This window comes from Oculina patagonica, chromosome 8, assembly GCF_052425735.1.
Source record: "Oculina patagonica isolate OP01 chromosome 8, crgOcupat, whole genome shotgun sequence".
NCBI classification, from domain to species: Eukaryota; Metazoa; Cnidaria; class Anthozoa; order Scleractinia; family Oculinidae; genus Oculina; species Oculina patagonica.
In genome coordinates this window covers 20,146,123-20,290,301 of record NC_135765.1, presented here as the reverse complement: position 1 = coordinate 20,290,301, position 144,179 = coordinate 20,146,123, and the positions used below count along the sequence as shown (strand labels likewise).

At 37.9% G+C, this 144,179-nt stretch overlaps 2 protein-coding genes across 5 annotated transcripts in view; both read right to left on the bottom strand.

Annotated features, from left to right (window-relative positions):
• LOC144662187 (phosphatidylinositol 3,4,5-trisphosphate 5-phosphatase 2-like) overlaps positions 1-50,488 on the bottom strand; it is a 54,215-nt gene extending 3,727 nt beyond the window's left edge. For 2 of the 3 annotated variants that reach the window (XR_013572412.1, XM_078522945.1), the window contains exons 1-30: positions 49,916-50,488; positions 48,005-48,071; positions 43,706-43,850; positions 34,694-34,802; positions 32,630-32,770; positions 31,732-31,804; positions 28,889-28,918; positions 28,504-28,578; positions 27,749-27,832; positions 27,189-27,258; positions 25,476-25,544; positions 21,122-21,216; positions 20,630-20,732; positions 19,643-19,761; positions 17,404-17,487; positions 16,889-17,006; positions 16,350-16,452; positions 15,423-15,555; positions 14,182-14,281; positions 12,097-12,182; positions 11,897-11,978; positions 10,754-10,837; positions 10,587-10,654; positions 10,004-10,061; positions 9,588-9,703; positions 8,253-8,340; positions 7,853-7,952; positions 7,399-7,460; positions 5,008-5,037; positions 797-859 (exon numbers count right to left, since the gene is read on the bottom strand). Coding sequence is in view for 2 of the 3 variants with exons in the window: in XM_078522945.1 (XP_078379071.1) it covers positions 797-859; positions 5,008-5,037; positions 7,399-7,460; positions 7,853-7,952; positions 8,253-8,340; positions 9,588-9,703; positions 10,004-10,061; positions 10,587-10,654; positions 10,754-10,837; positions 11,897-11,978; positions 12,097-12,182; positions 14,182-14,281; positions 15,423-15,555; positions 16,350-16,452; positions 16,889-17,006; positions 17,404-17,487; positions 19,643-19,761; positions 20,630-20,732; positions 21,122-21,216; positions 25,476-25,544; positions 27,189-27,258; positions 27,749-27,832; positions 28,504-28,578; positions 28,889-28,918; positions 31,732-31,804; positions 32,630-32,770; positions 34,694-34,802; positions 43,706-43,850; positions 48,005-48,071; positions 49,916-50,049 (2,689 nt within the window). In the remaining variant the exon portion in view is untranslated. Of the gene's footprint in view, positions 1-796; positions 860-5,007; positions 5,038-7,398; positions 7,461-7,852; positions 7,953-8,252; positions 8,341-9,587; positions 9,704-10,003; positions 10,062-10,586; positions 10,655-10,753; positions 10,838-11,896; positions 11,979-12,096; positions 12,183-14,181; positions 14,282-15,422; positions 15,556-16,349; positions 16,453-16,888; positions 17,007-17,403; positions 17,488-19,642; positions 19,762-20,629; positions 20,733-21,121; positions 21,217-25,475; positions 25,545-27,188; positions 27,259-27,748; positions 27,833-28,503; positions 28,579-28,888; positions 28,919-31,731; positions 31,805-32,629; positions 32,771-34,693; positions 34,803-43,705; positions 43,851-48,004; positions 48,072-49,335; positions 49,859-49,915 lie in introns of those variants that run through there. The other variant, XM_078522947.1, reaches the window with a different exon arrangement.
• An 11,217-nt stretch (positions 50,489-61,705) lies between these two features.
• On the bottom strand, positions 61,706-143,974 carry LOC144662186 (ubiquitin carboxyl-terminal hydrolase 9X-like). Of its 2 annotated transcripts, none has more exons than XM_078522943.1 (68): positions 143,843-143,974; positions 142,057-142,509; positions 140,769-140,881; positions 140,034-140,146; positions 130,242-130,296; positions 119,063-119,113; positions 118,323-118,438; positions 117,611-117,677; positions 116,610-116,708; positions 115,661-115,746; positions 115,520-115,568; positions 114,536-114,625; positions 110,260-110,322; positions 109,654-109,743; positions 109,024-109,128; positions 108,397-108,495; positions 106,519-106,626; positions 106,267-106,383; positions 103,950-104,100; positions 101,802-101,889; positions 99,906-99,957; positions 99,714-99,785; positions 99,486-99,589; positions 97,782-97,896; positions 97,272-97,367; positions 96,701-96,936; positions 96,495-96,623; positions 95,574-95,685; positions 93,463-93,600; positions 90,748-90,868; positions 90,110-90,234; positions 88,944-89,009; positions 88,343-88,434; positions 87,006-87,252; positions 85,708-85,833; positions 85,385-85,441; positions 84,519-84,625; positions 84,144-84,252; positions 83,510-83,565; positions 82,615-82,705; positions 81,997-82,149; positions 81,234-81,297; positions 80,796-80,942; positions 80,425-80,546; positions 79,448-79,743; positions 78,797-78,970; positions 77,508-77,649; positions 76,029-76,114; positions 75,445-75,536; positions 71,436-71,583; positions 70,564-70,642; positions 69,929-69,993; positions 69,748-69,848; positions 68,949-69,088; positions 68,328-68,416; positions 67,322-67,463; positions 67,030-67,129; positions 66,367-66,509; positions 65,865-66,038; positions 65,245-65,336; positions 64,586-64,646; positions 64,216-64,275; positions 63,616-63,724; positions 63,309-63,417; positions 63,068-63,161; positions 62,877-62,947; positions 62,495-62,564; positions 61,706-62,413 (listed from the first exon to the last, which is right to left on the bottom strand). In XM_078522943.1, exons 2-68 carry the CDS (start codon positions 142,358-142,360, stop codon positions 62,213-62,215), a joined length of 7,539 nt encoding a protein of 2,512 aa, XP_078379069.1. In that variant the 5' UTR covers positions 142,361-142,509; positions 143,843-143,974; the 3' UTR covers positions 61,706-62,212. The 2 variants fall into 2 exon arrangements, with proteins under 2 accessions (XP_078379069.1, XP_078379070.1); XM_078522944.1 differs by having other exon boundaries at positions 69,748-69,836.
• Positions 143,975-144,179: the final 205 nt, after the last annotated feature.

Below are 144,179 nucleotides of genomic sequence, written 5' to 3'. Positions count from 1 at the left end.
AACACAACATACTTAAATCAGTATCAGCTATTTAAAACAATCACGCTCAGGGGTAAAGAAAAGGTCGTCTCTGACGTCATTAACTGGCTCACTGCCCGTCCGACCGACCGACAGATCGACCAACAGACAGACAGATTGAGGGACGGACAGACCGAATGCTAGGCAGCCATTCTGACTGGACAACTCTCTGACATTTTACATTACGCATCAAATGACCTCCACCTACTCCTTTCTTTGTTTATTCTCGAATAACTACCGAAAGGAGTGCTGGTGTGTTCGACGAGGGAGAACGCTTCCTAAAGTCGTTTGCTTTCTGTCATCCGTCGGCTTAATTTTTAATTTAATTTGAAACAATAAATAGTTAATAATTTCGGGCCGCAAACGTACTAAGAAGGCTAGTAAAATCCAGGCCCGGGATAAAACTCCTCAGTAGATAGTTTTCCCACAAGATGCAAAAAATGATCATTGGCCTTTGCACCAAAAACTCAGAAAGTGGAAACTGAATGTCCGGTACAGCTTGAGTCTTGAACTCTTATAATACTGACCAATTTCAATCAAAGAGTGGAAAGCCCTTACCTAAACTGAGCTTAAGACTGCTTGTCTAATCAAACACTAAAATAGGACCTGTACTTCACCTTAATATAACAGTCAACTTGTCTACACCACTTCTTAACAAGTTTACGTTCTTTTACTACATTTTTGTTTATTTTTAGTGTCCCTTTAGTGACCTTGTTAGCACAAAAGTAAACAAAAATTGAAATTCATCGAATTTTTTAAAATTCATTTAACTACCGACCTTGTGGAACCAAACTTTTGCGTTTTGGTACATTAGGCGACTTAACTGATCCTTTTCTTGCCACTGAAGAAAAAAATGCAAAAATTAATCAAACATATTCGACAATGGAAGTATCACCGTCTTTGTTACTTAAGGCGTAAAAAGTACGAGCGGTCCGGTACGGATAGTGTAGTGTTCAAAAAAGTTGTCACGTGACTCGTCACCAGTCGAGCTTGTAGGTCTGGTAATTGCCAACGAGACAGCCGAGCCAAGAGGCGAGGCTGTCGAGGCGGCAGAATCATAGAGCCGTGTGCGTATGAGTGTATAGGCAGAGAAAATCTTAAGTTCTGCGTAAGGGACTTTTTTTTTTACCATATTTGGGTGTAAGTAAACCCCATATTTGGGTTGTATTGTTCTTCCCAACTGGTTCCCAGTCTCTCACTCCTTGCTAGAGAGCAAATGTCCAAAATGGCGTCAACGCGGCTCGCTGTTAAAATTTGCAATTTGGTCATTCATCCCTTTACCGATCAATACACCTTTAGGGAATTATAAATCGAAAGAGAATACCCTACAGAATATTCGACCGCCGAAAAAATGAACATCAAGGTCTTCAAAGCGATGAAATAATGTTTCGACTTTGGGAGTCCTTTGATTTACGATCGAAGAGAGACATGAAAATTAAAAGCGGACTGTTGACTTCAAGTAGAGTTTTCTTGACTTATGAGAATGCTGAAGTCGGGTAAATGCTACCTTTTAGTGTTGATTGTGTTTATAGTAATTGTTTGACAGATGATTTATTCCAAATCAAATACCGTTTATATATTATTTGGCACGCATTTTCGCTCCGCGTAGGAATAACATCAATACAAAGCGACGCTCACTAAAGCATAACAGCTCTTATTAAAACGGCATCGACGCAAGCATAAGCACAAGCACAAGCACAAGCACAAGCACAAGGATCAAAATTTGTCCTTTTCTTGTGCTTGCGTTCGTGTGAAAACAAACATCGCATAAGCACAAGAAAATTGTTTACGTCTAGCCGTGTCTAGCCAATTGAAGTACTAGTTCCAGCATTTGAACATAGTCGCAGAGGCCGCGGTTGATTTTGATAAACGTTTTTCGAGAATGTTCGGAGAAGTGTAGACAAAAAAACAAAAAGGCCCAGGCGCGGACTTGAGTAGCGAAAAAAACGGAGACGAATGCTTTCTTTAAAAATATTTATAATCCCAAATGTTTCGTTTTTCTCCTTTATTAGTCGCTTTCACTTTCTTCGTCACACGAGTAGAGGAGAGATAGTTTCTGCCACAATATTTGCAGGGAGAACGGAGTCGAGAACGAAGCCTTCTAACTTGTAAACATCATATTCTTATGCTAACGTGCTTGTGCTTATGTCGACGTTCGTTTTCACTTGGCACGAACTACTTATTCTGCTTGCGTTTGTGCTTGCGCTTGTGCTTGCGCTTGTGCTTGCGTCGCTAGTGAAAACCAGGCTTAAAATTACTGCATGTCATACGCACAAGAAAGTCAAACGTTTTTACCTAAAAAACGTTTTTACCGTATTTTTACCTAAAATACAATTTACCATATTTTGGTCAATTCAAATATAGTTCTATCAAAAACCATTCAATATCTTTTCTTATGAACAAATATGAGTATTTCGCTCGTTGGCACTTACCGATAGGTACAACTAGTTGTTAGACGGACCATAGGGCGACCACAACAGTTGAAAAATGGAATAAATAATTAAAAGAATATTTTTTACGTGGTTCCGTAAGTGTTCTTTGTTGTTTTTCTTTATGCGTAGTCGATAGACACGACAGCACTGTTGTCGTATGCTGAGCTGAATTGTGCGCGAGCGGATTTCAGATATGCTAATTTTCTGTTTTCTTGATAATAATTGACAAGGGTGGCAACTCTTTCACGAACCGATTTGAACATACTTCACGAAAGCGCTTCGAACTCTTTTCTTCCTCGCCCTTTTGCGACCAGAATCGATTATAAATGATAGTTTGCGTTATTTTTTGAATCGCTACCTGTCAATTTTCGCTGACAGGAGAAGTGAGTGTTCCCAGCAGAAAATTTGAGCTCCCTGTGAGCTGATGTAGCGCAGGCGATTTTCACGTTAATGGCTGCGGTCAGATCGCTGACGAATATCGTCAAGCGTAACTGGCCGCGCCATTAACTGAAAAAAATCGCCTGAGCGCAAACAGCTAAAAGGGAGCTCAAATTTTCTGCTGCGGACACTCGCTTCTTCTGGTCAGTCGAAACATTGACAGGTAAGCGTATTCAAAAAATAACGCAAACATTCGATTGTAAACATTTTAGTCGCAAAAGGGCGAGGAAGAAAAGAGTTCGAAGCGCTTTCGTGAAGTATGTTCAAATCGGTTCGTGAAAGAGTTGCCACCCTTGTCAATTATTATTAAAACTGAAATCCGCTCGCGCACAATTCGGCTCAGCATACGACAACAGTGCTGTCGTGTCTATCGACTACGCATAAAGAAAAACAACAAAGAACACTTACGGAACCACATGAATAATATTCTTTTAATTATTTATTCCATTTTTCAACTTTTGTGGTCTCCCTGTGGACGGACGAGACACGTTTGTCATGTTGTTTGATAACGTGATCTGTCTAAAGAGGAATTTCACCGAACACGTTGACAGCGGTTTTTCATATCTTGCAGTAACTAAGGGAGGTAGTTAGTGGCATCACTTAGCAAACTATCGATTTTGCTAAAAAAAAACTTAAGCACATCACCTCAGTGACTAAAGAAGGTAGCTTTCTTATTGAAAATGATTCGAGTCATCCCTGCGCGCCACGTTCTTCGATAACGTGATCTGTCTCAAGAAGAATTTCCCCCAACACACTGACAACGGTTTTTAAGATCTTGCAGTAAATAAACGGGAGGTAGTTAAATGGCATCACTCAGCAAACTATAAATTTTAATTTGTTTAAACAAAAATTAAGCACATCACCTCATGATCAGTGACTAAAGAAGGTAGCTAATTCGAGTCAGCCTTGTGGCATTCTTCAATAATGAAGTCTGTATGAACTTGCTACCTGGTTGTCGTCACAGCAAGATCAAATTCTAATCACTTACTGCTAGCTAGCGTGACGTTTATACTTTATAAGTTTATTTTAGTGCAGTACATTCATCTTATGTTGTGATGACCTTTTTCCTCTTCATTAACTGCTCAGAACTCAAATTCTAATCTCTTACTGCTAGTTTGCGTGACGTGTATCCTTTGTAAGTTTTAAATTTCCTCTCATTTTACTGCCGGTATCTCTGGAATCCACTTAGAAAACTTACATTAAGTATTTTGTTTGCGTTATTACTCGCGTGAATCTGTTACCATCTCACAGGGTTGTACACTGGCTGGAAAATGTTTTATTAGTTTATTTTGGTGCAGTACATTTATCTCACGCTGTGAGTACCTTTTTTCCCTGTCGCGAATTTTTTAACCCATTCCTTTAGAACGTTCGTGGACAAGCCTGTTCCCGTCTTATTTGCATATGCAGGTCTATGTGCTTGTTCCACTTGACTGCGCAATTTATTGTTTACGTCTGGCGTAGCGTTCGCTTCCCCACTAAACTAACTCCATTAGTATAGTGTACAAACACTACACTAAAAACTGATCACAACGCTGCCGTATGAAATAAATAACAGTGGTAGATTTTTACAAGGTCAATTCTAAATGTATTTTATGGCTAGTAAACAGTCGAGAACAATAACAACACTTAATGAATTGAAAAAATAAATACAGCCAGAACCGTCTCTCCTGAATTTCCATACTCTTCTGTATCCCTGTCTGATTCACGAATAGTAATACGTGGTTTGAAGCCAGCGGGAGTTTGAAATTGTACAGTGCAACTAATGTAACCAGGCCACTTGGAAATAAATTATTTATTGAGAACAAAAAATGGCGATCTTTTTCATTATAGAACCAATAACAAATAAAAATAATAGTAACATAATTAGCAACCCAACAACCTTCCGGAAACTTTGTCATGCACTTATCGATTCTGAATTTTGAGCGTTTCAATGTTTTAAGTTAAATGGTTCAATCAAGAATTAATTATTTACTAATTATCATCCATGCGAGTAGTCGCACTGTAAAATGTTTATTTGAAGAGCCAGTACTTTAGTTTAGCTAACGTTTGAGGTTCCTGTAAACAGATGTGTATGTCGGAAACAAGTCATAGAAAAAGCAAACAAATAAAAATATCTTACTTTCGTCCAGATCAGCTATACTAATGAGATCTAAAGAAAAACAAATAATATTAATAATCCTATTAAAACAGGTAAGTTAAGGTAAGGTAGGGTGTTATTTTTCTCTGTTTTTTTGTCATATGAATTTTGTGCCACGTAATTTGTCGTGCAAAAGCTTATCAGGCCAAGTATTACAGGTACTTGCCAAAAGAGGCTTCCTCTTATCTGTTGGTAGCCTGTCAGCCATCAGTCGACTGATAGGTTCAAGATTCAATTGTTTAAAGAAACAAATTAGGAAATGTTTATCATAATAGCAGCTTACAACTTACCAACAAATCAACCGACAATCGGCTAACTATTCAACAACAATTGAGAAAAATACTAGCCAACTGTTGGCTAGAAATACATAAAAAGTTTACCACACACAGCACACTCTGGCATGCACAGCAGACCTTGTCATACACCGCACACCTTGCCATGCACAGCAGCACACATTGTTATGCACAGCAGCACACACTGTTATGCACAGCAGCACACCTTACCATGCACAGCAGCACACCTTGCCATGCACAGCCCCCCTGCCATGCACAGAAGCACACCTTGCCATGCACAGCGGCACGCACACCATGCCATGTACAGCAGCACACCTTGCCATGCACAGCAGCACATCTTGCCATGCACAGCAGCACACCTTGCCATGCACAGCAGCACACCTTGCCATGCACAGCCCCCCTGCCATGCACAGAAGCACACCTTGCCATGCACAGCAGCACACCTTGCCATGCACAGCAGCACACCTTGCCATGCACAGCAGCACACCATGCCATGCACAGCAGCACACCTTGCCATGCACAGCAGCACACCTTGCCATGCACAGCCCCCCTGCCATGCACAGAAGCACACCTTGCCATGCACAGAAGCACACCTTGCCATGCACAGCAGCACGCACACCATGCCATGTACAGCAGCACACCTTGCCATGCACAGCAGCACATCTTGCCATGCACAGCAGCACACCTTGCCATGCACAGCAGCACACCTTGCCATGCACAGCCCCCCTGCCATGCACAGAAGCACACCTTGCCATGCACAGCAGCACACCTTGCCATGCACAGAAGCACACCTTGCCATGCACAGCAGCACACCTTGCCATGCACAGCAGCACATCTTGCCATGCACAGCAGCACACCTTGCCATGCACAGCAGCACACCTTGCCATGCACAGCCACACACCCTGCCATGCACAGCAGCACACCTTGCCATGCACAGCAGCACACCTTGCCATGCACAGCAGCACACCTTGCCATGCACAGCAGCACACCATGCCATGCACAGCAGCACACCTTGCCATGCACAGCAGCACACCTTGCCATGCACAGCAGCACACCTTGCCATGCACAGCAGCACACCTTGCCATGCACAGCCCCCCTGCCATGCACAGAAGCACACCTTGCCATGTACAGAAGCACACCTTGCCATGCACAGCAGCACTGTAAGCAATTCATAACACCCTTGCCATGACAGAGCACACCTTGCCATCACAGAGCACACCTTGCCATGCACAGAGCACACCATGCCATGCACAGCAGCACACCTTGCCATGCACAGCAGCACACCTTGCCATGCACAGCAGCACACCTTGCCATGCACAGCAGCACACCTTGCCATGCACAGCAGCACACCTTGCCATGCACAGCAGACACCATGCCATGCACAGAAGCACACCTTGCCATGCACAGCAGCACACCTTGCCATGCACAGCAGCACACCTTGCCATGCACAGCAGCACACCTTGCCATGCACAGCAGCACACCTTGCCATGCACAGCAGCACACCTTGCCATGCACAGCAGCACACCTTGCCATGCACAGCAGCACACCTTGCCATGCACAGCAGCACACTGCCATGAAAATTCCATGCCGGCCCCTGCATGCACAAAGCACACCTTGCCATGCACAGCAGCACCACCTTCCACCCTTCCTCACCCCTCCCCCCCTTCATCACCACACCTGCATCAACACAACCCATCACACACACCACACCATGCCATGTACAGCAGCACACCTTGCCATGCACAGCAGCACACCTTGCCATGCACAGCAGCACACCATGCCATGCACAGCAGCACACCATGCCATGCACAGCAGCACACCATGCCATGTACAGCAGCACACCTTGCCATGCACAGCAGCACACCTTGCCATGCACAGCAGCACACCATGCCATGCACAGCAGCACACCTTGCCATGCACAGCAGCACACCATGCCATGCATACCACACGTTGCTATGCACACCACACCTTGCCATGCACAGCATATCTTGCTGCGGACAGCACACCTCAGCACACTGCACACATTGCTATGTACCACACACTTTGCAAACACATCGCTCCACATACTGTTAGACATTACCAAATGACTGTGACGATCTTTCCATGTTGTTGTTGTCCGGAAGCTTCACATGCATCTCAATCCTACAAGAAGGAAGACAATAATTTTTGCTGGTCATATGTTAAAGGAATGTCCAGAAGTCATTATTAGGCGTAAAGAACAAAGAATTTGTAATTTGTATATTCTGGTAAAAACAAGCAAGCGTCCAGTGTAATAGTACTTGGCTTGCATGGAAGCCTGCTCACAGTTTTTCCATCTGCGATCTGCTTTGCGTTGCTTTGCCCATGACCCGTTTGACTTTGCATCAAGTTGATATGACTGCTTACTCTTTGCGAAGCATACCAATGTTGGCAACTTAATTTCATAGTTTTCTATGTCTGAGTGATAACGTTCTGATCAATGTCAGACAAAAGCTCCTGATTAAATGACGTTTTGCTGGCAAGCAACAATACACAAAACCAGCGTCTAGACTTACATAATTTCTCCAGTCTTCTCGCCAAGATGTGAAAGTACGATGTTTTCACATTTTTGTGGAATTACATTGACCATGGTCCTCAATGCGATACAGCACTCCCCTGCACAATGATGAAACAACTCTGAGTTAAGCATGCCTAGCTTTCATACACTAAGAAGTTTTACAAATTTTAAGTAATTTAAAATAATTAATTACTTTGTTTGCTTAATCATTTGCATATTAATTAATTCTTTTTCCTGACAGATGATTGTACTTGTACTTCTTAACGGAATTCGACCTCATTATTTGTCCAAAGAGATTAAGATCACATAATCTCTGGTGGAAGGATGGTGCTTTCTTTCCAACATAAAAGATATTATTTACAAAAAGCCCACTTTTGAACGCACAGAACAGTATTTACCGTAAGACTCATCATTGTCCACAGACTTGATGGCAAGCAACAAATGCTGTTCTTCGAGGTATTTGTAATCTGATATTATGGGATGAAGCTGAATAAAAAGGAAGGAAGGAAGAAAATAAGGAAAAAATAAAGTGACAATATTGCAATTTCATGTACAACGATTTAACAAGCCTTATCAGATTTCGTTATTGAACTCCAATTTAAAAGCATAGACACGATGTAGAAGAAGCAGAAAGTTATGGAATCAAACATTCAACGTAATGTGACAGACCGAAATTCAATGACCACAGATGGTTGGCGGTATAATTTGTGAAGTCCATGGGAAGGTATTTGCAATGTTCATTGACCTGTGAGTGGAAGCAACAGATTATACCATACATCACTGCGAAATGATCCATTTGCCTTCCTTGGGAACTCAGTTATAAGATTTGCAGAATTCTAGTTTAAAAACTGTCACAAAGTAGTATGCATTCCTGTTGTCCTCTGAGCTGGATTGTGAACTGATAACTAGTTGTATATAATAGCAAGCGTTTTCTGCAAGGCCCATTTGTGGTTAATTTGCGCAAGCAAGTGGCTTTTGTATTTGTTTTACTCTGTTATTCATTACATCAAAAAATAGTTTGGACAATACGTACTGGTGAAAAAACATCGCTTAATGCTATACATGTAGTGATTTAAAACGAGATATACACCCCAGAGCAACTATTTGTCAGAATATTGTCTTAACCTTGAAAATTGTTATTGAAAAAGACACAAACACGAACCCTGCCTCTCCAAAAAACAAATAAAAAAACAGAGGTAAATTTTAAACAAAACAAAAAGAAACTAGCAAACAGTTAAAGGCCGATAAAATAAAATAAAATAAAATAATACGTTTTTACATTTCATAAATTATGATTTTTTTTAATTTCGAATTTGACAAAGAGTAGCGAGCCTTCAGAGGGCAAACTTGGAAATTTGTACACTTGTTTGCAGAAGCAGGAGAGTGACCTGATATACGTGAACTAGTATGAAAGCAGGAGTTTACCCAGGTTTTTGAACTTAAGGAAAATTATTTGGCAAATTAAATTATTTTTATCCCAGTTTATGACAAGATTAGCTTAAAACCACAAGTGAAACAAATGCCACCACAAGTAGTTTCATCCCAAGCAGTAAGATGTCTAGTTTGATTTTTTCCAATTTTTCTCATCCTTAGGGGCAGCCAATAAATAAACATTCGCATACAATTAACATTTAAGCTCAGCACCGTGGAAGGCAGATAAAAGTATGGAATCATGGTAGGTTGTGTGATTTGTTTACTCACTAATACTTGGTATTACTACATATCCCACTCACTGAAGGAATAACTTCCTTATTCCACTCAGGATAGGAATACTGTCCACTGGACTCGGTTTCACTGAAAAACCTTTTGCCAGACTCGACCACATTGTTCTTGTCTGTTCTCACCATGTCTTAAAAGAAACAAACACAGGGTTAGCCCATACCATAAAGTGACTAGTACCTCAAGATGGGTTAGCGTGTCAATTGGCGGAGCTTACCTTTCTAGACAGAGACGTTCTATGACAATAAAATGCTCACGTTTGCTAAAGAGGATAACACAATAACAGGGGACAGAAGAACACTAATTAAGCACCATGCTCAAGAGCTTCAAAACCTGTCATTAAATTACTATTTTTTTATGCAATCTAACACAATAGGAATTCTAGCTGTTCTTTGTCATTTGATTAATAACGGTTTGGTCCTTAGCTTACCCTCCAAACACGCCGAGTGAAATTCGATATAAAACTGAGTTTTACTGTTGGTCTTGATCTGAAAGGTTCGGAATACAAGAGGTTCATTAGAAATCAAGTATTTATACATTAAACTACATTTAAACTCATTGATAGTTTTGCTTAAGACTGCATACAAACATTCTAGATAGCTTCTCCGCTGACGTGAAGACAGGTTATGCAAAGTATAGCTGCGTTGTGTAAGAAACCATGAATGCATGTAGGACTTGTTGAGTGGGCATGTAACAACATGTGCACATAACCTGAAAGGTTTGTGGCTGGCCGTGTTCATATCCGTAAGGTTCTGTAGAGCATAGCGTTATAAGATTTCTCAGTATATGAAAATATGCAGCATTGATTTATGCGCTATCCAAATTTATTTATTTGTTTATTGTTATTGTCTAGAGAAGGTTCAACTTCATATAATCAATTAAACATCGCTAATGCCACTATGACACGATGAAGCCCTCAGTACCCATGGACTGTCTGGAAAAATTTGTAACAAAAAGTAAAAAAATGTTGAAAGCTACATGTACAATAAACTGTTTATTAACACCTTACTTACCTTTGCTCTTATTGTATGGAACTTTATAACGCACTCTCCAGAAATGGGACTCTTTGGAATACTTTGATCTACGGGAAACGATTAAGGTAGCATAAAAAATTGTGTCCAACAACAAGTTCCGATTCACAATGAAAACTGTGCTCTAGCAAGTGCTTATTTTGGAATACCTGGTGAAACAGTGAAAGGTAAAGACATGTCGTATGTACAGAAAACAGGCCAGTGGTCACTTGTCTTGATGTTTGTAGTGCAACCTACACGAAAAACAAAAACAAATGTGAAATGTTGGTACAGCTTTGTCACATTGTCATCAGGCTTTTGGAGGGAGTTACAAAGATAACACAATCAAACTTGTGCAGTCAGACACTTGTTGTTGGCAGGCCTATCGTGATACCAGCCATCAGTGCTGCATCTTAAACCTGATATGAGGAAGACCTCTCCAAAAGGAAATAATAACAACTTAATGCTTACTAGATGTCTGACTGTATTCATTAAAACAGGTCAAGAAGTCAGGGATTGTACCCGGCCAGTGTCTTACATAGTGTGTTCTAGACATTTCGCTCTCACAGAGCCTTTTTCCACACACGAGAAACGGGTTCCTTGGATGTAACCCTGCATAGAACTGCTTTAAATGATGTTACCATTTATTTTTTTCATCACTGGCCTCTACAGTTGATCAAGTGGTACAGCCGCTTTTATTAAGATCATTATCATACTACTTTGAGGCCCTTCTGACACAATCTTATAGAAAATAATACTTTGAGTTAACGTGTGTAGGGTGTATTAGGGTGCACTTGTGAAAAACCAACAGGGATCTCAGTGTGATCCTCCCACTGGTAATTGTCACAGATCCTGGTGGGAATCTTGCTTGCTGGCGAGGTGTCCAGTGGTTAAAGTCTTGGTAGGATCCCATTGGGAAATGCACAAGGAATCCTACTAGAGCCAAGTGGCTTTTTACACTTCAGGGCCCAGTTGTTCAAAACTCCGATTAAACTAACCAACGATTAAGCCTAATCGTCGATTAAAATCACTAACACTGGGTTAGCTAATCAGTGGAATTGAGAACGTTGTTTAAAGCCCGATTAGAGCCGCGATTAGTTAATCGCCGATTAGCATATTTAATCGCGGATTAGCGCTAATCCGAATTTTGAACAACTGGGCCCAGGATTTTCAGAAAAATGTCCTTGAAACAACTATCATCTCTTGACAAATTCTTTATTTTTCAACTTCAGCTAGTATGGCAATTCAATTGTATTTTAATAGGATATTTCCCGGGTGATCAGCAACACATCTTTCATGAGGTCTAGTCTTACCATATGAAGTACAAGTGATTTTAGACTGTGGAAAAGAGTGCCTAAGTACTCTGTCACACCAAGATGGTACATTAGTCAGTACCTGCAACACACACAACATGCATTCATCATTAGTCACTCATTTTCCTGTGATAATTGTATGAATTGACAGAAAAACTAGAATCGCAATAACAGCAATATCACAATGGAAGCAAATTTACCCCAGATCTTTTGACTTTCTGCCATATGTAATCATTACTACCTCGTTTGTATCTGTACGTTGGTGCAAAGGTAACTGACTCCTCCTCTGAAAAAAAAGTTGGCAAGAGTCTATCACCATTACCTTATATACAAACGTTCTCTTATGATACTTATGGTACAAAGCAAGTTAGATTTACAACTTATTTACACCCACTTTCTGTGTTACCTGCATAGCCTACTTTCTACATCTGCTGTTTGAAATGAGCCAATCTAAACCGATACATACCGTTGTTGGTTTCACGCAAATGAGCATACAAGATCAAAAGATCATGCTTGTGGGCTGTGATTGGCGGATTTCGATCCGTGTTGACTTGTTTGCCTAGCACGTCGAAAGATGGAAGTCGATAGAAAGCTGCTATGCACGTAACACTGAAGGCAAGTTTAAGACGTACAATTTATGGATAACGGTATTTTTACTGATAACAGGTTTGGTTTCTCTAAACAAAAAGCCCTAGTTGTGATACATGGAAGCCAAACTCTTACTGCTTTAAATGAAAAGACATACTTTATCCAGTAAACACTTAACAAAGGAAAGTGTATAGTGACAAGTATCCTCTGTCCCATCCATGTGGTACAACAGTTTAACAGTTTTACTGCACCAGGATCACCAAACGGTTGAAACTCAATACACTTCGTTTATTAACTATTTGCAGTGGGAAACCTTAATATCACAACTGAACATCTGCCATTTTGAATGATGGTAATTCGCCAAAATTCAGTATTCTAACTGAGGCTTCCTTCCCTTTTTTAAACTTACATCTACAGTTTTTTATGCATTTTGCAGCTGCCGGTCGTTGTCCATTTCATTCAGAATGGGAAAGTCGCAAGCTACAAAGCTCCTCGATAGATCTGTGAGGAAGGCAAGCAAGTTTCCCATACAAAGGAGGTACAATATTGCAAGAGAATTTACGTTAAGAGAGGTGTATAGTGGCAAGGGAATGGTACAATGTACAGTCTCTTGCCCAGTTTCCGGCCGGTACCAGAACTTTCCCGGCCAAAAAATGCATTCGTCGGTTATTTTCGTAGTTATCTTTTATTTTCGTCCACCGAAGCTTTCCTACAGAAAAAAGAACATTTCCACTACAACTTGATGGTTCTGGCAGGCTTTTTGGTCAAGAAACGGACGAGTAAGGTCGAGCTTTGTTTACGTGAGTAAACGTTAGGCGACTAATTTTTGCGCTTTTCACTGCACACCAAAGCTAACGTACATAAACAAAGAGCTCGTTTCGAAGGAAACTTTTCGAGAAGCTTCGTAATTTTTTGCCAGAATTTAGATTTAAGATGAAAGTGATTAGGGGTTCTGTCATCACAAGCCAGAATTCAGCTGTTTCTGAATTTCAGAAGTCAGAGTTTTAACAAAGATTTGGACTCGCTGTGCCAGTTTCCGGCCACCGAGTAGCACATTGTTCAAAAGCATTTTTATTAAGTGAAATAACTGAATTTTAGTATCTCCTGCTCAAGAAATTTATGAAATGAAAATCTAGCAAAGAGTACAAAAGCGGCTAAAGCAAGCATAGCGTGGTAAACTACAACATTTATATGTATACACTGCCAATGCATCCTAATAAGCGAAAGAAAAGGTAACGGGTCATTGACGAGGAAATATTCCATAAAACGGCAGGCGAGAAAGCAAATTCGAATAAACTGATATTGAAACTTACTTTTCGTTTGCCAAGGGACTTACAAGTCGGTTTAAGTCGAGCGGTTGTAGGGAAAAATGTGTTTTAGTTCGACGGCCGGAAACTGGACCACCTGGCCGGAAACTGGGCAACTTACTACTGTAGTTCTGCGAAAAATTGCATAATTTCTTTAATACTTGTCGCGCACAGCCAATTTTTGCACATTTCAAAGGTAAGTAGATGAACTGTCTTTGAACAAAAAATGAGTAACTTTCCGTGTATAAATGAGAAGTTATAGCGATTACAAACTAAAGTGGCCGGAAACTGGGCAAGAGACTGTACTGAAGAAAGCATTCTTGTTTCCCATTTCTGTGGTGTCTGGTTGTTTGTTACAGGTCTTACAAGAGGCAATGCTTAAAAACATACCAAATCCAAGAAAAACAATATCTTGTGTTTTCTGCTGCGCTAACTGGTCATGGATTTTCAACTTGGCAAAATTATTACATTTAACAGCAGTCAGCACCTCCTGCAGAAAACCAAGAGAAGATGGGGAAGGAATATGAAAGCTAAAATGCAAGATGTGTTATATGAATGAATGAATGATAGTAATAGTAATAGTAATAGTAATAGTAATAGTAATAGTAATAGTAATAGTAATAGTAATAGTAATAGTAATAGTAATAGTAATAGTAATAGTAATAGTAATAGTAATAGTAATAGTAATAGTATCTATAACAAAATCTCGATTTTGATTGGTTCTGAGCGCACCTATTTGTCGCGTAATCGGTGCGAGATCACGTGGGTGTCCAATTACAGGTATCCAATTTGAGCAACTTCAAATTGGATACCTGTAATTAGACACCTAAGCCATTCGCGCGTCAATCACGCGCATATAAATAGGTTCTTTCTTCCGGTTTTCCACTGTTTGTACAACCAGTTGAATTTACCATTGTCTTTTTCAGACTAAAAAAGATTCTCAAAGACTTCCTAACCTCGAATTTTGTTATTGATACGATTAATTAGTAATTGGACCTCGCGTCGTACAATTCAGGGAGTAATCGTGCTTGTCATTTCAAATTGTCCTCTCGCTGCGCGCTCGGCCGATTTTGAAATGACTCGCCTGATTACTCCCTGAATTGTACTCCACTCAGTCCAATTACTATTACTACATTTAAGAAATAACAAAAACTAGAATCTTGATACAATTCATTTAAAAAGAAATTGTGTGTTTGTAAGTTAAGAAGCTCTTTCCTTCTTTGAAACATTAAATGTACATAATTTATTTAGCTGCCTACTTTTGATGTATTGCTGTTGTTAGCTCTAAGTAAGTACTTAGTCCTCTCGTTTTACTTAAATATACTTAACTGAACGAACGAAGGAATGACTTTATTATAGTGTCAGTAGTATCAGGATTTAGCTCATAAAAACTAATTGGGGACACTGCGAGTGTTCTTCGATTTGGTACATGATCCCATTACTTCACAATCTACAATTTGTTACTATAACAACATAAACACATAACGTAAAGAGCTGTGTATGTACAAGCATTTTTAAGCACTTTTTAATAAAAGTGAAAAATCAGATTTGTTTCAACATTTAGAAATGTTTGTGATTATGGGATAATCCAAAACAGCCATATGGCAACACTTGCCCTCATGAGAACTCACCTGAACGTCCAAATCTACTCTGTAATTCAGATCTCCAAACCAAAACACATGATGAAACTGATGTGTGATACCAAACACACCTTTCTGACCAAGATTCAGTCCATTTAGAATGTCAAGGAAATTTTGATTCCGCCTGCAACGAACATGACACTAATCACATGGTACCAAGTAAAATTAAACTTAAATATCATGTCAATTTGCAAATTTTGAAAACACTGGTGATTTAATCCTTAATTTTCCATGAAAACATGTGATTACTAGTTAATAATTAAAAAAGGGGAAATAAGTGTGATAAAAAACATCAGGTGATTTGTGACGTTTGATGTCAGAGTTGGCAAAAGACTTTCTTTAATGAGATATAATTATTCTCATCTGCCAAGACAATGTATGAGAAAGAAATTGACAGAACAAAAGGAAATGTTCATCGCCTTCAACTTTCCAGTATTTTGTTCTAGTTTACAATGTCACTTTTCACTGCAAGATGCTTAAGCCATGAAATAACAATGGTTTTAGCTTTCAATCAACTGGAACTGTAGATTAACTTCAAGTAACAATGGACTTTGAGTTTGTTGGGACTGTTCAAAATGTTAGTCAATCAATATTACCAGCATCAAGTTGGCTGTAGTGCATGTTGTATTGGTCAAATTTGTTTTCAGGTAACCTTTGTTTCCACTTGTTAATCTGTTTCTATCTGAAGAACACACTTTAATGATCACGTAAACCAATTTCTATTTAATTCAGTTTATAATGAGATTTCTTTTTAATGATTTCAAATAGTTTTATGTCAACGTGAGAGTGATTTCGGGTCGAAACATTATTAACCGACATGTAGGTTGGAAACAAATTTAACCTGAAAACCATTTTGACCTAAATCAAATGCAACAAACTTAACGTGCTTTTTCTCTGTATAACTTAAATCAGTCTTACCTTAAAACCCGTGCTGCAGTACCTCTTGCTGCTAGATGACAGTTAACAAAGCACAGGGACACTGGACCCAGAGAGAAGGAAATGCCTACCCCACCTTTGTTACCTGACGTTAAAAAGAACGATTACATTCACATTGCTGCAACAATTTCCTTCAATACTGTTTTGTTACCCCCTTTTCCCAGCAGAGTACAGTGAAATAAGCCAGTGTAATATGCAGTTATTCTTAATAACCACATTCATGTGTGCCTCTATGTTTGTCAATTGTACACACTGTTCCCTGTGCCTCGGCTTAGTGCTATCAAATACATCTACGACATCTAATTATTCCTTACTGATGTACACTTAACCACTGCACCTGTACAACATTATTAAACTACTTAAAGTAAGCCCCTGCACACCTAGTTTTTATGCCAATACAAAACATTTATTCTTTTCTTATTGTCTACAGTTCAACACCAAAATTAATTACTTGTAATTATCTTAACCTCAGAACTAATCAATTCAAAGAAACTTATTTCCAGAGGTAAAGAATGTCTTACCAAGAGCATTAGCTATGCCAGTTTTAACGCTTGACTGTTGAACATGAGATATCATGTGCTTTAGGTCTTGATTAACAAACACAACCAGTCGAATACTCCACAATGTACACACACCAACCTGCAAGATACAAGGAGTAATCTTACAACGAGCATCATACCATTTCAAATTTTCATCCAGCCTTTTTCTTTCAGATCAGTGAACATAAACGTAAATATAAGTCTTTTCAGATCTTCACTAGAAATTTATTCTTTGGCAAATAGAGGTTAATCCCTTGTGTATGAGATTCATCACAAGTTGCCCCTCGGCACTCCGTCAGACTGCCTTAACAATTTGCCCTTTCTATATAGCATAGCTAGATAGCTCTGGCCAGGTTCAACCCCACATCTCTCAATCCACAGTCCTGCTTAATCATGTACCCGCTGTGTCTAGCACATCCTGCAATATTGCCTGCAGATTAATGACCTACAAGTACACATGTAAAGAGCCAATCAACGACAGTCAACATCAGACATACCATGTGAAAGTCCTTTTTAGGAAAAAGCTTGTTCAACTGTTCTTTAATCTTGACAATCCAGTCTTTTTCACCAACTGGGCATTCCTGAAACAATTATGTTAACAAATTAATTTTAATCTTGAAAGGTGAAGATTACCTTGGTAGGTTTTGAACAGAGAAGCCATGTGGCTCATCTGTCCTGGTGATAATCCTGGTTTTTGAAGTACCAAGCAATTAACTACACTTTACATGTAGGAGTACTTGCTATGTTCTAACCACTGGATATAATGCTGGTTCATTAGGCATAGCCAACCTCTCCCCCCAACCCCCCCCCCACCCAGGGGGGTACTCTGGCTTGTAAATGACGGGGATGATCGAATGGAGGCAAAACTCAGGACCCAAAAAAATCCCTAAGTCTTCCGACATTACCCAAAAAAATCCCTGGACCAAAAATAACCCACAAAAAATGCCTTGTCAAATTACCCCTAAATTGCCAGGGGGCAATTATATAACACAAAGAAAACCATAAAAAATTGAATGCTCGTGTTTGTTTATTCATCATACCATAAATACGCGAAGGCCGCGCCAAGGCACTTTAGTTCGTTTTTAATACCCCCAAAAATCCCCTATTTAAATCAAGTCACCCAAATTTTCCAACCCAAAAAAATCCCGAAATCGAAAATTTCAAACCCAAAAAAATCCTTCGACCATCTCCGTCATTTACAAGCCGGAGTACCCCCCTGGGCCCTCCAACCCCCCAACCCCACACACACACACTGCCTGCATGCTCATTCATTTATTTCCATAAAAAAACCCACTTATAACTGTGTATTATTTTTTGTAAGACTACTGTTGTAGTTTATGACATTTTTTTATGGTGGTAAAATTGTAATGCAGGTGTAAGACAGAGAATTGTCTTGAAAGTACATGTTCTAACAAATCAAGTTCCATGCTTGCAATGGCTTCTTTGCACCTGCAGTCCAAGTTTACAGATAAAAAAAACAAAAACAGCAATAACTTTTCCATGAAACAAAATTTCAAAAATCGTTGATCCGAGGGCATTGTTTTCCAAGATTTCAGTAAAATTGGTTCAAGGGTTGTTGCATTGAAACTCTAATTATATAGCCGTCAGTAAATCCTATATTGTCAGCACAGCTATTTTTCCTTAATTTCTGGGAACTGTCCAATTTGGGATTAAATTTGGATAGTTTCAATTAGGACTTTTAGGTAAAATTCACAATCTGTCCAATTAAAGATAAATTGGACAGTTTCGTCTCAGCCAATCAAATCGAAGAAAAAACATCATGTGACGGATATTAGCCAATTAGCACAAAGCATAGCGTCAGCCCTGTAAACTTGTCCTGTTTTAGTCGACAATGGCGGAATTTTATAGAGCAAGTTTGCTACGTTTTTCTATTCCTTTTGAGCTTTTCAGCAATAGAAACAACAAAGAGAAATTTTTTACGTTGTCAGAAGAGGAGCTAGCTACACTAAGAAGCAAAAACCAGGAGCAAAACACCTCCAATAGTACAAAACTTGGGTGAACGCAGGTGCAGCGAAGCGAAGCAAGAAATCAGCTAGATGCAATTCTTTGTCGTTTTTTGCTGAAATTCGAAAAGAAAAGACGGCGATGAAGTACGAACGATATAGTGGAAAGGAGTATGTCACATTCAAGAAGTTGTTAAGCTCTTCGGACACTTTGTTTACGCTTTTCATTGATTGATGCAGTGTTTTCACTCACTTTGTAGCAAGCTTCGCAAACTCAGGTGAATAAAATTGCACTGTTTTGTTTAAGTTTTATTTGTGAAGACAATGCTCTGAGTGAGTTGCATGTGCTGTGTTATGCCTACTATTGTTGAATGTTTTTCCCGTTCTGGACATAAGTTTATTGTTTATGCTGGATCGACTGACTACAAGCTATATAATTAATATGTAACCGGACTACATGCTTGTCCAATTTTGGAAAAAATTAGATTCAAAAAATTCCTCTGACAGCCAAATTGGACTCGGCCTACGGCCTCGTCCAATTTTGGCTGCCCTCGGAATTTTTTTCATCAAATTATTTCCAAATTGGACAGCATGTAGTCCAATTACGTATACAAAATGCACTCACCTTTCTTTGCAAATGTAGTTTTGTTTCGAGAATAAAAGGAAACTAAAAGGACTGTGAGCAGTCTACTAGACAATACTGGGACAATGAGATTGTTTGTTATACATTGTTAAACATAATCAATATCCCCCTAGTTAAAATAATATCCACCTGTGTGCCAATTGCATAGATATCATAAGAAACAAAATCAGCCAATGTGGTTTCCACTGTTTTACCACTCCCTTGGCATCTGAACCATGATTTCATGTCAGCAGGAGGATTAGCATTACCTGAAATATAAGATATAAAATATCAAAAAGGTAAAAGGGGTAACTAAATTACAGAATAAAATGATTTAAAAGCTGCTGTTCTTTAAAAATTCTCTTCCAAAGAGAGTTCCTAAAATATTTAATCGTGGGTAATTTTCGCCTAGATAGCGGTTAGCTGTTCCAGGCTTCACAGGCAGTCATGGTAAATGTTCTTCCTTCTTCAGTTTGTGTTTGACAACTGGGCAAACAATATTAAAGTTGGCATATCTAGTCTGACTGAATGAGTCTCACTAGTAAGCTTAAGTAAGTTTTTCATTATAGGTGGGTACATGCCCCTGTAAATTAATGCTTGTTATAGTGTATATATATATATAGGAATAATAGTGTATGTTCAAGGTCTTCCTGCTCCTAAATGAATAATGGGACCCCTCTTTGTTATTCAAAAATAAAGCTCCCTTAGGATAAACAACAAGTAGGCAAAGTTTGAGCGAAAATCTATTGTCAGTTCTATTTTGATGGAATGACCTTAAGTAGTGTAACATTTGCAAACTAATGAACAAGCTGCCTTGTGTTTTATTGGTCATGCTGTCAAAATTATTTCAAGCATTGGCTGCAGAATCACACTGTGAATTTGTTACATTCAGTGAGTGAGGTTTACATTTTTAATTCAATACTGTGAAAGTTTTAAAGTCAGATTATTTAGTGAAAGTAAACAGCATTTTACATGAATAGCAACAAGGGTACTCAGTGTGCGGGTGTGTTTTTTATAGTTCTACAAACATAGAAAGGGTCATTAATGGTCCCTTTGTTTTCCTCTGTAGTCTCTACCTGTCATGTCAGACACTGGGGTGACTGTGTAAAGTAGTAAATATGTTTCTATTTACCCTACCCATGTTCCATGTCCCAATGAAAATGGAAACTTGATTCTTCATCAAGTTTTTAGAATGTTGATTCTTCATTTGTTGAACAAGTTGACAGAACAGCTCTCGTGACTAAAACAAATTAAAACAACTAAAAATTATTTCACAGTTTTACAAAGAGGCTGCTGTGGTATCCTGATATACTGAGATCGAACTGTAAAATCGGTAACCAATATTTAAATTGTGTTTACAGTACATGAAAAAAGGAACATGTTCCTGGTTTCTGAATGTTGAATCATGGTGTCAATATTGCCAAAGGAAATCTTCTGATTTGGTCTGAAATAAATTGACTAAATGATTAGTAATTTTAAACATGATTTCCCAAGCTACACAATTGATTATTATTAGTAACATTTCCAGAGCTTCTGGGCCTTTCTTTTTGGATTAGTAACAGTCAGTTCACCTTGATTTAATGATTTAATAAATTACCATGCAATAATAAATTAAGTGATCTCTTTTACCTTGCCATCATCAAACTCAAAGTCCTTTGCCGGTTTTGACTCCAACTTCAGTCGTAATCTCTTGATGTTACCCTTTGATTTAACTAATTGAACAACTAGAAATGGGGACAAAGTATGTGAGCACTCACATTGTTTTACATTCAAAGGGATCTTATGTCACCAGTCATTTACATTGAGATGAACACTGTGAGTGAGCAATGGTGAATTAACATTTAAGGACGTCTGCACGAAAATCTTCTAACATTGCAATTTTTGTCGAACTTTCACCACTGCTAGTTTACGAGAAACTCATGTCAGAAAATTGGGGGTCACCAAATTCGTTTTCGCGATATGATATCTGAAAGAAGGCACTTATTTGGATAAATTTGACTTTGTCACTGGATATGACTTCAGTGACTTCTGGCGACAAAATATTTTAAAAGAATCGACGCAGGCCAGCTTTCTTTATCTGAGCTTTATCAAGTTGGTCTTTTGAACAAAAATATTTCGCTTTTGGGGTCCCTTAAGGTAAATCTTGTCTTTAAGAACTGTATTTGCAAACATTCAAGACTGCAAAATGTGACTGATTTGACTGTGTGGAGAAGAGAAAACAAAAAAATAACATACTTCCAACATTCAAATTTGGCCAATCTTTCTTAAACGTGACGAAAGCCAAAGCCAAAGATTTTTATTGGCTCTTAGTGAATAAAATCCATACAAACAGGTCGCCGGTACCCATTTATACACCTGGGTGTAGACAGGCACTATGAGAGTAAGGCCCTGTTCAAACGTTGAACTTCTCATGTACCAAACCAAATAGCCACAATTAAGTACATGAAGAGATCGACGTTTGAATCAATTAAGTTCGACAGATGTAATTTGGGTCGACCCAAGAATTAAGTTCGACATGGCCGCAGTCAGTCAGATTAACTGTGGGGAGACTACGGAGCAACTCCGATTTAAACCTCCAACTTTTCATGTACTGAACCTAATGCATAAATTACGCTAATACAATATAAGAAGGTTTGTGATTGGCAAGTGAGCTGTCATGAAAGCGGTCATGCATAACATTTGGCGTGACGAAACGCTCTCGATCGCTAAATAATCAAGATTGCGTGCTTTCCAACGTCCAATTTCAGTATTATTGGATTTTATTTGCATCCTGTTTCGACTTTTGCTTTTAAATATATCTTCTTAAAAATTTTTTTTGGGACTAAACTCAAGATTTTTCATAAATCTAACATTTCCCCAAAAATGAAAGTAAAATCTTAAAACGCACGCGAGTTATTTCGAAAAAAAGGTTTTTAAAATAAAAGTTAATAACACAGTTAGGTGTCATAATCCTCAGCACGTTGACTTCCCGGGGACGTTTTTGCGCGAAAGAGCATCATCCCGGAGCTCTTATTACGAGAACCTCATTAGCATTTTTTGTTGACATGTGATTTTCCTTCTCTCACATTCTAGATATCGTTATTCGGTTCATCGCTCTTCGTTTCTCGTTATTGACTTAATAGAGGTCTTGAAAAAAGTTAACAATAATAGAGAAAACTCCTTGGATAGCGAAAATATCGAAGCTGAGACCTAAGAAGAAGACAAACGCGGAATGTTGGTCGATGTACGTGCGGCAAATCCTGCGGACAAATCAAACTGCCCGTTGCTACTTCATTTTCTGTACTCTTCCTCCGCATATTTTTCTTGGTTTTTCCATTTCTCTCGCACGCTGAAGTTCAACAAGGAGAATAAATGTGACTGTCACACTATTATTCTCTTTGAATTCCCGCGAAGATCGTTTCGCTCGCTGTGAACAGAAGGGGTTCCATCATTTTATTGGTCGGCGGCATATCTTGTTGACATAAGAGCGTAACATGTTTACAAATCTTCGAATGGCGAAAACTCGCAATCGTTTTTTGCGAAGATACTGTCTCTTTGAATGAATTAATAGGGTATGTAGAGTTGGCGGATTCCAACGAAATTTGGCCAGAACATTCGCAAAGCATCGAAGAACAAAAGTGTGTCGGGATTTCCTTTATTTTGGATATTTTTCTTGTGACAGCCGCGGACGCAACAGGGTCGGCAAATTATTCGATACTTAAACTTTACGGGTCTATAAAAAGATAACCAATAAGAATCAAGAAAAAGCCTGACACACTTTGAGAGATTGATCCTTGCTGATTAACATTGTGCAGTTCTTTTGCAGTAGTGGTTATGTTTGATACCCGATTAATTCGGAGGAATGACACTTGGTCTTTTTCTCTTTACCGGCTTCTTACTTCTCAAGAATGGCTCTGACAAACAACGGATATTTTTTTCGAATTCCACAGTTCTTTACCTTTCTATTGATATATACATGTAGATTGTGTCAGTTTACTTAAAAACAACCCGCGTACGAATTTTTTTCCGAAGGACACCCGCGAAGGTATTGTGTAACCTTAATGAAAAGAAACAAAAACAAGACTAGAAGCTAAAGGTAGAAGTTAAATTTAACGAATTGATTGATACTGAAGAAATTTAACTGAAACCTGGCGACTGTACTTCAAAAACTGCGCTATGCTCCTCCATTAAACAGTGTTTTTATTCGTTGCATTAAGTGTGCAACTGGAGAAGTCATTGTTTACCTCTGTTCGCAAAATGAGTTCGAGACATAAACAGTTAGACGTTTGAATCAACCGGCCGAACTTAATTATTTGGGTCCACTCCACCCAAATAGGTATTATATTCGGGTCATGAAAAGTTCGACGTTTGAACCGGGCCTAAAGTGTCTTGCCCAAGAACACAACATAATGACCCTGGCGACCATGCCTCCCATATACATGTATTGCATTTATTGTATATAATACTTTGTGTACTTTGTATAAAAAGTGAGCAGTCAATTTTTTTTGTATCACTGTAAGTAGATGATATGCTACAATATATATATTTAAGTGGTCAAATCTTTATCATTTGCACCTTCACAAAAAATCACCTACCGTAACAATTTGATTTAGTGCCTGGGGCGCTTATTTACTTTTGGCACCTTAAGGGAGGGCGCTTATTCGAGCAAGGGTGCTTATTTGATTTCTTGCGAAACAACCAACCAAATATTTTAATAAATATTTAAATAACTAACAATAACATAAACTGTAACAGTAACAAATTGTCGAAAGTTCAGTTACTTTTACAAGAATTGTTCATTTTAGCAGTAAATATATACATGTACGGTACGATGAATGTTCATGAGTTGATCTTTTTGACGTCAATGACTTCAGTAGATCTAGAGGCAGTTATCCACAATAGGGGTGCTTTTTAGAATAGGGGCGGGTATAAGAATGGGGTGCTTATTAGAATGGGGGCGCTTATTGGAATAGGGGCGCTTATTAACAATAACACATTCCAAGAGGGGCACTTATTTGGAAGGGGGTACTTATTCCGAAGGAGGGCACTAAGTAATGTATCAAATGAATTTGTTTTTTTTTATTTCCAGGCATAACTAATCGATGACATCAATGACATCAATGACATCAATGAAATCAATGAGTAATCAATGGGTAATCGATTGGTAATCAGTTGATAAGTCATTGATTATTGCCAATGATCAATGAATAATCAATGGCTAATCGATAGGCCACAAAATTTTTGGTTATTAATTAGTTATCGATTGCATCGATTAGTCATTGATTGCATTGATTAGTCATTCCTTTCATTCATTACTCATCAAGATCATCTCCTTCAGGTGCGTAATGTAACTGTTTACGCCGGCTGTTTCCCTAAGCCAATTAAGCAGTTTTACTTTGCTGAAAACATCAACCGAAAGAAATCTTAAAACCACGTAGTCGATTCGTATGGTACTTGTCAGTTTTACTTTCAGACTGGTTGGTTCCTGTTCAGTTGTTTTGTTATTGAATAAAGAGTTGGGTAAGGTTATATTTTGCACAAACCGTCTGTTTTTGTGATTAGCACTTCATGTCTCGACATGCCGGGAGATAATTGCACTTTTTATAAAAGGGTAATTTTCGTCAACAGAAACGCCAGTTATAAAGAAAAGTACGTCTAACACAGATTTAAAAAAAAATTACAAACGAAAAAAGGGTACAAGAAAGCAAAAAATGTGTTTTTTGTGCGCAGTATAATATTTAGTCGATGAGTAATCGATGGATCATCGATGAGTTATCAATAACATCAATAGGTAATCAATCACATCAATGAGTAATCAATAATCGATAGGCCACAAAATTTTTGGGCTTCGATTAGTCATTGTTTATACTCATTGATCATCGCCAATAATCAATGACTAATCAACTGATTACCAATCGATTACTCATTGATTACCAATTGATGTCATTGATCATCGATTAGTTATGCCTGGTTATTTCCAACCCTGGGGTTCTTATCTGTGTACCTTTGCTCTGATCAGAAGTATTGTTTGCATCCACAGCTTCAATTTGATTCTTTAGAAATGAGATCTTGCCTAAAAGAAATTTTATTGAGTAGACAACAAGAGTGATAGAGATCAACTGATTACCCAGGCAAATGTCATTTGTAAACACTATACATTTTAGTAAATAAAATTTCTAGAGAAAGTTTGGTCAAAAGGTTTAAAAATGTTCTCTGTGCCTGGGAGGGAGTTTACCCAATCCTGGTGACTTTTTTGCATTCATGGAAAGCAGGCATACTTTGTTTCATTTTAATTTACTTCCATGTATGTTGTTTACAATAATTTGTATTGGCCCGATGTTTTTTCCCCGTGTATACAATTTGTATCATAACTGTGATAGCTTTGAAAATTTTGGAATTCCCAAACATAGTTATTTGGTGGTGTCTTTATTTACTCAAATTTGACAATGATCGGACAAATTCCCCTTGAGTTTTAACTCTAGAGGCCTTAGCTTCATTGGCTCAAAATTATATCTTGAGAATATAGTGTCATTGATAAGTCTTGACATCTCATTCAGACCTCACTTCTGGTAACATCTGTTGCATGCCATTTTCCTGTCACTCAATTTCCATATAGTATTCTTATTCAAAAGAGCAAAATGTAAACCTCTTATTTAACGAAAAAATAGCCTTTGAAGGTACACATTCAGTTAAAGCTGTAGTTCTCTTAAAATATAAAAATGGTTTAAACAGATCAAAAAAAAATTAAAAGGATACTAGTATGTGGTCTTCTTCAGAGAACGATGGATTTTGCAAGGTTCGCAGAATTCTAATAGGTTGCATTGACGCTATTGTTCGTTGCCCCCCTGGTGAGCAACTAGCAATGTGTAAACCCTTGGGAAGGGCGCTCTTTCGTTTATAGTGTTTTTGTTGAGGAAAGAATGTAAAGACAAGACGAGAAACAACGCGTTATTAATGACTTAAAAGCTAACGGTTATCCCGACAGCTTCATCAAGTCAGCTGGCTAATCAAACAAAACAAACATGCAACCAAGAACCCAGGAGAATCCGAAGGCATACACGTCCATCCCATAAATTATGTGAAAGGAGTGTCGGAGCATGTTCGACGGGCTTTGAGCCACGAAAACATCAAGACAGCATTTAAACCAGTACGAACTTTAGGAAATATCTTCAAAAAGCCCAAGGACCGACCGAATAAAGAGCAGTTGAAAGGAATTGTATACAAAGTGACTTGCAGGACATGCTCATTTGCATACGTTGGGGAAAGCAAAAGAAGCTGGAAATCGCGAGGAGCCGAACACAAGCCGGCACAAACGAAAATATCAACTCCGCGATTAAACATCATGCAGAAATCGGCCACGACATACATCCAAGTTACGGCGAAATTCTTGAAACAGGTGTAAGCAGCAAGAACAAAAGACTGTTTCTGGAGTACAGTCTTTACATTCTTTCCTATAAACAAAAGAGCGCCCTTCCCAAGGGTTTAGGCATCGCTAGTTGCTCCCCAAGGGGGCAATGAACAATAACGTCAATGCAACCTATTAGAATTCTGCGAACCTTGCAAACTCCATCATTCTCTGAAGAAGACCGCAGAAGGCGATCAAAAATTTAGAGTATCCTTTTTATATTTTTAGATCTGTTTAAACCATTTTAATTTATATTTTAAGCTATGACCACAGATCGCTCCAGCAGTTTTATTTACTGTAGTTCTCTTTTACCTTCTATGTAATTAACTGAAATATACAATTTGTTTTTAAAGCTGGAAGTTGCCATTCCTTGAACCAACACCTATTGATTTTAATAATAAAAAGCTGTTAACAGTTAAATAACCAATAGGAGAGGCATCTTATATCTGGTCTCACGTAAATTCTAAAGCATTCACATTTGATTTTAACTAATAAGATCTCTTTCATAAAGCTCTACTCCCGATCTTCCTGTTGTAATATTATCCACACAACTTTCACTACAGTACACAACCATATATGCGAGTTATGTTGAACTGCTTAGCTACCCAAGTAAGGTAGATGTAAGTCAAAACATTTAATCTGAAACTGAATTTACAAATCTGACAGTATTGTATGAAATGATTAGATAGGGCTTGAAATGGCCTGCTAATCAAGTACAATGCACAGAAAGTTACATAAAAACCTACTTGTCCAGGATTAATGGACTGGATTCTTGTTTAAAAGCCCTTTGTTGGTACTGTGTATTTTGTAATCTGTTCACCTACATGGATGATTGGACACAAACATGTCACACAAAGTCCAAAGGCACTAACCTCAAAAATACGAGTTTTGCGTTCAGGCTCCAGTTTGTCTTCTTCCTGGTTGATGCTTGCCACTTCTTTTAAAGCATTGTAAGCCTGTTAATGAAAACAACAAAATTTCACGTAATTTTGACTTACCATAACTGTCTTCCGGAATAAATGTGGCTAAATAACATTTAGACAAAGTTAACCGCGTGACAATGCAGGTCAGCGGACATTCATCACATTCAAGTGGCCTTGAATGGCTACTTTTAAGCTTAGGCACCTTTGCGGCTTCAGTGCTTTTGGATGCTCACACAATTTGCAACGATTTTCACTGCACTTAGCCTGCTTGCAGTGCACTCTGAAGCTTTTTTGCACACTCCACTCTCCCTTCAGACTGTGGATGGGTTAGGTAAGTATCCCAATGAGTCATTCAGTGTGATGGTGCCTAGTGGCGACCGCTCACAGGGTTACTATGGTTACCCCTATTCTGTGCTAGTTGTTGCCAGGCTCCACCAAGCCCATCTATTGGCAATGAGTTTAACTATGCTTTTGGTTGACCAAACAATGAGATAACATCTTGTTAATTGACAGATGAGGCCTGGTCTTTGGTTCCTTAAGAAGCCACCTTTTATAGTACGCTTTGAATTCATGTTTTATTAATAAAATGTTATCCATAGTTTTTTTATATATCTTCTTGCTGTGACTTTTTGCTAAAGAAAGGATTAAACACAGCAGCTGCTTTGCAATTTGAAGCAGAGCAGCCTTACTATACTCCGGCTAACCTGTGTTTGTAGCGACTTTGCTCCAGCAATGCTTTCTGCTAAGAGATCCATTAACAGTTTGAAGCTTGGCTGCTCCTGTAAATACACATGAATACAAATGAAATACAAATTGTGTTGTTTATCCAAACCCCCAACGTGATGTTTTTTGGGTTTGAACAAACCCCTTCATCGATTGGAATGAGCTGGAATGAAATTTGAAATTATAAGAAAGACCAATCCCTGAATTGTACAACACAATGTCTAATTACTAACAGGACACCTACATGTGTGTGATCAAGCTAAAATTATGTAATAAATAGGTGTGTGTGGGAAACCAATCAAAAACAAGAATTTTGTTATTGCTGTCATCAATAAAAAATAACATCAGATACATGTAAAAACTTACATCTGTTGAATGTTGTGGCAATGAGCATTTCTGTAATGATAACAAAGACAGTAAATTTTAATTATTAATTACCTTATTAAAATAGGGAGAAGGAGAAGGTCTACCCAGTTATCAAAGTTCTGGACATGACCAGGGCAGCAAAAAAGTTTAAAAAATAAATTTAAAATCAAAATAAATTTAAATTAGTAGTTGGACATTTACATAAAAAAACACACTGAAGACACAAACTGTAAGCATTGAAAAGAATTATAAGGTCTTATAAGGACCATGGAGGAGACAGTTAGGCAGCAGAAGTGGGTAAAGAGATGGGAGAGTATGGAGCTGAGTAGGTGGAATGGGTTGGGATTATAATGCAGCATTAGTAATGAGACAGTAGTGTTTGTAGGCAGCGAGGTTATGCAAACCATGTGAGCCAGAAATCCCAGGGATCCATATTCACAGTCGTTCGGTCGTCCGAGACGACTAAAAAATCGTATGGACGACCAAAAGATTACATAGACTCGTCCGCTGGACGACTTAAGTTTGACTTAATGAAAAAAAAAATATATTAAGTTTTCTTATGAGTTACTTGAGTTCTGACCACTTGTCATCCATTCATAACATTTCAAAAACAGAAAATAATTTGCAACTTTCTGTTGCGATAAAATCATAATTTTGGCCGCCATCTTGGCAATCTCGAGCCCAGAGTCCATCCAGTCGGTCAGCGGTATGGGATGAACTCTGGGAAACTGGAATCGATCAGATCAATTTCAGGTCGATTTCAGGAAGAACCTTGGTCTTCCGTTTTTTATTGCGCATGCTCGTAGTTCCAAGCGGAAGTAAATTTCCCAGAACGGAAGTAAATCGAAAAAGTTGAACTACAGTATTACTGGTGTTTATTGATTCAACAAAAGTAACAATAACGTCCTGCAGTTAACAAAAGAGAGAGTTAACAAAATTGCGTCTGGTGTTTTGATTTCCTTTAGTCTCTTTCTTGAGCATTCTGCTATGTTTGTTTTAAAATCAATAGTGTTGTTAGCCTTCCAGGATTCCGTCCGTGAAGACTGCGTGCGTGTGTCCGTTGTTGTTTTGCCGAGGACAGCTAAGAAATTTACATAATACACAGCGCACAAACAAGCTATTGTTCTGTTCATAAAAAAAATTTGTTTGGCAACTTTCGCATACTTTTGTTTGGCGACTTTTGTATATTGGAAAGGCTTCTCGCTAACAGCGCATCTTTTCAGGATAGGTTGCATGTTTTCAAGCAAATAATTTTTTCCTCGTTGAATGGCGGTGATATTAATAAAGACGTTGAAGGCCACACGCACACAGGTCTACGCTATTTAAAAGGCGTAATTAGCATTTTGGCGACTTAGCACGTGCACACGTGTGTTATAATTTTTGTACAATTCATTTTCTTCAGCAAAACAACAACGTGTTTTGTTCAAATTCTGCGTCATTAGTAATTATTTTGAATCGTGCACTGTCTGCCATATTCAGTTTTTCAACCGGAACAGAGATTTGAATGAAAACAAGTAGTTCTAGCGAGATTTGTAGGTCAACTATAAATTGAGTTTTCATTCGACCTTGTCCTTGGTGACGCCGTCGTTTGTTGTTTAAAAACTCCGTTCAGAATCGATGTTTAAAGAAAGTCCTTTTTTATTGATGGTATCTTTAACGTTCAAAGAGAAGGGAAGAATTAGGAAATATTTCATTTATTTAGAGCCATATCACGATTTCTTAGGTGTTTTTACAAAATTAAGCTGATACTTCTGAACATTTGACCATTGAAAACAAAAAAATGTTTTTCCAGGGTTTCCGGTTTGGTTTACTTCCGGGAAGATTTTCAGACTTCCGTGTTGATTTCTATTGTTCTGTGAGGGCCAATAGAGAAAGAGAAATACATTTCAGTTTCCCAGAGTGTCTACCGGCGACCCTACTGCTGACCAACCGCTGACGGACCGCGGAGCCGGGAGACACTCTGGGCTCGAGATTGCCATCTTGGCTGATGCGGTATTTTCCATCAATGAAATCATTGCAGGCTCAATTTTCAAGCTGTCAACCGCTGATATTTTGTACTGCAGCTGCATCCGCGAAAACACGAGGCGATCACATCAGCTGATGTTGTGATCAAAATTTGCCGATATCTTGGTGTGGCACCGCCAGCAAAGAAGAAAAAGCAATGTTAACACTTCAGAAAAACAAACCAAATATGAATAAGAAGAGCAAAAGCGTTATTTTCTTCCGTTGTGGCAGTCGAAGAGGCCCTGGCTTTCATTTGTGCCCCCATCATACGCTTCCGTCAACATCACAAGCCGCTTGGGGGCGTGATGTTTTGTGAAATTTGTAAGCCGGCAGCCAAGGTAGACAAGTAAAGAGTCTCATTAACAAATACTTGTGAATCAAACTTTATTATAACAGATTCGTTGTCTTGTAGATTTCATGTATACACAGTGTTACATACATGTGATAATAACAAAAAAGTCAGCTTTTCATTTACTTGTTGTACGGTCGCCATTCTTCACTTTTGAACGGGCAAGTAAAATTTTGCCAGGGCAAGTATGTCATCTTGCATACTTGCCCGGCTGACGACTTGGAGAAAAAACGAATATGGATCCCTGAAATCCCAATGAAAGGCTAAACATGAGCTACATGTACCTAAACTAACTGTAGGCTAACAAGATTGCTATTCACACTTTGTCAAGACCTGATTTCCTTAAGCACCTTCTAGCACTGGGAGAATTAAGATAAGGTTATTACATTGTGAAGCAAAATAATATTAAATTATAAATAAAGATAATTTAATTAATGCTATCAATGCCACTATATTCATAATTATTCATGGGCAACAAAAAAGCTCATACCAGCTTGTGTTGATCGCCAAGACTAAACACATTCTGAAGCATGTTTACTCTTGAGAGAAACAACTGCAGTTCTCTGTGAATAAAACAAATAACAACAATTCAGCATGATTTTGAAAGAAATTAGAACAGTAAATACATTTACACTAGATCTGTAGTTACGGGTATTTATACTTACAGTGTATGTAAAGTTGCAGATAACCAAAACACCTGCAGACAAGAAGCTCTTAGAGCTTGAAACTGCGCTGGTCACGTGACCACCCTAGGGGTAGCCATGCGGGGAGAATAAAAAATGCACCCCCACCCCCTTATATCCCCTTTATCTGCAACTGACAAGCAAAATGGTAAAAAAACACCTTGTGTAACATTTCATGGTTGACTAGTTCCATCCGCAAGTAAAAAGTTTTCTTATATGCTAATGCTGGCCAAATTTAATTCCCACGATCCGGATCTGTGAAACCAAAAAATCGCTTATCGGGACGACGGGATTTTTCGGGCGAAAGCTGCCCCTGGGTCTCCGAAGATGAACTTTACAATTGATAAGTATATAGATCTGGCTTCACACCAGGAATGTAAGTATCCATGCGAATTTCGACAGTATTCCCCATTTGCATTAAACTGAAAACTGGCCCAATGACAATGTTTCGCATTTTCTATACTCTTCGTATTATTTTTGAACATCTTTAACAGTTCAAAATTTTGCCCCTCTTTCGGTTTTCATATTTCAATAGGCGGTTGTAAAAATGCAGCGACTGACAAACTTTGTGTGACATTTCATAATTGACTTGTTCCAGCCACGATTAATTAATTCTCTAATATACAAATTCTGGCCGAATTCCCACGAAATGTACATGTACATATAAATAAAATATATGTAAATGTACATGTACATATAACTTACGCAATGAGATTGGTTGATGTTGTAGCTAACAGCGTTTGCATTTCTTCCAAAACTGTTTCTCCTTTAACAGCCTTGTCCATGTCCTTCTTTATTCCATCTCCAAGATACAAACCAAAAGCTGAATGAAATCCTTTATCCAATCTGATTATTTTTGCAAAACAAAGTATAAAAGATTATGACCTTTTGATTTCCTACCCTACCCTACCCTACATGTTATGCACATGCAATATAGAATAGTGAGTAGGTGTGAATAATGCGGTTATGTTTACTGGGATTCAATCATTATTTTGGCACTGTGAGCAGTGAAAGCATTGGGCATCATTTGGTTGAGTTTGTTGTTGAATTCGTACAGGTTAGAACTACAGTTTTCTTCCACCACAATTCCAACACTTCAAAATTCCAAATGACAGATCACTTTGTGGATATGCCACTGCTAAAATTTCCATTTATATACTGTTTCATACATGTAGTCTACTTAGTATACCGTAAAATTCTGGTTATAAGCCCTCCCGCTTATAAGCTCCCCCCCCGGTTATAGGCCCATCATCCTGGAAACAAAAAAATACATCCGATTATAAGCCCCCCGGATATAACCCCCCCTCTACCGGATGACAGTACTGAATAGGGCTAAATGTTGCTTTATTATGCGTTTTTAACTCAAAAACGTTTTTTCAACAACACTTACGTGGTTCGTTTCGAAACGTTTTTTTCATTCCGCTTATAAGCCCACCCAAAACCCCTTACGAAGGTGTATAAGCCCAGGGCTTATAACCGGAATTCTACGGTATAACAAAAAAATTAACATAATTGAACGGGCAAGGGCAAGAAATGCACATAGAGTTTTGGCCAAATTAAAAATTGTCACAAACAACTCAAAATTTCGCAGGCAAGTTCGTCTTCATGTGCTCAACACTGCCCTGTATTTAATTTTGCTGGTCTTTCCTTCGTTTTCGAAAAATAACACATTCAAAAAGACAAGGTTTTTTGCATATTAAGGAATTTTAGGATTTTTTTTTTAGAATTTTTTTTAAGGAACGATAAACAAAGGAACCCTTTTGTTCCTTAAAACAATAAAACCAGCAAACGTTTTAAGAATCAAACAACTCTAACCCTACTTAAGGTTAGGGTTTGCTTTTGCTTTCAGTAAAGCACTGTTTGCTCTCCCATCTCCTATCCTTACATTATTACATCACACAATCTAGATCTACAAGACCCTGTGCACGTAATCAAGACAAGATTGCACACACTTTTTGACCGATCCATACGTGCATATTTAATCAGGTAGCGAAAACAAATTTGCGATGGGAGGTAGCGCTCGGGGCACTCACAAATATCTTATAAGTCTAAAACCAGGTCACTACTCGGCAACTTTGTAGCAGCAGCATCCAAGCGGACACTGCAAAACTCGCCTTGACAAAATTCCCAGCAAGAAACTCTTGTTTTAGGCTCTCATTTTAGGCTCTCTCAACGTTGTTCTGGAGCGCTAAACAGCGCTGTTCTTCACAACAAGGCAGGAACATCCCTCAGTTCTTTGAGCGATGCTTTTAACTTACGGGTATTCAGACTTAATGATGTCCTTCAACCACCTGGCAGCCGCACTTACGCTAAAACTAACCAAAGGCTTTGATTTTCAAGAACTCTCACGTGACACCTATCAGGTGACATCACGTCACAATGTGTTATCCAGTCCTTTTCTTAAAGCGAATCCTCAACATGGCGGCTAGAAACTAAAAGCATGGCTCAGACGCGTTTTTCAACCTCCTCGGACAGTTAAATAACGCTAGAAGGAAAGATTTACACGCGATGTGTCAAAAAACTCATACTGCTGGCTGACTGTGGAGAACATAAGCTTTGCAAAACGCCTCTGTTCTTTGCTTACGTAATTTCTAAACAACGAAGCTAGATGCAGCGAATTTGAATACAGATCAATGTTTAGCACACGTAAACAAACTTGCGTGGGAAATTTGGAGTTGTTTGTGCCAATTTTCAATTTGGCCAAAACTCGATGATTGTTTCTTGCCCTTGCCCCTTCAATTATACTAAAATTGTGTTGATGTAGAATACCTCTCAGACTCCAATGTCTTCTCAACATTAGTCATGAACTGAGGAGGAAATTCATATTCATTTTCAATCTGTTTGCCGTCAGGTTCTTCAAGATCATCATCTTCATCATCTGGAATTACAACAAACTTGTTTTACATTGTAATATTACAAGCAAACCTCTTGTATTAAATGGTCATGAGCCTTGGAGGGTGGCTAGCTGACCACTTAATGCAGGTTCAACATGCTACTGTGATGTTAATTTCACATCAAGGTAGCCCCACACTCACACAAACATTCGTCATTTTTTAGTGCAGAATGCACTATTGTGATGGTTTGGTGGGTTGGCGTCTGCTAAACCCCTAAACCACTAAACCACTAAGCCCCTAACGCGGTGTAAACTTTTAATCACCAATTAATTAATTAATATCAATTAATTTATTATTCCTTGTGGAGGGGATGGGGGTGGGGAGCACCTGACCATACCCCTAGGTAAAACCTGGAGCACATCTACGTTACTTTCATATGAAGATCTCAAACGTATATATTTGTTTCAGAAAACCCTTTGCTCTCCTTGTGGTACTACTCAACATAACTTACACCAAACGCATGCGCAGATTAGTCTACGTTGTTTTCTGGAACTATCGTGAACATCGCTTGTATTGCGTGTTTGCGGTAGGCTTCCTGCAGACTTCTTGGCGCCAAGTAAAAACCGCAAATTAATTAAATTAGATTTTGAGCCTTTCACAGCGCTTTCGTAATTAGGTATGCAAAAACTTGCACCGGGATTTTCGGCGTGAACACCTGATAACCAGGAAACAAATATCCTAGCTGTACTGAGTTTTAAAAAACCTGTTGAAAAAATAATATGTTTTTTGATTAGATTTGTTTCTTTAGTTTTTGAGAATCATCTTTCATGCAGTCTAAACCGTAACTTAATTTAGGGCCTGTTTACATGGAGGGAGGGTGCCCCGGCTAACCGAGTTACCCAGCTAGAAGGGATAAAACCTAGCCCACCTTTACAAGCAGAATTCACAGCCCTTCTACCCGAGATGAGACAGCGTCATTGAAGCGTGTCACGGCGTGGGAAAACAATGTAGCTCCAAATGATTGAAGAAAAATATGACTTTTTACTAAATAATCAAGGCTTTTCGTCTTCAAACCTATTTTAATTTGATGTGCAAGTTCTCAGAAATTTACTGCGTTCATTTTTGGCGAAATTCAATCGAAATTCAACAGTATTTGGCCGCCAAATTGAAATTAAATTTGTTGTGTCGTGAATTAGGATAATCATTCCCAAGAAAATTTCGAATTTGCTCAAAGAAATGTTTCCAGCCGACCAATAAAACTAATTTTGGTAAAATAGCACTGTTTGGGTCCAGAATTTATACATTTTATGCCATTAACTTCAAATTTAGTTTAAAACACGCGCGAAAACTTATCCCAGCAAGCCGGGATAGCTCGGCCATAACCATTTACATGGCAAAAAGCTATCCCGCCTAGAAGGGTGCCCCGGGCAAGTAGACCGAGTGCCCCGGCAAGGCGGGTTACCCTTCTAGCATGTAAAGGTTTCAATGCGTTTTCTTAAGAAACGTATGAAAAGTTGGCTCGCCCAGGGTAGCTCGGTTAGCCGGGGCACCCGCCTTCCATGTAAACAGGCCCTAAATTAACCCTTTAACCGGCAGATTTCTGTGACTTTCTAAAGGTTTTTTCTGGGCTTAGACATTCTGTAGAACTTCGTGATTGCATATAAGAAGTTCAAGTAAAAATGTGTGCTGTTTCGAAACACCGAGGGCTCAAATTTTTTATTGTGACGTTAGTAGTCGGCAGTTGCTTCTTTCGTAGGCGAGCTGTTGGGCTTGGATTTGGCTCGTTTTGTGTTTATAAGTGATTTTTCGAGTCATTTTTCACTGCAGAAGCCCCCAGGCTGGCATCATTAAGCTAGAATGGTGGGTAGAGGCCAGCATCTGAAAGAAACCAGAGGTGAGAGATGATTTTGTCTTGATTGGAACGCCAGAAATATTCGAATCGAAAGATGGCGGTTCATGGGTAAAGTTGTCTCTCTGGCCGTTCTGTGGGTGGATTCCAAGACCTGCCAAGGCATTTTGGACGAGTTCTGACTTCCAAAGAATGCAATCGGTGCAACATTTTGCCGGCAGGATTGGGTGGCTCGACACTTATAAAAAATATATGGAATAAAGGTAGGAAGCCTTTCATGCCGTCGCCATGACTGTTTTTCCCAAGCATCCCTTTCGGTCAGCAACAAGGAAATTTCAGGTTTGCAAGCATAGCTCTAATCGAATAGTAATTGCTGAGTCTGCTGAATGATTGATGGAAAATTTCCTTGGTGAACGGAAGGGAATAGGGTTGAAGTTTGCTGCAAATGTATATTTTTGAAGTCAGAATTATTTTTTCATTTAAAAAAATGGAGGCAAAGATGTGTGTTTTTTGTTGTTGTCCTGTTACGTAGAAAACGGGCATTTTCAGATTTGCTGCTGAACAAACAACCATATGCAACATAAATCAAGAGTTGTAGTCAGTTAGTTGGCTTTTAAAGCTATGACAATTATCACTTTGCCATAAAAAGCAGTCATTACTATCATGTGCCCAGATATGTAAAAGCTAGAGTTTTTTCAATCACTGCTGGTGATTTTCGTACACATATGTACGATTGCCGGTTAAAGGGTTAAACAAATGTCATCGATGCCGCCGTAAAACAAACAAAAAACAAAAGTTTCATGTTATGGCATTTTCAAGGAAGACAAAAGCATTTTGTTACAAGCGAACAAAAGTGTCGTGTTACGTTTGCAAAGATTAGCGTAAGGAACACCTGGGAAAGAATACAAGTAGCCTGTGAACAGTTTTTCCGAAAGTAAAATAAAGCAAATAAACACGAACATACATATATAAAACATCATACTCTCAATTGTTCCATATTGCATTCCACACTTACCAAATCATCGAGATTTTTAAAGTAAATTACAGCTAGCGGGATATGGTAATATTTTAATGTAAATTAATTTTTATGGTTTTCTGTTATAAAGTGACTGTTTAAACATGAAACATAAAATGCACACTCCAAAAGGTAGTATCGAAAACGAAGACCCCGAAAACGAAGACCTAAGACCTAAGACCCATACGAAAACTAAGACCCGTACGAAAACTAAGACCCATACGAAAACTAAGACCCGTACGAAAACTAAGACCCATACGAAAACTAAGACCCATACGAAAACTAAGACCCATACGAAAACTAAGACCCGTACGAAAACTAAGACCCGTACGAAAACTAAACCAGCGTTACCAAGAGTTGCGCGACATTAATAATAATAACAGAATAATATTGAAGCAGACTGAGCGTACTGAGAACGTACTACTGAAATCGAAAATCAACGAGCGCTTTCCATTTACATGGAATTTTCGGTGAGAATTTTTTGACAAATGGAACGCTACAGTTATTTCAATAGTAAACGGAATGAAAAGATGCTGTTCCTTTTCAATCAACTCATGGCCTCTAAAGGCATCATTGGAGAGCATCCCAGCACAATCCCCCCCCCCCCTCTCCGCACCCTTCTACGCGGATGTAAAGCGAGAAATAATAATCGGGTAGCGAAGTTTATTGAAGCAAGTATTGTGCGCGTTAAGATTTCGATACGGTGCATTACTGTTGGAGACTTTGGCTGTCTCTTCTATGACGCAGCAACCGTTTTCGATCAGGTTTTAGTTTTCGATCAAGTCTAGATTTTTGATCAGTAGTACGTTCTCAGTACGCTCAGTCTGCTTCAATATTATTCTGTCATTATTATTAATGTCACGCAACTCTGGGTAACGCTGGTTTTGGCCGGGTCTTCGTTTTCGTATATACGGGTCTTCGTTTCGTACGGGTCTTAGTTTTCGTATGGGTCTTAGTTTTCGTACGGGTCTTAGTTTTCGTACGGGTCTTAGTTTTCGTATGGGTCTTAGTTTTCGTATGGGTCTTAGTTTTCGTACGGGTCTTAGTTTTCGTACGGGTCTTAGTTTTCGTACGGGTCTTAGTTTTCGTATGGGTCTTAGTTTTCGTATGGGTCTTAGTTTTCGTACGGGTCTTAGTTTTCGTACGGGTCTTAGTTTTCGTATGGGTCTTAGTTTTCGTACGGGTCTTAGTTTTCGTACGGGTCTTAGTTTTCGTATGGGTCTTAGTTTTCGTATGGGTCTTAGTTTTCGTACGGGTCTTAGTTTTCGTACGGGTCTTAGTTTTCGTATGGGTCTTAGTTTTCGTACGGGTCTTAGTTTTCGTACGGGTCTTAGTTTTCGTATGGGTCTTAGGTCTTAGGTCTTCGTTTTCGGGGTCTTCGTTTTCGATACTACCCACTCCAAAAATACACTTCTCTACCGTCCAGTTAAGGTGGCTTGACCCAGTTTTTTTCTAGCGATACCTATCAACTTTGAAACCCTCATACTTAAGGGAATTAATGTCAATGACATATCCACTATTAAATATCACATGGATTACACATAGACTGAACTGCAATATGATATGAATTTCTGGGAGATCGGAATGAATATCACGTGACAATGACGTCACACAGGTTTTTGCTCTGAATCGAAATTTTAGCCCGTAACCGCATTTTCTCTTGAGATCCTCCATGCTTCGTATACCTTGGGTGTTTTCCTTCAGCTCTGCGAAGTTTCATCGAAATCTACAAGAGGAATTTTGAAATATCTTGGAATTTCTTTTTAGATGGATAATTTATGCGTAAAATAAAGACAAGACTTCATATAGAGAAATTTGCTTCTTTTTTGATGTTTAATGAGAGGTTTTAGCCCTCATTCCTTTTAAAAATGTCCCATATCCGATATCCAAACCGTAAGAAGTAGGAAGACTTGCGCGATTTCAAAAAATATGAAATACATGAATCGTAGTGAAGCTCAATGTTTAGCTCTATTTACCAATTTTACGCCTACTTTCGCAAAAAAAGCGATTAGTTTAAAACTCGTCGATGAATTTGAATTTTTCAGGGTGGCAATTGATCAGTACACTACACAATCCCTGAATTTGATGCTCATTGAAAACTCCTAAGGTTGTCTAACAAAAACGCATAATTGAGTAAATATTAAGCGATCTTGTAGTTTTGAATAATTTTGTGCTCTGGGATTTCCTATTGTTTCGAGTTGAGCACAACATCGAATTCCTGTGCACCACGCGTAATTATTGACAATGCTTGGTCACCTTCCAAAGGGTTTCAAAGTTGATACATGTTCGCTAGAAAAAAACTGGGTCAAGCCACCTTAAATCCTTTTACAATTTGACTGTTAACTATTTCAAGTTCTAATGCACTTGTCAAAAAACAAGAGGTTGCATATCAAGGAGAAGTCTGTATCAGGTCAAAGTGTCCCATGCTACTGGTCAAAACTTATAAAACCTGTAGCAAGAAACAACTGGGAGTAGAGGGGTATTTCTACTTCCCCTAAATGGGATGCTTGTTCATCAAAGAGTTACCCTCCTCCCACACATTAACCTTGCCTGTACATGTACCAATTTATTCATCATGTGGATAGAGGCACTGTACATGTGAGATAATGAGTCTTGCACGAGAACACAATGCAGTAACCCTAGCTGTGGCTTAAACCCACAAACTCAGACAACCATTAGGCCACTTCACTTTTAATTACTAGTATCAAGTATTTGCCAGAAAACAAACTTGAAAATAAAAAAACAAAAGGAGTGGAGTCTGCATACAAGCCTAATGGTCCATCAGCATGGAGCATATCCCAGTTTCCATGGTGACTAGGAGCTCCACCTGGATGGGATGCTTGTCCATTGCAGGGTTTCCCCCACCATTAAATTGAACAGTTCAAGTGTCTTGTCCAAGAACACAACACAGTGCCCCGGCACTAACAATTAGGCCACTACACCTTCCACAATCTTGAAAATGAAAATTGCTTCTTAATAATTGCATTGTATTACCTTTTGATATAACTAGTGATACCTATCGGTAGAAATGCCAACGAGTACAACGGGACGCTTTATGATTTTAATCGATCACTAAACATTGCGCGTTTTCTTTAAAAATCTTGAATGTTTATGGAATAAAATGCGATTTTATGAAGGCTAACAAAAAGTTCTAAAATAATACCAAAGTAGTGAAGATTTAGTGCGAAATCTTGTAAACTTTATGCTATTTGCGAGTTTCAAGCCATTGTTGTCCGATGCCGCTATTTTGGAAAGGTTTCCGCTGTTTTAAAGTCCTATAGGTCTTAATCAAAGTGGCTATGAGCCACTGAACACGAAAAATAAATTACGAAACAAAAAGAAAACTTTTACAAAGATTCGGCCAAAACAAAGCATTTCAAACTTTCCACACTGCAGTTCAATCCATTCAGCACATAAGTATTAAAAAAATTGAGGTTTTAAAAGGTAAAAGCCTGGTCGGACAAGTTTGTGGCCAAAGATGGAACAAGTTTATTTTATTAATATTCCGAGAATAATTCATCACGCGCAATGCGTGATGAATTATTAGGCCACTTCACTTTTAATTACTAGTATCAAGTATTTGCCAGAAAACAAACTTGAAAATAAAAAAACAAAAGGAGTGGAGTCTGCATAAAAGCCTAATGGTCCATCAGCATGGAGCATATCCCAGTTTCCATGGTGACTATAGGAGCTCCACCTGGATGGGATGCTTGTCCATTGCAGGGTTTCCCCCACCATTAAATTGAACAGTTCAAGTGTCTTGTCCAAGAACACTTGTAACACAGTGCCCCGGCACTAACAAATAGGCCACTACACCTTCCACAATCTTGAAAATGAAAATTGCTTCTTAATAATTGCATTGTATTACCTTTTGATATAACTAGTGATACCTATCGGTAGAAATGCCAACGAGTACAACGGGACGCTTTATGATTTTAATCGATCACTAAACATTGCGCGTTTTCTTTAAAAATCTTGAATGTTTATGGAATAAAATGCGATTTTATGAAGGCTAACAAAAAGTTCTAAAATAATACCAAAGTAGTGAAGATTTAGTGCGAAATCTTGTAAACTTTATGCTATTTGCGAGTTTCAAGCCTGCATTGTTGTCCGATGCCGCTATTTTGGAAAGGTTTCCGCTGTTTTAAAGTCCAGCTATAGGTCTTAATCAAAGTGGCTATGAGCCACTGAACACGAAAAATAAATTACGAAACAAAAAGAAAACTTTTACAAAGATTTGGCCAAAACAAAGCATTTCAAACTTTCCACACTGCAGTTCAATCCATTCAGCACATAAGTATTAAAAAAATTGAGGTTTTAAAAGGTAAAAGCCTGGTCGGACAAGTTTGTGGCCAAAGATGGAACAAGTTTATTTTATTAATATTCCGAGAATAATTCATCACGCGCAATGCGTGATGTCTCAAATATCACGTTGAATTGTTGCTTGTTGTTGTTGAGACACTGCAAATTGCGTTCGGGCAACCAGCTTTTAGGAAAATTAAAGGCCCTGTTTCCCGAGGAAAAAAACGCCGAAGTATCCAGGAAAAAAATGTAGTATAGGGAATTTATTTTATAAATTCGAGAAACGAAATAAAACTCTCTTATGATTGATAAAATCTGTGTTGTTTACTTTGCCAGACCTAACTTAATTACGCATGCACATTTGTATGACTTCGAAATTTTCGAAGCTTTGGAAATCTTGAAGCTTTAGAATGAATTTTTTACCTTCATCTTAAATGAAATTAAAGTCTAAACAAAGTTTAATTCACGTTTCTTTCGTATTTCAATCTCTAGTTCGGCAATTTTGGCAGTTTTGAAGCGAACAGATTTGAAACCTCTTTGTTATCTGAGACGCATCGTGTCTGGGAATTTTAGTTGCCAATGACTCATGCACGTGCTGAACAAATTAGTAGCGCGCTGATTGGCCAAACTACAATAAAGTGTGCACGTGCTGAATTGTGTCGTCACGATCTACCTTACATTACATTACATTACTTACATTTCTCCACATTTGGAGTGTTTCTGAGATTTTTTTCACATGTACAAATCTTCTCGCGGCTCTATGTTCTGCCGCCTCGTCAGGCCTTCTGGTCTTCCAGAAGACCTGACTCGTTGGCAATTATGTTTCTTGATGAAAACAGCTTATATAACAAATTTTAATCCACTTATTTGATAGAATGATCATTCAGTGTTTACACAAGCTGTGGGCACTTGCAACGAGGTAAATGTAAATTTTCTAGTTACCAACTTTGGATTCTGTCTTAGCAGTCAAAGAATCCAAATGCAAAAGCACTTTTCACTGATACATGTAAGTTATAACCAGTAGCTTTGGAATATTTGTTAGAGTTATTTCTTTTCATTATGAGCTCCAAAAACTTATTTTTCAGAGGAAAATACTGAAAAACCCATTTTCTTCATTATTTTGCTCAATCAAATGTGGTCAGTTAAAAGGCTGCCTTCATGTGGACATATAGTATCACCCAGCGTATAAGAACCTGGATTTTTTTAATTTAGCCTAAAAAGGTTTTTATATAAATGGTACTTTAAGCAAATTTGGACTACCAAGGTTCTTAAAATAGGTTTTTATATTTTCATACATGTATGAATTTCATTTACAGCAAGGTGCCCAAAAGTGTGACCACTTTTAATTTATTCACATTCTTTCGTGCAGATTTAATCCAATCAAAAGCCGTGGATAGCTTGCAGTTGACTTCTGATTGGATTAAATCTGCACGAAAGAATGTGAATAAATTAAAAGTGGTCACACTTTTGGGCACCTTGCTGTAATATAATATAAATATCATCTCATAGTACAATATAAATCATTTATACCATAATGCCTAAATGCAGTACAGTGCAGGTATGTTCTTTACAAAACATAACAAACAAACTCATAGTCAATTCTTTGAAATAGATATAACAAGGTACTTAAGCTAAATATAATCAGTTGATGATCTTAATTCACTCCACTGATAAGAACCTAACTCAAAATGACTTTGTTAGCTTTAATAGGTTCTTTTGTGGAGTGGGCTATAATTATGAAAACTTTATGTGGGGTTTTTCTGTACCACACATCATCTAACCTGTATCATCATCAGTAGTATCCTTGTCCTGTTCTAACATTGCCGGCTGTCTCAGCTCACAAGGCAGACCCTGGTGCCCTTGGCTGTAGAAAGTCACCAGGTGTTCCAACTTGCTGAAAGCTTGAGCTGATACTCCAGGAACTGCCTTTAGTGAGAAAGTTTGTTATAAATTATTCAATAATCATATATTAAAAAACTACCGGTAGATATACATGTATAGAGCACATCTGTGTCTTCTGTGAAATACAAATTAGGAATTTCGTTGTAGTGTACAACAGGGGCAACCCGCCAAATAATTTTCCAAAAATAAATAATTCCAGATGTTGGCCAGTGTACATAGTATTGTGATTGGCCAATCGGTGGTATAAACTGATCAACACTTATATGCTGATCTCTGAGCAGTACCATTAACACGCAAGGTCCAAAAATAATATCCACAAAGGATGTACATGTACAGTGTAACTTTTGTCTGATTATCTTACTAACTAAAGCTCTTTCTTTTGATATATTTGTCTTTTTCAAAAATATACATGAACAAGGAGAACAGCATCCTTTGCTGCTGTTACACTGGGATGTATTTACATGTACTGTTTAAAGTCTCTTCGAGATACCGACTTTTTTGCATGAAGTATGAGTCGAAGGTTTATCCTGAGCATTGTTCTTCGAACTTATCATTACAGTTGCTTTGTAGTTTAGTTCAGTTAACAATATCCTATCTTCGCAGAGGAAATAGGTAAAGGTAAAGGTAAAGTCTGTCTCCGAGCCATGAGGCCCATAATATTACAGCCATAACATTTTGTCAAAAATGGCTCGTCCATGCCGGGTATTTATACACATATTCCTCAACATTACACAAATAAACAGTGCAAATTTCACCGAGATCTGACAATTCTATACTTTAAAATTGCAAGGACGTTTCGAGGCAGTCGATTACGGCAGCGAAATTAGCAAATGAAACAGAAAAATATGCGTTCGACGCTTTGTTTTTGCGACGCCATACGGTATTTGAATTGTTATAGGTAGACCGCCGTTCAATGTGTTCAAGGCTGTATCGTTACGATTGCTCCACGAAACAGGACAAAAAACTACGGATATTTCCGACTACTGTTATAGAAAACATTGCGCATATAATTGCGGCGTAAACAAATCGATACACTCAAGCTGCGTTTCTGGGCTCTGCGAGGGTCGGATATCAAGACAGCTTTTTCGTGGGCTTAAGAAGGATTAAACAAAAGCCATATATACAGTGAATGCTTTTGAATTATATATTTGAAGATGAAATACAAAATAATTTTGCTGTCTTTGACTGAAATTTCACTCGAACTGCTTAGACACCACAGGCGGCCCAGGCGTGTTATGTGTTTTTCTTTAGGGAAGGCTAAACCGTCGAAAGAGAAAATCGCTTAAATGGCCTAAATCCCATCCTAGGAACACAGAGAAGGCAAAATAATGCAAGAAATACAAGAGGTAAGCCAATTTTATTTCAGTTCCTTTACAGATGTAGTATTTAGAGCAAATTTCGAAGCTTTCTCATACATTGTCTCAAACGGCTGAACCAGACTTATGCAATCGACAAAATTATATATTCACATTGATCACATAACACGCCTGGGCCGCCTGTGTAGACACGATCGCATGTTGTAAAGCCGATTCATGCAACATTGTTGTCAACCCAAGGTCACGTCCCTAACGACCTAGGCTTATGATGAAATAGAATGGCGACCAAATTTGGCCTAATTTATAACCGCTCCTAAGCTAAAAGAAGCCCTCATCTCTTGCATTTGTTTTAACTTCAATAATTTCTTTGGTATGGTTTATTTTTGACGTTTGTAATTTTTAAACGATGTAAGTGCTAGTGATTATTTATTCGTGTTTTTGCATTAGATACGCAAGCCATTGTTTGTGAGACCCTTTTTTATAGATCGCCTTTCAGACACACGTACGTTGAGATAAGAAAGCTGACATTTGACTTTTAGAATTGTTATATAACATTTTTAAATGTGACAAGTCACATTTTTTCCACAAGATCGCAAGTGATCACCCACAGCGGAAAGAAATCCCTTGAGAAATTAAAAAAGTCCCTTGAGAGTTAACAAGAATGTGGTTCCAAATTTTGCCCCACATAACTGCTATTCTCCTACTTTCGCTTGTAAACAAGCAAAAAAAGTCAAAAAAATGAGTTTAGTTTCGAGAGTCATAGTGGCCTAAATGGTTTGTGCGCAACAATCTACAATGTATGCCTGAGGCCAGTAAATGCCCTTGTGTGTTACCCCAGGGGGGGATTCTCTCATAAATTTCAGATAGGGGTGTGCCACGAAGGTTCTTAAACCATGACCCTATTTAAGGATGAAGAGATAGAAAATTGATACCCTTTTTAAAGCCCAAAACTGAATCAAAGTCTCTTCGAGATATCGACGTTTTTGCATGAAGTATGAGTCGAAGGTTTATCCTGTGCATTGTTCTTCGAACTTATCATTACAGTTTCTTTGTAGTTTAGTTTAACAATTTCCTGTCTTCGCAGAAATGCAGCCATATAATTTTGTCAAAAATGGCTCGTCCATGCCGGGTATTTATACACATATTCCTCAACATTACACAAATAAACAGTGCAAATTTCACCGAGATCTGACAATTCTATACTTTAAAATTGCAAGGACCTTTCGAGGCAGTCGATTACGGCAGCGAAATTAGCAAATGAAACAGCAAAATATGCGTTCGACGCTTTGTTTTTGCGACGCCATATTTGAATTGTTATAGCCGGGTAGACCGCTGTTCAATGTGTTCAAGGCCGTATCGTTACGATTGCTCCACGAAAAAGCACGAAAAAAAAATACGGATATTTTCGACTACTGTCGGAGAAAACATTGCGCATATAATTGCGGCATAAACAAATCGTTACACTCAAGCTGCGTTTTGTCTAGGCTCTGCGAGGGTCGGATATCAAGACCCAGGATTAAACAAAAGCCATATATACAGTGAATGCTTTCGAATTATATTTGAAGATGAAATACGAAAGAATTTTGCTGTCTTTGACTGAAATTCCACTCGACCTGCGTAGATACGATCGCATGTTGTAAAGCCGATTCATGCAACATTGCTGTCAACGGCTCAACGCGAGGTCTCGTCCCTAACGACCTAGGCTGATGATGCATGTAGCGACCAAATTTGGCCTAATTTTTAAAGCTAAAAGAAGCCCCCATCTCTTGCATTTGTTTTAACTTCAGTAATATCTTTGAAAAGAGCGAGTTTTTTGGTATGGTTTATTTTTGACGTTTGTAATTTTTAAACGATGTAAGTGCTAGTGATTATTTATTCGTGTTTTTGCATTAGATACGCAATCCATTGTTTGTGCGACGCTTTTTATAGATCGCCTTTCAGACACACGTGCGTTGAGATAAGAAAGCTGACATGTCACTTTTAAAATTGTTATATAACGTTTGTAAATGTGACAAGTCACATTTTTTCCACGAGATCGCAAGTGATCACCCACAGCGGAAAGTAATCCCTTGAGAAATTAAAACAGTCCCTTGAGAAATTAAAAAAGTCCCTTGAGAGTTTACAAATATGTGGTTCCAAATCTTGTCCATATACCCCTATTCTACCATTTTAGCTTGTAAACAAGCAAAAACGTCGAAAAAATGACACACTTTTCAACGGGAGGAGAAGCATTTTGTGATGACCCAAATAACAGCTAACTACAGGTGCAAAACACAAATCTTTATAAAATCGCTTTACTAAAACTTTAATAGATAGTTCAATTTAAGATACTTTTTTCTCATTTAGCTGGGTGTTTATTGTAGCTGATATAAAAAAGGTACCCTATCTAAAGTCTAAGGATCACCGGGAACGCAATATAATTCCAAAAGGAGCAAAAATGATACCATACTTAAGCACTGAGAACCTCAAAAACCATACCCTATCCTGTGGCACATAAAGGTACAGCCGATACATTAATGTATATTTAAAATTACCGCTTTTCAATCGTTTCCTATGTTGTATCATTTTTTCCTTGTTCTTTGTGTATTTAAGTTTATTTTTGCTAACATTGATGTTATTTAAAACTGTTATATACTCTGTTTGTATTATTTTGAGTGTCAATAAAGTATTAATTTAAAAAAAAAGTTACAGCCCATATATGGGAGTACCCCGGGGGAGGGGGGGGGGGGTTACTTGCAAGTACTGGGGGTTACTCGCAAGTTCTACCTCCTTCCAAACAGGATTAATTTATATTCAGAATGATCCCAAAATACCGCATTCGGTATCTACTGCCTGTAACAAAGTAGCACTGATTGAACTGACCTGCATGTAAAAATTGCCATTATTTTCATTTCTCAAAATTCTGTAATGATGGATCCTTCCTTCATGCCTACAAAAACATCAACCTTATCAATTGACAAATTATTTAAATGCAATTATGATCCCACACCAAAATCTCACAGATAACATGGGTTCACTACAACCTCATTCCCAGGGTCTCTCACTCCACACCCCCCAGAGGGTGGAGAGAGAGACCCCAGGAATGAGGTTGGCTCCACTGTTATTCTGAGATTTTCTGTTCAAATGCTCCTTCCCACAGCATTTGTAGATGGTTAAAAGAGTCAACAAATTTCAATAAATTTTGTTACAAAGACCACTAAAACAGTCAAACATGACTTGGTCATCATCATTTGTTCATTCTCTCCTTATGGTGAATTTGGCTGAAGCCCTCTGTTTCCAGGCAGGAGAGTTGAAAACACTGACCCCCGATCCGCGGACTACCCACTGACCCCCCACTCCGCGGATCACCTACGGACTACTCCGCGGACTACCCTTACGGAGTACCCCTACGGAGTACCCTATAAAATGAAACAAATTTATGTTTACGGGGGAAAGAGACAAGAGAAACCTACCTGTGCCACTTGCACGATCGATCGAAACAGCTGCCATCTTGTTTACCTCGATCCAGTCCTAACGGGACTAGCCTAGTACTAAAATCGGGAACGCCGGAACGCCGGAATACTAAAACCTGGAACAGATAAAATATATATCGTGTAACCCTTACAAATATAAAGAGCTAACCGTAAACAGGCTAACCGAAGTTCATAGTAGGTTTACCGATGAATAGTAGGCTAACCGAGGTGAATAGTATGCTAACCGGAGTGAATAGCAAGCCTACTATGCACTGCGGTTAGCCTACTATTCACCTCGGTTAGCCTACTATTCATCGGTTAGCCTACTATGAACTTCGGTTAGCCTGTTTACGGTTAGCTCTTTATATTTGTAAGGGTTACACGATATACATTTTATCTGTTCCGGGTTTTAGTATTCCGGCGTTCCTGGTTTTAGTACTAGCCGATGAAGTCCCGTTTGAGTTTGTAACAAGAAGGACTGGATCGAGGTAAACAAGATGGCGGCTGTTTCGATCGATCGTGCAAGTGGCACAGGTAGGTTTCTCTTGTCTCTTTCCCCCGTAAACATAAATTTGTTTCATTTTATAGGGTACTCCGTAAGGGTAGTCAACGGAGTAGTCCGTAGGTGACCGTAGGTGGAGTGGGGGGTCAGTGGGTAGTCCGCGGATCGGGGGTCAGTGTTTTCAACTCTCCCTTTCCAGGCTGATCTGCCTCTGTCTCTGAGGATTATAGCCCTTTTACCTTGATTTCCCTTTCAACAGTCCTCCTGAAAATTTTCCCACAGTTGACCCTTTTGGTACCTCTGACATGTGAGAGCTATGCATGGATGAGAGTGGTGATCCATTCTGAGGACTAAGGCCTTACATTATGCCTCTCTACTCCTTTTCACTTGACCTGCTTGAACGAGCTGTAAACCCTCAGCCAGTGGGCATAATGATAGTGGCCACAATGTATTATAATCAAGATTTGACGAACTTGAGCTTGCCCTATTTAATCCTACTTAGTCCTATAATTTATTATTATATTTGACCAGAGAAGGTTAATGAAACTGAAAATGCAGTTTGCCAAAACAACGTTTTTCATAAAACATGTCCTTAAGATACAAAAATGATTTTACACTTGCCATATGAAATTGTTAACTTAATAATTGTTTAAGCTTAATTAAGCTTTAATAAATGTAAGCTGATGTAAGCTTAAGCTTAGGCATGATAAGGTTGTCGCAGTTTTTGATTTCATTCTAAAGCTTAATGATGCAGATTATTAGTGGCTGCTCGCGATACATGGACTTAAATTGTCAATTCTACTGTGTGAGGATACTTACAGAAGACACAAAACGTGTGCATTTGTAATACTTTCACTGTCTCGTATGATAAAAGATCCATCTTTCCCAGTGTTCAGCAGCAACTCCTCGGCGCGAAGCCTGCTGATGTTTTGATGGTGCCACGCAAATGACATTACTGCAGAAGAGCAGAAATGGAGCTAATAATGTCACTTATTGTTAGCTACTGTTGGACGTCTGAGAGGTGAGGTAATATCGGCGAGCATTCCTCAGTGCAATACCAAAATAACAAACACAGAATTGAAACTGATACACATCAACCATTCTGCCTGCGATCCTGCAACTTCCTCCTTTCCAGCAAGCTTGTTCCCAGGGCCCACCTTCCACCCCACGTTCCTCTTCCGCTGGATAAGGGTAACGCAGTGATCAATGGAAGAATAAAATTTCCTTGTGCTGCGTGGCACTTGTAAAAGTACAAAAGTATAATGCGTTGAAAGTGCCTTTAAAATAGTTAAAAGTTCCAAACGTTTCGGGCTTAGCCCTTCATCAGTGGAATGTCAAGATTTCAGTTAAAAACGCTGGCTTGCGCCATGAAAACAAATTTGAGTTCAAAGGCGCGCGTGGACCTAAAGATATCGAAAATCTGAATTCAGACCATGTGACTGACTTAGTGACTGGCGCCTAGCTTAAAAATTAGTCCGCCGCAGAACATAACCCCTCGGACTTGTGTGTCTTTCGAGTGTCTTGCAGGAGCGTTGCAAAATGCCTGTCTAAAGTTAAAAATAATACGTGACTTACAGATACTATTAGCAAAGCAATGGTGAATATTAGAAGTATGGACTGGAAATACCATGGGTCTTTGTTTATAGCTCCAATACGGAGAAACCACGAAGCAATCCAAGCGCGTTAATCAGTCCAACAATAAAATCGGGCTAGCGACAACAATGTGCGACAGGAGTATGAAGTTGGTAGGCGATGTTCTTAGTACCTTTAATGGGTCTTTCCAAACTGCAAAGATGACCAATGCGTTTCCCACCACAGTTATCATTGATACGAATAAGTAGAAAATACCATAAATTGTCGCCTTCCCATGCGATTCCCGCTCTATCGTGTATCTTCTAAACTCATCCATCTTATTATGGGAGCTTATTAAGCAGCTTATTATCACTCGAAATTTTCACAATATCAAATTTTCGTGGTTTTCCAATTTTTTGTCACAAAAAAGGAGCAGCTTATTTGATAAAAAATCTTTAACAAAATTTTCTAAATTCCTGAAATTTTGCGAAAGAAAACTTGTCGCAAAAATTTCATGTAGGCGGGTGCCGGGTGGCTTGTGGCTTTCGAAAACCCATCGGTGATTGGTACACAACGTATTTACTCCACGTGGGTGACTAACTGCTGACCGAAAGGTCCGCTGTGTTGTGTGGATTCACAACTGAAGTGCATTATGGGAACGAAATTGAACACGAGCAACGTGTTTGAGATCTGTTGGGCGGGAGCTTTCAAATTTAGTAAGTTTATAAATACGATGGTGCTTTTGCCTAATGGTTACCTTGTTAAGTTGAGTTAGCGACGTAACCTTTTGAAAAATGTTTTACCAGGCATTCGTGCTCGCCGAACATTTCACATAGCTTTCTGCTTGATAGACGCTCGAGCTCGCGGGAGGGGTGTCGAAATTCTGAGGTAAGCTCAGGTTTTCATCTAGCCTCCCACGTAGTCGTTCTTAGGGGCGATCGTGTTAAACAAGTAAAGTTATTTTTAGCAAAGCCTTTCCCGCGAAAATTACTGCTTCTCATGAAGTTAGCTACTATACTTTGTGAGGAAATACTGAAATCATCGCTTGAAATGCTGTCAGAACGCTCCGAGAAAGTTTCCCCCCATGTATCCGCTATGTTAACTTCCCAGGTGGACGAGGTACTGTAGTTACCTATTAACAGTCTATTATGAAATCGCTTGTGATTGGCTATCCGAAATTAATTCGCGGGAAAATCATATCTTAAAATAACTTCACTTGTGAAAACGCCGTTTTACAGACGAAGTATGGAAGTTGCACGCTCCGGGTAATGGGCTCCTGACTGTGCGGTGATGTGCCTTTCTAGTCAAAAAACGGAAGGAAGTGGCCAAATATTAACCGCCTGGTTTTAAACTGCTTGAAGTTTCTTGTCTATTTATGCATTAGTTTGAACGCAACTTATATAACCTAAGATTGTACCTCTTATTGTTATACGCAAGCTTTCTGTCCAGTTCGGTTAGTGTAGGCCATAATTTAATCAATAATATGGACGCTGCTGTTGTCATATAAATAAATGACCTGTCTATTTCGATTGCCACAGCACATGTTTCAGCACATGTGCGAGTAATACTGAACAACGATATAAGCAGAAATGTTGTTATTACTCGCACATGTGCGGATTCCAGGCTAATACAAATGGTCATAGCTTTTGAAACACCGAAATCGTACATGTGATTTTGCATGTTTTAGCCGATAAAGGACAACCATTTTTGGCTGTGTAGAGTAGAGTTATCAGCTAGGTCCTGAAATTGAAATATTCGCTTCTAAACCAAGGGCATTTTTCAACCTTCGTTCGATGCCAATTACAATTAGTAGTGATCATTATATCCTTGATTTCGCATTTCCAGATAAATCGGGGGAAAAGTTGCTACTTTCTTAGAAATCTAGAAATGTTTATGAACAAATTGATATAAAAGTTATCGGTGTTTAATGCGAAAGAAATATTTGACAGCGGCTCGAAAACTGACTATTTTTCTCATTTTCAAGACGTTGCGGCGGGCCCGAAGGGGCAAAATATTAAAAATGTATCTTGCTGAAGAGACAACAATGCGTGCAAAATGACCTAATATCTTCCCAAGTTGTCAAGTATACTCTCAATACCACCCCAAAACTCTAAATCTTTTTAAATCCTTATATATAGTTTGCGTTAAGCTGTTGAAACAACTTCGGCGGCGGCCTTGAGTTGAAGGAAGCGTAAAGTTTAAAAATTTGAAAGAAAAACGCTAATCATGCTTTTGTTTAAAGGCATTTATTTGGTCTGTCAGTTCAGTACCACCCTGTAGTCGGATACTAAAAGCAGTGTTCAAATCTGAATAAAAATTTCTGTAAATTTACATCGTTCTGTAAAAAGTATAGCCTGAATTTTTTCTTTTTTGTTGTTGTTTTGCATAGAACGCCACTCACTGGGACTGTTGCCTTGACGTGGCTGAGTGGCTTGTGCGTCCCAATGACTCCAAGAGCTATGCCGGCGGGGGTGTTTACACCCCTGGTAGGGCCTCTCAAGCCGGAAAGATCAAGGAGTAGGGTCCAGACTAAAGTCAGTCCCACAGCCCTCCAGGTATGGGGGTTGGGCTTGAGGTTAACAACCTCATCCCGTAAAAACTCCTTGTTACGGAAACAGCAACGAAGTAAACCAACAACCTGCACACAGACCTTCCAAGGTCTCCAAACCGTATGACTGCCAGTGGTGAAAGCCAGAAGGAAACTACTGGCAAAAAGTTGGAAGTGCTGAGTGCAAAAACCAAGACCAGGCTTGGTTTTTGGAACGTACGTACTATGTACGAAACCGGAAAACTTGCTCAGGTCTTAGCAGAAATGAGAAGGTGTAGATTACATGTGTTGGGTGTTAGTAAAAGTAGATGGACGGGGACAGGGAGAATGAAGACAGTGTCGTGTGAAACGGTCCTATACTCTGGGCGAGACGATAGACAACATCGTGAGGGTGTGGCGATTATCCTGAAGAAAGGAGCAGAAAGATCGCTCATGGAATGGAAGCCTATTGATAGTCGCATCATAAAGGCCAGGCTGAAAGGGAGACAACAACATAACCCTGATTCAATGTTACGCTCCGACCAATGATAGTGAAGATGATCTGAAAGACAGTTTCTATCTCAGGCTCCAGGCAGAAATCGAGCAAGTACCAATGCAAGATCTTATCATCATCATGGGAGACCTGAATGCCAAAGTTGGTGCTGATAACTCAGGCAGTGACAGGGTGATGGGAAGGCATGGATGTGGAACCATCATTGAAAATGGAGAAAGGCTTGTCGCGTTTTGCACAACAAATGACCTGGTGATAGGAGGCACCCTTTTCCCGCACCGGGAAATCCATAAAATCACGTGGTGTTCTCCAAATGGCAGGGATATAAATCAAATTGATCATCTGCTGATCAATGGAAAGTGGCGGAGATCCCTTCGGGATGTCAAGGTGAGGAGAGGGGCTGACGTTGGTAGCGACCACCATGATGTCCTGCGAAATGAACAAGCTGGATTTCGCAAGGGGCGCAGATGTGCGGATCAAATTTTTACCCTAAGGAATATACTTGAGCAATGTTCTGAATGGAACGGGCAGCTGTATGTGAATTTCATCGATTATGAGAAAGCGTTTGACAGCATTCACAGGGACAGTCTTTGGCAAATATTGAGAGCGTATGGCATTCCTCGGCACATTGTTAATATCATCAAATGCTTCTATTCGAACTTCACATGCTGTGTTGGTCAGGGGGATTTGAGCTTCGAAATCAAAACCGGTGTACGCCAGGGATGTGTCATGTCATCCGTGCTATTCAACATTGCTATCGACTGGGTCCTTCGTCGCACTATGGAAGATCAGCGTAGAGGCATACGATGGACCCCTTTCTTTACATTCGAAGACCTTGACTTTGCGGACGATATAGCCTTGTTGTCACACACTCGTCAGCACATTCAAGAAAAGACCGACCGGCTCAGCATGTTCAGCGCCCAGGTTGGCATGAAGATAAGCTTGAAGAAGACCGAAGCTATGTGTATGAATGTCTCCTCTTCGTCGAAGATCAGGGTAGCAGGGCAGGATATTTCTTACACCGACAAGTTCACATACCTTGGAAGTATGCTTTGCCAGGACGGCGGTACTGGTGTGGACATACAAAACAGGCTAAACAAAGCAAGGGGCGCCTTTATGAGCTTACGACCAGTGTGGAGATCGGCAGGTTATAGCGCAAAGACAAAGCTTAGGATCTACCAGAGCTGTGTGTTGTCAACCCTTCTCTACGGCTGCGAATGCTGGCGAATGACTGAACATGACCTGTCGAAACTAGCGTCCTTCCACACAACTAGCCTCAGGAAGATCATGAGAATTTTCTGGCCACAGAAAATCTCCAACGACCAGCTCCTGAAGCAAACCAAGTAGGAGGATATTCGCACGATTGTCACCAGAAGAAGATGGAGATGGATTGGACATGTGCTTCGAAAGGAAAACAACAACATAGCCAAGACTGCAATGCGCTGGACACCTGAAGGCAAACGCAGAAGAGGGCGCCCAGAAACAACATGGCGCAGAACGGTAGAAACGGAGTTAAGGAGCTCAATTACAGCTGGAGCACCATTGAAAAAATTGGCTAGAGATAGGCAGGGTTGGAGAAACTTCGTTGCTGCCCTATGTGCCACACAGGCATGAAAGCGATTCCAAAGATTTCTAGGTTCCAGTCCTCGTTCAAGCTGACCGCGAATAATTTTATTCGGCTCCAGACCACCAACCTGTCATGTAACCTGTCTTAGAATAATTTCAGGATGATTATAAGAATTGAAGCATTCTGATTGGTCGAGAAGCTCGGCTTATGAGGCTTTATTATATGTCTACAATAGTACGCGCGCTCTGATTGGCTGCTGAGCGGGCATTATTTTCTTGTAATGACCGGGCATTATGAAAATTTTTCTCGGCTCCATGGTTTTTTGAGTTGTGAGTAAAAGCTACTAGCGAGGGGGCAAAAACAACAAAAAATGCCGACAAAATATAACTATCTTTTCAATAACTGAAAGAAAAATATAAGCATACCGATACTTCTTTAGTATGAGCGACGAAGAGAGCCACAGAGACCTCCAGTGTTTTTTCCCTTGATTATACTCTTTTTTGAATAGTGCTTAAAGGCCATATAATAAATAACTTATTAACCTCGTCCGTTCGGTCATTACAGGGGAATCTCAGACCTCGACCTTGATATATTGACCTCGCTGTCGCTCGGTCAATACATCATGGCCTCGGTCTGAGATTCCCCTGTAATGACCTCACTCTCGGTTAATAAGTAGTATATATTCACCCCGCGCGAGGTGATTATAGCTTTGAAGGCTTGGTTACCTAGCCACGCCACCTTTGACATCCAGGCAAGTAAACATAGCCGCTTTTGCTGAATGAAAATTTCTTTGATTTGAAAGAAACCCGTCCAAGTCCTGGATATTTTAAACACTGGTCATTTTTCAAATTAACTACCAAGGCTTTCGGACCGAAAATATTCTCAAGAGATGGTTGTCAAGGCATTAGTTAGTAGATTGTCGAGCTTTTCGTCCTCTACTGGCATGATTTCTACCCTTTGACATAGGGTGGTTAAATTGCTTTGACTGTTCTTCCCTTTGTAAATGGGACCAGAGAGAAGCCATCCAAATTTGCTTTCCATAGCGATTAAGGCTTCGTTTTGGGTTTTTATTACTTTTTCGGTGATCAGTTGACCGTAAAAGTCGTTGCCAATAATGATGTCTACTTTAAGATTTTCTGATGCATGCGAAGGATCAGCAAGTTTAAGTCCTTGTAATTCCGGCGGTATCTGTAAATTTTGACCTTAGCCGATAGTGGTGGACAAATAACTGGAGTTACTAGGGCTGTTATTTTGATATCTTCTACGTCTGTTTACAATGTCAATGCCACAAGGTCGTATGTTTTTCTCCTGCCTTGAAGTGTGCCGAATGTCGTCACATCTAAAAGTTCGCTTCTCATTGTTCCTAGTTTAAGTTTGTGTTTCATCTCCTGCGCGATAAAGGTTTTTTGTGATCCTGTGTCAAATAGGATGCGAGCTTGATAGTACTGTTTATTGTTTCCACTTATTTTCGTAACGGCGGATTGCATCAAGATATGAGTTTTAGAAGGGAGTACATGTGTTGCTCCCATGTGGGTTCTGTTTTTCGACACAGTATCCGCTGATAGGTGATCATTCTTCGGCCCTTTGTCTTCCTTTAGTTGACTAGAAGCGTTTTGGGTTGTATTTTCTTGGTTTTCATCACAAATTGAAGTGTGGTGTTTTTTCTTACATTTCATACATCGCCCCTTTGAGAAACATTGGATTTTTGTGTGGTTGAGACCAAGACAGTTAAGGCAGCGCTGTTGGTTCTGAAGTAAGGATCGACGTTCCTCTACTGTTTTAATCTTAGCGCACTTGTCAGGTCGATGTGTTTCTGCACAGTATGTGCAAGGCCTAGGTGTCTTTTGTGTGGCGTTGTAAGTTCTGTGTCGTTGTTGTGTACCGATTAGTAGAGCACCAGCTGTTGGCACAAGCACTTCGTCCTCCGTGGTTGGTTTTGGAGAGGACATATGGCCCTTTTCGCGAGTTTCGATTTCCTGTCGCATGGCGATTCTCTATCTGTCTAGGGAACTGTCCGCTGAAGGGTCAGCTCTGAATATTGAGTACCGAATTTCCTCGGATATTTTTTTTAGAAGAATGGGAATCAATAAGCTTCCATAAGTTTCTGTTTTTACTCCAAGTGCCTCTAAACCGCGAATGTTTGCCTCGCAGGTGTCGTAAAATGTTCTGAGATTTTTGGTGTCAGCTGATGGCGCGTCGATCTTGGATAAGGACTCCATGTAAGCGTTCGTCAAAATTTGTGGCTTGTCAAAGTCCAGAGGTAGCGCGCGCCGCTTTAAGTAGTTCATTTTTTCAATATCGCTTAGTACGTCATTTTTATGAAGAGCTGCGCTAAAGCTGTCCCAGAATGTGAGCCATTGAAGAGGGTCTCCTCCGAATGATTGTATGTTTATTTTAGGTAAATTGATATGCATTCGTGGGGCGGGTTCTTGTTTTAAACTACTATAATGGAACTGGCTCACCGGCGTGTCTTGTTTGGTCCCAAGGAGTCGTCCGATTCTGAATTGCCAGTATGATATGTCGTCTTGGAACGACAACGCCGTTTCTGTGTCTAGTTATATGTCCTCTTCTGTCTCCAAGGACATCACGATTTTGGCATCCATGCGTGCTATTTCTTCGGCTCTTCGCGTGAGCCTGTCCACCAGCGCCTCCAATTCTGCTTGATCTGGAGTCTCCGAAGTTATTAGTTTTTCCGCTCTTTTCAAATCTTGGGTGCAGTGTCCTTTGTATGCTCCTCGGATGGATCTCCATTTCTTTATTTCTTCTTCGCTCATTATATCTTGTCCGCGCTGGTCCCGGCACCAATGTGGTCCCGGCACCAATGTTACAACTGTTAATGTTGTAACGACAAAAGAAGACGAGTAAACGTAACGTCTTCTTTCTTTATTGTTGTTGTTTTAATTACATGTCGCGTGCATTGTGACGTAATAAATTACATAATTTATTACATGGATGTCTAGTTCAACATTTCTCCTGTCTCCCGAATAAGTATAAGTACTAGTAATAATCATGGATTAGCGGAGTGCGTTCGAGACAATTTTGTGTGTCTTTTATTCGCCCACTTTACACGACTGACCTCCAAAGACGCGAACAAAAGCACATCGAAGAACATGGACAATTACGTTGTTTATGCGCATCCTTACTGCGCACGTAATTCATGTCGCTTGCAGCTTTTAAATGGCCGGTAACCCCCAATTTTATTACATTTCTGACATGGGTAACTCATAATCTCACAGCGGTAAAAGTTTAACAAAAAAAGTCAATGTGGGAAGATTTTCGCGCGGACGTACTAAACTTCAAAGCGACACACGAAATGACTCACTCGATTTCCACCTTTTTCGAGTTCGATGGCTGACTTAAACTCTACTTCCCTGGATGATATGCTTCCCATGACATTTTCGGTATTATTTTAACTTCGGGTACACGTTCCACGCATTTAAAATTTTTTTTACACAAAAAATGCAAATTCGATGCCATTTTCATATGTATGAGATTGAGGCCCTCTGCATGAGGTCGAAACGGTTATGGCATCAGGCGATCGATACCCGCGGGACTGAACCATAGAACCCGCGGGACTGACGTCGGGCAAACGACGCGATTAGTATGCGTTCTCCTTCGTCGAACGCAAAAATTCAGACAGATATTTGGCTGCGAATTTTTGTCAAATTTGATGGCTGTCATTTAAGTTTAATAAACTAAGAGATAAAATACGAGCGGTTCCGAAGATTTCTAGGTTCCAGTTCTCGTTCAAGCTGACCGCGAATAATTTATTCGGCTCCAGACCACCAACTTGCATACTGCGTAAAAAGAAAAAAAAATGCGACAAAAGCAGGTAAAGTTTTATTCCTATTTATCCTCTTATCTGATGCGAGGACCCCCTGTGTCATCGTGACTCCATTATCAAGAGACTTGTATAGTATGCAAATAAGGAACGCTACAAATTAAGCATAAAACAATGAAGGGCCTAAACGAACACCTTAGCGCGGATGGAATCAATTGAGCACTGATCAGTTTGCACTGTCTCTTGATAATGGAGTCACGATGACTCCAAAACGTCGAGCAGCAATAAATCTTTCTTGGTTTTTCATATGCATTTACTTTAGCAAATCCCTGCTGATCAAATTATTTAATTGATTAAGGTGGCTCGACCCAGTTTTTTTCTATAGATACCCATCAACTTTGAAACCCTCATACTTAAAGGGATTAATGTTAATGACATATCCACTATATCACATGGATAACACATAGACTGAACTGCAATATGATATAGATTTTGGGAGATCGGAATGAATATCACGTGACAATGACGTCACACAGGTTTTTGCTCTGAATCGAATTTTAGCCCGTAACTGCATTTTCTCTCGAGATCCTCCACGCTACATATACCTTGGGTGTTTGCCTTCAGCTCTGCGGAATTCCATCGAAATCTACAAGAGGAATTTTGAAATATCTTGGAATTTCTTTTTAGATGGTATAATTTATACGTAAAATAAAGACAAGACTTCATATAAAGAAATTTGCTTCTTTTTGATGTTTTATGAGAGGCTTTAGCCCTCATTCCTTTTTAAAATGTTCCATATCCGATATCCAAACCGTAAGAACTAGATAGACTTGTGCGATTTCAAAAAATATGAAATATACGAATCATAGTGAAGTTCAATGTTTAGTTCTATTTACCAATTTTACTCCTACTTTCGCAAAAAAAGCGATTATTTCAAAACTCGTCGATAAATTTTTTCAAAAAATTTTCAGGGTGGCAATTGATCAGTACACTAAACGATCCCTGAATTTCATGCTCATTGAAAACTTCTAAGGTAACATAAACGCAAAATTGAGTAAATATTGAAGCGATCTCGTAGTTTTGAATAATTTTGTGCTCTGGGATTTCCTATTGTTTAGAGTTGAACACAACATCGAATTCCTGTGCACCACGCGTGAAATGACAACGCTTGGTCACCTTCCGAAAGCTTACCGAAATCTTTCGGAATATGGTAATATTCTCGAGTTCAAGTAAACAATAATGAATGAACGAAACTCAAAGCCGGTTATGTTTTGACGCCATTCCAGTCATTTACAAATGACTAAACAGCGTACTCAGAAACTTACCTCGTTTACACTTTCTTTCTTTTGATTTTTAAATTTCTTTAGCGTGGCATTCAGTACGGCGGCCTTCTTTAGTTTTGCATTTCTTGTTCTTGGCATTTTTTCGACGTTTTTGCTTGTTTACAAGCTAAAGTAGGAGAATAGGGGTTATGTGGACAAAATTTGGAACCACATATTTGTAAACTCTCAAGGGAATTTTTTTTAATTTCTCAAGGGATTACTTTCCGCATGTGTAATCCATGTAATATAGTGGATATGTCATTGACATTATTCCCTTTAAGAATAAGGGTTTCAAAGTTGATAGGTATCGGTAGAAAAAAACTGGGTCGAGCCACCTTAAGTTATTGATTGTTTTTTCTTTATTTTTTTTGAATTTTTTTTAGTATCCGCCTTTTCTCATCCGTCATCTTTTTACAGAGACCCCCACCAAGTATGGTCTACACCACACTTAAGAACGTACTCGACCAATAGGAAATGGAAGGAAAATGAAAGCGGCGTGCAGCCTTGTCACGATTCTGAAGGTGATTAACAGCTTGTACCTCAAGTAATATACTTTGTCATCAAGTGTGAAGCCAAGTTTTGTTAGTGCGACAAGAGATTTTCAAGTGTGCTTGAGTCAAGTGCTTTCTTGAAACTAATTTAGCTTCTAGTGTGAAGCCAAGTAATAAGTCTGAGTATTCAAATTTTGACGAGGTTTCTTAGAGACTTCTTGCAGAAACCATTTTATAGACTAAACGTTAACGCATAAACACCTGGGGGAGGGGTGATATCTGTCTGAAAAATAAGGTAGGGGTGTGCGGCTCGCTTCTTGAAATCCTTACCCTATTCATCAGAAAAGATTTTCTCGAATTTTCCCTACTCCATTTCAGACCTAACCCGAACACCATTGCCCTATTTCAGAACTGACCCTACCCTGCCTGAAGACGATCTTTTAAATCGCACTTCACAGACGACTAAACCCCGGGGTTTAGTTCTTTTGCAACGCAGGGTACTTAAGAGATGGATAAAACCAATAATAAAAATACTTTCTTTCAAAATTATACCTAACTGCCGACCAAAGTGGACAAACCCTACCCTATATATTTCAGCCCTAAACGGCTCCGAAACCATGGACCACCATACCCGTTAGTCCTGGCCTCTCTCTTCCCGCGCTTGGGTCCAACTCCTATAAAGGGCGAGCGGAAGAGGGAGTTCAGGGACTGGACTACCATTTTACTTGTGAAGACTGAACAAACTAATCATTTGTTACCGAGAAAGTTCAATAAAAGTGTAGTTGGACTGCAATTTCCGACTGCAAACCAAGCTATAAATCAAACAAACAGCAAGAAATGAACAAAGGTCAATACTTCTATTTGGTACTTTTTTATAGGCTCTAGAATTATTCAATTATTTTTTTCTTAAAATCTTTACAGAACATTGAATTCTTGGCAAATAGATGTTGATTAGACTTTTGGTCGCTCTATTTCTACCAGATTCAGAGAAAGCTTTACAAAGACCGCCATATAAACATCAATTGAAAATACTGCAAAACTGAGTCGTTTAGTCATAGTGAGCGGCCCTCTACATTAAATAAAAAATAAATTAGCATTTTTCACTTTAACTCCAAGTGATCGCAATAATCAAGTTAACATGTCCAGTAAGAACACACTTGGTACAATTTCATTTTGGTTCTTGTCCGTGAGGTGCTTGGGTCAAAGTGTGACAAATGCCACTGTAACCAGGCCGCTGTGGTTTTGTGTAATGCCATGGAGGAACCAGCCGGCAACCAACAGTCCGGCCATTAAGCTGATAGTTGGTTCATTATCTCCTGTTTGTAGTGACTAAAACACTTGGTGCTTAGTCAGACTCTTCATTTAGTAGCTTGGTCGATTCATTATCTACAGTATCACTGTTGTCCAGGGGTGGGATCTGATCCGTGACCGGAGGAGATTGGTCCTGAGAATCCCGACGAGGACTCGAACGCTGTGGATTTGGGGAAGCTTCGTCTGCAGAGTTTGCATTTTCCCCTTCCACTTCTACCTCGGGGTCTTCTTGATCCTACAAAGAAGTTAATGTTACATTTAATGTAAAGATAAACGTAAAGGCCGATTGAGAAAGGAAACAACACCAAGTTTGTACCTCTTCAGGACACAACTCGCAGGCCTTGGCGAGTGTCAGTCGGGCACTGTGTGATCGCTCTAGGAAATATCTGGATAAAGATAATAGCACAAATTAAAGTCAAACCTGTGTTTAATGCTGTGACCAAGCAAAAAGTTTGACATTATTTGTTTTCTTTTACAATCTCTGGTTGTTTTCCGTTTGTGTTTCTGGGAGGGGAGAATCAAAGCCGGTAAACTGCTCGCGCAGTTAGATGATACCTTTTGCCTTGCTGAGTATTTTGGACACTAAACAAAAAGATGTCTAAAAGAACCATGTGTTTTACTTGAACAGTGTGATCTGGAATTGTCATAAAAACCCACTAAAAAAGTAAATGAGCAAGATTAAATAAAAGTGCATGTACCCATTGGATGTCTCATTGGATTGTGCTGGGGGAGACCAGTTGTTGTAAGATGTACCACCTGTGTACGGTCTCTAAAGAGATGAACAAATAACAATCAAACAATTATTACACAATTTTTTCGGTACACCATTCCATACACTAAACCTTGTAAAAGATCCTACAGTTGTAAGAAAACCCGGATGTAAACTGACCCTGTCAAGCTCGTCATTAAGCCACTCCACTGCCCACGTCCATTTTCGGCGGAGATCCTGTGCCGCCAGAAGAATCTGGTGTGCAAGAGGACAGCTGAGGAAACAAACATGAAGTTAAGCATGAAAAACGCCTCTCTCTCTCAGTTTAGCCTTCGTATCGTTGTGTATAAACGCACATTTCCATAACGTTCTTCCGTTTAGCGTGTCGTTTGGAGGTTGAATGCCTGTCTTTATTACTGACCTGCAGAAGAGCGTCACCATGAACTTGATGCACTGGTACGCTCTCTTCTGGTAATGATTCTTTGAACGCTGGATTGTGTCAAATAAACCTTCCTTGTCGTCAGGAATACCTGGTCAAACAGAAATAATTTGTGACCACTTGTAAGATTTTAGTATGGAAATTTCCTCTAGTTTTATTCAATAAACTACAGTATAAATAAAAAAATCACACAACCTTGTCATACAGTGTGTGATTAATAAGAACTGGTGAAGTTTCGAGAAGTTTCAAACATCACTTGTACCTATTAATCACGAACTGTACTCGTTACCTTTCAAAGTGTTGTGAATTCTGTGACTCTGCCAGGAGTCTGTGATAAGCATCATCTGCAGCAACAAGTCCAAATATGGTCGCAGCTCATATGTGTATGAAAAAGCCACCTGAAAAGGATGCGAATGACATCACAGTCTGAGTACTGAAGTGCAAGTGGTTCCATTGTTGTATTGAATGTTATATAAGTACTTCATTGTAAGTCCTAGATTAAGTAGTTTCTTGTAAAAACTTGTACTGTCAGTAGTTTAAAAATTTGTGCTGTAGGCACTGTTTTGAAAACCTTGTAAGTAGTAATTAAACAGTCATAAACAACGGTTTTTTGTGATTGCAATAAAAAATAAATAAAGAAGAAGCTGTACACAGCTTGAACTTGGGCCGTCCTTTATGCTCATAGCTCGACATGGTACTGAAGTTATACAGCAATGACTAAATTGTAATGCCGCACTTTTGTCATTGGAAATTCATTGACGCCTATTTTCGTTTACAAACCTGGCTTAAGTTATCACGGATCATAAAATTAATTTTGACGATCACAGTAAATGAATTTAAAATTTGTGGGATGCTGGAAAATAGAACGTGAGTGCAGTGAATACTTTACCTGCCAAAGAAGTTCACTCAGCACTATCCGTGAGAAGTGTGGGTTTTCCCAGCAACAAAACTGAAACAAAACACAATGTGTCAGCTCTAGAAAAGTGCTAGTTTTTCCTGTGTCCCCTGTTTAGCCTTATTCCCACTCTCTTGACCGGCTCTCTAACTCGAATTTTCTTCCTTTTTTTGCAGCTGATAACAGTGTTTTTTACTCTGGTCAGGCAATCACCTGATCCCAACTAACAAGCAAATTCAGCAATGACTCATAATGACTCACCAAGAAACAGTGTAAGACAGAGTATGACCTGTAAACTGACAAACCCTCACCTATCCAAAAAGGTAACAGACATAACGTGAAGAGAAAAAGGCCTTTTACTTACTCTTAACAGCTTCAGTGTCTCTTCTGAAGTAGTGCTTTCTTCAATAACTTTCTTTAAATACCTGTAAGTCAGTGAGAATTACAAAGTAAATAAATAGGTCAAATAACAACATGCAAAAGACACACTGAAAACACCTTGAATAAACGTATATGTACATTGAGAAAGAAAACCTTTTTGATCCCCCAACAGAAGTCAAACCCTTGGCCTTCTAGATACCAGCTAACCATTAAGCAATGGGTGACAAGCGGTAAGCAAGGTCATAAAACTTGGCTCTTATGTGACACATGGCTGGTTTCCTAGAAGGTTTGTGCTCCCCCGGTCCAATTTCACCATGGGTCCATATTTTTTAGCAGATTTGGACCCACCTTCGCATATTTGGACCCCCCACCCTGGAAAACACAAGTTAAGAGTGAAAAACTTATCATACTTTACTTTTTTGCACTTGCGGTTTTGTACATGAAATAGATGAAAGGTATAAGCTACATGCGTTGTGTTAGTTTGTTGTACACCTCTTGAATAAAAACAACTTCAACTTATTTCTACTGAGTTAGTGTTATTATTTGAGTAAATGATCGGTTACAAAAACCAACATGTAATGTGCACTTCTTTATTTACTTTAAGCCAAGACGCCATTCTACTGATCACTCAGAACAACTTACGTGGCTTTGTTGAACAGGATATCTGCCACCACAGACTGAATCTCCATGACTGGAGGTCCCTCACCAAATGGATTCGCTTTTGGCTGCGTTGCCTGTCATTTCAAACAATTTACACTTAAGCAATACAATACAAAATATGCTACATGTTATTTTTTTTGAAACATTTTGGTCAAATCTGCATAACACGGGCAAATGCCCAACTGGTTAGGGCTTCACGGAGCATCAACTCCCCTACACTCGATAGTTTTTGGAAAAAATATTAACCTACATCACACTTGAGATGGGTTTGATGGGTTTCCTCAAAGTTTCAGAAGATGCATACTTTATTGACAGGGGTTTACTGCCAACGTCTCTCTATATAAACGTGTTTGCTCTAAGTGGTTAATTGACTGAATATCTTTACATATACAGCCAGGATCAAAACAATTAACTGGTTGCTTCTGATCACTCAGCACTGCAAACTATTGTTAGTAGAAAAAAGGGTTTTGATGTGGGATTGAAATCAATCGACTCGATAATTAACTAACTAATTAACTCTTTTTATTTGATTTTTGTTTTCATAGCCTAGACTCTGTATTCTGATATTGACACTATTGGGGTTAAATGGTAAATTTCCTTACAGGAATGGAGGAGCGCATTCTGGATGATACATCACAACAGCGAACCAACTGAGACACAACCGAGTAGAGTTTGCCCAGTTCAGCGTACTGGTAACGAATTGGAGGGCCTGGTCCTTCATCCAGTGCTACTAGCATGAAAGTAGCAGGAACTCCAAGCTGAAGGAGCTGTAGTCTCTGTCAATGAAACAACCAATATTAACAACCAGTGCTCTGCTCTGCCAAATTGGAAAATGCTTTTATAGACTGGTTCACATCAACCAATCTTCCCCTGCACATGCTAGCTAACAGTATTTTTTGAGAGGATTGCCTCAGTCGGGGGGAGAGTATAGCAATATGAAGAAAGCTAAAAGTAAAGAATAATTTTTCCTTTCAACAGCAGCAAGTGCATGACCATGGTCTGTCAGCAAATAGACAGCGATGAGAGAACCAAGGAGATTTGCAACAGTGTGTGTCTACTGCTAAAATATTATTGAACTACAACAGTGCACTGGAAGCCGCATACCTCAGGAGGACCAATGGTCGAGTACATGAGAAAGAAGTTAAAGTACTGCTGTAAATGACGGCCATGTTCAGGAACTTCTTTCTTCAGTAATCCCAGTACAGCAGTTAGAATGTGGTCGCTTAGGGTCGCTTTGTTGTCAAGCTCTACAGAAACAAACAAAAAAGGAGTCAATTGAAATTGCCTCTTCCAGCCCTAAAAACATCCTGTCACTTGTCTCCTCATCCTCTGGTTAAGCCACAGATGATAGTGTAAACAAACCACATGACTGAAAGAGCTCACGATTGTTGCCCTTTGGGAAATCTCGTGAACTTCAGATTTTTTGAACAGTAATAATGTTGGCCTGATGGTAAGCATGCATTCATACAGCCAATAAAAAAAATTTGACAAGTTTGCAAGATATTAGTTTTTTGACATTTAAGGGGTACGCCTTTCATTTTCAAAAAGTTTAATAAAAAAGCTTTCTCCTAAGAAAAAAAAAAAATTATTTCAATGACTCATTTTCAATTAATTCTCAATTGAGAACAGTCAACGATCTGTTACATAACACAACTGAGATTTATTACTTGATTTTCACATGTAAAGACGTATTTCATAAAATTTGGAGGCTGCATCTTGTGTTTGTGTACACTTTTCAGGATTTCTAATTTTTTAAACCCAACATACCTGATTCTTGTTTACTGTCCTCTGGGTATGGACAGCAAGGGCCGTCCTGGCGAGAGAAGTGTGCTAAAAACACCAGGACTTTTGCAAAGAAATTTCGGACCTAAAATTACAAATAAAATGATAGATTATCACCAATGGCACTCTGGATATTTGTACATCTCTCCCTACCGTTGTATATGAAGCAATTGTGAATTCTTAAATCAAGTCTGATTCCTATCTTTAATGAATTAAGCTGTCAGGATATGCATATGTACAATCTTGCAATCTACATTTACAAAAATAAAATTCTCACCTCTCCACTGGGGCACTCAAGTAGATATTCTGAAAACCGGTCTGGGTAGGAGAACAATACAAACTTGGCGAACCACTCCCTGACTGCTTTACTCTGTCTGAGTAACATGCATACAGCATCATACCATTCACCAGCAGGGCCCCTGTACAGTTTTACAAAGTCATTTTCAATGATTAATCAATACCTTATTGTTACTTATTTTCGCGGGAACTTAATTTTGCGAAAATGGAACAGGAATATTTCGCGGGACTTAATTTTCGCGATTTGGCCAAAAAATACGCAATTAACATAAAAAATACAATAGAAAGCGTTTGAAATAAATTTTCGCGGGAATTTAATTTCACTTTTTTCGAAAAATCGCGAAATTGAGTTCCGCGAAAATAACTAACAATAAGGTATGTATGTATTTCTTTTCAGCCTTCGTCTTTTAACACCTCAGACAATATTAAAATATGGTTTTCCTCATCACTTTTAATGTACCCATTTGATGTACGCATTCGTTGGCTTAAACCAAATGTTGTTTGAGCCAGCTTATGAATTAAAAGGATATCCATAAGACTAAGTAGCAAATTAATAGCATAAATTATAATTGTGCATGGGCTACCAATCATGAGTCATATCTGGCAAAGACGTTGTTCAGCAGCAAACTAAATCTGATGACGTGAATTTACTTAGCTAGATGTTTCATTTGTTCAGCTCTAACATTGAAATAGACTAATAGTTAGTGGCTTCTAAAAGACAACCCTTTGGATTTGTTTTGATTTCTGTTAAACAGAAAAAAACCTTTTCCCAAAAATTTCAGTTGCCAGATTCATGATGTGGCTTATCTGCGAGTGTTTACAGTACTTCGGTGAGTTATACCTGTACGTCTTTCTCGGAAAAATATGTATTAGATGTAAGTTCTCAATTGGTTCTATGTGATCGTTAGATTTTTGGCTATTTTTATGTTTTAGACTTCATGTATTTACGTTCAATTGAATCGTAGAAGCATTGTTCATTAGATTACCTGACAGTCTTCTTGGTGCGGAGGCCAGTGGTAAAAAGGAACTTGGAAACCAACTGAATACTAATCATAGACAGCTGCTCCATGTCCAACTGCAAGTCACAATAAATAACACTGAATTACATTTACAATGCTCAGGCAACCAACATGCTTGGAAATAGACTTGTTGCTTTGTAATTGAGGTCCATCTAAAAAAGACTGTTGACAATTTTACTGCAAAAACATTAACGTCCATAAATAAACTAGCATCCACGCTCTTGTCACAAAAAAATAAGGTAGTTTTATCGAGTACAATTTCTATTTGTTGAGATTTTTGTAAAGACGTTACGTAAAATTTAGTTGTTATGAGTAAAAAATGAGTTAAATTTGACCGACTTTATGTGGTATCCCAAGTTTCATTGCCTTTCAATTATAACATCTAAAACAACACATCAGTGAAAGGCAGTAAAATGTGAAAATCATTTTCTATGTTGATAGTGGGGAGAAACTGTCAATGGCAAATTATCCCAGAGCAGAGGGACCAACAAGTACATACACAGACGATTATTTCCTTTTTAAACTTACAAGAAAGTATGTTTGTTCCTTGTATCTAAAATTTAAATAACATTAAGTTCGTTTACATACCGAATTTTCTAGTGTAGCATTGGCAGCAACCAGCTTTCTCATGAACTGGAAGAATTCCATGCTGTACTGTATTCGGTTGTGAAGGAAGTGTACGTTCTGTTTACGCACTGCTCTCTTGATTACTGCTGGCATCTGACAGTCTAAACATATTTGATTGTAAAGTAATACAATGATGTATGCAAGAGGATGTAGGTTCAAAGCCCATTCAGGGCAAATATCCTTTCGTACATTTATGCGGTAAAATGTACCCAACAATTTTTAAAAGGTACCTACACAACCATTCGGTCTTATTTTGAAGGCTTAACGCTTCTATTTCACAACCTTTCTTGAAATATCTCTATTCATGGTTTCTCTAACCTTCTTGCTGAAACATAGCTGGTAACCTTACATGCACTTTGAACCAGGGTGACCCGCTTCAAACAAGCAGGGGAACTACTTTAAACAGGAAACTTCTACCCACAATGCCATTCAGCATTGTCGTGTACTCTTTTAGGCTTCTGGCCCCGGTTGTTCAAAGGGTAAACAAAGCTATCCACTTCATCGACCAGACAAATCACTAACCGGTGGAAAGCTTGGTTTTGTCAACACTTATCCAAGGGATAGCAATTTGCACGGTGGATAGCGTTATCCATATTTTGAACAACTGCGTCCTGTAGGATAACCGTTCTCAAAACTGTTTAGATTTTTAAAAGGAGAAGATAGCATGAATCCAAGTACATTAGAGATACATATATCAATTGCAATACTAAAACGTTAAACACAAAATTCTATCCTTGCTATCACTGGATTGTGTACTTACTTCTGTTGACATCAATTGTCCTGTTTTGATCAACAGCATCAAGGCGTTCATAAAACAGGATGTAGGCATTCCACCATCTCTTTTGCCTTCTATAGGACATCCTAACACAGACAGTGAGTAAGTGATATTGAATAAAACTGTTACAAGGATAACATCACAGACAAGGAACAATTCTGCTCACCTTTTTAGCATGTGATCAAACACCTCTCCCATGTACTCTCCTCCAAAACACTGAGTCTTCAATTCCTGTAACGTACAAACAGTTCAGCTATTTAATAATTACTGTGTTGTGAATGAGTGAGTATTAAGCAAGTAGGGATATGATAATAAAATGAGTGAATAAAACAATATCAGGCTCTTAACATGAAATAACAAACTGTTTATTACATATTTGAGGAAGATACCAATGCATGCAACAATAAGAAAGTAAAATTTGGCTAAGAACAAACTAAAATACTAAAAACAACGTTTTTGACAATTTTCAGAAGATTTCCAGCTATTTTCTGAATGTTGTCTGAACATCATATGAATGTTTCCGAACAATTTCTGAATATTTCTGAAGATTACCGGAGATTTCCGAAGTTTCCAGAATACTTCCGTGGAGGATCCAAATACAACTTTACAACAACAAATTTAAGTAAAGGGTCCAACATGCTATCAAACATAACTACAGTATCAACACCGTCACAGTAAAATAAATGTAATTTTACGTGTGTTCAATAACAGGTTTTCTCAGAGCTGAAAAATTCTTGAAATTCATATATAAAATCTATTCTTCTTGAACACAGATACATAACTGAACAAAAACAAGAGTACCTCATCATCATCCATTTTGCATTCTGAGACCTCACCATCGTCAAATTTGTACCATTTGGGTGAAATATCTGGAGACACCCTAGAACAACAAAATACAACAGATCAGAATAAAGCAATTCACTGAACAGGGGACAAAAATGAAATGTACCCAGGTGGAAACAGTTTCCCAGAGGATCATCACCTTTTCATGGTCGGGGGCTTTCATGTGTCAGTGACCCTTACAACTTTGCCAGCAACATTGAAATTTATAAACTTTGCATTGTTGGTTAACAATGGCTGGCTTGATTTCTTACACTTTGAGGTCTTCCTGTAATTTCCGGCTGACAAAAACTAGTTGGATTACAGTCTCGGTCTTTAAGGTTAGGTTGTTAAGACACTGTTTAACAATGTTCCCTGAGTTTTGGTCTTTAAAAGGAAGAATGACTCGAACTGTGCTAGTTTTCTCATGTTGCAAGGTAGTGTGCTGCTTGTCACATTGAATCAATCAAGCGCTTGACAGCTGAGTTGAATAAGTGCTGAGGGTATTTTAGTTTTGAGAACACCTCCTTCACCGATCCATTCATGATGTCAAGACGACGCTGAAACGTCAACTGCTTATTTTTATTTTCGCATGCATATGCTTTACAAAATCTCTTCTGATAACTATCATCATCATCATCATCATTTAATAAAAGTTTACTTGCTGTAAGGGTAAAAACAAGGATTGTAATGATTGGGAGAGATTACAAAATGACAAACTTCTCACGACATCCTTGTCTTTAAGCTCCTTTTGTAGTAATGAAAATGACCAAGCAGTGTACAAATGTGCAGTGAAAAATTATTTATCTCCAAACATGCCAAAAGATCTCTATAATTATTTGTAAGATTTTTACCTCTGCAGGACATAAGAGTAATAATGTCCACCACTAGCTTGTCCACTGTGTACTAAGATTCCCACTAGTCGGTACTTTGTATAGCTCACTCCTTCAATCTTTTTCTCTTCTCCTGATTCACATTCAGTTGAGTTCTGTGTGATTTCCCCTTAAAGCAAAACATCTCTTAATGAAGATGGATATACACTCTATAATGAACATATAAATTACGTATAATCATCATTTACTGGAAGCTCCCTCTTGGTTATACTCGTTTCCTTGACCTCCTATTGGACATGTTTGGGCTAAAAGTGGCTATGCACTAACCCACCCCAGGATGAAAACTTGCCAGAATTAACGGCCTCTATGAGCCTATGACTGCTTTGCATCAGGTGAATGAAAGTATGAGCAGTAGTTGATTTTTACTCGTGAATGCATAATGAACGAGTATAGTGGGGAGGTTGAGCCATCCGTCCATCCTTCCATCTATGTGTTGTAAACATTATGCAAATTAGGTATGCTCACGGGCGCTTTCTAAATTTCTTTTCCCTCGGCTGTGAATAAAAATACAGCTTTACAAAGGTATCAGTGTAGAAAATACTTCACCCCTGTAAATGAGAAACAATCGTTTCCCAAACGATGAAATATTGCCTTTTCTTTAATAATCGCGAACATTCGGAAACGATGACCAGTGACTTTATGTATGTGTTATTAAAAGACTGGGAAGGTTAGAGCATGACACAATTTATTAAAGGATAATCAGTAAAAGAGTAACGAAACTCTTTACAAGACAGATATGTATATTATATCCGTGGAAAAAAAAATAAGAAGGAAAAAAGAATTTTAGCTACAGGGTATGAGAGTTGATCCCGGGTGTCACACGCTTTAGAACGCAGAGCTGTACCACTGAGCCATCAGTTTACTAACCAATTACGGTAATGATATGAAAAAGTAATTCTTATACCTAAGCGACTTGTTATGTGTTCACCCTCTTTTAATAAAGTTGATTATTATTATTAATTCCTATAATTAATATTTTCCATCGATAGTATGCTGTTCAAAGGAACGATTCAAATATATCTAACGCATTCATGAGTAGGTCATCGACCTCTTTGATTCTACTTCTCTATGAAGCAGAAATGATGAAACATTTGGACAAGAATGTGTGACAAGTGAAACAAACATTTTTTTTAACCATTTTGCTTCTGGTACACCGAGAAATATTTTACATTAGAGGTGCTTGAGAAAGTGAATTGTACTCAATTGTCTTGTAAATCTTTAGTGAATTGAATGTGACTAAAACTAGTGGTAACCACAGGTTAGAAAGTGCGGGCCTTGACGCACTTAGAACTGAAAGGCACTGACTGGTACTAGAGTGCGTAATGTTAGATGGCAGTGTCGATAAATAAATGATAAAATGGACAAAAGACAATGGTATTCCGAGCAACGCGTCACGCTTTAATAATTGCCGCGAACCGGCCGCGAACCAGTCAGAGTTGTTTTTTGATTGACAGTTGATTGTGAAGTGTAGTCGAGCACGTGGTGTGAATTGAGATGTGATTTTCCTCGGTTGATAAACTCGAAATGTTGTCCGTGTTATAACGAATTCCTCGAGAATAACCGTTGCTCGAATCATTCGCTTTGCCGTTGTTTTATCTGTGATATTCACAGCAAAATTTCTCAAAAGCAGCACCTATAAAACAACATCTATAAATTGTAATGTTTGCAATCTTCCATGTGACAGAAGCGTAGATCTTATGTGACAAACTGTTGAGAGATTGACTCATTTTTCGCATTCTTATCGTTCCTGGAGAAGAGATTTTTCTCTTCCGGTGTTACGACAAACTATCGTGATTGACACATTTTTTGCGTTCCGATCGTTCTTAGTGGAAGAACAAAATTTTCAACTTCCGGTTTCTGTTCGCCTATTATTAACGTGGCGCGCACGCGTAAAACGCAATCCGCTGGTCACTGTCAAGATTAGGGTTGCGGGCTTCTCTTGGGCCCGCAATAAAATATACAGGGCTACAATGTTGATGCCATTTCTTAACGATGACCTTTTAATTTATGCTGCAAGGCTTATGACTCAACTTTGGAAAACAAAATAAAAAAGTTTAACTTAGAAAAATAGCAACAACTGCAAAAGAGTGAACACAGTCTTTCTTTTCATATAAACTTCACGAATTATCATTTCTTTATAAGTTATTTCGTGTTTTTATCCTTTAGAAAAACATGAACTTTTCCTCAGATCTGTTTTGCAAACAGCTTACTTTATTCAAAGGCTCTTCGAGCAACCTCATGGTAATTCGATGAATGAAGTGCCGACCTCCGCATTTTTTTCTAAATAGGTGTCCAATAAAGTAAAGCAATCTCACTTTGCTTTATTTTTCCACGTGAGTTGCGTTATTGATGACTCGTGCTTTTGGGCGTCGTAGCGCTATGTGAATATGATTACTTTTCTGTCAGCACGTTCCCAGGGTCTCTCTCTCCCCGCCCCCAGAGAACGAGGTTGCCATTTCCCTTGGATTTGAACTCACTTTTAAGTCATTTTTACTTGGTTAACTCGAACTTGGATAACTCGAAAACCCCGCTATCTTGAACAAAATTTCGTTTCCCTTGATCAAAGTTTGGGTCAAATTTACCCCGATAACTTGAATTACGGTTCTTGCAACTCGCCACGGTTGCCTTTGAATGTTTTCTTGCGTGAATGGGTCATTGACCTGTTGATAGTATTTTTGTTCAAATGAGCGTTCAATAATGTAACACAATCTCACTTTATTTCCCTGTGAATGTTTTACCTTTCCATAGGAATTGCGTCTTGATGGTTCGTGCTCTCAGGCTTCATAGCGCGAATTCTTTCATCACAAAAATATTTAAGTGTAACCTTTGATCCTTTTTAGCATTAAGTAAATTTGTTTTATGAATATGTTTACTTTTCTGCCAGCACGTATAGCGTTATTTTAGGAGCGAATAAAATTTGAGAGAAAGATGCGCGTTTCTGCGCGACTCAAAAAGATGAGAACGGATGACGTGACACGAAGATGATGTGACGCGAAACAAAAACGTGCATGAATGTTGTGTTTACTAAAACGCGTCTTTGAATGTTTTCTTACGTGAATGGGACATTGATAGCCTGCTCTGAGACTTCGTAGAGCGTATTCTTTTCTCTTTTGTCACCAGAGGATGAGTGTAACTGATCCTCTTTCGATTTGTTTTGTGAAAATTCAATTTAGTTCCCTGAAAGAGAGAGACCCTGGGAACGAGGTTGGAGAATAATTTGTTTTGACATGCGCTGAATGGCGTTTTAAAGAACCTTTCTGTCAGCACGTTCACCATTAAATGCATGAATTAATTGCGGTTTAAGGACGGTGCTTACTAATAACAAGGTATTTTTGCCCGGCCGATGACTGCAGAAATGTGAGTACCAAGGGCTATTAAAACAAAGAAATTGGGGGTAGCCCGCAATTTGGATATGTGAAACTGGAAAGGCTGACGGACATTGTCCTCCATGATAACATTAATCTAAATCCCGTGATTCACCAAAAAAAAGGCTCTCTTCCGGCAGCTATTCTGCATTCTCTTGACGCCACTTCCATTTTATATAAGTAGGGGTCACCACCGTAGTCGAGTGTCAGCTGCTTTGGGGTCTTACATTTCCTTCCCTCCCTGCGAGTAACATTTCTCTCGCGTGCCCGTCGCTAGCGACCTTAGTGAGCTATTTTCGTGGTTAGCGGTCGCTGTCTCTTCCGCTGTCCCTTTTCTGCGCTCACTGATGCGGTTCTTCTGCCGCCTTGGTCGCGTGGCTCATTTGGCGGCAATCCGCGCGCGCCCAGTGTGATCGTGCAGTGTGCGCAGACAAGTGCGCAGAACAATAGGAGGCACCGTCCTTAATATCAGAGTCGAGTGTTCGAGTGAGCGAGCGAGTGAGTGAATGAGGGAAACACGTGACTTAGTGAATGATCCCTACAACCTCATTACCATTCGGTAAAAATGACAACACTTATATCCAGTGACAGCGTACATGATTTACCTTGAATTTTTGCAAGTCCAAGTTCTGTAAATGGTTCCATGTCAATGTCACGGGGAAATTCAAAGTAATCATTGAATTTAACAGCACACTCCCTGAATAAAAGCAACAGCAGAGATGACCAGTTAAAACTTGCTTAAAAGGCAATGAAGTCATTTGACTTTCCACGTACATGTAGCACAGTTGTTTTCTAAGCACAATGCTTCACTGTATTTCATAAGGGAATTAAGTGCTAACAGAAACCCTGGTGCTAACCATAACATCCAGTTTTGGAATTCAGATGGTAAACGACTCATTAGATAACAAGGCTTGTTAAAGTATTAGTCTTGACAATGTAACATTTTTTCAATACCTAGGCATAAAAAATTTTGAACATTTTTGCTAGTGTGTTATTGCTTTTGTTAGTGTGTTGTTGAAATCTTTGTGCAATGAAAACAAAGCCTTGTTACAAATTTGCTGCAGCAATTATGCTAATGTACTCTTATCAACTTTAAGTTGATAATAAGCTAAGTGATTCTTGATTTGAATGGCTTGGTAACAAGAACTTTGTTTTCTGTCTTCGTTTCTCAGTTTTTGCAAGGTCTTACCTTTCCCAGTCATAGTCAAAGCGCTTCAGCTGAATTGCTAGCACTTGTGGAAGTTTCTTTATACACATCCGCTTGACAGTGTCAACCTGAAAACAGCATGGTAATCAAACATGACCAAAGGTAGCAAAAACAAAGGTTAGGCACAGGGCTGTCACTAATTTTTCAAGTGGTGGGGAAACGAAAAAGTAGCCGGGGGACAGATTTTTCTAGTGTTGGCTGTTGATGGGGGCGGGTTGTAGGGTTTAGGAAACAACAAAATGCCTAATATGAATTGGTTTGAATACCACTGTAACCTACTACTTTCTCTTTCTCTCGGGAAAATCTGTTTTTTCTTGGGGTTCTTGCCATTGGGGTGCGTCTTTCCGAGATTTCGCCAACTAATCTTTAGTCGTCATTTTATAGGAACTGCAGTAAGAAAAGAACTCTTAGTGTTGTCATTGAACTGTAAATTTTACTCAGAAAGTTAGATCCGGTTGAAGTTGGCGTTGTCAATTTGAAAAGAGTCAGGCATACTCATATTAAATCTTCCCCATCTTGGAAAGTTGATAATGACTTAGAAGAAAGGAAACACAAAAAGCCTGAGAATCGTTGCACTCGAAAACAAGTGCGACGGGCCGAAGCAGTACGAAGCGTGCGGAACTTGGACAAGCTTAACTCGTGGTCACTGGAAACTTCAGGTACTGGCGCCGTCAGGGGAAAGTTACCTCGAGCTATACGCCTTATATGAGAAGTCCTCTTTACCTGTGTACAAGGGTAGAGCAACATCAAAAATTTGGAGAACTGTCCAATTGTGACTGCATCTTTTTTTCCTGTGCGCACAACCGAGTGTTGACATCTTGGAAACTTAGGATGAAAAGTTGCCAAGTTGGGGGCGTCTATACCGAGTGCGCCTAACCGAGAAAACGGTAATAATATTTGCACTAATAAATTGGTTTGTTTTTTAATTTACATTCATTTGATGTATTTTTCACTTTCCAATGTTTTGGTTTTGTATCAGTCAGTGCCGGGGCTCAATCGTTGTAGCCGGGGTCCCCGGCCCCCGGCCCTTAGTGACAGCCCTGTAAAGGATTAATAACCAACAGTGCCCTTGATCTTCCAATCTGTTGCTGAGGAAGGTTTTTAACAATCATATTTTAGAAACCAGACCTCACACAGATAAGATTTTTACACATCATTGAGCATCCCCACAGCACAACATTTTATGCGGGATTAGCGTGCGCACACTAAAAAATGGCAGCTTCTTCTTTACGGCTGGACCTCGCCATTGTGTAAATGGTAACTGCATGTGTCAGATTATATAGAGAGATGTGTTGTCACTGATCCACTGAGTTTTTGGTATTGTTGTGCAGTTTGGGATTAGCAGTAACTAGTCATGCACACAAAATAACATTTTTTTTAAAGAAGTAATAAAATTAAGTATCCAACATGTATACAAATTCAGTGGTTATTTTTGAAAGGAAAATCAGAAGTAATGATTACCTTTTTGTCACACTTTTCACAGTGGTAGGCGTTGGCTCCTTCGAGTAAGTCACCCTTGACAAATTGTTCCATGGAGTCTACCAGACTATGATGATTACGAATATCCACATTCAAAGCAATGAATGGTGCCTCGCGAGAATACCTAATTCAGACAAACAAACAATCTTGTCACAAAGAAACCAGACAAGATTTTTCACATAGATTTCACAGACTTGAATAATTCAGCTACAATTGTGGACAAAATCAATTGTAACAAACTAAACATAGAAATATGATAGAAAGTGCAGCACAACATTTATCACTAAAATTATCTAAAGATCATAAGAGGTTCCTGACTGAGCAGTGATCATTTGCCAAAAGCAGGCAAGTTTGGAGCTCTCATATAAACACAGGGGGTTGCTAGTCAGATATTTTGAATTAAACCCCTAAAAGAGACTGATCTGGGCACGGCTCAAGCCTTTTTTTGACCCCTGAAAAATACAGAAATGATAAAAATAAAATTTATATTTCTTTATGTGTAACCCTAAACAAGACCTTTACGGCTAAAAATATTGGCATTTTGCCTAGAACACCCTAAGCAAGACCAAAATCCAAAATTTACACCCCTTAGCAAGACGATGAGCATCCCATCTATTTAATATGATAGTTCACACTCCCCAAGGAGAAGCAATACAAGGAAACCTCCCAATTCTAGGTGAATCAAAATGAAATTTGAGCATTAGTCTCCAGAGGTCTGGTCTGCATGTGAGGTCCTGCCAGGATCTTGGGCAATACCATTTATTCCCACAGTCATTCTTTTCACCTGGGAGTATAACTACTGGAAAGCTGTTAAGTTAACCTGAGAAAATGCTAGGGGCTCTCTTGTGATGGACTTACATCTCATCCAGGGAGGTTAGCAATAATCCTAGTCACGCAGGCAATATTTCAGTATAGAAAATTGTGTGAAAAAACCATCCTTCTTGTTTAGTGAAATGTGAAATGCCTATATTATTTTCTGTGAAATGTGATCTAGAACCCCAACCTGCAACTTTAACTAAATTATTACAGTATTTGTGCACTCCATAATATCAAAGTGATATTTCCACACAAACATGTATTCCAACCATCAGAAAACCAAGTCGCTGTTTTTCAAAAAAACACTTAAATGATTATTCCTTTATCATCACCTTATTTCTACATGCATTATTGATTTACAAATTCAAACATGTAAGTTGGAAGAAAGTGGTCACAAAATAGATTTACACTGTTGTCAAATCAAATTCTCCCAACTCTGTAGTAAAGACACTCACCTGTGTGGGCATCCTTTACAGATCTTCTGATCAGCAAAGCTGCCACCCAGTATGTTGGAAAACAATGGATCACCACTTAATGCCTTCAAGCCTTCATCTAAGTTATCAACCAAGTTGTTAAAAAACTCCAGAGCATCATGTTGTTCTCTTAAATTCACTGGTTCACCCCACAGCCTATCAAAAGTAAGCAAACATTTATTACATAGTTAGAAAACATAATCGGAAATGACTTTGTCTGAAGGAATTAAATATGGTGAGATGGATTAATAAGAAGCTACTAAATTTTATTGAGTCAGCATTAAATTAAACAAGTCACTGAACTGCTAACCTTAAGTAGTATACGATTTTCAGATAAGCCTCACATTCTGTTTCACGCACCATTACTCACTAACTTAGTTGATTGAATTTGCATGAGAAATCAGCACCTTCTTTGTTTTAATTACTGTTAGTAATGGTATTGTTTATAAAGTTCTACAGAATGTATTCTAGACATACTGTTTGGTTTATACAACAGTATGAGGAAGCAGTGCCCCACCAAAAAACTAAACTGGCTTATCCTTCAACATAGTATACTACTCATCTAACACAATTTGATTATAATGACCTTTGTTTGAAATAACTAGAAAAGGAGAGTATGATTACTGAACTGACTTGAAAGTTTTCCAGAATCCCTGAGGCACATGGAACTGTAGCTGACTCTGTGCCAGGTGTCCAAAGATGAACTGAATCTGACTGAGAACGCTGACTTGATACTTCTTCACTTCCTGATCTTTGTCTTTGGTTTCAGTTTCCTTGTCATTGTCTCTGTTATCTCCAGACTGATATCCTGTGTCTATTGTGTTTTCACTCTCAGACTTTTCCTCTACATCAAAACCATCATCTTCTTCTTTTACTGCAGCTCCCTCAACTTTCAGCACGCCCTCACGCAGTTCAGGAATCATAAATAGCTAGAAAACAGAACTACAGTTGAACCTCGATTATCCAGACTCGTTGGGACTAGGCTAAATAGTCTGGATAATTGAGAGTCCGAATAATCGAAAGTATGAATATTAATAAGCCAAAAAAATACGCCAGGGCATCTGACAGGATGCGGTGACCAGTGCGGATCCGCATAGTTCGCTAACTTTCGCATCCTCCGAATCTTCGGCGCATTTTTCCACATTAAACAGAAAAAAAGAAAAAGTTGCTTCATAATAGCGATAAATCAGCTGTTAACCATCCTCACAAACAAAAATTCCGAAGACACTGATCATTTTGAGGCAGTTTTTCTCCGAAAAGGCGACGAAAACTCGCCTATTTGTTCGCAAACAACAACAGCTTTGCTACAGCAAGGTAACAACAGGAAGCACAAGCTTCCTTCGGCAATTTCTGAAAAAACTCCTGGTCCCAAGGAATATGAATGGAAGTAAAAACAAAACAAAAAGACATCATAGCGTTGCTGTGGCAACTACAATGTAAATATAACAATGGTCACAACAAATTTTCATCTTTATCTGTTACTGTAGTGATTGTTTTTCAATAGCTTTAAGTTTCCAAACTCCGCAGTGAAAAAAAAAAAAAACAGTCAAGTCATCTTAAGGAAAATCTTGACAAACGACAAAAAAGCAAACACAAACCAGACAACCTACCTGTTGAATAACTGAATTCATGTAACAGGTGGCCCCTGCATTCTTAAGACCCACATACCCTTTGTATGGGCGTGGCCCAATTGGGGGTAAATACTCCCAGTCTGTCAAAGGAGGTTCTTCACCTAGAAAAAGAAAATTTGACATTTACCTTAACAACTCAAATATAGAATGGGGAGGAATGTAGCTTACTTAACTAGAGTAATTTGGCATTAGCAATACAGATGAGAAATACACCATTGAGACTTTTTGTTAAAGATGAGAAATACACCATTGAGACTTTTTATTATTCCTTATAATTCAATCAGTCCAAGTGCACCCTCTTGGCAAACAAGACAAAACATGTGAAATCTTACGTGGTTAACATCTCTTACCATTGTAGTAGAAATTAGTGAGGATATCTGCCAATACTCTGAGGTTTTGAACACACCCCCGACATAGAGCAACTAGAAGATCAAAAGCTGCTACCAGAGTGGGTGGGGTAGAACAGATGGCTGTAACCCGCTTGTTCCACACTTCATCTATTCAAAGAGGCAAACATGATTATTTTTAGAGCAGTACTACTATATTCAAATTATTAGTTTAAACATTATCACTATCACTCAAAATCCTGGTTTGTATAATACTAGTATTATAGTAACAAACCAGTATTATAGTAACAAACCAGGATTTTGAGTGATAGTGATAATATTTAAACTGCGTCTAATATTTTGAATGTAGGAAACCTTTAACTTACCAGTAAACTTTTAACCAACAATTTACAAATAATGTTGCCTAGAAATAGGCATGCATGTACAATCTGTTTTCCTTACCACTGCCACTTCTAGCTTCAATGATTAGTTTGGATGCGGGAAAGATAAAATCCTCCACAAGATCCTGAAAAACAAGCATTTACTCAAACCTATTTCATACAAATGAATTTGGTTAAAATTACTGCCTATGCCCTCCCCTAGAAAGCAAACAAGTTCCACTACAGAAGGCCTCTGGGGTACCCCAAAGAAATAATGTTCAAAAATCACGATAGGGAAGCCAAAGACAATGTGAACTGCAAATTATTTTGCACCTTGACTTCACATGATTTTAATTCATACATGTATATTAACACCTCTTCACACCTAATATTCCTTAGTGCACTCAACAATTCCACGTCATAGTAAGTACAAATTTGTGAGGAAATTTGAATATTTATATGGGAATGCTGTGACCTCAAAAATTTGGAATGGTTGGCCTGTGGATAAGTAGTGAACACGGATTTACGGATTTTGCTTGACCATATACAGTCCTATACCTTAACTTACACCAATACAGGTCTAAAATGTCAAAAAATAATATATAAAAACACTAGGAAGCTACAAAGCAGTAATGTCCCAAACTTAGTATGATCCAAACACAACTAATGGTTAAACAAAGGTAAAGCCTGCCGTCCAGCCAAGTGGCTCATCTGGACAGAGCTTTTCCCCATTAGTAATTCTGTAGCATTAAGTGGCTAGGAGTATTTCTACTTCCCCTTATGCCATCATGAAATGTATTAAATTTTCATCTAGGTTTTTATGCAAACAACTACCCATTCTTCACCTTAATAAGATTAGGTCCTTCCTTTTGTGAGCCAATAGCAAATTTCTTCTGAGCAGTTTGGAAAAGAAGTAGCTCTCTTGTAACTCCTAAATGACCTTCTAACAGTGCTTCATCCACCGGTGAGCTACCCTCATCAAATGACAGAACATGATCCTGGACACAACACAGCAACACACATTACATATATCAAAGTGCTTAAAGTTCTACATGTGTACTATGATCAAATTTTCATCCCTTGCAATTTTAGGCCTATCATAGAGAAATCCACAAAATATTTAAAATGGCATTTTCCGTTTTCAAACATCTGTATTAGTTCTGGAGATATTAAGCTTAAAAATTACCCTTAAATTATGCAAATTAGGAGGCTAATGATGTTGACCAGTTATTCGACTCAATTTTATGTCAAGTATAAAAATAAAATTTACAGCCCAATTCCCCACCAGGAAAACAATCAACTATCTCTTTTCCAGTTCCCACCAATTTGTTTTTAACAGATTTTCACCTTGGAAAAATGAAAACAGGCCAATCTTGACGACTACCTAACAGAGTAACCCATTCTTACGCTTGCCAGATCTTGCATATGAGGCATCAATATTAGTGTCTTACACTATGACCAACCTTTGTCTTTTTTAGCCATGTTATTTCAGTGTTTAGCATCATTTCTGCTGTTGGCAGGGGACAGTGCGTCATGAAAGCATGGGCAAGTAATCTAAACAAACAATCAGAGTTAAAACCGAACGTATGAATCAACCAATCACCAAAATACAAAAAAAATATTATACCAGTGGCTGCAACATAAACACATTTTAAACCTCAGTACAAGATAATACTAAAAATCTTTCATTAAAAAAATCTTCTCCTTGATAAAAGGCACTGGACACTGCTGCAGTGACAGCCAAAGTTAAGACAGATTGTCATTCTGTGATTAGGAGGTAACCCCACACACTTTGTAAACATAAAGAGTGGCCGTCAGCAAATATCACATGGAGGCGGGCAAAATGAAAAATATCAGTGATTCTCAAAGTTGGCTGAATGAAGGTCTAGTGGAACTATTTTAAAAAATAATTCAAGTTCAAATCAGTCTTTTCATTAGGGCAAAAGGAGACAAACATAGTTTGACAGATCTCACATTATTTTGTTTTCAAGGGGTGCCTACCTAAAAATGTACAGTAACTGTACAAAAAGATTAATTCAAACAATTAATATATCATTGCTCAAAAAGAAAACATATCGCTAAGCAATTAATTTTTTAATGGACACGAACAATTTGACTGCAAACATAATATTAATTATTATTATGGTGCAGAGTACCATCGGTTACTCCAACTAAACTTTCCACACCTTCACATTCGAGGTAACTTTGACTCTTAGTATTTTTTAGCAATAGTTCCACTAGACCTTGTCTAGCCAGGTTTGATTTTTTTGCACAGCTCCAGATGATATATATGCTGATGGCCGCTCATAATCGCCCTGACAACCGTACCCCTATCATTGTATCATGAGTGCTACTCACTTGCAAAACAAATTAAAGTACTCATATGAGGAACCTGCATGGTCCTTAATGGAGTTCTGCAAACAAATGGCAATACATGAGTTGGCAAAATAAGGATGTGGGAAGATGTACAATACCATGACTGCAAATTACAGTTGGCCATCAGACAATGGTAGACCAAAATTTGCCCATGTCTGTCTGATGAAATTCCAACAGAAATCGTGGACATTATAATCAGGCCATATTTTTGGCCATCAATGACTACCATAAAGTTCTAAAAGTACTGGTAATGAACCTCGTTTTTTTGGAATAAGCAGGTTTTTTCCATTGCTACTTTTGGTAAGGTAAAAGATGTACCATATGTGAGCCGTTCAACTAAAATGAAGGAAGGAATCAGTTTTTGTTTTACAATATAGGGATGAAAAAGATTAAATTTGTTAAGAAGAATTTATGGTGCATCATAACAGAGTACTATTTAGATGGAAAGAGGATGATCCTAGCACTAGTAACACAAGAAGCAGAATGCCAACATTAGACTAGCAAATGAGCAGTTAAGTTACAGCTATAGTAAATAAGAATATTACAAACAAATACGCTTTAAGATACACATGTCCATGTAAATGTAGAGGGTTATTGCCATCACTATTTCACTTACCACAAGCACTGTAAAAAGAAGTGTAATGAAAAAAATAAGTGGCCTGTGACCATGTGAACATCGTGTAGCAATAAGGAAGAACTGTTCTGCTGTACTGAAGCGAATGGCTCTGACAAAAACAAACAAACACAAAATTAACATCTATTTTCTCTCTACAACATCAAAAGGATGCCCATCAAACATGTGACTAATTAAATGAACATAATTATTTTGATCATTTAGTTTATGATTGTTGACTGCAAGATTCTAAGAACTAACATTACAAAAAATGTACATACACATGTACAATGTGTGTTAGCAAACCAATACAATGCAGTCATTGACAATTTCACTTCTAAGCTGTAATAATTCAGTTGGTTGTTAAAGCTAAATTACCTGCTTTGACACAAAATAAGGAGGTCAATGATGAAACACTGCCAGGACTTGTCTTTAGTTAGAGTTTCTAAGGCACTTGGACAAAGGGCTAGACAAACACTCAGAACCTAATACAAAATAACACAAAAATTAATATTAATCACAATATACTAAGAAGCTAGATGATACTGAGTGGATATTATTGTGCATGAAGTATTCACTGTGGTAAACACATACATTAAATTGCACAGGCTCTTTGCACCTCTAGGCTCAGTATTTTTGTTTAGAAATCATCATGCAGCGATTTATATTTATGCAAAGAGTTTATGAATGCAAGGAAACAAGTTAAATATTGTCACGGTCTACATGTCTAAAGAGCTCATTTTGCAAAATAGATTTTTTAATGTAAAAACCCTTCCCTTCTGGTGTTGCAATTCCCTCCTGTTGTTCCATTTACCTTTAACACTGAAAAATCTGCCTGTTATGGTCTTTATACTTTCAATTCTACAGGTTTATTTGTCATTTCATTCTGTTTTAATTGTTTTGTTTTGCACAATAGAGAAAGCATATTAAATAACATTGCCATACGATCAGATGAATGTCCCATATCAAAAATGTACTGTACAATTTCAACCACTAAAATTCCATGTGAAACTTGAAACTCTGTTCTGAAGTTTGCATTTTAATAGACAAGTTCATGGCCAACTAATAAGGAACAAACTTTGGAACCCGAGTGGCCCAAGTAAGCTGAAATCAACTGTACATAATCTGGTGTAGATGGTAAGGTTACATGTACAGTGTAAGCAGTATGCACTACAGCTGTATCATTATTCTAGCCTGAAGGTTCATGTATGGTACATGTGCCCTGACCAGTACAATGAACTCACTTCAAGCGCTTCTTTTGCAACTTGTATGTCATCACTTTCAAGGCCTTTTGTGGTGTGCTGGAATAAATATTAAGAAAAGAATTAGTCCACAGAATAAAAAAGATATTCACAACATTAACCAATGTTGACAATCACAATAAATATTTGGTTGTGTGCCTCAAAATGCATGAGCTGAGGGATTAAACTGCTATTAACCTCTTAAACAACTAATTTGCAGGAGTTCTATGTGACTTGAGAGATCCAAAATTATCTAGTAGGTGAACTAAATGCTTAACAAACAAAAAATACAGAAAACAACAAATCAAGAAGTAGTTTATGATCACCTTTTCATAAACTTTGTGAATCTCTTCATTTGTTGACTGCATGAGGTGTAACATGCCGACACCTGCAGCCCATGACAAACGCTGCACAGACTTGATGGCATTCAAATCTGGCAAAGGACCTGAAACCTGCAAAAAAAAACCATAATTACTGTAGATGTTACAAAGTTGCAACATGTACTGATGCGGCTGTTACAAATAGTGAGGTGACCTGTGACTATTTCTACTATTCTTGGCTTTCTTTTGACATCATCAAAATTTTAAAATCCAGAATCACAAGACCCCTGAGTTTTCATCCTTCACTGGCTTTAAGACCTGCGTGATGTACCCGCATCTCTTATTGAAAATTTTTAGCTCCATAACATCTGCCATCTTTTAGGTGAGCATTTTGAATTTCGGGGTTTCACCCACACAACATCAAGATGGCCGCCAGGAGGCTGTCACGTATGCTTAAAAAATTTCCCCATCCTGGGATTTTTAAGATTCGGAACAGTGATGAGGTTTTGTGAGAAGTGTAGTGTTAATGTTTACTTGTTTATGAGGGTGAACTGACCGCTTTTTATAGCAGAAGTGAATTCCAGAGGTTTTCATTGATTTTTGGCCACCATGACGGTGCCCCTCTGCATGAACACCAACATGGCGTTTCCATACTGTACTCTCTAAATTTATGTGGAACGTTTTGATGGATAACTCCAGTACAGAATACTGTACAGACCTGAGACTTGGACAAGTAGACTATCTAGTAATTTTCTACAACCAGTAATGTTCTTGGTTTTTTGGTTTTTGACTCAATAGTTTTGGATTTACTTTTTTACAGTGTGACAAGAAAACCAGCAATATACAAATGAAAGACAGAAGAATTAACAGGGAAATTTGACATTGATGCACAACAACATTACAATATGTATCATAAAAGAGAGAAAAAGAAAAGAAAAGAAAAACTTGTGTCTATCCCATCCACAAAACATGCAAACTAGAACCATTAACAGAGGGCTCCTTAACCTCTTTTGAGCTAACCTGCACTGATACATTTACAACTGTATTTATTTGACGAGTTGTCTGTAAAAGTCCAGAATTGACTGTATCCTGATTGGTAAGCTGAGTGGAAGTGTGACTTCTGGTCTTAAAATATTGTGTGCCCACAGATCAATAATAATAAAATTATTTAATCATGTCCATTGAGCTGAATGTGCGGAGTGAGTATTCAAACACTCAAGATGAACAAAGAATTGATAGCCTTAAACATAAGCATGAGATTTTCAGATGTGCAAGGTCCTTTTTTTTTAGCTTATAATGCTTACCGTGCTACTCAAATGCCCAGCAAGTCTGACTGCCATGTTGCGTAACATACACTCAGTGCCAGGGTTAGGAATGTACTGTAATGCTTGCTGTAGAATTACTGCAGCATTGTGGGCACTAGCAGAGATTGACGGTGGTGAACAAGATGGGTCGCTAGGTTGAATGGCTTCTGCAACAACTGTTACTTGTGCATAACCCACCACAGTCAGCAACAACTTGGACATTTTAAGGAGTGTGCAATATGCCGCTCTACATATAGTAAAAAAATAATTATTATTGAAGCATTGGTAATATATGTACCAAATAAAATTACTCATCTGACAAAGGACCTTTTAGTTAGTAGCTGGAGGGCAATCAATAAATTAAATTAGAAACTTTTAAAAAAAGTAGACTACCGGTAGTTACCAATAGTAAGAATAAAATTCCTATCCAGCATCAAAAACAGATTTGCATTTTTCTGTTAAGTCGTATAATTTTATGTATAAATGTTGTGGTTCAATTTTGCCTTTGATAGGATTTGATATTTTCTTTGTCCTGGTGTATGATATAGTAGTTAAAAAAAAGGAAAAAAAAAGGGAGGAGAGATACAGGGGCGAAGGCTATATATATATATGATATAGTAGTTATATATCAAACACAAGAGAGAGTCTTTCTTCAGAATATCCAAACACCAAGAAGAGAGTTCAAAATATGACGTGCAGTGGAGTATTTTCAACGAAATTTGATGTATTTGGATAGCCGATGAATTGATAAATATTATGTCCCAGGACAAATATATTTTTACACCAGTCCATTCAGTTCTATGCTGTTTAACAATAATTAAACTAGAAATGTGCGAACATTAATCGCAAAGTTTGAAAACTTGAGAATAGTACTTGGGGGATATTAAACAACTATTCACCAAAGTGGAGGTGGCTAGCAGTGAATATTTACTACAGGAGCGACAAAGCGGTGAGGTAAATATCCACCACTAGCCACTGACACTGAGGTGAATATTAAATAATGTTGTTTTAGTGTTATACTAAAAACAGTGAGATAATATAACCCAAAAAGATGATTTTTGATTAATTAATTCCTGAAACAATTACAATTTTTGTTGCATGTATTGCTCGGAGGTGAAAAGCAAAGGATATTCGGAGTTTGAGTAGCCAATCAGTGCACACCAAAAATGCTATCCACTGTTTTGTACTGTTTTGTACTAAATTCTGATATTCTCAAGTTTTGGCCGCATCAAGAGACCTGTTTAGACCAATCGTACGCATAAAAAATATTTGATGGATTATCAAAACAAATAATACAATGTGATAGATACTGGCTATGTATGTTACTAATACTTCACCTTTTGGTAATCATGTCAGCATGTTGAAGGAAATCTGGTCTTGTTAGCATGTTTAGAGCACACTGAATACCACCACATTTTAAAAAGTGAACCTGCAACAACATGACAGATTATTATTATTAATAATATGTCAACGAGCTCGAAGCTCTTCGGTGTTACGTGGGTAAATAAATTACATTTTTTTATTAAAATGTTAAACTAAAAAGCTGTAAATCAAACAAAAGTAAAACATTTTTTACTCATTTAAGTAAATCTAAAAAGTAATTAAATTACTTTTATGTTTGGCAGCTAGGATATAGCATTAAGAGTGAAATTATTTTCAAAATAATAAATACAAAATCCTTCACTTGGCTGCAAAAATATGAACAGATATACATGTAAAATATTTATGACTCTGGACATTATTTGTTCCATTAAAGATCACGACTTTCCTTGACCTCTGCTCTAAGAAAATTGTCCTCTTGGAATAAGTAATGTCCATGGCTGAATACACATGTACATAAACATTTTTGCACCTAATGGAGGTTATAGCCTATTTACTTCTAGGACTGATTTAAATTATAAAGTTTATAAAAAACAAATGTAAATATAATTATTGTACCTGAAACTCTAATGTTTGATGATCTTGATTTGGCAGGGCAGCAGGCATGAGAAGGGAATAGGCAATCTGTAAAAACAAGGCAAGAATAATGCAATGTCAATGTTAAAATAGTTTTTTAACAAAATACACAGTAAAGTAGAACATATATATAAAGAAAAAATTACAAGACATTGGAAATGTGAACAGTACAATGTGAAAGTACTGCTAATAGCGGAGCTCCCAGCGGCCCAAAGGGCTGCAGAGCAGAGCCCCATACCCATAGAAAATTACAGGCCCATGCTTTTGGTTTTTCTTGGTCATCATGGTTAGCAGTATGGTTCGCGGGCGCGTGCGACGACAATGTTGCCCCAACATGGCAGCCATACTCCAGAAATAGGTTTTAGGTTATGGTTAACGTCAGCTTACATCTTAGATATTGGACATTCATGTCATGGTCAATTGACAGCTGTCAAAACAAGGTATCTGCTGACCAGTATAACATGACCATATCGCGGGCTCACATACAGAGCTCATCGAGGTCGAATGTTTTTTGAAGTTTTCCGCTGACCAAGTTATGGTTTACAATGGATCAAGTGCTCTATTTTTTCTGTTATCGGTCAGTAAATTCGGATTTTCGAAAAGGGTGAAGTAAATAACCGGGGAGCTCCGCTTTTAGGCTTGGCTAAATCTATTTAATAGAAATACATTCAAATGAAAGCTAGAAACTATTAAGTAATTACATAGATAACCGGCACAAACAGGAATGTGATTTTGTTCTTGCCTATTGTTCAGGTTCCTTTCTAAAATTTCAACGTAGTCTAGGTGAATGTTCCTCCCCACTTTGTAAATAGCCAACTGGCCAGCCTCCTGCTAGTTGGGATTTTAAGCAAGTTTCTGTTTATTTACAGTGTTTGTTTGTTTCTTTATTAAAGGGACACAATGTAAACTACTGGGGTGCCAGTAATTGTATTTACTCTATGAAGTTATTAATTAATTAATTTGTTTGTTTATTTATTTATTTTGTGATACATTGTTTCAGCATGCATGTGTGTATTGCTAATGGTTTAAAAACTGTGTTTAGTAAGTTTCGATAAACATGCTCAAAAGTTGTTTCTCAGAAAGTACTGCAAAGATCAATAACTACAGTGGATCTCACTTCAACATTTGAGTTTAATTAAGACTCTAACCTCTAGGTTATAAAGAACTTGAGTTGAGGAGGATGTGAAGAACAGAGCATCCAATAAAGATGATCCTTTTGAGTTTTCTGAAGAAGCCCTACAGATGTTTTTGATATTCCCTACAGTCTCTGTGTCTACAAAACAAATAACATACAATTTGAATACACTGTGTAAAATCAATTTGTGCTTGTTCCTCTCTCCTCCGCAGAGGCCTCTTTCATGGGGGAAGGCGAAAAAAAAAAGGGGGAGGAAGGAAAACATGAAAAATGAATGACAGGGTTTTGATTCTCTCCAGGCTCCACGCGCTTACTTTTCACCTCTCCCTGTTCCTCTCCCTATTTCCCAGCCTGTACGAAACACGAAAGAGACCTCTGCGGAGGAGAGAGTGCTTGTTTTGTAAAATCAAAAAAAAGAAAAAAAAAAAAAAAAAAAAAAATTATATATAAAAAAAACTGCCAAAAAAATTTTCTCAAATCAATCTTTAAAAATGGTCTTGCCAAAAATCTCTCCGTACCTCAGGAAACACCTCCTGGTGTTTGGGAGGCATGGGACCAGATTTTACTTTGTTCCACATTTGTGACATGACGAATGTTAACAACTTTCGTACTTAAAACTCTGTTAATGAATAGCAGAAATAAGCTGCTTACCTGATGGTATGAGGTTTAGTAGCTGTTGAACTCTTTCTCTTAAATCAGGAATGTTATGAGCAATACCTTGTTCTGCAAGATCTATGAGGTACTGCATAAAACTATGTCGTTTGGACAACATCTGACAAAAAAATATACATACAAAATAATTATCCATTCAGTTCTTACAGAACTGCAATCATGTACATGTACATGTGGTTGGCAGAATTTTGGTTAAATTAAAGTGAAAGCCATTTTGCTTTCTCTATTTAATTTTTATTTATTTTTTGCATGTTTGATCAAGCTGTAAGAGTGATATTAAGTCTCAAGAAAAGATTTGCAAGTTAGAGAAAAAAGACTGAGAAATTCATACCACAGAAAGTTTGCAATGTTTAGCTTAAAGCCTGATTGGATTGAAACTAGCAAAGCGTTTAGGTGTTCTTAGGTCAATCAGACATTATCTTCCTCTAAACGAGCGCATACTCTTCTACAATGCAACTATTAAGCCTATATTTCTGTACGGCGGAGCAGTCTGGAGTTCAACATCTAAAAGTAACATAAGAAGAATTTTTCGTCTCCAGAAAAGGGCTGCCCATGTTATCCTAGGCGTTAAAACAAGAGATGAATGTACTGTAAGTTTATTTAAGAGACTAGACTGGTTGCCCTTTTATGATGAAATCACTGTTAATAAGCTATGCTTAATTTACAAATGCCTAAATGGACAATGCCCAGAGTATTTAAGGAACAGACTTGTAAGTGTCAATGACATGTCCACCAGAACCTCGCGCTATGGTGATATTACTTTACGCTGTCCTCGGTATAACCGTGAAACGGAAGGTGGAAGAACTTTTCTTGTTTCAGCCACTAAATGTTGGACCTCTTTGTTTATATATATTAGAACTAGCACTAGCATTAAGGCCTTTAAACATAATTATAGTAACTTTATTAAGGAAGGTTATGCCGACTTAGATAGCTTTCCCATGTCATAATTTTTAAATTTTTTATACTGTCACACCCAAATTACTGTTTGTATTTTTATCGAGTTTTTATCTATTTTATCTGTTTTCATTTTTTATTGATAATATATTTGTAGTAGAATTAACTTTTATTCTAGGGGAGGGCCACAGGTTTTTCAGTTTTTAACTGTAATGTGTAACCCTCATTAAATAAAGTTGTTATTATTATTATTATTATTATATTGGGCAATTCTCTATGGTTAAGTCTAATTTTGTTCATTTGGTCACAGAAATTTTGACTTACAAACTTTTTCTTAGATAAGTGTAAATGTATTTTCATGTTGGTTTTAGGCACACATAACACTGTATGATGAAATTTACCACTAAACATTCCGTGTGTCAAGGTGAACTTTTCTGCCAGTTCTTTGGTACCGGTTATTAGTTTCTATAGATTCCTTGCTTTACTTTGGTGCTTCTGACAGATCACCCACTTTCAGTCAACTGTTGGTTGACAACTTCAGCTAACATGTTAACATTCATGAGTGCAAAATCTGTCAACCAATTGTTGGCAGTTTGTCAGTCATTTTGTCTACAGTTTTTTTCTGAGAGCTTTTCTCACTTTTACCCAGTTATCAAACTTGTATGAAAGACAAAAGTATCAAGTTACCATTTGTTACTAAAAATAGAAATATCTTAATACATTTTGCTTGCAGTAAAAACAAAACATTTGTTGCTTACACTTCCTTACACCAGAACTGTTTTAAAATTCAACAGTACTCTTGTTCACAACTCGCAGAGTGCAGTGAGCACCAACAACATGTAGCTGATGTGTAACAGTTACATCCCGCGCCCCACATGGATTTGTCCTTACTTTTATTACCAAAGTGCTTAAACACCAGAAAAAAACAACACTTCATATTCTTCGATTACCAAAATAAAACTTGTTCTGCAAAACTCATCAACGATAGAAAACTTGTAATATAATAATATATTGCGGCTTTTAGTAATAAATCATGCAAACTCTGAAATTCAACCTCAAACAACGGTTTATGCTTTTTGTTGCCGTCAATCATCTTAGTAGACCTTGCCAGAAACAGAAGTTAACTTCAACTGGGTCAAAAGGTCATGTTTCTGTTTTTCATAGTTCATTGGCTGTCGCCATAACTATGATCAACGGCAGCGAAAAGAGCAAAAAGTTATTGTCAGTAGGATTTTGAATTTCAGAGTTCACACATAATTGAAAACCACAATATAAATCAAAAGAGCATTTATTTGTGTACAATTGCACACTTCAGATGAGTGGTGAGTGAGCGAACTTTACAGAACAATAAAAAATGTCACTTATCGCTCAGCACCCTTGCCTCAATAATGATATTCAAATTGCAAAAGGAAGTTTTTGAATATTGTGTCAGTCAGACACAATATTCAAAAATATTGACATGTGATGGCCACATTTTTGATCAGGAATAATATTTGCTAACTTGGATACAGTAGAAAGAAGTGGAAATAACAAAGCCGAGAGAAACGAAAGGAAAAGGAGCAAGAAAAAAAAAAATAGAAACGATTTCGCAAAAAAACAACAACAAAAAAACAACAACAAGTCCAAATTTTGGCTTATGCGCATGCGCCAAAGTACAATTTTGTACATTTTTCAATGGAATCTTCATCAAAATCTTGCTGCATTATGGAAAAGTGCTTTTTAAGCAAAGTTAAAAGAAATTCAGGATTGTACATTTCTTGACACAGATGAACATCAAACCAAGATTTGTTGTCATCTTACCACTCCTGGAAGGCAGTTCTCAGCCTCCAAGTTTGGTCCATCAAGAGCAGCTGGTGTGGATCCTCCTGATGAGTCTGATGATGAGTCTGGTGATGACGGCATCGAGCTGTTCATTGTTCCAATCTTGGCTGTTATTAACTGGAAACAAACAAAAAGATGGCACTACTCAACCTATAACACTACAAAACCATGTAGGGTCTGGCTGCCTGATTTATTACTGCTGCACCTTTAATGTACTGTAACATGCCCAACTGAACAAAACTATTTATGCAACAAATTTACTTCTAATAATCTCCTTTGCATAATTCATTTTTTCCTGAGATGATCAGGTTTTCTACCTTGAAATGATCTGCCAATTTGAATCTGTTTGACAATAATTCTATTAGCACATCACTATGAAACAATTTTTTTGAAAGTTTTTTTTTTTAACAAGAAACCATTTTCATGGACAATGGAACTGGATTTTGAACTTCATAGGCTTTACCCTCTTGATCTCGCAATGTAACTCCTAGATTCTGTTGTGTCCACTGAAATCAAATGTTGTAGCAAAATATTCCTTAAATTAAACAATGACGTCATCGCTTAATGTCATTGAGAGAGTGGACGGAATCTTTTAGTCTGTTGCCTGCAATCGACCGATAAGGAATGTCACATGACCAGAAATCAAGTTTAACTCAAGAAGAAATTGCCACGTAGAACACAAACCAAAACACTCCCAGGCAGTTAAAAAAGACTAATACAAAGTATAAACAAAAGATATAAATTATATTTGATGAGTCCTATTCGACTTAGTAAACAGAAATGTTTAATTCTTTTAAAACAAAAGGCCAGTGTAAATAATTTCAAATAAGCATTTGACCTTGTATTGTATAACGGATGTCATGTTGTAAAACAAGTTAACCCAACTTTTGTTGAACAAACATTCACCACATAATTTGTCAGCCACTTTTATTTACATTAATTCCTTGAGCATTTCATTTTGATAGCCCATGCGTCCCATGGTGAGGAACCTTAAACAATGTATGAAACTTCAGATCTTTCCTATTTTTGGAACGATTACTGCAAGGTGGAGCAGTGCAGCACTTGTGAGAGCTATTTGTTGTTGCAGAGATAGGAAGAGCATCCACCATATTTTATTTCTTGGTGGACCTCAAATCTTGCATTCATGTGGCTTCTGGCTTATGGAAAAAGTTTGTATCCAGCAAGTGCTCATGGAATAATTGCTTAATGTTCCTGAAAAAAACACAAATATTGCTAATTTTATTTGTTTAAAAAAGTGATTTTTGTCGGGCATGGAATAATGGCTGATGTCTAATGGCTGCTGGTTGATTAGGATTCGGCTGATTGTCACGGCGTTCCCGTACCACACGAGTGTTAGCTTTGCGTTTGCGAACACGGCCAGGATTCTCCACCTGAGCTTGCTGTGGTTGTAAAGCGGCTTTCAAATGCTTTTATTACCATTTGCGCTTTGCTCCCTGTAATAAGAAGGTTCAACGCCTGAAGACGAAGGCGAAGTACTTTGGAGGTAAGTTGAGCCAAGTTTTCGTTCTCAGCACGGCGAGAACGACGACCATTTGGTTTTGCGCCACGTGGACGAGCCATTGCGATTTTCAATTTACAAATTTCGAACTAGGTTACAGTAACACAAGCGATACAACTAGCGAATGATGCTAAAGTTCATTCTATAAACTTTTATAGACAGACGGTTGTCTGGATTTAGGCCAAAGGCGAGATATTTAAAAGACTAGCCATACAAAATGCATGATATAATTGTACTAGACAGTGTTGCAACATTTATATCTAAACGGCCATTGTAATCATTGTCCTTTCGAGACAAGAAAAGTGTACAGTTTCATTGCGTTACATTACACAATCCAAATAAACATTAACGACCCCGCAGGGGCCCACGAGCGTCTCGCTCCATTAACTGCGCTTTAATGTTTGGCCTTAAAGCTTAATAAAAAAGTGATTTTCGGGCATGGAATAATGGCTGATGTCTAATGGCTGCTAAGCCAATCAAAACTCTGAAAATAAAGTTGCGTAATGCTCCAGTTTTTTAATACTACAAAAATGTCAAATCAATCACTACTGCAAATTAATCTGATACTTACTGTCCTGTCCCTCAGTGGCACTTGTGAAATGAGCCTCTTGTCATCAGAAGGACAAAGGATTTCTCCATTAACATACAAATCAAGCCTAGCTGCCTGTAATGAGCCCTTTAATCTGTTGTAACAGAAAAGTATCAACAAAATAAATCAGCATTGATGTTTCAACAGTTAAAACAGTAGAAAAGACAAGCAATTTCCTGATGCCTGAAGCTGTGCCAAATTTTATGCTGCAGGTACCGAAAACATAGCTCCAATGTTTAAACTTAAATTAATACAATTCCTTTCTTATTCATTGTACAGTGTGAGGCCCAGTTCTTGCCCTGGCCCAGTTCTCTGCTACTTTGTATTCAACATGTTATTGCTTTTGCCAAAAAGGTGTTGACCAGTAAATATCATAACATGAAAAAACTGAATGCTGAAGTTAGCTGTGGGCAAAATTCCAAGTTCCTGCAGTTCTTCTGAGGAAAGATTAAGAAATACAAGTTTACGTCTTTTGTGGCAGAGAATTAAGCCCTATACTGTAATGTAAATTAAGAACAAAAGAATACCAAGGAAAAAACCCAAGACTAAACCATTGCATAATAAACTTTTTGCAGCTTATATTTTGTAGATTTGCTAGCCTCCAATAAAGATCCTTTTTGCCCTTGTCACATGTCTAGCTTTGTTGTGTCATTTTGAAGCTGCAAAATCACACCAACTTGGAGTGTGTTTTTTTTAATTAATTTTTAATGATAAACATTTATCAATTCCTTTCTTGTCCCTGTGTGAAACAAGACTGTAGGGGATCATATTGCATTTTCATCCACCATGGTCAAAAGGGGGAAATTGAACAGATAAATAAAATAATATAATATAAAATCAATAACAGGGAGTCAAAATTTGCTTGCGAATAGGGAGTGAGGGGAAAGCAATGCAAAAAAATACCTGCTCATAATCTGTCTTCTTACAGATGCTATTGACTCATTTGTATGTGACCAAATTTCGAAATCATCTCCCTGACGACCATGGGATGGAAATCTGACAATGAGTGACACATGTCGACCTTGGCATGACCTGCAGAATATTTATGACAGTTTCAGTTACTTGCAATTTGCAAAAGGCCTGTGTAGAATCTGAAATATAACACATACCTTCCATGAGGCAGAATTGCCCTTTCTTCTGCATGCTCATCATCACACTCGCCTACATACTCTTTGAGTACTGTCAAACAACGCACTGTTTTCTTAGCTTCTTGCTGGAGCATTTCCCGTGGAATTGCAGCCTTCTCCTCGATATGTATATTCTCTGTACTCTTGCTAGAGAATAAGTCAGCAGATTGACGAATCTGATTCGTACAATTCAGGATAAACTTATCATGGATGTCAACCTGTAGAAATATTTTTTGCACATAGGAGTAAGATACAAATGCAACAAGTCATTTTTTTTTTTTCATTTTTTTTTATGCAACAAGTCATGTCTATGAACTGCAAACAAACATTGAGAGTGTCCATTTTTTCATTTTGGCACAGCAATTAAAGTGAAAAAGATTCAAACTAATGACCTTTTGTTTGTGTATAGTGGTGCAAATACCTTGCATGGGCTAGAGCAAGGCCACAGAGAGTTACTGTCCAAAATTCTAGAGAAATTTTTTCCCAGGTAGTAAATCACTTTTACAAATAAATTCTCTAATACAGGATGCTGAAGATCATTAGTTCTGTGTACCTGAGATGCCCTTAGTTTTGGCCCTAAAGATGTGAACGTCTCTTTGAGTAGCTCAATTGCCCTGCTAGCAATGTCATCTGAGCCTTGAAGTACAACCTGCAAAATAACAACAGTTGCAGAATGTATACAGTAAAACCATCCCTTGTGGACACCTCCATTACATGGGCACCTCTGTTATTACAGACAACTATAAATTATAATACAGACAGCCCACTCCGCTAATTAATTAAGTGTCTGTATTACATAGGGTTCACTGTACATATACTATAAATCCCTTCACAAGAATCAACTGCACATGAACAGTCCCCATATTATACATAATTGTACCTCTATATGTTTCAAAAAAGGTTGTCCTACAGAAGCATTATTTTAAGTGTATGCAATAATGATAAAAGTTGTTATGGGTCGTGGTTCACAGGGTATTCACAGTTACTGCAATTTGCTGTATTGATATTTCTTGTGTTAAAAAATAAGGTTATAATGTGTGATAAATATATTGTCATTGTTTACCTGCCACAAGTAATCCACTCCAAGTAAATCTAAATCTTCCATTAAGTATGCTCTTCGCTTGGCGACTAGTTTACCCTCTTTGATATTTACACCTCTGAAGAACCTTTCAAAACACCTGATGTAAACAACATTGATTTAAATACTGTAAGAATTGGAAAGTTACCATCCTGAAGATTATAGAAAATATCTCATTAAGTAATCAGTCTTATAAAGGCTAATTTGAACAGTGTAATTTAATGCCTACAAAACAAATTCTTTGGCATTAAGGTGGCATGATAGGGTAATATAATTATTATGATCTGGCACACGCAAGTGTTAATAATTATACTAAAATATGGCTTTTGCATTTGTTTTCATGCCCAGCTTGCTCGAACCTATAAATGCAATAAACAATGATGAAAAAGTGTTCTACAACTATCTCTTAAAATAATGGCTTCTTGTCTTGAATTAAGACTACACCAAATGTAGATTTTTAGTGTTTAGTTTTATACATGTATGTGGCTTTAAGTGCGATTATCACAGTATTATTATAGGATCTTCCTGGATAAGAATACTAAACACAAAAAGGAGAAGTAGACTTTTTTTCACTGTGTTAAAATTTTTCCTGAAAACTAGGAACCAATTTAAGTAAAATAGATACCGGAATAAATTTCCTTACTAATTTATTTCAATTGGTATTTTGCCAAAGGAAACTCGAAAAAACGTAAATAAAAGTTGTCAATTTTATCCAATAGCAACTATGATTTTGTTTGGTAACATCACTATTCAAGCACACATCAACTTAAGAACGTCTTTTACAATGTTTACTGCAAATGAATTTGATGAAATTCCATGGAGAATATTAACAAACTTGTAGATTGGAAATTATTCAGATTATAGTGAAACTTTTACAAATTAGCTTTTTGACACACACAAACACTTCACTGCTAATGATCAAAAGGTCACATAATTATATAAAAAGCACACTCAGATAAGCTACACCCCATGCTCTCTTGAAAGCTTTTTTTAGGAGGAGGAGGAGGAGGCGTTTTTTACTATTACTGTCAAATTTCTCGCACACATCGCCTATTTATATAAATTTGTCAATAAGAGAACACATGCATAGACAAAGCATCGGGTGAATTACGAAAATTATTGCAAGTTCTTGACATAAGCAACAAATTGCATCTAAACAGATCAGAGGTCTTTCAAGGGAAAATCATGAACATCATTTTCAAGAGACCTACGGTATTTTAGAATTTTCTGATTGGACTTGGCTGTAAAGCAAAAACCATTTATTAAGTTTATTGTGTGGTTCAAGAATTCATGCATGCCCCCACCATGGGGGGAATTGGAAATTTCAAAGAGGTGGGGGGTAAAAGGTCAAAAGTCCAGGAAATTCTAGAGAAGAGGGGTTGTCAGTGAAATTATGTTTCCAGATGGCCAAGTGTGACACAGTGCAACTTTTCAAAATCGCTTCTTACTGAGCTACTTTGCAGATATTTTACATAGAAAAAAAAATAGCGTCCTACAATGTGGGCATTTCATACAAAAGGCTAGCCACATTTTAAACAGGCTTTATTTCTCCTAAAAGTGCATTATTATAAAGAAAAAAACTGGATTAAGATTACATGTTTAAAGGGGAAGTTATAAGTTATTAAATACTTGTTCAATAACTAAGCTGGCATCAGAGATGCAACCGTAAAATTGTCCTGTATTACAAACCTTATGCCATTTTCTGTTAACAGAGAAGGATCTAACTTAAGGACATTCCCCTCAAAAAATGTTCTGCTGATTTCAGGGTCAAGGTCTGGTTCATCTCCCATTAACTAAAAACCCAAAACAAGGAATTAGTCAACGGAATCTGACATGTATGATCCTACATGTAAACAGTAAGTAACATTATCAGGAATGTTATACAAGTACATGTTTAAGGATGTATGTGGATATTACCTTTGAAAACCACTTGAAGCAACATTCCCTGTCTGATGGTAAAACAGCTTTTTCGGCAAGACACTGCCAGATCTACAGAAGTGCAAAAGAAGTTGCTTAATATGACCTATGCACTGACCAATGTTCAAAATACATAATTTTGTCCAATTAATACTGGAAGTCCTGGTAGATTCTGACTTTATAACACATTACCAATTTAGCCTGGGGTTCACAGAGCCACAACTGTCCATCTTTGAGAAGAAACCTACAGGAAAATAAAAACTTGGCATTAAGCCTTCTCACAAATCAATTACTGGGTAGGGTTTTCAAAGCTTAATGTGTACCGGTAAGTGCTGCGTGGCACTTGTAAAAGTACAAAGTAAAATAAAGGTCTCACTAAATGAGTAGTAAGTGCCTTTAAAACAGTTCAAAGTTCCATACGTTTCGGGCTCAGTCCTTTATCAGTGGAAAGTCAAGGTTTCAGTACAAAAAAAAAAAACAGCCAGCGTGGACTTTGTTAAGCTTAATATATGGATCACTGAAAAATCACATTGATTTTCTCAAGTTAATTAATAAGGTTTGATTTTAACTAGTTTTGAAGAGCCATTTCCGAGTTCTGGGGAGCAAGGCAAATTTTACTCCTTCACTCTGCTCATTAGGTAATCCATGGTTCCTTCAAAAGATGAGAACTAATTTACATTTCATTATTTTTCTTCTGTCAACAAACATAATGGTGATGACGACAGTGTTCTCCTTATCAGGCGGTAACCGGTAAAATTTACCGCTTGTAACACGACTCTTTACCGCCTAGAATCGCTAAGATATCTTGTAAATTCAACAGGTAAATAACAAAGTAACACCACTCGTTTTACCTTCGTAGTCATGATTGAAAATATAAAATAAACAGATTGAAAATAAACAGCGACAAATGCAATATTCATTTACAAATTTGTGCTAGTAATCAATATTCTTTATTTCCCTTCACTTTCCGAATCTCTGAGGGCTGGTATCGAGGAAAGAGCAAGTTTTACAGGTGTTTCTCGCTTGGCGGCAAGTGCACATAGATCTGTTGTTGCACATTTTGCACGATCGATTCCACAATGAAGCGGCAGCAATCCTTGCTGTCCTTTCACTTTGTCCATTGAAAATAAAAACAATCACAAAGGCAAAGAGGTAAAAATAATTCCAGAAGTGAGAAATATTACTTACATATAATAGTTCAGTTTTCAAAAACATGCAAAATGCAGAAAATAGTTGATTGCTTAGTTGACCGTAGCTGACGCGTGGTGAAGACACAGGCAGCTTTCGATGTCAAATTCTTCTCATAAGTTCGTAAGTGTTTAAAACAAAATCCAGATGACAGGTTAAAAGAAGCACTCAATACAACTTTGTAACAACGCTGTCGTGAATGCTGAGTATTCGAAGCAAAGAAAAAAAGAGCTGCAGCAATTCGTAGCAAAGAGGAAACAGGACCGCCGATTTTTTTAAGTAGTACGTCAAGTAAGCGACAGCAAATGTATCTCCTTAAAAAACAACAGAAGATTTTAATTTATGCAATTTTTCGTAGGCTTATAGCAGAAGAAAGAGGTCTGCAAGGCCATAATAACGTTCTCATGAATAAAATTCGACCAGCATTTGGACAACATTCTGTTTCATGTAGGTAGACTAGAAAACGGCTGGGATTTAACCGAAATTTCTTTACCGGTTTAAAAAGTTTTCTTACCTGCTGTGCTAATAACTAGGGAGAACACTGCTGATGATAATAATTTGTTTGTCCATGCTTGGACAAATTCCAAGTTCACATTTTCATTTATTAAAATAAACTCAATCCAGTTTTTGCGATGACATGTATTCCACACTTTGACAAGTCACTGCTGAGTCAGTAATTGAATGGCTTGGTGCAAGACTATGTTTAGTACCTTTTTTGAGTAAACTTTTTTCCCTTCAGAAGTGCCTGAATTTTTACGTTTGGTCTTCAATTTAGTAGAAAAACATTGTCCTGTATTTTCTAAGGCAACAAAAACCATAACCCTTAAATACATGTTTAGGACTGTGACAGACAAGAATTAACCATTATAATATACACCGGATGAGTAAGCTGAATCATACCTAAGGAAGTTAAGTCTTTCCTGCACTTGAACTGCATGGTTATATCTTCCATCTGTTTGAAGTTCACTTGGGTCTATATCAGGTTTACCTGACAATTTTATTATAATGATCAGTATTGCAATCAGTGAAGATGCTGAAAGGCAAACTTCAAACATTATAACAAGATTACTCCAGTTTGTTTTATTATATACCTGGTAACCCTGAAACATTATGCACAATATTTATTATTCACGGCGATGAACAGCTTCGTGGCCCTCAAAAAAAGCTGTGCCAGCAAACCAAACCCTTGGAACCTCAGAAATTGTGGAGGTAGGGGGTTAGGGCTGCAACAATACACTGGTGCACCGGTAAATCGCGATTATTTTTATTGTCAAGATAGGTATAGCGGTATTAGAACAAAATATTGCAGTATCGTTTCTTCATCAACATTCAGAAATGACTGCCTTTTAACGACTTTACACAAGTCAATGCCCTCAATAGTGATTTATTAAACTGAGGGACAAGAGAGTTCCATTTTGTTTCACTTAACCGATCACACATTCTTTAAAGATGCGACAATTAGTTGTGGACTGACACAGCCTTGTGTGCCCACAAGCAAAAACATGTGGTTCATGAGAACTTTACTTTGCAAATAAGTTTTCGCTGCTGTTAAAGTGGAAAAAACTAAGTTACCAAAAGAATTTAGTTAAATTATGGCACTTGCCAGTTGTATGTAATGTTGTATTGTATAGTGTATCGTATGGCGGCGCTTGTATCAAGGTGTGTATCGTATTGTGTATCGTATGGCGGCGCTTGTATCAAGGTGTGTATCGTATTGTGTATCGTATGGCGGCGCTTGTATCAAGGTGTGTATCGTATTGTGTATTGTATGGCGGCGCTTGTATCAAGGTGTGTATCGTATTGTGTATCGTATGGCGGCGCTTGTATCAAGGTGTGTATCGTATTGTGTATCGTATGGCGGCGCTTGTATCAAGGTGTGTATCGTATTGTGTATTGTATGGCGGCGCTTGTATCAAGGTGTGTATCGTATTGTGTATTGTATGGCGGCGCTTGTATCAAGGTGTGTATCGTATTGTGTATCGTATGGCGGCGCTTGTATCAAGGTGTGTATCGTATTGTGTATTGTATGGCGGCGCTTGTATCAAGGTGTGTATCGTATTGTGTATCGTATGGCGGCGCTTGTATCAAGGTGTGTATTGTATTGTGTATCGTATGGCGGCGCTTGTATCAAGGTGTGTATCGTATTGTGTATCGTATGGCGGCGCTTGTATCAAGGTGTGTATCGTATTGTGTATTGTATGGCGGCGCTTGTATCAAGGTGTGTATCGTATTGTGTATCGTATGGCGGCGCTTGTATCAAGGTGTGTATCGTATTGTGTATCGTATGGCGGCGCTTGTATCAAGGTGTGTATCGTATTGTGTATTGTATGGCGGCGCTTGTATCAAGGTGTGTATCGTATTGTGTATTGTATGGCGGTGCTTGTATCAAGGTGTGTATCGTATTGTGTATCGTATGGCGGCGCTTGTATCAAGGTGTGTATCGTATTGTGTATCGTATGGCGGCGCTTGTATCAAGGTGTGTATCGTATTGTGTATTGTATGGCGGCGCTTGTATCAAGGTGTGTATCGTATTGTGTATCGTATGGCGGCGCTTGTATCAAGGTGTGTATCGTATTGTGTATTGTATGGCGGCGCTTGTATCAAGGTGTGTATCGTATTGTGTATCGTATGGCGGCGCTTGTATCAAGGTGTGTATCGTATTGTGTATCGTATGGCGGCGCTTGTATCAAGGTGTGTATCGTATTGTGTATTGTATGGCGGCGCTTGTATCAAGGTGTGTATCGTATTGTGTATCGTATGGCGGCGCTTGTATCAAGGTGTGTATCGTATTGTGTATTGTATGGCGGCGCTTGTATCAAGGTGTGTATCGTATTGTGTATCGTATGGCGGCGCTTGTATCAAGGTGTGTATCGTATTGTGTATCGTATGGCGGCGCTTGTATCAAGGTGTGTATCGTATTGTGAGAAAATAATATTATTGCAGCCCTATAGGGGGTTATATATATGTGTCTTTGCAACCCAAGCTTTGACAAGTGAAGTCTAATACTCCAGGTAGGGCCACTGAACAAAAGTTTCCATCTGGTCTTACCTTCAAGCAGTGTGTGCACTCTTTGCATGTAGCTTGCCAAATTATCAGCCACTATTGTGACCAGAGAGTGAGTCTGCTGCAGCTGATTTATAACTTCATGTCGGTAGTACACATGAGGGTTACGTTGAGTATGTGAGTAGTTTTGAGGAGCCTTAAAATTAAAAAATAATAGTACAAATAAACAAATACAAAAAGTACTGCAGTATAACATGGGTTATTTTCCATTGGCAGGTTATTTCCAGCACTTAACATTACTATTAAGTTAATGAGTTAAAACATTGATATTCTACAAAAATTCTGGACTACCTGTCTGGATCTACGATCTACTGCTGTGATTTGTGCTTCAAATCTATCACCAATATTTATAAAAATAACACCCCCTCAAGAAATTATTTTGGCTAACGAATTTATTAATGAGCAAGGGTCCTGTGCGACCTTAATACAACCAAAAGAGGTTTTGGTAGTTACAGGCCATTAAGGTCGCGGGGAATACCAACAGCATGAATAAATTCATGAAGGGAAATTTTGCTTGACCTGCATTTTTTAAAACGCTTATTTCTCGGCTGTTATGGGTGCGATTAAGCTCAAAATTTACAGAGACATAACGAAATGATGAAAGATTGTGAATGTCATCTTTTATTTGGTAGATTGCATTTTACGGCGATGTTATAGCCTCGTTAGCGCCAAATTGGGAAAAACATGATTTTGTGGCAGAGTTTGCGGAACGAGTAGAAGACAGCACACTGCGATTTTAACAAAAACTAATCAGTCAATACCTCTAGAGTGTCATAACAGAAGCGGATTTTTTAATTTAAAGTTTGCCAGCAAGTTATGGCGGTTTAAGTGCGCAAATTTGAAATTAATGTCTTCTACCTCTTTCTAAAAGCGCTCTTTTAAAATTCCGCTTCTGTTATGACACACTACAGTATTTATAGTTTACCTATCTGCAGTGGCAAGTCATGAAGTTCTGTATCCGCGCTGTATTCTCTGCCACAAAATTGTCGGAAAGTCCAAACTTTGAGATTTCCGAACGTGTCCCGACCTAAATACGATCATTTTGCCAAGGAGAGATGTAATTATGGTAATTATATTCCACGCTTTTATGGTGAGAACAATGCGTTTTCAAAAAGGACACGATTGTTTATGCCGAATATTTTTGTGATTACTCTGAGTACACTAGTTGCATAAATAGTAAAATTTAAATAAAAATAAGCTCAAAGACTTCCTACAATCTATATGAACGTATATCGCTAGGTGTTGTTTTAAATTGGTTAAAATATCAAAGAAACAGGGATTTTTTACAAATCACGCGCACGCGCCCATATTTTTCTCCAGTCATAAATATCTCGTAAAGTTGTCGATGTGAGTCGTTTTACTTCGTGCATACGCTTTAAATAAATGCATAATGATGAGCCTAAGGTGTCCCCCGCGACCTTAATAGCCATTGCATTTAAGCAAAACACAAAATAAAATTATGACCTGTTTTTCAAAGAGGAGTGTGGCCAAATGGTGGAGGGCTCCACCATTATTAGTAAAATCCCAAAAAGATATGCAATGTGTTTTTTTTTTAATTTTCATGCTAGAAATAGAATGTAGTGGGGATTCCAAAAGTAAGGTTTTATCAGCTATCAAACTTATAATAAATAACAACAGTTTTATTGTTTAAAATATAAAAATGTTTAAGACGGAATCCACTAGGAAGTCGAGTAATATTTATTAAAGTTGGACAAAAATCAATTTCCAGAATAATTTAAATCCTATTGCGTTATTTCCTACCCTTAATAAAAGATAAAGATGTAAGTAATTATCCGTGATAACACCAACAACAATTTCTTATCAGAGTCTGAGAAAATGAATTTCAAAGTTTTCAAGGTATGGGCAAAATCTCACGTGTAGCCATTTTTTAAATTCGTCTTAAGCGATTCAGTGGAATTCAGCGGAACTTCAAAATGTGTTTTCGATGTGTGGTGTTGTTAGAAAAGATTTCTTTCGATAAGATATTTGAAGCAGCAACACAAAAGCTTGCAATCAGGTGTAAATAGTTTTGGTACATAATTTTGTCCAATAACTACTCGAAGTCCTGGCGGATTTCCTCTTAAAACAGATCTAAAAATATAAAAGGATACTCTAAATTTTCGATCGCCTTCTGTGGTCTTCCTGAGAGAATCTGAAGAAGACCGCATCATTCTCTGAAGAAGACCGCAGAAGGCGATCAAAAATTTAGAGTATCCTTTTATATTTTTAGATCTGTTAAACATTTTTATATTTTAAGCTATGACCACAGATTGCTCCAGCAGTTTTAGTTTTATTGTTATACCTCATAAAAAAGAGAACAGATTTCTTTAATTTGCTTGAGTGCTGGTAAAACCCAGGTATCACTACGTAGCTCTTCTATACACCGATCAATCCATTCTGTTTTTTGAGAGTCACGGTCCTGTAAAACACAACAAACATTTACAAGTGTACGATTTGTACGTGACTCAAAGCTTACACAAACCCTTAAAGCCTGTATGACTGTTACCTTGCTAGTATGTAGGACAAGCCGCAGCATAAAACATTACTGAATTACCTGTGAGCAACTGTAGTCCAGAATCTTGATATGTGCACTAAGAGCTAAGTCCATAATGTCAGTTGGGACATCTTCACTATGAGCTAGGTTCCACAGCAATCCTAACACCTACAACAAAATCATTAATAATAGTAAGAATATGACAGTCATCACAGGATTACTCACTCCAGCTATCGTGCTTTGTTTCGTTAAAAAGCTTGCAAGGAAGTCACGAGAGCATGAAAATAGTGTAGTGTGAAAAATGGGGGCAATTTTTTTTTAATTTTAATTTTAAATTTAAATATGTTCAGCATTTTTGTTACAAATTCTATTTTTTTTTCGAAAACGTTTGAATCTCTTATAAGTAAAAACATGCAAGCACAACTTGAGGTCTTGTTACCATATTAGTTTTGTGATAGAGATGTGCTATTAAAATCTCGAAACTTCTCCTTAGTTCGTGAAAAGAGCGAGATCTGTTATGATTAGGTATATTGTAAATGCACACAAAACAGCAGTTAATGGGGTGAGTACTTGCAAGCTGCATGCTCTGCACCCTTATACAGCAAACAATGAGAATGCTTGTTAGATTCATTTGGCATTTTTAACTACTTATTAACCGAAAGTGAGGTCTTTATGGGAAAATCTCAGAGGCCTTGCAGTATTGACCGAGCGATAGCGAGGTCAATGCAGCAAGGCTGAGGTTTGAGATTTTCCTGTAAAGACCAAACGCTCGAGGTTAATAAGTTGTTTATTATGTGGCTTTAAAAATAACGAATTCAAGCGGAAATGATCACTTCACATCCGGTGTTGCACGCGCTTGTCTGTTCATTCATTTAAACCGCACAAGTCAGGTGAACAAACGTGTACTGTACTCGGTCAAAAAATAAATTTACTCGAGACGAATGATTACTATACAGTCGTAAAAAGTCAACCAAACAAGTTATTTATAGTTGTGTTACAATTTGGCAAGGTAAATTATGTCGACATTTTCAAGAATCAACGGCCAAACAAACGTCAATGCAGACAGAGAAGTGTTTCAAACCGCAGAATTTTTTTTTTACTGGGCCGTTGAAGATCTGAAACTGGCAATCAGAAATGCTGCTGATGTTTGCCCCTGGAGGCTAGTGAAGCTGGAGTAAACTTGCTTGTGTTACAGCAAGGGAATTTGTTGATGCTACCGCCGGCTAACTGCGAGAACTTTACGAGACATCTCAAATTCCTTATCTAGAAGAATGTTGAATGAAGATTTGCTATCAGAAAGGAGCGACTGAATGCTTCGCTGTAATCGTTAACCCGACAGCGTATCAGGTTTGTACGCATCGCCATTAATTTTGATATGGATGTTTTTGCGGACATCTCAATTGAGAAACTTTGCTAAAAAGTGATCACCAGCTAGTAAGTCCAAAATTTCTACACTCCCCCTATTTATTGACGACAAATAACGTTAAAATGTTTTCATGTCACTGGCTGTTTTCTTGGGCAGTTTGTTTTAATTATTTTTGCTCTTTGATGAAAGTTTCAGTTTCTTCTTGGCTTTTTCCTTTGCTCTGTCCGGCACCAACTCGTTCGTAATTAATTTTAATGCTGTGCCTTCACTGTTTTCCTATAATTCAAGCTCGTTATGGTAAGACAATTCACTCTCAGAGTGTTCATTTTCACTCGTCGTCTTCTAAGGCGGCAGCAATTTTAAGAAAAAAAAACAATGTGGTCTTTGAAATACATTTTGTTTTGTTTTTTTTTCTAATTTGCATAATCCGTAATCAGCCCGTGGGCATTACGGGAGAATAATGCCCTTGCACTTAGCCAATCAGAGCGCACGTTATATCGGCTACAAGCACTAGCCATATAATAAATAATGAATAATGATATCTACTACAACCTGAAGCATAGAATGCCCACCTTATGTGCCATGACACCTTCTTTGTCATCTTCAGCCAGGCGTCGTATTAACTCCAGTAGTTTTTCTCTCTGTTTCTTACTAGCATTTGTCCAACTTTCCTGTAAAATAAAATAAAATAAGATTTCAGATGTATAATAAGATAAAGACTGGATTCAAGCCTTGTGGCCCATCAGGCTGGAGCTTACCCCAGTTTCAGTAGCATGAAGTGTCTAGAAGTATTTTTCCTCCCCCCTGGATGTGATGCTAGTCTATCACAGGGTTATCCCCCAGCACTGAATTCACTGGTACCCATTTATAGACTTGAGTAAAGAGATACACCTTGAGAGTAAAGTGCCTTGCCCAAGAACACATCACAATGACCCCGCCCGGGGCTTAAACCTGGATTGCTTCATCCAGAGTCCAGCGCACTAACCACTGGGCCACTGCATATCCCATGTGGTAAGCTGTATAATACTAGTAGTAATCATACTTTAGACGTTTATTGTTTTAATATGAATAAAAACATTCTTTCTGTGGCGGGGTTTCATTGGAATGTAGAAAAACTCAAATTATTACAGTGTGACTGAAAGCAAACTTTTTCAACAATATTATTTGTGCCCTTGTGGCTGTAAATTCTAGTAGCACACCTGAAAGCAAGAGAAGAGATGATCAAGTTGATCAGCGGAAAAATCCCAGGCTAATTTGGCCAACAGATCATGGACATTCTTTACAATTGCATCATGTTTTCCAGCCTTCAAGTGAAAATCAAAAGAAACAGTTAACAATCAAGTAAATCAGCTTGTCTTATACACTTTTTTATGTGAAAGTTAAATGATATTAATGGTACAGTGACGTGCAGTTAAAAAACTCTTTTGTGTCAAAACTCTTTTGTGTACTAAATCAAGGCTTATTAACAAAAATTAATCAATAACTACAATAACTATTATGTAAACAAAATGAATTAAGTACTAGGCTTTCAATGACATGTATATCATTTTGCCATGAGGGTTGTCAAAAAAACATCCACATAGAGTCAAGTCATCTTAAGTACATATCACCTATGTCAGAACAAGTCACAACCACTCTATTGAGTCACGAGCCATCAACATTTTAAGCCCCCCAATGGCCATGAGTTATAATTCTGGTAAATGCTTCCAATTGGGATTTTCACCTCTGATGTGATTTGCAACTTAACTACTGCTAAGTCTACTTGTCAATGCTTATGGATGGCTTGAGTCAATGTAGGTGTATTGGCCATGTAACTCTGCCATACAGACCTGAGCAGCCCAAATGCTGTCTAAATCCTCTAAGGACAAGGCTTTCTCCTTTATAACAAACCGCAAAATTTTTTCCAGTTTTTCAACATACTGTAAAGCAAAAAAAAATACTGTAAACCAGGAAAACTAATGGTTGAATGCCAAAAGATAACAAGATAATCCTACATTGTATCTCCACCAGATATGCATAAGGGGATCAAAAAGCATTAAGCATTTATAGATTTGTAAAGCACCTAGAGCAGACCTGGATAGGCGCTATAAAAATGTTTTATTATTATTATTATTATTATTATTATTATTATTATTATTATTATTATTATTATTATTATTATTATTATTATTATTAAGGAGGGTTACTGTAGTTTTGAGAGAGTAAAAGAGCCCAACATTAAACTTTTTTTGTTAAATTTTAATGTTCCATTTACTGTTTGGTACAGCCTACAATCATCATAATTATGCAACACTTAAACAATAAAAAAATGCTTAAGTGCTTATTATAATAAGTGGAGCACTAGTTTTATGCCCCATAAAACTTTCATGCAAAACTTAGAATTTTAATACTTAGGCATTAACATATTATGTCAGTGTGCATATTAGTTCAAGTACCTGTGGTTGATGAAGATTATCTCTTAACACAATAGAAAGGACACCATTTTTCTGGATCCACTCCTGCAACAAAAAAGAAATTCATAATGATGGGCTAACTAGTAACAAGAATCTGCAAGCAGTTTATAACCGTGCTGTTAGTGTTTGACCACCTCTTTCTAGACTAGTCGGTATTTGCGTAAAGTCATTCTCAGATAAATCAAGGGGCATTTTTTAGTAAAAGTTGGTAACAGTAGTTTTCTTAAGTAATTTTACCTGCTGAAAACGAAAATGCTTGTTACCAAATTTTTTTTTGCGATCTTCAGTCTCAAAATGACGTCACAAATAAAGACACCTAAGATGACGTCATTACACCGTTAACCCTATCCGTAACTTCCTGAATATTAAAGCAATCACAATGAAATTTAGAGGATACATAGTATGTCCAAAAATCTGTTTTTTGTAATACGTCATGTGTAATAGTTACGTCACATCACGTGACAATTGCATCATAATTTCAAAACAGGCGCCATCTTGGATCCGCCATCTTGGATTTTCTTAATTTTTCAACGAACGTCAGAAAATCGCCCAAAATTACTAAAAAAAGTACTCAAAATAAATAAAACGTTGCAAAAAAATAAAAAGGTGAAAATAATTGCATTAATGTTAACTTAATTTCATTAATAGAACACAAAAATTACAAATTTTGGAAAAGAAAAATATGCCCTTGACGACGAATTTGTAACACAAAGATCCGAAGAAAAGGTCAATTTCACGTTTTGTTGGAACTACATGGAAATGGACTCTATCCTCTTAATTCTCACACGGGCTCATAGAGAGGGGATATGGCATCTGTACTTGCAAGTTTCCGCCCGATGTTGCCATATGAAGGGAAACTTCCTTTTCAAATGGAATACAAGCAAATTCAGCCAGGTCAGTGCTGATCACAGTCTTGAATGGCTAAATGGGATAGGGAAAAGAGCAAGAGGGATCGTGGACATATCCAAGAAGTACTCAGCATTGAGTAGAGCGGCACTGTTCTATAATCCCCTGTCACAGATTGCTGAAATTACACACACAATGTTTGGATTGAGCCAAGAAGTTTTCCCGCAACAAGTCTACTCCTGGTAGGAAAGATTGGGGCAAGCAGGATTAATCTTTATTGCTCGCCTTTCCTAAAAAAAGTATTATTTTCGCCACCAGAAAATCAAACCTGACTTTATAGCATTGCCACGAACGATCTGTCGCTGTTAAATACCAAAGAGCTTGGTCAAAAAAGCAAAAACAGGAGAGAGAATTTGTGGTGCAAAAGGTTGGAAACTGTGTCTTGACAGGAGCAAGATGAATCGTCAAAGATGAAATTCTGGGACACGATGCACAAGAATAACGCTCCAACTTTCGATAACTTGATTTTCATTGCCTATAAAGCTGGTTGTTCAGTACTTTTATTTCTTCTAAGATACATTTGAAGCAAAAACACCGCCAATATGAATAAGTATAAGGCAAAGATGTAAATGACGATTTCCTAATAGCGAAACGTCCAAGGAATGTGTTCGTATTTTTTAAATGAAACCGTTCCTTTTTATAGACCCAACGAAGATTCCATAACGGTAAAGGTATAGATCTCAGTTGTTTCTTTAAATTTTAGCCACAGTTGAACAGCCTATAAAGTCGACAGTATTTATTATAATTTTCATTCAGAATTTCAATTATCCTGTCGCTGTGTAGTGAAATGGCAAGCTATCTGTGGCGTCATTACATGACGCCACAGGTTGCCTGGAATGCTTTCTGTGGCCTATTCTAAAAAAAAGAAGGAACTAGGTTGGAGGCAATTTATTTGGTATAAAAAGATGCAAATACAGTGCATACGGCTTAGAACCTATTTTTATCCACAAAGTTAACCCTATCCAGACCGGTAGGGGAAGGTGGGAGGGGGAAGTAACCGCGCTAACTTTGAACGCTTATAACTTTTTCAAGATTTAACCGAACGCTGCCAACTTTGCGAGTTTATCTAAAATTTATCTGGGAATAATTTGGTAGGATAGGTTGTTGTTTGGGGAACTTGACATTACAATGGCAATGGCATTTTGACAGGAATGTTTTCCAAAATTTGTGATTTTTGTGTTCTGTTAATGAAATTAATAAAACACAAAATCTTTTTAGGTTTTTTGTTTTGCACCGTTTTATTTATTTTGAGTACTTTTCAGTGAATTTTGGGCGATTTTCTGACGTTTTGGAAAAAAATTTGAAATTCAAGATGGCGGATCCAAAATGGCACCTGTTTTGACATTATGATGTAATTGTCAGGTGATGTGACGTAATCATCCCACGTGACGTATAACAAAAGATAGATTTTCGGACAAACTATATATCCTCTAAGTTTCATTGTGATTGCTTTAATATTCTGGAAGTTACGGTTAGGGTTAACGGTGCAATGACGTCATTTTAGGTGCCCTTTTTGTGACGTCATTTTCAGACTGAAGATCGCAAAAGAATTTTTGGTAACAAGCATTTTCGTTTTCAGCAGGTCAAATTACTTAAGAAAAATCCTGTTACCGACTTTTACTAAAAAATGCGTCATAACTTTCAAATTTTATGAAAGTCGTCTAGTCTATTCAGTTCTTCGGCTAGAAAGTCGCGGCGCTGCACAGTAAAAAATCTATAGAAAAGCAGTCACTTGAGAAACACACAAGTCGTGTTTGCGTCAGTCACGAAGTGTGCGTGACATGAATTTCAGCATGCCTGGCCGGAGAAATGCCTGCTTACGCATGCAAATATTTATTTTTTTTCAATACAATAAAACCAAACCAGTTCATGAATGGCATTAAAACAAGTCCATTTCACGCCAAAATAAATAGTAGTCTTTCCGACAACCTTTCTCGAATAAGGGGTAAATAGAGCATACTTGCTTGCGCAGGTAATTCCCCTGGCGCGATGACGTGAATCCCTTGACACATTCTTGCTGAGCTTGCAATATACGTTTCGATTCCCAGAATAAACTCAAAACAAAAATTTGAATATCCCAAAAACAAGTCATTGTTTTTGCAATATTCTACACATTTCGTGTAAATTGTACGACTTGTACTCGCTCCGAGCCAAACGCCTAAATAACTCAAAAATAACTATTTCACACAGAGCGCAGAGTGTTCGTAAATATTTTTAAAATAGGTGAATGATTATTTATATCTACAGGCGATCGATCGCGTGGCATGGGTCTGACATAGTGGTAGTTTTTATTTATTAAATAGCTTGGACATGTCCAAGCGGTCATCAAATCTTGCGTGACCGTGACAAAGGAGCTGGCTGGGCCGCGTGGGTCTGGAACGATTTACCGACAAAAAATAAAAACGACAAAAAAATGCCAGCCAGATTATGAACCGGCTTCGCACGGTTAATAATTTATATGCCTGGCAAAAAGAAATCTGGCCAGGCCTTTCAGGGCTTGAAAAAAGGCCTATATTCAGTTATCCAGTTAACCTGCTGGACAAACAACTTTTAATGATACTAACTCATATTTCTGAGTAACAAGAGGTACTACAAGAGTTTAGTATCTTGCATAACACAAGCCCTAAATTTAAGGTCAAAACCTACCTTCCTACTCCCCTGTCCAATACACTAACCATTAGGACACTGTGACTCGCTCAAACAACCGACACAACTGACAACCAAAGAGTCTCAGTTCTGAATAGGTATACCCTATTAATATCGATTACTTATTATATATCTCACAACGGCTAGAAACTAGTAAATTTCTGAATTCAATTGGCTAAATCAATATTGATTGTGGTTTAGTTTTTTTTTTTCTATCTCGACTGTCAACTAGACTGCTCCAGCTGTTTAAGCAACAGACAAAAATTCAGAAACACACTCTAGTCCCGGGAGCCTGCAATCCATATGGTCTGTGCAAAAAATCCAGACCTCTGGCTACCTTCAAGACCAGAATTCACAGACTCATTGTCAAATATGACGAATCTGATTGGGTAAAAAATTTATCATCATCAGATCAATCCTAACTCTCCACTGGTAGAATAGGGCCATAAGGCTAAAAATACAGAATAAGTACTCTGCTAGCCCTCAAGAATCGGGTCTGGCCAGATGTATTGATCCTTGGTACAGATCAAATAGATTTCAGGCTTTGGGAATCAGGATGACAGACACATTGACTTTTTTGTCTAATAATACCATACTAATACCATACTGAGTTTAGTCAGTCTGTATTAATTGTGAATCTTGACACCAGTCAAAATTCTCCCTTACAGACCTCCTGCTCAGTTAACAAGCTGATTATTGTACTCACAGCCATTCGGTCAGCTGTCAGCCATTCTTCTTCTTCTGTTACAGTGTGACGGTGAGTGAAGTAAGATACACCAGTAATAACTTTATTTATCTGTCAAACAACATTCACATTTTGATTGATTAACATTAATGACATTTAATTGAGTTAACGTCAAGAGTGATCACCCTGCTGTCAGTAGTTTTTGACAAGTGGGCATGAGCAACAATATTCCATGGGCTCTTTTCAAAAGCTGGCTGGTGTTTTGCAGGCGTCTCCCCTTTTTCACAGTATTGCCCACGGGGGGGCTCGCATATGAAAGTGACGGGGATGCTCGTCGTCTCGCTTAGGGGTGTAAATTTTGGACTTTTGGTCTCGCTTAGGGTGTTCCGGGAAAAAACGCCCAAAACGCCAATATTTTTAGCCATAATGGTCTCGTTTAGGGTTACACACGAAGAAATATACAAATATAAACTCCATTCTTAGTTTTTTGGTATCTTTTAGGGGTCAAGAAAGGCTTGAGCCACACCCAGATTGGTCTCTTTTAGGGGTTCTTTTCAAAATTTCCGACGAGCATCCCCGTCCGTTTCATATGGGAGTCCCCCCCCCGCCGGGCAGTATTGTCAGTATGACATGTGCCTAAGCATTCACGCATTGCTGGTTTGACAGGAATTGCCAGCCACAAGGGCTGGCTTCTTATTGTAGCTGTTAAATGGAAACTCCTGTGTGTGTGTGTGTGTGTGCTACATTTTCATGCTCTTATACTGTGCCATGATTTTGGATTAATGACATACATGTAGAGGTTTTCATAGACTTCTACTTCTATAACAATCCTTTTTTATAGGGGGTGGGGGAGTTCAAAGGCCTAGAAAGTTCCCAAGAGGAGGGTCTATATGAGGAGATATTAAAGCTCTATTGGACTTATTTGGTATTTTTAATGTTCTTAGAACTAGATCTTCTGTTCTTTTTAAAGTTTTTGTACAGGAAAATTTATTTACATTTTGTTACCTCATTTAATGCATTCATCTTTCCATTGAATGAAGAAATTTGAAGTAATCTGGGGGGAGGAGCAAATGAATAGAAATGTCAGACAATTTTACTGTATTAATCAACTTAAGCAGAAACAAGGACACTTGTCTTCCAACCAACCTGAGAATCATTTTAAGTTTAAATGTTTCCAGTTGTTTGGCAATGTCTTCTCTAGATGTAAGCCTTAATGCCAGATTTTTAAGAGCCTATAAACAAGCATATGTTTTGCATCAGTCATAAGAACAGTCACAATAATAAAAAATATGAACACTGTAAATGTGTGTACGGACAAAACGATTTTAAAGAACATGAACATAATATTTTTATTGATCCTCCACCTGAAAATAGATTTTACAGTGCTTTCAAGATAATATAATTATTATTACTGCCCAAACCAAGTCAAATTGAAAATTACCCAACAGCCATTTGTGATCTATGTACATGTACATGCATTTTTGGCTCAACCTAAACAGTAGCTGTCACTATAGCACTCCAGGAAATAAACCCACAAACTCTACATGCATTTTACAGTGGATGTGCAAACAGCAAGCTTTGGAGATTCCAGGCTTTTTTCCCCTTTTTCACACTTTCTATTGTGGTTTTGTTGACCTTTGACTTGTCTTCCATTGCAATGGAAAAATTCCCACTTAAACATCGAGGAACAAGAACATTCAATTTTGCCCAAGTTTGATATTTAAAATTCAGCCTAATACAGTAGATGTCACTATGGCAGCACTCCAGGAAATAAACCCACAAACTCTACATGCATTTTACAGTGCATGTGCAAACAGCAAGCTTTGGAGATGCCAGGCTTTTTGTCTTTTTTTTTTTTTTTTTTCATGCTTTTAATTGTTGTTTTGTTGACCTCTGACCTGTCAATTTTGCTTTCATTCTACGAGAAAAATTCATAGGTTTCTTGCAAGCACCTTCATCCCATCATGCTCATTGAGGCAAGCTTTGTGGGACTTTTTGATGACACGTCATGACATCACAAGCTGGTACAAGGACCCTTGGTCATCAAGGCAAGTTTTGAACAGTTAGGACTCAATGTATTAAAAACTAAAAATACCTTAATAATTGATGAGAGAGCATCATTCTTAGCTTCATTCTTTGCCTCTTTTTTAAGTTCATCATCAGTTAAGTTCTCAAGAAATGAAGGTACAAAATCCTGCAAGGATGAAAATATATCCTCAACAAACACTTCTCAACAGATAGGCTTTAGAATGGATACATCTAGATAAAAACACAATGATGATACATAATGGGCCTGCTTGTAGTTTTTAAGAATTCCTGAGAAAGAATCATCCAAACAGGAAATTCTTGCCATCAAGGAGCCAAGGATGGTTGAGGCAAATTTTCCTACAAGTTTTTTTAATAAAATTTCTAAGTATTTTTGTGGGTGTTTTAAGTTTGATTGACCCAATCACTCGAATCTGGGTATCATTTGAAAGACCATTTGCTCCTGCAGAGATTGAGTTTAAGTGGTGCCCTTTTTGGTCAAAATGAAAATGGCAGAAGTGGAACAAAGGGCCATTTCCAGTTTGGGCATGGGCACCAATGGGTTAACATACTTAACTGGGTAAAGAGACACATTTTTCAACCTTGATGTCACAATAAAGACTAGTTGGCTTTTATATTAGAACATTATAATTAACTTTTGTTTCTCATGACCAATCTTCATGAGTGATTAGAGATATAACGATGAACTTGATGAACTTTATATAATATGATTGATTCATACTGAACTTGTTTCTGACCCTTAAAGGACCCTAGTAAGCAGGCCTCTGCCATTTCGATGCCATCGAAATTATAAAAACTGTACGATGAAGCAAAATCTTATTGCATTGCTGTAAGTCATGTTATGTCAAGTCTGTTAAGTTACCTTTAGCAGTTTCACAGTGATCTCTTGTTTAGACATGCTCTGCATAAAATATATTACTGAAACTCTTGTATGTGAACAAAACTAAGGTATGGCTGACTAGGGTCCTTTAAATACTTCTTTAATCACCAATAGGTTATGCTATCAAAGAACAATCCTTTTAAAGAGGTATAAATACGTAAACAACTCACTATAACAGGTAAAAAGTATTTTTCTACAGTGCCAGTTGTAAGAACCTCAGCACAGGATCCAAAGGGTCTGAAAAATAAACAAATACTTGACTGTATGGTCCAATTAGTGTCCTAAGTACATTAATTAACAGCAGGCTCAAAGTGATACATGTAAAACTAACAAAATCATGCAGGAGCTTATTTGGTATTTGTCTGCAGGGAACAAAGCTGAAGTTGGAAACCTATTATAATTGAAGACTGTCATTACAAGGAACACAAGCCTGTCACAGATAAGGCTGACGAATGTTATCAGCTAAGTGTCTCAATTAATCTTATATTTGACTGGTACTGTACCTATCACAAACATTTTGGTACAGTGTGAATACCACAGTCAACTCCCACCATGCAGACACCTTGCTATTACAGATACCCTGTTAGAACTGCCAACAGTTAAAGTCCTGGTGAATAAGAATTACTAAAAAAAACTACCACTATTACAGACACCAAATTGTGGTCCATCATAGTGAGAGGTGACAGTATTTCACACCAGATTTGACAAGTAGGTTTTAATTTCTACATTGGGTATTGTGAAGGTCTTGCAAACAAAATATTGGTAAAATGTTGTGACAAGGGTTCTGTAATTTAGCAATTATTGTTGTGCAAGAAAACTAAAAAAAGCTAGTCAATTCAATTAAAAAGAATTCTAAACAAAGATCTTTAAACTATAACAAACCTAAGCAGTGCTGCTAAGAGTGGAACACTAAGATTATGGCCATCACATATTCTTTCCTGTAAAATGTTGAAGCCTCCAAGTATACCAAACTTGTTAACAAGATCTACAAGCCATCCCTGGAGGGAAAAAAAGGTCGCATAATTGTAAGTTAAATATTGGCAGTGCAATTCACGTTATTATTTGTTGTTATGAGCATATTACATTACTTTAACACCAGAAACCTTAGTAAATCAGAAAACCTCTTCAAAGATCACCAAGACAGTATACCCAGAATGGCAGTCGCAATTTCTGACTCAAGTACAAAGATTGATCTCGTGGAAGGATGGAACACCGTGGTTGCAGTTAAAGGAAAAAGAAAATGCAATGTCTTGCAATTATTGCTTGCGTTTTGCAAAGGATAAAATCTGCCTTTGGTATAGTTCATTGAAATTTAATCTAACAACTAACAACAAATTTATGGGGTTTTTTAAATCAGGCTACTTGAAATAATATGTCTTGCAGGAGTTGCTTGTAAAAGGTTGAGGGGCTGGGTAACCAAAATGATTATTCTTGGGGCAACCAAACTAAGTCCTGTGGTTGAACAGTTGACAACTAGACAAAAAAATTAGAGCTTTGTGCGAAGTTCAACAAACTTAAACCTGAGACACTGCCTTCTAAAGAACAATTTAAAAAATCTTTTTTTGTAAATCAATTGATCAAACATCATCACAATCAGAACAACAGAACCATAAATATACCACCTTTGGTGACCTGGCATCAGGGGGTCTGGCATAAACTGAATTATCGACCACCTGTAAGAGCGACATACTATGCAATTAGAAAGAGTATCAAGCTGTACAAACTTTTTGTATTGAATTTAATTTTTGCAGATAATTTGATTTAAATGGGCAAATTACCACTTATTAAATGTTTTGTTCAAAGAACATTTATTTACACTTTTAGCTACATGCTAAATATAATTATAGGGGAGAATTTTGTGTAAAGTAACTGTCCCTGGGTCTATGAAGAGTAGCAACAGCTAGACTGAAAGTTTGAAGGTTTTGAATTTCCTATGTACTATACCCAGCACGTTTTATGAGGTCCAAATAGGCGTAGACATTTCCGTAAAGCTCTACACCTCTACTTTGTACAGTCCTCACAGATAATTCGGTAGCTCTTGGAAATGCATACACCCTTAGATTAGTACAGACGTTTTCATTCTAAACTTTTAGCTTGTAAGCTTAAGGCTTAACATTTTCATTCTAAACTGTACGCTTCTATGACTCTACCTTTTCATTCAAAACTCTACGCTTGTACATCTCTACGTTTTCATTCTAAACTCTACGTCTCAGTCTATGTTTTCACTCTAAACTTTTAGCTTGTAAGGCTTAACGTTTTCATTCTCAGCTGCACCCTTCTATGGCTCTACGTTTTCATTCTAAACTGTACGCTTCTACGGCTCTACGTTTTCATTCTAAACTGTACGCTTCTACGGCTCTACGTTTTCATTCTCAGCTGTACGCTTCTACGGCTCTACGTTTTCATTCTAAACTGTACGCTTCTACGCTCTACGTTTTCATTCTAAACTGTACCCTTCTATGGCTCTACGTTTTCATTCTTAACTGTACACTTCTACGGCTCTACGTTTTCATTCTAAACTCTACACTTCTACGGCTCTACGTTTTCATTCTAAACTGTACGCTTCTACGGCTCAACGTTTTCATTCTCAGCTGTACGCTTCTACGGCTCTACGTTTTCATTCTAAACTGTACGCATCTACGGCTCTACGTTTTCATTCTAAACTCTACGCTTCTACGGCTCTACATTTTCATTCTAAACTCTACAGCTCAACGTTTTCATTCTAAACTGTACACTTCTTCGGCTCTACGTTTTCATTCTAAACTGTACACTTCTATGGCTCTACGTTTTCATTCTAAACTGTACGCTTCTACAGCTCTACGTTTTCATTCTAAACTCTACGCTTCTATGACTCTACGTTTTCATTCTAAACTCTACGCTTCTGCGGCTCTATGTTTTTATTCTAAACTGTACGCTTCTAAGGTTCTACGTTTTCATTCTAAACTGTACGCTTTTACACTAAGTTTTATTTTAAAACTCTTCACTTCTACGGCTCTACGTTTTCAGTCTAAACTCTAGGCTTCTACCACTCTACATTTTCATTGTAAACTCTGCGGTTTTACAACTCTAAGTTTTCATTCTAAAGGCCACGCATCCACGGCTCTATGATTGCAATCTTTACGGTACCCTTCTACAGGTTTTCTTTTTCAATCTCAACTCTTCAATCTTTTTATAACTCTACATTCTATTCAACCTTATTTGATACAAAGAAATAATAATTTTGCCCGTTCTCAAACCTTGTTTTTATTGCCAAATAACTTTAATTGTTTTATCGTCAACAGAAAACAAAGTGCCGTAAAAGCGTTTAAGATGGAAACGTTGACCCACAGAAACATACAGTTTAGAATATACACATAGACTTGTAGAAGCGTACAGTTTAGAATGAACGTTGAACTGCAGAAGCATACAGTATAGAATAATAACATAACATAGAAGCGTACAGTTAAAAATGAAAACGTAAAGTGTACAGTTTAGAATGAAAACGTAGAGCCGTAGAAGCGAAGAGTTAAGAATGAAAACGTAGAGCCGTAGAAGCATACAGTTTAGAATGAAAACGTAGAGCCGTAGAAGCGTAGAGTTAAGAATGAAAACGTAGAGCCGTAGAAGCGTAGAGTTAAGAATGAAAACGTAGAGCCGTAGAAGCGAAGAGTTAAGAATGAAAACGTAGAGCCGTAGAAGCGAAGAGTTAAGAATGAAAACGTAGAGCCGTAGAAGCGAAGAGTTAAGAATGAAAACGTAGCTAGAGCCGTAGAAGCGTAGAGTTAAGAATAATCAAAGGCTCTATGAGCAAAGTCGTGAATGTGGTATATTATAAACTGATAGCCCAGAATTAGCCAAAATAAATTTAAAATGTCTGCTGACAAACGACAATTTCTGTAATTGTCTATGAAATCTGTTAACGTACGTCATAGTTGAGTCATGTTTAAAATTCTAGCTGGTAAGTGATAAATCACCCCATATTCTAACTAAAAACTAACCATCGATCGAGGCCTTCTAGCTAAGCAGCAAAGAAGTGAAGATTATTTCAGAGCTTAAAATAATTAATGCTGAGAGAGACACGAATAGTGGTAACAAGATATGAGGTACCTTAAGATGCTGCGAAGCTGGTAATGGAAAGAAGCTAGGGAATTTTTTTTTCACCAAACTGTTTCACATTTGCTAAAGGGTTCTTTAATTAATAACCAGGTAACTCAGCTATTTTATACAGGACAGTGGTATTATTCGACATACATTTTTCTCTGTTAAAGAATGGCAGACACTGTGACAGAAGGCAAATAATTAAAAGAAACTAACAGATGCCTCATACAAGTGACTTCTAAGAATTGAAATTAGCAGGAAACAGTAAAGTCAACATAATTTATTATCAATTTAGAGGCCTGATACATGTAACAAATGAAAACTGCTGCTTATTTCCTTTTCTGGTATCTTTACTTGCAACCAAAACGTTTACTTTACCCTTTTGCATGCCAGGAAAATCATCAATGCATTTTAATCAGCCTTATTAATTCGTTTTTAAATAATCTCTATACATTGCCAGCCATCCTGCATAGATTTGGTGGCCATGTTGGATTTAAGGATCTGAACCTTAAAGCTGGTTTATCTTTTACTCTTTGTTTTCAGCAGTCAATAACAATAACTTCCAAATATTTTATTTTTCAAGCTGTACAGTCTGCTAAAAGTCAATTTATAGAGAGCAGTATTCACTGTTTGTGAAATGAGAGTAAATTTGAAATAAAAAATTTTTTCTGATCATGTGTTTCATACAAGTTACTGCAGGATGTTCATTCCAGCCCACACCTCTTGACAGCCTAGCCCCATGCAGACTGAGTTTAGTGATGTGCTGTATTGCAGGATATTGTTTTGGTGAATCTGTAAATTAATTCAAAATTCTATGTGCCTTGTTAAAATACATCTGTAGGACAACACGTACAACAAACCATCTAAGTGTAAGCAATTTGTTATTTATCAGCATGGCATGCAACCAGGTTCCTTTTCGGCTGAGATGACTGCATGCATTTATTTGGGGGGGGGGGGGGGGGAGGCATAGGACATGTACAGAAATCGACCTTAAGGTTACTATTGTTATAATAGTGGCTATTACATTTTAGCGATTTTAGTGAAATGGGCGAAAATTGCTAAATTTAGTACTTGCTAAAATTTGTCTTGGTCAAATTTCAAGTACCTCCCCGGTACCCCCTTCCCACCCTAATGGAACACAGAAATGGATACTGGTAACTTTGTTCTTTTAGGCAATGCAATTTATGTTCATTTAATGTCAAGATAAGGTAGTTTTTTTCTTTTACTGAACATTTATTTTCATCTTAGCCATATGTTCATCACCGGCCAGTAAAAGCTGGTTTACACGATATTACTATTTTTTGAAGTTTTTGGAAAATCCCTATATTAAATAGCCGCTAAATCTTGCTCAGAAAAAAATTGCTAAAATTAATAGCCGCTAACAATAGTACTCTCTCAGTATTTCTTTGAATGTCTACCCCATAGCACTCAGTGGATTTTGTCAAAGCAAAAAATTTACCTGAGTTCAATGATACACCCCTGGAGAACTACAATTACCACAGTTGAACTAATATGTCCCTTTTTAGACAGACCATATGTATGAAGAAAAAATAGTTGTAAGGGACTGATGCATAATACTGTGTTTACAAATGTAATTTTCCTTCAAAAGCAGAGCAAATTTATCATTCACATAAGGCTTGCTACCTAATGAGCTACGAATGCCAGAGAAAATGTTGATTTAAGTTAAGTCACGAGATAGATGTGCTTGAGAACTTCGTTGACGAGAGTGTGACAACGAATATAAAATATTACTAGATACAAAAACTTGACGAACGTGCAAATGAATGATCGACCGAAAGACAAAGCAAGCCAACTATAGATTTCTCTAATTGTTTCGAAACGCATCAGTTTAATCTTGCTGAGTGAGACTAATTTGTAGCGGAAAATACAGTCTTATTTATTACTTACCAACTATTTGATTGCATTTCAATGAAAGATCATTTCATATCCGCGGACTTTCAAAATAAGCTATTGATCAGCGTACAAGTTTCTTACTTCCTTGGCCATCCTTTCCGTTGCATTGTGTGCAAATGTGGATTCGAGCACTGGCCCCACTAGAAAAATTACTTCCAGAAAGAAAAAAATATTCGTATTCTCCTGATGTACATCCACAAGTCCGCATTATAACTCGGGAAACCAGCCCTTGTCCACGACCGCCATTTTGATCTTAATTTAAACTTAATATAAAATTGCCAGGTTACCAAGGGAGTTTACACACATTTAATCGAATTTCCTCCAGCAGACCGCAATAAGTCGTCATTCACGACTTAAAAACGTAGAGCCGTAGAAGCGTACAGTTTAGAATGAAAACGTAGAGCCGTAGAAGCGAAGAGTTAAGAATGAAAACGTAGAGCCGTAGAAGAGTGGAGTTTAGAATAAAAACGTAGAGCAGTAGAATGAACATGGATAGTGCAAATCACACTTGTACAATTTAAATTTTAATTTTTGTATATAATTCACACTTTCTAGATTTGTAATTGTAAATTTTATGCTAGTAATTTTTTATGCTTGTAAATTTTATGCTTGTAATTTTATACTGGTCACCGATTGATACCAGTCAATCTCTATCCTTGATTGACTGACCGGTCTACCAAGATAAATAAAGTTATTATTAATATTAGTAGTAGAAGCGTTCTAGAGTTTAGAATGAAAGCGTAGAGCCGTAGAAGAGTAGCTCGTAAAAGTGTAGTCCACGCTTCTACTGCTCTCTAAGTATAATATAGTAAGCAGGGAAGATCACTTGTTTGCAGACTACATATGCCGGAAAACTGAATAAAGGAAATGATAATATTAATAACCTTCTGCGTTTGTGTTAAAAAAAGAGTAGCCTGTACTTATGCATGGGGTATGCATAATTTCCACTAGCTACCCACTTATGGGTTAGGAATGGAATGTGTTGAGACATACAGCTCTACAGAAATTTCTACGCCTATTTGGACCTCATAAAACGGGCCCCAGTTGCTATGTACACCAGGAACCCAAAATCAATGCAGTAATATCTTAACCAATAAACACAATAGAAATAAACAAGACAACATTGCATTTATCAACATCTCCATCATTATCAAAATTTTTGTTGATATTATTGCACAAAATTAGAATTGAAGGCGTAAGCGCAAGAAACGCACTTTGTGTTTTGGCCAAATTGAAAATTCTCACAAACAACTCCAAATTTCGCACGCAAGTTCGTTTACGTGTGCTCAACACTGCCCTGTATTCAATTTTGCTGGTCTTTCCTTCGTTTTCGAAAAATAACACATGCAAAAAGACAAGGTTTTTGCTTGCGCGGCGTCTTTTGACTTTTCTTTTACAAACAATTAATAAAGGAAACCTTTTGTTTCTCAAGACGATGAAGTCAGCTAAATTTTTAGGGTTAAAGTCCTAGCCCTAATGCAAAAGGTAACCCCAAGGCCGTAGGGTCGGGATTAGAGTTTCAGATTAGGGTTACAGACTTAGCCCTAACGCAAATGCCTAGCCCTAACGCAAAAAAAAAAAAAAAACAGTTTAACACTAACCCCAAGGGATTAGGGAGTTAAGCCGTTTCAAGTTAAGTTTAGGATCAAAGTCAGCCTCAACCTTTTATAGATCGCGCTTTTAATGCAGTAAGCTTTCACGCCAGTTTGCTTGCAGCTAGCTTTTTCTGCAGTCTGTTTGCAGTTATCTAGTTTTTGTTGTTTCGGGCAAGACTATTCTACTCTGTTACCGTTACCGTTAGCTGTACTGAATTTGCCGAGGTGAAAGTGAAATAAAGACTGATCGTTGATTGAATACGTTTGCTCGTGTTGTCACATTATACTAGTTTTGCTTTCAGTTGAGTGCCGCCGGCTTGCTCTCACTTCTATCTCCACTCCTTACATCATCACACATCTACAAAATCCCGTGAAAACAAGATAAACTTATAAGGTTTTCGTTCGCACGAATCGATAGATTCATTGATGAATATTTAATGAGACACAGAAAATATTTTGCGAAGGGAAGGTGTCCTGGGGAACATATAAAGAATTTTTTACTTAAAGTCTAAAACCAGGTCACTTCTCGGCAACTTTGTCGCGGCAGCACCCAAGCGGATCCTGCAAAACTCGCGTTGACGAAGTTCCCGGCAAGAAACCTCGTTTTAGACTCTCTATGCCGCCAGGCTCAAAACTACCTCGGTTTGTGCAACGTTTTTTCCGAAGCGCTAAACAGCGCTGTTGTACAAAACAAAGGCAGAAACATCACTCAGTTCTTCGAGCGATGCTGTAAACTTCCCTAGTAAGAATAGGCCCGGAATTCTGGTGGAATTCCAGCGGAATTCCAGGTCCGGGGAGGATTCCAGGTGGAATCCGGTGGAATTCCGGGTAAGTGGAGCCCGGAATTCCGGAGTCCGGTGGAATGCCAGGTCCGGAGTGCGGAGTCCAGTGGAATTCCGGGTAAGGGGAACCCGGAATTCCAGAGTCCGGTGGAATGCCAGGTCCGGAGTGCGGGGTCCAGTGGAATTCCAGGTAAGGGGAACCCGGAATTCCGGAATCCAGTGGAATGCCAGGTGCGGAGATCTGGAGTCCAGTGGAAAACCGGGCAAGTGGAATCTGGAATTCTGAGTCCGCTGGATTTATATGGAGATTTTGTATTTCTTTGCTGCACCCAATGCCATGATTTTCCCCAAAATTCATTATGAGTGAGAGTTCAATCAAAATGATAGGCCAAATAATAGAGCTTCTGACAATCTACACAATTTTTTTCGTCTGTACAATTATTGCATACCGTAAGTCTCAAAAAATACTTGAAGACATGGTCTAAATGGATCGTTTCCACTAATTAAGCTTAATGTCTTCGCTAAAATACAGTCAGCAGTACAAACAGGTACAAAGAATAAAACACATTTATTTATATTTGTCTCAGTGGCCACTTGAGTTCAACGTTTATAAAATGTAAATAAAATGAGATAGGTACATATTCTTGTGGCTTAGCAGCTTATCAGTCGAATGAAGCAGGTTTATTGAACGAGTGTGTGGTAGCTCCACGGCTCAACGCTGGTTAACAGTGGATAACCTTTTAAAGTGTATATGACATGAAAAATATTTTCTGCTAATTTGAAAGGCCTTTCGAAATACAGAAGAATGGCGTTTTTCTTTTCGAAATATCTTTTTTCGTTTCAGAGATATTGACGTTTTTGTATTATGCAAATTAGATCAGTGATGACGTCACAAGATTTGACTCTAAAAATGGTAAAATACTGAATAAACAATATCTCTAAAACTATTGAAGCAGTGTTCTTGAAACTTGGCACCACAAATGTGCATCACAAAAGGAACAAAATGACACCCTAAGTATTATTGCCATAGCAACTCTTTCAGCTCCAGTCTCTCTCTGTCAAAAAGACAAATATCCCCATATCTGACCTCTAAAGTGAGACAAAGGGTCCTGCTTAGAACAGACATAGTTCCCATATTGCCTTAATTCCCACCATTGGTTTGGCTGCGCTAGATGGTTCTTGGTTTAAGACAAAAACTGGGAATTTCAGTTTTTATTGAGACAGCACCAGCGGCAAAACTGTTGTCATGGCAACAGCCCTAAGAGTAACATTTTGTTTCTTTTGTGATGCACATTTGTGGTGCCAAGTTCCAAGAACACTGCTTTAATAGTTTTAGAGGTATTGTTTATTCAGTATTTTACCATTTTTAGAGTCAAATCTTGTGACGTCATCACTGATCTAATTTGCATAATACAAAAACGTCAATATCTCTGAAACGAAAAAAGATATTTCGAAAAGAAAAACGCCATTCTTCTGTATTTCGAAAGGCCTTTTAAATTAGCAGAAAATATTTTTCATGTCATATACACTTTAAAAGAAACTGTAGATTAATGAAGCTCACTCTATTCCAATCCAACAAGAATGCACGTGCGGTCATGCAAACACTGTGAGTAAACAATAGACTTGACTCTTTACCGAATCAAACCGCCGAGCCACAAACTAATGTCCTGTGTTCAGTAGTTTATAAGTTCTTCTGCGATGGAGAAATAGTAAATCCAAGAAATCCTTTCGTTAGATCTTCATAATCTTAAATAATATTCAGTGGCAGCTCGCCGTTCGTTCTGTGCGCCAAATCTAAATCAAATCAAATCTGCTAAATCAAGAGTTGGGTTGAGACTACAGCACACACTTACCACTCATTGCCCTTGTAAACAGGTTATGTCACTCATTCTTAAGTTTTTTGCTTCATTTATAAATATCAGCAGCGTTTAGTAATATTCCATTTATGTCCATATTTTGCGGGCGATGTCCGCCACACAAAGTCTGCCGCTGTCTGCAGTTTCTTGCATTTGCTCCTTGAAAGTCTGATGTTAGTAAATCCGCTCCGAAAATTAAATCGGTTTGTTAGTGTCAGTATAATCCTGGATAGTAGAAATCCTTGATATAAAGAAAATGTTTGTTTTCAAAGACATATTTCCAAACTTAAGCCATGAAAATTCTGCATGCTTTCACTCGGTTGGATTTTCGTGACAACACAAACTGAAACGTGATCTCTGACATATGAGACGTTTTAATCTAATTGGTCAACTTTGAAAAACGTGTTTAGTTTTCCGCCTGTAATGAGACCTGAACGTTTTATACTTGACCGTTTCTTTAAGCGGGAATCGTCTCTCCTGTTTCTTCATGTAATGTGCAGTTTATATAGGTAAACTCCTTCCTTTCTGCTGCCGGAAAAAAAAGATTCTCTGCAGCGTTGTAAACAATGTAATTACCTGACGTCTTTACATCGGAGTGGAATGCGTAGCGACGCCGTGTCTGTCCTGAAATGTTTCGATGTTTGAATCGATGTTTGAAACAGTTGTTCGCGTGAATGAAGTGGTCTCGTCAGCAATTGTGTTCAGCTATAAATTATTTCATTTCCACAAGAAATGAAACAAGGCAACGATACAATAGATCTTTGCATCGGTTTGTGGAATGCGAAGCGACGCTGTCTCTTTGTGCTGAAATGTTGTATCATTGCGTGAAATGAAGTGATCTCATCAGCAACTATACTGTGCATGTTCAGCAATAATTTTATTACCACAAGAAATGAAACAACCTACGATCGATCAACTGAGAGGTAAGCACTTTTAAACAGTTTGTGTGCATGAATACAAATTAAATTAACACGGCGATTACAATCGCGAACAAAAACAGTTGGTCATGCGATCAAAGACATTGAATATCGCATCGTTTTATTATTTGATCTTTTTAATTCGCATGTTAAGCACAACCAAGAATAAGTGTATCTTTCTTTCAACTTTCTATCTCAAGTTAGATTCACTTAATATGTACATGTTACTGTAGAGTTATAAGAATAGTTGTTAGTAAATAAAAAGGTTGAAAGTTACATGTTGTGCATGTTTGTTTTTGATTTAAAATTTTTCTTTCGTTGCATTCATTTCACCGTGTGCAAAATATTCTTTGCATTTATAAGAACATTGAGAGTATAGAGTAAACATTGTAAGACTGCTTTTCTATTAAAAAAAATCCATGTTTTCACTGCTCCAGTTCAAACAAGAAAATCAGTAGTGCTGCTAGCTAATTCCGGCGGTATTCCGGCAAAACTCCAGTCGGAAAAGCTTCGACCCAAAATTCCGCTGGAATTCCGTCCGGACTATAGTCCAGGATTCCGGCGGAATACCGGGCTGAATTTTCACTGGAATTCCAGCTGGAAAAGTCTGGAATTCCGGCGGAATGCCGGCAATAATTCTGGAGAAATTCCGGCCGGAATTATCATGAAAATTCCAGCTGGAATTGTCCGGAATTCCGGCGGAATGCCGGCAATAATTCCGGTGGAATTCCGGCCAGAATTATCACGGAATTCCAGCTGGAATATTCCGGAATTCCGGCGGAATACCAGCGGAATGCCGGCAATAATTCCGGTGGATTCCACCTGGAATCCACCCGGATTCCGCCTGGAATTCCAGACAAGTCCGGGCTGGAATTCCGGCGGGATTCCACCGGAATTCCGGGTCTTTTTTTACTAGGGTTACGGGTATTCAGACTTAATGATGTCCTTCAACCACCTGGCAGCAGCACTTACGCTAAAACTAACCAAAGGCTTCAAATGATTTTCAGGAACAAACGGCCATTTTTTTTTTTCTCTTTCCTCTCACGTGACGCCTATCAGGTGACATCGCGTCACAATGTGTTCAGTCCAGTCCTTTTCTTAAAGCGAATCTTCAAAATGGTGGATAGGAACTAAAATCATGGCTCTGACACGTTTTTCAACCTCCCCGAACAGTTAAATAACGCTAGAAGGAAAGATTTACACGCGATGTGTCAAAAAACTCATGCTGCTGGCTGACGGTGGAGAACGTAAGCTTTGCAAAACGCCTTTGTTCTTTGCATACGTAATTTCTAAAAAACGAAGCTAGATTCAGCGAATTTGAATACAGATCAATGTTAAGCACACGTAAACGAACTTGCATGCGAAATTTGGAGTTGTTTGTGACATTTTTTTAATTTGGCCAAAACACAAAGTGCGTTTCTTGCGCTTAGGCCTTCAATTAACAACATTGAAGGCCAATAAAAACTTACAGAGTTCTGCTTATTGACTTGCCAAAATCAATGCAACTTAAGTAACCAATAATGCAATAATAATAGATATATCAATTACCATCTATTAACATTGATCTTCATGGATAATTGGTCTTCCTGGTACAGGTTGATGTAAGTGAAAACAAATACATCCTACATTAAGAATTAGTAATGTTTTTACAGAAACTGACCTGAGCTCCCTGGGGAACTGTTTCTGAAGGCCTTGCACCATTGTAGATATTAAATCTGGTAAAGTTAAATAACTCAGTTAATAACTCTCCCTTGCATAGAACACTCAATACCATAAACAGTTATCACAATGTTGCAGCAGTCAATAAATTCCCAATCAATGGTTGCATTTTTCACTGCCATCAGTAACCTTAGTGGACCTCTCACAAAACAGCAGTGAGCTGTGATTTTGATCCACTTTGTCATTTCTTTTATTTGTGACTAACTGCAGCGCGGTTACTCAGTAGGGTTTTGAACTTCAACTTTCTTGTGTTATTCAATAGGGATTAATTTTTTCATAACAAGCATGACAAACCTTTGTATAAATAAAACAATTTTGACAAAATGATAGCTGCTCAAAAGTTGAGACACACAAAAATAATAACCAAGCTATGTCTCTGGAAGTAAATGCTACCATACTCGGGGTATTGCAAGGTACCTAATTAAGCGTTTTTATCATAATTCAGCTCTCTCAGTCAGAGTTCTCACCAGGATCCCCTCTGATGAAAAGTAGGGGCCCTATAAGAACATTAGGGGGACAAAGTTACTCGCAGTTCGTGGCTGATGTGGAAAAACCCTTTGTGATTTCTCTGCCTTCCAATCATTAATGCATGTTTAAATGGGAATTAACTCTTGCAATTATGGTGGTCCTTCAGCTAAAATTACCATCAGATGAGTGTGTCCAACCTCTCTGCTACAAGTCTATTTCTCTGACCCCTGACAATTTTTAAGGTTATTTTGAAGGCTACAACCCCACTCATAGTCTGCAGTATGAATTGTCAATGCCACAGCAGCAAGTTTATGAAGATAAGATCAAAGTCCCTTTGAGATATCGACGTTTTTGCATGAAGTGTGAGTCGAAGGTTTATCCTGTGCATTGTTCTTCGAACTCATCATTACAGTTTCTTTGTAGTTTAGTTTAACAATTTCCTATCTTCGCGGAGGAAATGCAGCCATATAATTTTGTCAAAAATGGCTCGTCCGCGCCGGGTATTTATACACATATTCCTTAACATTACACAAATAAACAGTGCAAATTTCACCGAGATCTGACAATTCTATACTTTAAAATTGCAAAGGCCTTTCGAGGCAGTCGATTACGGCAGCGAAATTAGCAAATGAAACAGCAAAATATGCGTTCGACGCTTTGCTTTTGCGATTTGAATTGTTATAGCCGGGTAGACCACTGTTCAATGTGTTCAAGGTATCGTTACGATTGCTCCACGAAAAAAAATACGGATATTTCCGACTACTGTCGGAGAAAACATTGCGCATATAATTGCGGCGTAAACAAACCGTTACACTCAAGCTGCGTTTTGTCTAGGCTCTGCGAGGGTCGGATATCAAGACTCAGGATTAAACAAAAGCCATAATATACAGTGAATGCTTTCGAATTATATTTGAAGATGAAATACGAAAGAATTTTGCTGTCTTTGACTGAAATTCCACTCGAACTGCGTAGATACGATCGCATGTTGTAAAGCCGATTCATGCAACATTTCTGTCAACGCGAGGTCTCGTCCCTAACGACCTAAGCTCCTAAGCTAAAAGAAGCCCCCATCTCTTGCATTTGTTTTAACTTCAATAATATCTTTGAAAAGAGCGAGTTTTTTGGTATGGTTTATTTTTGACGTTTGTACTTTTTAAACGATGTAAGTGCTAGTCAAGTGGCGCCCGTTTTATGAGGTCCAAATAGGCGTAGAAATTTCTGTAGAGCTGTACGCTTCTACACATTCCATGATTCCTAATCCATAAGTGGGTAGCTCTGGAAATCATGCGAGTTTAAAATAAGAGTTAAAAATGAAACGTAGAGCCGTAGAAGCGTAGATTTTAAAATGAGACTGTAGAGCCGTACAAGCGTAGAGTTTAGAATGAAAATGTAGAGCCGTAGAAGCGTAGAGTTTAGAATGAAAACGTAGAGCCGTAGAACCGTAGAGTTTAGAATGAACTGAAAACGTAGAGCCGTGGAAGGGTAGAGTTAAGTACATAGCGTATAGTACACTTCTACAAGCCTACTTTTGTACGTCAGTGTTCATTCTAAACTCTACGCTTCTACAACTCTTGAAAGCAGAGAGCTGTAGAAGCGTAGAGTATAAAGTACACAGCGTAAAGGACACTTCAACAAACCTGCGTGTTCATTTTAAACTATACGCTTCTACGGCTATACGTTTTCTAAACGGTACGCTTATTATTATACAACGTTGTACAGCTCTACGTTCTCATTCTAAACTGTACGCTTTTACGTCCTACGTTTTACTTTTTAATTGTACGCTTCTAAGGCTCTACGTTTTTAATCTTAAGTATATGCTTCTACGAGTCTACTTTTTTATTGTTCTTATTCTAAACTGTACGCTTCTGCGGGTCTACGCTTTTATTCTAAATTGTACACTTCTACAAGTCTATGTTTTCATTCTAAACTGCACGCTTTTACAGCACTTCATTTCATTTTAAATTGACGATAAAACAAAGTTATTTGGCAATAAACACAAGGTTTGAGAACGGGCAAAATTAATTTTCATTTGTATTACACAAGGAATAATAGAATGTAAACGTAGAGTTATAGAAGCGTAGCTCAAGTTAAGAATTAAAATGTAGACCCGTAGACGTGTCGAGTTAAAATGAAAATGTAGACCCATAGAAGCATACAGGTTGGAATAGTACGGAATAAGAACATAGGGCCGTAGAAGCGTAGAGTTTAGAATAAAAAAAAAAGACCTGTAGAAGGGTACCGTTAAGTTTGCAATTATAGAGATGTAGACGCGTGGCGTTTACAATGAAAACTTAAAGTTGCAAAACCGCATAGTTTAAAATGTAAATGGAGCAGTGGTGGAAGCCTCGAGTTAAGAATGAAAACGTAGAGCCGTAGAAGCGTCAAGTTTAGAATAAAAACGTAAAGCCGTAGAAGTGTGCAGTTTAAAATGAAAACGTTGGGCTGTAGAAGCGTAGAGTTTAGAATGGAAAAATAGAGCCGTAGAAGTGTACAGTTTAGAATAAAAACGTTGAGTCGTAGAAGTGTACAGTTTAGAATGAAAATGCATTAGAGCCGTAGAAGCGTAGAGTTTAGAATGAAAACGTAGAGCCGTAGAAGCGTAGAGTTTAGAATAAAAACGTAGAGCCGTAGAACTGTGGTGTTTTGAATGAAAACGTAGAACTGTAGAGTTTAGAATGAAAACGTAGAGCCGTGTAACCGTAGAGTTTAGAATGAAAACGTTAGGGTGTAGAAGCGTAGAGTTTAGAATGAAAACGTAGAGTCGTAGAGCCGTAGAGCCGTAGAGTTTAGAATGAAAACGTAGAGCCGTAGAAGCGTAGAGTTTAGAATAAAAACGTAGAGCCGTAGAACTGTGGTGTTTTGAATGAAAACGTAGAACTGTAGAGTTTAGAATGAAAACGTAGAGCCGTGTAACCGTAGAGTTTAGAATGAAAACGTTAGGGTGTAGAAGCGTAGAGTTTAGAATGAAAACGCAGGGCCGTAGAACCGTAGAGTTTAGAATGAAAACGTAGAGCCGTAGAAGTGTAGAGTTTAGAATGAAAACGTAGAGCCGTAGAACTGTACAGTTTAGAATGAAAACATAGAGCCGTAGAAGCGTAGAGTTTAGAATGAAAACGTAGAGCCGTAGAAGCGTACAGTTTAGAATAAAAACGTTGAGCCGTAGAACTGTACAGTTTAGAATGAAAACATAGAGCCGTAGAAGTGTAGAGTTTAGAATGAAAACGTAGAGCCATAGAAGCGTAGAGTTTAGAATGAAAACGTAGAGCCGTAGAAGTGTACAGTTTAGAATAAAAACGTTGAGCCGTAGAACTGTACAGTTTAGAATGAAAACGTAGAGCCGTAGAAGTGTAGAGTTTAGAATGAAAACGAAGAAGCGTAGAGTTTAAAATGAAAACGTAGAGCTGTAGAACTGTACAGTTTAGAATGAAAACGTAGAGCCGTAGAAGTGTAGAGTTTAGAATGAAAACGTAGAAGCGTAGAGTTTAAAATGAAAACGTAGAGCCGTAGAACCGTAGAGTTTAGAATGAAAACGTAGAGCCGTAGAACCGTAGAGTTTAGAATGAAAACGTAGAGCTTTGAAGTGAAGAGTTTAGAAAGAAAACGTAGAGCCGTAGTGCTGTAGAGAACTTTTAGAATGAAAACGTTAGGCTGTAGAACCGTAGAGTTTAGAATGAAAACGTAGAGCCGTAGAGCCGTAGAGCCGTAGAGTTTAGAATGAAACGTTAGGCTGTAGAAGCGTAGAGTTTAGAATGAAAACGTAGAGCCGTAGAGTTTAGAATGAAAACGTAGAGCTTTGAAGTGGAGTTTAGAAAGAAAACGTAAAGCATTGATAACGAAAAGTTTAGAATGAAAACGCCTGTACTTATCTACGGCTATACGCATTTTCAAGAGCTACTGTCGAATCTGTGAGAACTGTACTAAGTAGAAGCGTAGAGCTCTACAAAAATCTCTACGCCTATTCGGACCTCATAAAACGTGCCGGGTATAGTGCTAGTGATTATTTAATCGTGCTTTAGTTACGCAATCCATCGCTTTTTATAGATCGCCTTTCAGACACACGTGCGTTGAGATAAGAAAGCTGACATGTCACTTTTAAAATTGATATATAACGTTTGTAAATGTGACAAGTCACGTTTTTTCCATGAGATCGCAAGTGATCACCCACAGCGGAAAGTAATCCCTTGAGAAATTAAAATAGTCCCTTGGGAAATTAAAAAAGTCCCTTGAGAGTTTACAAATATGTGGTTCCAAATTTTTGTCCACATAACCCTTATTCTACGTTTTTAGCTTGTAAACAAGCAAAAACGTCGAAAAAATGAATCCTTGTAAAACCAGCGCTTCAAGCTGCAACCATTTTGGTCGCCATGGCGAGTGAAAAGAAAATTTGGCGACTATATTTTCCAAACAGGTCGCCAATTTGGCGACCAGTTTTGGCGACCAGTGCAGTGTAAAGGGCTGGCTAGGCATCATTTGATTTTTGCAGTATAATTACTAAGCAATTTCACCACAAAATTTTCCGTTATAACTATTTCAATTGTGCATCTTGCTTATCCGTTTGGCTTGGACTGTGCTGTTTGATGTCTTTGATCGTGGAGGCCATTAATTTGAACAGGCCTGGCGGACGCTACTGGTGTACACGACCGTAACATCATACCAGTGCACGATACTCGTGCTTCGGCGAATTGCACGGTTTGGCACGGCTTGGGCACAGTTTAGGCACAGTTCATGCACAACTTACGCACGGTTCAGGCACGATTTAGGCACGGTTCAGGCACGATTAAGGCACGGTTCTGGCACGATTTGGGAACACTGTAGGCACAGAGTATGCACATTTTACGCCAGATTTCAATGCATTGTGAATGTAGTACAATAACGAACTTAAAGATTTTCTCAGCGCATTTTAATTGGTAAAATGTCGAAGACGATAGTGTAAGAATGCGTTTCGATTTTTCTTCTTTTTCACTGAATGAAAATTTTTCCTAACACCTTGGAACAGGTTGTGAAAGTGGCAAAAAAATAAAGAATGTTTGTACATGCTATCAGACTCACGATTGCTTCAATTCATGATCTTGCTAGCAAATATTTCATTGCGTGACAAGCAGCTTGTACTGAATATACAAGCCAACAGGATAGGTACTTGGTGATTTCCATTTTCCAGACCATTAAAACTTGATATCAGCTGATGGCTTTTTACCTCGTTAACAGCATTGAACTACCATCACAATTTCTGTTACATAATTGTACATTTAACTGGAAAACTTGTTTTACACAACAACGAAATCGTAGAACTGCATTTGCATGCTAGCTAGACAAGCCCTAGACGAAGTGTCTGTGTTGACAGACTTTGTTGACTTAACTTTAATGCAATTACAGACTGGCCAATCAGAAGCTTTGGTTCTCACGGTTGAAAGTATAATCATTGAGAAGAAAAGTCCGGCTGATGTGGTTCATTCTGTTGAAGCAGAGGGGAATATCGCCCCGTTTTCCTTTGGTTCATGATTTATGCAAGCTTTTTAGTTGAGACTTTGAGACTTCTGATTGCAACAACATTTATTTCAATAGAACAAGCATAACTCATCAGTTTTTACAACATTTAAAAAAGATCAAGTATCGCTCGATATTTGCGCTTCAATTTGACTTCAGACGGTTTGATCTAATGCCTTCACTTAACGTATAACTTTTGGCTGCATAAAACAACCAGTTACAAAGAAAGTAATCTTTTGACTTCTTTCTGTGTAGTTTTCTAATCTGATCACTTTTCATTTTATTATAGAAATTTACTTTAAAGTTACACAATGTAAATACAAACCTTACCTTGTCTTGACAACTGAAATTTGATTTCGGTCCAGAACTCTTGTTGAGAAATTTTCTCTTGCACGATTTAGGTTTTGGTACAGTTCAGGCACAGTCTAGGCACGATTCTGATACAGTTTAGGCACAGTTTATGCACGGTTTAAGCACGGTTTGGGCACAGTTTATGCACACTTTAGGCACACTTTAGTCACAGTTTGGGCACACTTTAGGCACGGTTTTAGCACGGAAAAGAACGTTTTTGTGGTTAGGAAACGATGGTCTAACATCGAAAATCTAGTATTATTTCGGCAAAGCTATGACTGACAAAAAGCTGATTTTATGTCATTTAGAGATATGGTGTTTTTGAAACACAAAGATAAGTGGATAGAAAGAACAAGTGAGTTTTAGAATGCACGTTTCGGTGAAAACGAATACATCATCTTGTGGGTCGCAAAAGTGATCAGGTGAAAAAAAGGTCCTCAGCTTTTTATAAGGTGAGCTTTTTTTCAAGATTCAGAATGTACATAGGTTAAAGATTCTCTCTATGAAGTTTTATTACTGTATTCCTTATTAAAGTCGAGAAATCCTAAATGTGCCTATGTTAGACCGTAAATGTTATGCGCCATGTCAAAAAAAGCCGTTTTCAACAGTGTTTTTTTAATTATTTTTCGTCAAGATACACTTTAAAAAGAAAATAAGTCTTCCAGAAGAAATTTCTTTGATAGTTTAAAGTTGTGTTCAAATCTTAACAAAATCTCAATTTGGACAGCTTAACTACAGCATTTTAAAGTCAAATTTACAGCACTGATCACCAGTAGCGTGCGCCAGGCCAACACCACATTTATGTTTCTATTATTTTACTGTACTGCACAAGAATTAACTTGTTTTGCATGTTTATCTTCCTTACCTGTTTCTCTTATCATTTATTTACTATTCTGCACGATAATTAGAACAGATCAACCAAAAAACTTTGGAATGCAAGCGAAAATTACCGTGTGGCCTGCGTCGAAACATTCGCCAAGCTATTTCAATTCGGCTCATCATGGTCAGCAGTATTACGCTATGTAAAGCGACATGAAGTGTCTTCTTCTAAAACGTTTTGCTTTTGGCGACCAAAATTTTTCTAGTGGCGACCATTTTACAAAAGAAAGTCGCCAAAGGGCGACTTCTGAAAAACTTGAGCTTGAAGCACTGAAAACTTTTAAATTATGCTTTACAATAATTACTCAGAGTTTCACGCACGAAGCAATGATCGCTTCATGCATGAAACTTTGAGTAACTGCCCATGAAGTTTCTATCTTTAATTATTGTATTCCGCTCTGCATGTATTTGCATCGAGCACTTCTACGATTTTGTGAAACCTTTTACATTTTTCTTTGTTTAAATTATGCTCTAAAGAGTTCCCATGCTTTTATGCTCTGCTGTGCCATGATGTATCAACTTTTTTATGTCAACAAAAATCATGCAGTACGAAAAACCTGAGCCTGCACTCCAAATGGTCTGTTACATGAAGTTTCAAACTGATCCAATATGGCAGCCAAGATGTTTACGATTCGATAACGAGGCTTGCGCCAAACTTCGCTACATAGTTGTGACCAACGAAGGTAAAGACACAAATTTAAAGGCTTTTAATCTTGTTATAAGTGTTTTATTCATTTGAATTAGAAAAAAGCTGGTGTGTTCGATTGACCATTAAAACTACTCTACTATCATTCAAAAATCAAAAATCCATTTGACTTGTACATTTTATCTTGCTTCTGCGCCCTAACAGGCGCATCTTCTTAGCTTTTAGTGCACTATCTCAATTTTTTGTGCGGGAATCCTGCAAGGCCGCAGCCTGGTGAGAACACTGTCTCTGTACATGTAACTTTCAAACAAAAGTCATACAATGTATAATGGTAATCTTAAGTTTCATGAGCCTGCAATTTAACTGCAAATATACACCTGTGGTGTCTTGGTTAATTAGCATATGTAACTTTTATCTTGAAAAGTTATGTAACTTTTCAAATTAGATGATGACTCATCTTAGAAGCTATTACTTTTCAAATTGGACTTGTATGTTTATAGCAGAACAAAACTACCTCATATTGAAATCTACTAGAATTTATTATTTCTGCATAGTCATCATATCAAAGCCAAAAAGTTATGACCCAAAGTTAAAAGTTGATGGCAGAAATTAACTTAACTTATGACCTTTGTGTGGTTCCTTGGTATTTTGGCTCTATTCAATGGCTATATCGTGGTTTATTTCGTTTCTGGGCTTTTAATGTTCATGATATTTACACAACACGGCAAGAATTTGCCACCCAGCATGAGATTCTTCACGGGATACGTGCACAGTAACTCAGTACGCCTATTATCCACTGTGCCTATTAGCCGAAGTCTCAATTTTACATCATTGCCATGCATTACGTAGTTGTTTATGCCACCATGTTGAACTTCGTCAAAGGGCGAATAAGATCATAGATTTTCGGCATTCTTCACACTATAATCAGTCATGTGTTGCCACAAATACTTCGAACAGGGGTTTTCTAAGAACATTTCAAAATGACGTCCAATAAACACGATTTGTGATGCGATATCGGCGAGAAACTATCACAATTTAAGGACCTACACAGACCGCACTGAAAGGTATTTTCAGAATAAAGTTGAAGATTTATCGTATCTGAATGAAATGTGCGTGGTTTGTTGTTGTGGTGTAAAAGAAACTTTTCACAGGAGCCCGGAGCGAAAGGAGTTTTCTTTGAGATGTGAGTGCAGCTTAAATCCTTAGCACATATTTTTTTTTCCTTTAACTCGATACCTGAAGAAAGAAGCGGCATTCCGCTCTGGGCTCCTGTAGTTTTTTCTAGTTCTATAGGGAAATAGACCCCTGCATTTCTTTTTGACTTGGCTATCGTTGCGAGGCTGTAAAATGAAAAAACTTTTTTCTGAGCCCGCAATTCAAATAGGATTTGTCATTGGGGTGTGAAAATTGTCACCTCGGACATACATACATACTTTATTCGTCCCAAATGGGCTTTTTAGAATAAATAGATAAATAAGTAACTAATTTTTTACTGTCTTAGCCTGAAATGTTTTTACTTCAGCCAGGTTTCTTGATTTGGAGAAATTTTCATCCAAAATAGACCTGTCAAACTCTAGTCTGCCACCTTAATTCACTACAATTGGTGGGAGGTACGATGGCTTAATAGTTAGTACACTGGACTACAGCAACCCAAGTTCTAGCCCTGGCAAAGGTTATTGCATGAAGACACTTAACTTTAAAGTTGTTATATTTAGCATAATTTTCTTTTCATTACATAAATTATACAGTTGCCATTACCTGGAGGACTGTTGTTACATATAGCAGTGATACACAACCTTTTGTGTTGAAGACACCAATAATAATAATAATAATAATAATAATAATAATAATAATAATAATAATAATAATAATAATAATAATAATAATAATAATAATATGACATACCTGGACATGGGATTAAAGATTAAAGAAAGAAGATCAAGAAGTGGAAACCAATCTTGCTGCAGTTTTGTCACACACAACTCTACAAGCTTCTCTGTATTCTTCAAAATGGCTTTCTGTAAATTAAAATAAAAACTTTATGGTTAATGCATGAATTGAAGTAAGCATTATGTTTTCTTGGCAACTTATAACTACACTGTAACAAGGCTCACAAATTGGGTTAGTTTCTGGATGGATTTGAATGAGAAAAAGCAATCAACATCCCTACAATGTGTTCTTAACACCTTTCTCTTTAGAAGAAACAGTGTCAGGGAATATGGATGTCTTGTCTGGTATGTTTGCACATCAGCCAAATATTTTATCTTTTTTCGTTTTGCGGCATTCTTCGTACTTGAGCAAGGACTGGAAAAATGCTAGTTCATTGCACGATTAGCCCCAGTAGTAAATTCACCAGTAACCATTTATACACATGGTGGAGAGAGGCACTGTGAGGGTTAAGTGGTTAAGAACACAACACAGTGACCCTGATGAGGGCTCAAACCCATCCAAGCCCTTTGCTTTGCTTTTTAAGCTTTCAAAGATGTTTACTATCCATTTTCTGTGCTATCCATTGGTTTTTACTCATTTATTTGGAAGGGTTATGGATATTTTTGGAACAAAACATTGTAGATTGAAACATTGTAATGGCTAACATAACTTCTTAACATTCTAAATGATGAACACAAAAGTTTAACTCACATGAATGTCATACTTCCATCCATTAACTGCTTCATCATTGAGAATTTTATGAAATGATGTGGTTAGGCCATCTCTGAAGAATCGCTGGCATTCTTCACTCTTGGTGTCCAACTCTGTTAGATTAAGTGATACACCAGTAGTTACATCTAAGATACCTTGAGCAGCTTTTTTGTGTACCTAATTCAGGCACTTGAACATGGAGGCAAGCCAATAAAAATGCCCCCTCTAGCAATTTATTGGCTTCAATTTTTTAAAACTCGTCAGAGTAATGGTCTTGAAACAGAAGATCTCTGTAAGATAGAGTTTCCATCCACTGCAAATTGTTTTCTTTATTTTAATTTTTCCTTTTTTGAAGATTAAGCAAAATAATATCATTGGAAAAATCGCATTTTGGTCTATTTCAATAAAACTGACATTAATACAGTATTTTGGCTGGTATTTAAGCATGTTAATATTATGTAATTTAATTAGAAATGCAGGTAGTCAGAGAACAGGTCTTATTCTCTAGAGGCCTTAAATGCGTGCAGGTGTTTAACAAGATCAAGGGGAGGAGGCAAGGAGTGAAATCACTTCCCTCACTACAACTTTTTTTCCAAGTTTAAGGTGGCTCGATCTGGATTTTTTAAGGGGTAACACCGCTCAAGTTTGAAAATCAACTATGTCACCATTAACAATGCTATCGAAAAACAATCACCACAGTTGTATTATATAAAGATGAAATTTTTTATGACCAGTGCTATATTGACATCGGAGTTGCCATAGCGACGAAATGACATCATTACGGTTTTTACTTTCGATGGTATTCCTCGGCACCAGAAGATTTTTTCGAAAATCGCTCAAAGGAGCTTGTAACAAACATAGCTTCCTCGATGTTGGCAAAGTTTGAACAAATTCTATGACAGCGTTTTCGAAATATTTGGGCATGAATTTTTCGGGGTCTATAGAAAACGATGTGCCTGTGAATTGCAATTTCATCTTATAGTAGTTTAATTCCATTTAAAATCGAGTGTAGAACAGTGACCAGTGGGGATTGCTTTGGTCGATTGCGAGAAAAATGAATTTGATGAGCGTTCGTTCCGGTACTCTTGTTGCCATTTCTGTTTATAATTTGGTCTATGCCTACAAAAGTGATAATAAATTAAAAACCGCTCGATGAATTTTTTTTTAAATTTGACAAACACGAGGTTTGTCATCGATTGATATGGCTTGAAAGTGCAATATGCTCTTAGCACTATTATCTGTGTTATGGCTGCGAGTGTTGCATGTAAAGTGAACTAATTTCCTCTACCTGCTCGGCTCAGTTTAATGGATGCTTCCAAAAGTACTTCCAATTCTCCTTTGGGAAGAACAGGTACTACCCAGCGTGGTCTGTTTATCATTTCATCCAATTTAGACAGTTCAGGAGAAGGAAATGCCACTTCTCCATTAGGTAGCAGAAGACTTGCACTATCATCATTCTGCTCAAGAGAGTTCTCACTACCAGGTTGTTGTTGTTGACTTGCTTCACTTGACTGGCTACCTTGTTGTGTGGGTGTAGTACTGTTTGGGGGCACCACATCCCCACTGGTCCCTCCATGTACAGAGATGGTCATTTTTGTGCAATATAATGTCAAGTGTCATGTAACAACCATTGATGTGTCCAAACATTAATGTAGTTTATAAGAAAATATTGCTATTCTTAGTCACAGTATAAAAATATCTCCACTCTATCCTGTGTTTTGAGTACAAGTTTGTTGATGTCCTGAAATCATAAGAATGGTATCACTAATTAACTATAAACACATGAATCAGGTAAATCCTTAGCCTGATGCTCACATGGTCCAGGTCGCTTGGGGCCACACACTCTCTTATCTGAGAATCAGGCTAGTAAATCCTTAAATGAAGAACAGAATATTAACTACAAAAGAAGGTAATCCAAAAGCAGCCTAAGGGTTCATAACAGGCTTAACACCACCTTTCAACATTACAGCTCTGATCTTTTTTATGAACAACATACAGTTCTCCAAGCTGTGACCATTCTGGTGTCCACAATGAGTGACACCAATTTGGCAACTGGTGCAGTGTTGAGGGCTGGCTGGGGATCAACATTTTTTTTTTGCAGTGAAGACACTAACCCAAACAAATTTGAATAAAAATGTCTTCAGTATGGCTGTAGACATGCACTTCATCTGCCCATCATGGCTTAAACTTTGCTGTCTGTTGTGTTGTTTATTGGCATTAATTCAGAATCCCCCATGTTGGAAACCATATTTGCATTTCTATTTTGCAAGCATTTCAGCATGTTTGGGACTGAATAAGTGTATGTCCAAGATAAAAAGCAAAGTTATAGTGACTCTGTATTTTGTTGTTGTTGATGTTTAAATCAAAAGACAAAATACATTTATTTTAGTTCAATCTTATCTTGGAAGTACCAACTGGTACACATTTTCTTTTTTTCAATATCACTTCTGTTTGAACGGGAAGTACCCCCAGGTACTAGTACCACAAAAAGACATCAGGATAATCAGGAAAGGCCCTATAATTAAGTATGGGGCTAAACAGAAGTGTTTCCCAAGCTAGTTAAAGAATAGGATTAGCATTAGGCATAAGCTAACTGGTGTTATCATAGTGTTTTGTGTACATGACAATACATATTGCTTGTTTTCAGTGATTTCTCGGGCTATCTGCAACCCCTTCTCCAAATACTCAGTCTTTTCTGATTTCAGTGAAAACTTCCCTTATTTTGACTACTAAAATATAGTTCAAATATTGCATATAAACACAAACGAAAACTTAAGCTTAAATATAAACAAGAATGCCGTCGTTATGTCATATATGCAGCCATCCCATATGATCGATTCCAACAAGTACGTGTATAATCCACCTGAACTAGAGACTGGCATAATTAAACCATACAAATAAATTCTCTTATAGCCCTGTGAATCTCCTGACACCTCACTTAGCATTAAACATGTTCCAGTGAGTTTCCCCCTGTCTTAAAACTGACAGGAAATGCAAGTGCATCCAGGGTTCAAAATGCATATGGCTTCGTTATCAAGCACAATTTACTTGAAAAAAAAAGCTTAAAACCTCACCTCGTTCCACAGGAAAAATCTCACATATCAAGAAATTTGTAAGCCGGCACAAACTTTAGGCTGGGTTGCTCGGAGGAAATTTTCTTCACCTTTACATTTAGTACAAAATTACTGTTTTGCATGTGGAGCAGAATCCTCCTTACATTACACATGCGCAGTAACTCTACTTAGTCACGTGACTGGGTCGTTCTCAGGTTCCTCACGGTTTTGGCACAGGCAGAACACCAATCGGCGCCTGGGGACGAGGCAGCCCGTCGGCAGCCCATTCAACGAAACTTTCATCCTCGATCGAAGACCCAGTAGCCTGCGTAGCTGTTAGCTGGCGGTATTCTTGGGT

Coding starts and splice junctions, on each gene's coding strand:
- LOC144662186 (XM_078522943.1), bottom strand. CDS start 142,360: ATGACCATCTCTGTACATGGAGGGACCAGTGGGGATGTGGTGCCCCCA. Junction 140,147..140,768: donor GATGGAAGTATGACATTCAT/GTGAGTTAAACT, acceptor TTTAATTTACAG/AAAGCCATTTTGAAGAATAC. Junction 93,601..95,573: donor TGCCACTGAGGGACAGGACA/GTAAGTATCAGA, acceptor GTTTGTTTCCAG/TTAATAACAGCCAAGATTGG.